This window comes from Lissotriton vulgaris, chromosome 5, assembly GCF_964263255.1.
Source record: "Lissotriton vulgaris chromosome 5, aLisVul1.2, whole genome shotgun sequence".
Lineage (NCBI taxonomy): Eukaryota > Metazoa > Chordata > Amphibia > Caudata > Salamandridae > Lissotriton > Lissotriton vulgaris.
In genome coordinates, this window is record NC_141693.1 from 584369893 (window position 1) to 584514071 (window position 144179).

The 144179-nt window shown below is 42.7% G+C and overlaps 1 protein-coding gene across 1 annotated transcript; it reads right to left on the reverse strand.

Annotated features, from left to right (window-relative positions):
• Positions 1-12411: 12411 nt before the first annotated feature.
• On the reverse strand, positions 12412-85891 carry LOC147711293 (uncharacterized). Its single transcript, XM_086919450.1, has 3 exons — positions 85765-85891; positions 16738-16872; positions 12412-12848 (listed from the first exon to the last, which is right to left on the reverse strand). The coding sequence occupies exons 1-3, from the start codon at positions 85889-85891 to the stop codon at positions 12412-12414; spliced, it is 699 nt and encodes a 232-aa protein (XP_086775576.1).
• Between the last annotated feature and the right edge of the window lie 58288 nt (positions 85892-144179).

A 144179-nucleotide genomic window follows, 5' to 3' on the forward strand; every position in this document is an offset into this window, starting at 1 on the left:
CTACCATAGACACAAATGTTGAAATACACGCCTTACCTAACACCGTTGACTTATCGGTAACCACACAATTGTTACAACTGTCAAACTCACAATCCTCACAGGATCTTGAACTGACCCCCGATATCTTTGCAAGCCTTCAACCGACAACCAATGATCCAATGCAACAAGAACTAAGAGGCATAAGGGAATGAGCAATCACAAAACAGAACCCCTTACAACCACGATCTAATAGTCCAGTTCACTCAAGTGCCACTAACCCAGATATTGCTAGTCAACAAATTCAGGAGAACATCGTCATCACAGACTCCTCTAAGAATATCCTATCCGACGTCCTCATAGTCGAAGACCACGCAAACAGACCCAGTTCCAATAAGATTCGTCAAGACAAACCATTTGCTCGAGCAGAAAAAGGCACAAATCATTCTAAAGTAGACACACTTCTGCTAAATAAAATCGCGGAAATAATAAAACACCAACTACAACCTTTACAAAAAAGCCTTGAGGTAATAGGAAAAGAAGTGGCCATATTAATAGCCTCTGCAAAAACAACCACTATCCCAAAGAAAAACGATCTTCCTGTTCCTCTAGGCGCTGCCACTGACTCAGGAAAAAGAAATGCAACCAACCCACCAAAACAAACCAACCCACCAAAACAAACAGCTAACAAACCGGTCCATACTACCACTACAAAAACTACAACGAAAACAGTGACAGAACCAGAAAACAAATCTACCAATCAAATCAACACCGTAAAAACAAAGACCGACCAAAATAAACCAATACTCAACTCAGGTACTCAAAACCAATCAAATACAGATTCCAACTCAGCAAACGCTGCACAGACAAATAAACCTTCCAAACCACCAACTGAAACTCCCCCAAGACTTGAACAAACACAGACCCACAATAGCAAAACAGGACAACCCAACAAGAGATGGAGAAAGGTAGTAAATCTCCCTCCTGAGGCAACTCCGTTCGTAGCCATCCTAACGGGCGTACCCGAATTAGGCAGAGACTCAGACGAACCTACATGGTCCCTACTAAATAAAGTACGTTACTGGTTAAATGTCAACAGGCCCAACCACCCTAACAACATTTCCAGAATAACCACGGTAAGAAGGGTCTCGTGGATTGGCCACCAGCCTAAAACAATCCCAGGAGACTGTATAATCGTAAATTTTGAAAACCCACGGGCAGTCGATTACACTTGCTCCTGGGATACTCCAGAATACAACGAAGGAATAAGTGTCAAACGCCTATCCTTTTTCTACCCCCGACAATCCCATTGCTCCGAGGACCCCACTTGGCCATCAAATTGGTCCTGGAGCCAACCCGAGCAAGGACCAAGAAATCGGCACCAGGGAAATAGGGGACAAGGATATAGCCAGAGGTTCCATCCGCAGAGTGACTGGGGATACGAACCCACCGACCGAGGTGACTGGAATTCCGGTAGAAGACCACATCAACAAATGTATAACGAACCATGGTCAGGAATTCCGACATTTAACCATTTCAGCTGTCTAGCTATGGTAGACTGACCACCATCTCAGCCCCATTCTCCAAGTCTCCCGCATAAAACCATCACGTTACCATTTTTGCCACCTACTGCTTCTAAAATAAATATCACAGGAAAAACTCAGTCTGTAACAAAGCTAAGAATAAATAATGATACATCAAAACAGGGAAAACCAAATGGAGCCCGTCAGACCGAAATCAGACAACAACATGGTAATTTGGTCCCGGCTGTGCAGAAACTGTCATCATCACCTTTAAATAAATGTTTGTCTAAAACAAATCAGATAACTGATCATCCAAACTCAAGTATACAAGAAAAATCCGTCCCCCTTAAGAATCATCTGACAAAGTTGAGCGGAACCTGTTGTTCTGGAACGTGGCGGGTCTTGCAACAAAGCACCAAGAAAAAGCCTTCCTGGAACTGGTCCATACACAAGATTTATTATGTCTACAGGAGACATGGCTGACTGACCCAGTCCATCTAGAGGGATACAGAACATTTTTTTCAAAAGCTACCAAATCGCAATCAGGGAGAAGCAAAGGAGGCTTAATAACATACATCTCGAATCTTTGGCCATGTCAAGATATAACACCTGCAGTTCTTCATCAGAACTATCAAATAATCAATATCAAAGTTACTATTAATATTTCTCATACAATTGTAAATTTCTACAACAACATGAGCTCGGAAGACCTACCCAAAATACTAAGTGAAATAACTGAAACAATAAATATCCAAAAAATCAAATTTGCAAAAATTACTCACTCAATAATCTGGGGAGGAGACTTTAACTTACACATCTGCAGTCAAAGTAATGCACCCACCTGTGGGATCATTGACGAACATGATAATCCCTTAACCCATTTTGTACATACGGAAGAAGGAAATAATACACAAGCCACCATCTTCGAGTTAGACCTAGGGTTTGCAAATATGATAATGTCACCAACAACCCCATTCAAGCCAACCTTTCACGGAAGAGGGGCACAAACATTAATTGACTACATCCTGGTTTCTACCAACAACGCAGGCTCTATAAAGCAGTTTGAAGTGGTTAACAACGTACTTAGTGACCACTATCCCCTCAAATTAACATACCTTGAACCTGATCGCCACAAGAATCGAGTAAAAGACAACCATACTCTATTACTACAAGACAATCTCATGTTAAACAGGTTGAATGGCTTCACCTTAAAATGGGGCACCCTAGATCAAGAACTTACCACCAAAAGAATAGTGGACAAATGCAGGCCATTCATCGAAAACTGCTTAAATCCTTCAGCAGGCGCAGACGAAATCCTGAACGACTATGACAGAATAATGAAAACCATAGGAAATGAATTAACCAAGCCTAGAAAACAAAACAACACACAAAGAAAAGGATGGTTTAACACCAAGTGTACAAAAGCCTACTCTACCCTAAAGAAAGCTCTAGCAAAGAATGAACGAAACAGGGAAGAGTTAGCCAAACTACGGAAAAGTTATGCGCAAGCACTCAAAGAACGGAAAAAAGAGATTCAACATTATCTCTGGACTCAGCTTTTAAATAGTAGTTTGCAAAAAGACAACATAGCATTCTGGAGAATAGTCAAGACTCCTTTCCTAGCAGGGAATAAGGAGGGTCCATCTTTAGACGTAGCAATCAATGCGAAAGACTGGGTGGTGTACTTTTCAGAAGTCTTCGGAGAGGCAAGAACCGGAGTTCCACCTACTGGACCAGCGCTCCCAGCGGTGAAGTACCCGTTAGATATACACTTTACCATCAACGAGACACAGAAAGCCATTAATTCGGCAAAAAATGGTAAAGCGCCAGGCCCAGACTCCGTTCCAATGGACCTCTATAAATTCCTTCCCGACCTCTGGTCCCCACTCTTAACAAAAGTATTGAACGCAGCTAAAGAAAGCACCCTCCCTAAATCTTGGTCAACATCAATCCTAATTCCCATCTTCAAGAAAGGTAACAGAGACAGTCCTTCCTGCTACCGACCCATTTCACTTCTGGACTCTGTGGGTAAGATGGCAGGAAGGATCCTCCTCGATCGTCTACAGGAATGGTCTCAGGAACACGGGGTCCTCTCAGATCTTCAGTACGGGTTCAGGGCCGGCCTGAGCACCGTGGACCAAGTCCTGAACCTAACTCTACTGGCCGCAAAATACACAAGTGTCAAAAAAACCAGTCTCCACCTAGTCTACGTTGACCTTACGGCAGCGTTTGACTGTGTGGTACACACAAAACTATGGCTAATAATGCTGGACATGGGGATTGATCCCCCAATTGTAGATTTTTTACGTGAGTTATACTCTGACGCCACAGGCAAGGTAAGATACGGGCTGGAAGGACAACTCACAGACAGCTTCCCAATACGGAAGGGGGTCAGGCAGGGGTGTGTACTGGCCCCCTTCTTATTCACGCTGTATACCAACAGACTAGAGGCAGCAATGCTGCAGGGCACAAAAGATTTTCCAACAGCAGGACGGCGACCAATTCCAGCATTGCTATACGCCGACGATGCGGTGATACTTGCCCGAACTCCAATACAGTTGCAAAAAGCCGTAAACAACTACTGTACCTTCATGACCAACCTCAACCTGAAAGTTAATATAAAGAAAACTTTCGTGATGCATGTCGGCAGTAAAGGGAAAAGGACGAAAACAATCTTAGTAGATAACACACCACTCGAAACAACAAAAACCTACCCATATCTCGGAATCACCATCGACGAGGAGTTCAAATGGAAAGACGCAATTAATTCCCGCAAGTTATCGCTCATACGAACAGTCGGCGCTCTAAAAGCCTTTTCTCTCCGCCTAGGGAAAAAACCCCTGGCGGAGATGTTAAAGATTTATAAAGCAAAGTGCATCACCACGGCTATCTTTGGAGCAGGAGTTTGGGGAACGGCAAACGCTGAACAAATCCAAAAGATCGAAAACACCTTCCTCAAATTTTTACTAGCAGTCCCTAAGAGTACGACTACCTTTGGATGCCACTTAGAACTTGGACTAGAATATATTTCAAATCTGATCAAGATCGAACCCATACTGCTATGGCGCAGAATATGGGCAACGGAAGAATGCACACTCACAAGAGCAATCATTGAGGACTGCATGAACCTAGAACATATGGAAAAGATCAGGTGGCTTCATTATGTAAAAACCTTCCTCACAGATATTGGCCTACCGAGGTTTTTCAACGACCCACAGTCAGTCGCAGACATAGCAAAAAAGGAACTAAAAAAGATATGTCTGTCCCATTTAAACCAACTAAGACTGATGTCAGAAATAGGTAAACCGTCGGTACAACATAGCCTCATGATACAATCTGTTCCATCCATACAACCATATCTACAGGAAGACCTGACACATTTTGAAAAACTACTGTTAACCCGTTTCAGGTTCAATCTTTTTCACATCATGGTTTCATTCCCCACCCAAAACAACTGGACATACACTAGAACACCATGCCCCTGTGACTCTAATTCTTCCCAATCCACAATCCATGTCCTCTTCTTCTGTACCTTTTACACTCCATTCCGGAAGAGATGGATTTTACCAATCCTAAAAGCAATGAAGGTCAGAAGATGTCGCCCAGCATTTTTGGCATTGCAGCTCTTGGACAATCTACTAGTCTCGAAATCCGTGGCACACTACCTCAGAGTATGCCTTAAACACCGTACGAACCTATGAGCACCCCGTGAATCTGTCTAAATACGGCCTCTAGTAAATGCATTGCACAGTACACAGTGAACTAATTTTTTTTAACTCATATCACGTACTTTTTAAATGTATCTATTTTTATCAGTGTTTTTTACAGTATAAATTTGTACTTTTGTGGTTTTCATATTGAAATCCGAATAAAGTTAATTTTGATTTGATTTGATTTGAAGTCCAAGCCCTTGAGTGCTGCAGAGGCACTTAGTCTAGTTGTTCAATCACCATCGACCAGTGATGTTGGCTCATCGCAAGAAAGTAGCAGCAATGTCCCTCAATCAACACAGGTTGTTGTAACTCATCTGACGAGTGTTGAACAACCACAGCCGCAACAACAACCACATGTGCAAGTACAAGCCCAAGTACAAGTGGAAGGAGAGTTAGCGCCAGGAGATGCGCAAGCAGAGGTGCATGGAGGGTCACACGTGCCCAAAATAGTTGTTCCTCCCGAAGAAGGGGCACATCAGGAAATCGACAATTAAGGCGAGGTATCATTTGAGGAAGCCACTCCTCCTGATGATCATTCCTTATCTTCCACACCCCTAGCAAGGAAGAGATCAAGGGTGGTGTCTACATCTTTTTCAAGCATACCTCCTTCTGATGATACGGATCAAAATTGGGAACCAGCACCACTGCCGTCTGAGAGTGAGGCACACCATGATCTGACAACGATAGTTAAGCGTAAAAGGATGCGCGTCCAAAGTCTCATAGTTATGGAGTGTGATGAGGCTCAACAAGAAGTGGCGGATACTGCTGCTGATGAAGACTCTCACGACGACGACCCAGTCATCATAAAGATCACTGCAGCCCCAGCGGGCATGCGCAAACAGACATTTTGACCCTAGCCCGAGAAGCTGCTGAGCGTGATGATGATGTTGTCGACGAGGAGGCAATGGAAACACCACAATCATTGGAGTTAACTAGTACACCAACACGTACCGCTTCCATATTTCTTCCTCGCCAGAAGGGACCTCCATCCACCTCGACCTCAATTATTGGTGGTGAAAGCGCATAACGTACTAAAGTTCGGCAATCTACATCCTCCACTTCATCTGGCATTAGCAGCATGACCACCACCACCAGTATCGCCGCCTCCTCCGGCCCCTACAGACATTTCAAGTCCCCAGTTTGGGACTTCTTTAGTGTTTGCTCAAAAAAGGAAAACTTCGCCATTTGTAGCATTTGTAAGCTTGCAGTTAGTCCTGGTAAGTTTGGTATCAACTATGGTACCAGAGGCCCGAGAGGTCATCTTAGGAGACAGCACGCTGTCCAATGGTTTGCGCACCTAAAGGAGATCAAGGAAGCCCGAATTGCAAGTCAAGAAAACGTTGATGTTTCATCTGATGATGACGAGGAGGAAGAAGACGTGTCAAACACTTCACTTACACCCAGTACCCCTGTCAGCAGCACACCCCATGTGAGCCACACTAAGAGTGTGGAAGAGAGTGAGACACCAATGCGAAAAAGTTCATCAGCGAGCGTAACTGGGTCGAAGATGTCATCATCATCCCGTAAATGCTTGGTCCAGGGCAACATTAGAACCATGTTGTTTTCAGAAGCGCCATATGAACGCAACCACCCACTGACGCGTCTGTATAACACTAAGCTGGCTAAAATGCTAGCTCTGGACCTTCTCCCTTTTTCTTTTGTAGAAGGGATTGGTTTTCTAGAATTAGTGGCAGCGCTCTGCCCTAAATGGAAGGTTCCTAGCCGGTTCTATTTTGCCAGAGTTGCGGTTCCAGCACTACATGAAGATGTGCTGGAGGTGATTGGGGCAGCTTTGCAGAAGAGTGCTGTTCACACTATACATCTGACAACAGACATGTGGACCAGTGGCGCAGGTGCTGATTACATGTGCATCACTGCACACTGGGTCTCTTTTTCAGGGGTTAAAGCAAATCTAAACGCAGGTGTTGACCAGGACCAAGTTTTTAAAGCTGCTCGGAAACATGCAACACTAGCCATGTTTGGCTTGGAGAAACGTCACACAGCAGAAAACATTTTGAATGATTTCAACAGAAAGGTCTTTCACTGGCTGTCCCCCAAAAAATGCCAGATTGGTTATGTTTCCACGGATAATGGCGCCAATGTAGTTAAGGCCATGGAGCTGGGTCACTATTACAGAGTGCCGTGTTTGGCGCACTGTATAAACCTGGTTGTTAAAAAATTCTTGAGTGATGAAGACAGTCCAGCGTGCGAGTTAGTGGCCACCTGCCGAAGAATGTGCAACCATTTCAGCTATTCTTTTAAGGCCCGGAAGCATCTGAGGAGCCTGCTACATGAACGTTGAATGCCAGTGAAAGCACTCATCCAGGAGGTGCCAACACGTTGGAACTCAACGTTCTACATGCTTGAGCGTCTGTATGAGCAGTATACGGTACTCGATCACTATTTCTTAACACTGGGTACAGCTCAGAAGGACCTGAGGCTAGATGCGGCGATATGGGACCTAGTTAAAAGCCTGACAGACATGCTTCGTCCTTTTGAGGTCTTCATGCGTGCAGTCAGCAAGGAGGACTGTAATTTGGGAAAAGCTATCCCATTGTTCCGCATGCTGGATCGCCAACTGAAGGCGGTGTCTTCTGTGTTTCAAAAAGATGAAAGAAACCAAGACCCTTTTGTTTTGGCGGAGAAATTATTAGAGCGCCTACGTGGTGATGAACGTCTTAAAATGATCCACTCAGAACAGCATTACATTTGTGCTGCTATTCTGGATCCACGCTACAAAAAGGCGCTGGCAGGCCGAGTATTCTTTCCTTTTGCTGATGAAGATGTTACAAAGTACAAACATTTGCTAGCCTTGTCAGCCAAGAGGTTTGAAAGAGAACAGCAGCAAATTGAAGGAAAAGGCAGTACATCAGCATCAGCAGGCCATCCCCAGTCAAAACAATCCACTTCTGCACCTGTGGCTGTGGCACAAGTGACCTCTCAGCCGTTAAAGACACCGGCAACCGGATCATCTGCACCAGACACAACAGTAACATTGGATGCAGAAGAGGATTGGCTAACTCGGCTTGGGTTTGGTTCTCAAAAGGTCACAGCAAAAATTAAGCAAAGTGGAGGAACCTTGGAGGACCTTGAGTCGATGGTGCAGGACTATCTGAATGACTCAACAGAGGTCTATGTTAATGCTGACCCATTGGCGTATTGGCATGGGAAAAGAGAATTGTGGCCACAGCTCTCCAACCTGGCTATAAACTACTTGTCTTGCCCACTCGCAAGCGTGTCTTCTGAACGTGTTTTCAGTGCTGCTGGTGGCATTGTAACTTCCAAACGGAGCCGCCTCTCGCCCAAAAATGTGGAGAGGTTAACAATGATCAAGATGAATCAGCACCTCATACCACCAGATTACAAAGTACCAGAAAGCACGCCGCATGAAGACGAGGAGTAGGACAGCAACGTAGATGAGGGAATTTGTTCTCTGTTAGGTGACACTGACCTCACCCTGCCTGAATTCGCAGAGTATGATGACGAACTCTTATTCTTATTCCCTGACACCGAGCCCTGAAAATAAGACAATGAATCAATAACTTTCTTTTTCGTCCTTATTCACTTTTATTCCTGTGTGTCTGTCTTTCTTTGTTTTGCACAGTTAATTTAATTCAAACTTTAATCACCTAATCACAAAAACAAGCCCGTCAGCAGAACTGTCTTCACTTGTTTGCTTATTGATTTGAAGGTGCCGCAGTCTGCATTCCTCAGGTTCACAAGAACATGCTCCTCTATCCACCTCCTCCAGACTCCTATTTCCCTCAAAGCAGAGGGCTGGATTACGCCCAATGAAGAAAGACTCAGCACTTGTGGGGGTGTTCTACTTCTTTGCGGGTGAGTTGACAGCTCTGGGGCCATTGCTGGGAAGCTCTAATACCGGATAAAAGTGGTTTGGACCAAATCGGAGGCAGAATTTTTTTTGCGTTTCTGCTGACTTGCTTGCCTTTGAGGTGCTCTTTGGGGGGGTTCCGGTGTTTGTGGGTGAGTTTTGGGGTCTGAGAGCACTGCTGGGAAATGTCTAATCTTGATTGCATTTGCTTTTCAGGAAATCCGTGGTGGAAAGCGGGAGTTATGACCTAGCTGCACAGCGCGTTTGGACCGAAGGCCGAGAAATATTGTAAGTATGAGATTTTCCTTTTTGTCTGTTTGGGGGTGTTGTGCTTTTTTGCGGGTGGGTTGGCGGGTCTTGGGGCATTCCTGGGAAGGTCTAATAACGGATAGAAGTGGTTTGGGCAAAATCCAGGCTGAATTTTTTTTTGCTATTTCTGACATTTTGCTCAATGTAGCGTTTTCGGGGGCCTGTTTGGGGGGCTTCCTGGTGTTTGTGGGTGAATTTTGCGGTCTGTCTGGGAGCACTGCTGGCTATGGATACTTTAGATTGCAAGAGGTTTGAAGCAAATCCATGGTGGCAGAGGGGAGTTAGGGCCTAGCTGCAGAGCGCGCGCAGTGTGATTTTGGAAATTGCCAAGAAAATGACTAAGTCCCCATTTTTGTACATTTGCTTTTTGGCTGTTTGGGGGTCTTCTACTAGTTTTCGCCTGGGTTGATGACTCCAGGGCCATTGCTGGGAAGCTCTAATACCGGACGGATACAAGTGGTTTGGACCAAATCGGAGGCGAATTTTTTTTGCGTTTTTGCTGACTTGCTTGCCTTTGAGGTGCTCTTTGGGGGGGTTCCGGGTGTTTGTGGGTGAGTTTTGGTGTCTGGGAGCACTGCTGGGACAGTTTAATCTTGATTGCATTTGCTTTTCAGGAAATCCGTGGTGGAAAACGGGAGTTATGACCTAGCTGAACAGCGCGTTTGGACCGAAGGCCCAGAAATATTGTAAGTATGAGATTTTCCTTTTTGGCTGTTTGGGGGTGTTGTTCTTTTTTGCGGGTGGGTTGGCGGGTCTTGGGGCATTCCTGGGAAGGTCTAATACCGGATAGAAGTGGTTTGGACAAAATCCATAAGGAAAAGCCTTTTGGCACTTTTTGTAACTTAGGGTTCGTTAGGGTTAGCCCTAGCAGCAGGATTGCATGTGTTTCGAGGTGTTCTAGATTTTTGCAACTGAGTTCTGGGGTCTTAGAGCACACGTGGGAATGTGTAATTTTGATTGCAAGTCATTTGAAGAAAATCCATGGTGGGAAAGGGGGGATTTGGTATAGTTAAAGAAAGCCTTTGCCATTATTCTTAACTTAAAGCTTGTTAGAGTTAGCATTATTTCTATTGCATGTGTTTGGGTGGGGGGGTTTTCGAGTTTTGGATCGATGCTGGCTATGGATACTTTTGCTTGCTTGCAAGTGGTTTGAATACAATCCACGGTGGGTAAGGGGGTATTTGGGCCTACTTTTACTTTCAAAGTACGTTTTGTCACCAGTTTTCTGCTAGGCCTCATTTTTTGAGATCTGATTGTTGGTCTTCTACATTTTTGCGACTGGCTTTAGTAAGGGTCTGGGTGGGAGCACTGCTGGGAAGGTCTAATTTTGCTCTAAAACACAGTTTACAGTACACCTAGCTTGAGGGGAAAGATCTGCTAAATTAATTTGCCCATACTTATTTATCCTTAAAAGGTGACTCAGACAGAGTACGCACTTTCAAAAATACTGTACTGTCTATTAGGAAACTCAAAGTGTGACTTTTTGCACTACACAGCGTACATACCTTATATTTATTTATCAGTGGTGTTCTAATTTCACTTCCTGTTTTTCGTTCAATAATTACAGCCCGGGTTTCAGTCTGTGCAATGGGGAAAGAAGAATGGAGTCAGGCTTCACATTAGCGAGCCGCAATTCAGCATCCGCCAGGCAGGCAGTGGACAGGGTGTCTTCTGGTCACCTACATTGATGGACGAAGCGTCAGCTGGAATGGAGGAGTGCCGCAAATAAGAGGAATTGTTTGCTGCATGCAACTTACTTACCAAATTCAACAGGACAACTACAACAACATACAGATACAGAATCCATTGTTTTCTTCTATGAGTGTGACTGCATTTCTTGGATCTCTCTCTGCTTCTAAATTGATCCCTACAGCCATTCTATAGGTTTTACTTCGGCTATTTTTTAAACCAAATTTAATGTAAGAAGTGTTTCTCTGAGTGCAGAGATAGGCAAGTGAAAACGCTGCAGCCCTGTACTGTCGCATTCTAGTACTACTTACTTTTCAGTAACAATGCATGCAGTAGTGCATGCACTTCCTTTATGTCACTTAAAAGATTTATGGTTAGCTTTGTACCCAAAGATTTCTTTATCTTCAATTATTGTTTGTCCATGCTGTGCTTTTTTTTTCTTCTCTCAACAAAACCTACCCAAAAAGAAACCCCCATTCCCATCCATTTTCCAAACCCTAACCCTCTTCCCCCGGGCTGTGTGGTTTTGATTGATGTGTCACTAAATGACATCAATATTTCCACACACTTGCTGGGGAGGATAAGGTTATAGCAACAGGCTGGTGAAGGAATCCGAGGATATATTCTAGACTTACTCAGCTTCAGTACTATTTCTTGTAGTAGTAGCCAATGTCAAAGAAATTCAATGCAAGTACTAGTTATACTTTCAATACTTTACCATTTGTTAGGCTACATTGTGGCACTGTTCTAGTGTACTGTCACCTGCTATATTTTCTATCGTACCGTTGTAATGCTACAGTAAGGACAAACCAAGTTTCATTTTCGTTTTTTCCACTGCCACTGTGTCACACCACTAGTACCACCGCAATGAGGAGGACATTTCAACCGCCCAATATTGCCAACCTTAATCGCCATTTCCCGTGGAGCAAGCCCTGGGCCTAGCCCTACTTTCAAACACAAATTACAGGTAAGATAAGCTTCTGGTGGGAGGTAGTATAATGGAGTATTAGGAGAGACCAGAGATTGACGGTAGTACTACTAAAGTCCTAGGACTCTTGAATTCACTTACTCTGTGAGAGGCACTTAGTGTTGAAAACATTTAGCCATTTACACTTAAAGGAAGAAAATGACACAGACTTAAGTTTCAGGAACACAAACTTTCTGTTAAACCCCCACCCACCAGAATCAAAAGCAGTAAAAAATAGGTATGCTCAGATAAAGTTTCAAAAAGTATATTTTTGTAGCCCTAACAAAATAATCTCCCACAAGACCCTCCCTTACCCCAACGATTGTCCTTCAAAAGTCCCAAAAACAACTCAAACTCCCAATTCCCACCCCCCAAAAGTCTCTAAAAAAGGGGCAAGGGACACTACGGCAGGCTGCTGTTCACTTTTGCGGCCAGGGCATCATACTCTTTGCGGAGGGTGGCATGGTCGGAACGGAGGCCCTCCACCAAGGTCTTGTACGTTAAGACCTCCTGCTCCACGTAGGACACTCTGAGGGGTAGGCGGTGCTGGCGTGCCTTGAAACGCCTGTGGGGGGCAGCTGCTGTCTTTGCTGCTCGGTGGTGGCGGTTGGCTTTGGTAGCCCAGCTCCGTACCGCTGGAGCACTGCGCTGGCTGGCAGCCCGTGGGGGCATAGAGGAGGATGCAGCTGTCCCAGTGGATGTTGTACCGGTAGACTGCGTGTCCTGCTCCTCCTGGGCCACCAGCCGCCGAAATTCAGCGACAGTGACATCCAGCCTCCGTTGCCGGACCATTCGAGCCAGCTCCTTCCTTGATGGTCTGTTTGATTTGGAACGAGCAACTATATGAAGAAAGAAAGACAGAGTCTGTAACCAATGCTCCTTAAGATTAACACAAAATGATTGAGCAGAAAGTTGTGTCACAGTACAAGTAGCAAATTGAAAGCACAGTACATAACTATTGAGGACAGTATCTATCTAACCTCCCACTTCTTCATCCTTGCTCTAACATTAGTGGGAGTTTAAGGAACAAATTCTACGAGCACTATGGACTTCCATTACAGTCAACTATGACAGTACACCAGTCTTATTCTTCTTCTTCTCTCTTGTTTAGGAAAATTGGTATGTTATCTTATGCAAGCCGGCATAATCCCAGCGCAGTGAACTTGCACCCGAGAAAAACAGACGAACACCATGATGAGTGAAACAGACTTGCGTTACTGTACCGGTCCAGTACATGCAGGTGGTGAACCTCTTACTTCTCTAGTACGGGTGGCATTGAGAATACTCTGTTAAAAGGGCTACTGCTTAATTAATTTAGCTTTCACCCTACAGTGCAAATGAGTACTGGAAAAGAAAAATGAAGAAGCTAAATAATCTGATTATCTATCACTTCACATGGGATGTATTTGATTACATATGGGATGACTTTAGGTGCTTTGCTTATTATTGAGTGAACAGTGATACACCCACACATGGATGACTTACTACTACTAAACTAAAGTTATTAATCAATCAATCAATCAATCAATCAATCAATCAATCAATCAATCACAGCATTTATATAGCGCGCTACTGACCCGGGAGGGTCTCAAGGCACGGGGGGAGAGGGTGTGTCACTGCTCGAACAGCCAGGTCTTGAGTTGCTTCCTGAAGGAGAGATGGTCTTGGGTACGTCGAAGGTGAATGGGGAGGGAGTTCCAAGTCTTGGCTGCCAGGTAGGAGAAGGATCTTCCTCCGGGGGTGGCTTTGCGGATGCGTTGTACGGTGGCGAGTGCGTGGCAGGTTGATCATAGCTGGCGCGTGGGCACGTAGAAGGTCATGCGGTCGTTGAGGTACTTGGGGCCCAGGTCGTGTAGAGCCTTGTGTGCGTGGGTGAGGAGTCTGACCGTGATTCTCTTGCTGACGGGGAGCCAGTGAAGTTCTCTCAGGTGTCCGGTGATGTGGCTGTGTCGGGGGATGTCCAGGATGAGTCGTGCGGAGGCGTTCTGGATGCGTTGGAGTCTTCTCTGGAGTTTGGCTGTGGTTCCAGCGTAGAGGGCGTTCCTGTAGTCCAGTCGGCTGGTGACGAGTGCCTGGGTGACGGTCTTCCTGGTCTCAGTGGGGATCCATCTGAAGATCTTGCGGAGCACGCACAGGGTGTTGAAGCACGAGGAAGAAACGGCGTTGACTTGTCTGGTCATTGACAGCGAGGAGTCCAGGATGAAGCCCAGGTTGCGTGCGTGGTCCGTTGGTTTCGGGGTGGTGCCCAGGGCCGGTGGCCACCAGGAGTCATCCCAGGCAGAGGGTGATGATCCCAGGATGAGGACTTCCATCTTGTCTGAGTTCAGTTTAAGGTGGCTGTTCCTCATCCAGTCGGCGATGTCTTTCATCCCTTCGTGTAGGTTGGCTCTGGCGGTGGTGGGATCGTTGGTGAGGGAGAGGATCAGCTGGGTGTCTTCAGCATAGGAGATGATGTTGAGGTGGTGTTGGCATGCGATGGCTGCGAGGGGGCTCATGTAGACGATGAAGAGGGTTGGGCTGAGAGAAGATCCTTGTGGTACACGGCAGATGACTTCGGTGGCCTCGGATCTGAACGGAGGGAGGCGGACTCTCTGGGTTCTACCGGTGAGGAACGAGATGATCCATTCCAGCACTTTCTCTCGGATTCCGATGTTGCTGAGGTGCTTCACTAGGGTTCGGTGGCAGACCGTGTCGAACGCTGCGTAGAGGTCCAGGAGGATGAGGGCCGCTGTTTCCCCGTTGTCTGATGTCGTCGGTGGCTGCAATCTGGGTGGTCTCGGTGCTGTGGTTGGCCCGAAATCCGGACTGTGAGTGGTCGAGGGATCCGTTCGTCTCGAGGAAGGCGGCAAGCTGTTTGTTGACGGTCTTCTCGATGACTTTGGCCGGAAAAGGAAGGAGCGAGATGGGACGGTAGTTCTTGAGGTCGGTGGGGTCCGCCGTTGGTTTCTTCAGGAGGGCGGTCAGCTCGGCATGCTTCCAGCTCTCCGGGAAGGTGGTGGTGTGGAAGGAGGAGTTGATGGTGTCTCGGAGATGGGGTGCGATGGTGGCGGCGGCTTTGTTGAAGACATGGTGTGGGCACGGGTCGGTTGGTGATCCTGAGTGAATGGAGTTCATCGTGCGGGTGGTGTCTTCGGTGCTGATCGGGGTCCAGTTGCAGAGGGTGGTGGTGGTGGGCGTTGGTTCGGTGGTAGGCTGCATGGTCTGTGAGTCGAAGTTGTTGTGTATGTCGGCGATCTTGCGGTGGAAGAACGAGGCGAGGAAGTCGCAGAGGTCTTGCGTGGGAGTGATGTCGTTGGTTCCGGCGTTGGGGTTGGAGAACTCTTTGACGATGCTGAAGAGTTCCTTGCTGTCGAGGGCATTGCCGTCTTCTTGGTGGCGCGGATCAGTTGATGATGTTTGCGGGTGGCGTGCTTGAGAGTGGTCCAGTTGTCTGTGGTGTGGTTAAGCCGCCAGACTTTCTCAAAGGTGTGGCAGTTCTTCTTGGATTCCTTGAGTTCGTCGGTGAACCAGGGGGTTTTCTTGCTGCCGGGTCTGCTGGGAGGGTTCTTTAGTGGTGCGAGGTCATCGGCGCAGGCGGTCAGCCACTTGGTGAGGTTGCTGGCTGCAACGTTTGGGCCCGTTGTGCTGGTGGGAGTGTTCTGGCTGAGGGAGGCGGTGAGCTGCTCAGCGGTGATCTTGCTCCAGCTGTGGCGGGGGACCCGTTGCGGTTGGTGGTGGGTCGTAGTTCTACTGAAGCTGAAGTGGACGCAGCTGTGATCTGTCCAGTGGAGTCCAGTGGCGTGGCTGAAGGAGACGTGCTTGCTGGATGAGAAGACGGGGTCAAGCGTGTGTCCGGCGTAGTGATTGGGGGTGTCCACCAGTTGTTTGAGTCTGAGGTTGGCGAGGTTGTCCAGCAGGGCGGTGGTGTTTCTGTCGTTGTTGTTCTCCAGGTGGAAGTTGAGGTCCCCTAGGAGGATGTAGTTGGCGGAGGGAAGGGCGTGTCCTTCCCTCCGCCGGAGGTAGGGAGTGTCCACCGTACGAACCGGTTATATGCTGTGCTTGCAGTTGCAATACAAACTACTGCTACTATTCATGGTGGTATTTGGACAAAATTACAACTTCTTTTCCTTGCCTTTCATACACTGGAACGGACGTGCTAGTGAGGTGTTACATGCTCTTCAAAGTAACACTTAGTTCATCAAGTGACCGTCTACTCTCTCTAGATACACATATGCTATCTAAGAGTATATGCTATCTAAAAGTCAGATAGTACCACGATCCAGGCATCCATCCATTCAAAGTATATCTACACATACAGTTTCTGTTTCACCCACCCAGGCTGTTCTCCTTCCACCCATCCTTGCTTCATCATTCACCCAGCCATGCACCATACCATATTCTTTCCTTCCCAGCCACCTCCAGGACCAAGCAAACACATATCATTCTTCTTTGCCAGTCATCATTAAATTTCTCGTCCTTCCACACTTACTTACACCCTTCTTTTGCTTTTCGTTCATCCCATCCATCAAGTTCATCTCAGATCTGATTGGGATTCTTCTCGCCAAAAACTACACAGCTAAGTCGAAGTACATTTAGAGGCGGCTACTACCTGGTTGATTTATAATACACCCGTGCAGATAGCGGGCGCAGGCTCCTTGCACTTGCTGGTGCGCCCCCTCCCCCTCCCAGAGCCCCAGATAGCACACTCTGCAGTCTTCAATCTCAATAAGTAAGGAATATATAGCTTACCTCTGCCCGCCACCACCGTGTGAACCCTCACAGGCACACTGGTGTCGTCCGGCACTTGCACCGCATCCTCTCCAGAACTGTTCCCCTCATCCACCACCACCACCTCCGCGCTGGCCCCGCCACCAGATGTTCCACCTACAAAGAACATTTAAGAATGTTAGAATACACCACTCACTACTATATAATATTTGGTCTAGGAATAAAGAAATGTTAAAAAAACAGCAAACAATGTAATAATTTGTGGCTGTCTACTCTAAAGTAAAAATGTCCCTTTTTCCAGGGAAGGCTGTTGTCTTGCTGCACTTTTTGGCACAACTGATGAATGCTTGCTTTTTATTTTTAACATGCACCACTTTTTCTCCTAACAGACAGAAGCTTGACTTCTAAGAACACGAGCAAGATCAAGTTCAAACCAGGTGAGAGCTCGGCTCGACCACAAGAAATGTGTCCAATTAATCGTCAGCACTAAGCACTTTTCCATTTTCAGTTTAACGTTTACTTTTATGACAAACTTGATTTTAATAAATGTGTTTAATTTTAATAAAGCTTTTAAACTTAAATAGACTCTGTGGTTTTTGGTCCTCCAGAATAGAGTGGCTGAGCTAAAGGTTTTGGAATTTTTGCAAGCATGAGTCCGTGCCTCTGACACTTCTTGACTCTGACTCCGTACTCTTGTCCTGCGTTGGATATTCTAATCATCATTGGGGATCAATCATCGGTGACTTTGGGAGCTAAATGACTCTGCCACACTATCTAGTCAGTAAGGAGATTGGGGGTTCAACTACAAAGTCTGTTATCACTGAGGTATGTGGAAAGTCTAACAGCGCCTATTATACTTGAGGTTTACTACATACCTGGAGCATTACAGGATTGAGGCAGAGACACAGCGGGCAGCCAGAAGAACCGCCACCGCCACACAGCAGTAACCGCCGCCACCAACCGCGCCGCCTCTCCGGGACTACACATCCCGGCAGCCTCTGCGGCGGCGCGTTGCCCTGATGCGGTAGACGTGCCAGGAGGGGCTGTAAAAGCAGTGAGCCCTCGGTGGAGCGGGGGGTGTTTACTACATACCTGGAGCATTACAGGATTGAGGCAGAGACACAGCAGGCAGCCAGAAAAACCGCCACCGCCACACAGCAGTAACCGCCGCCACCAACCGCGCCGCCGCTCTGGGACTACACATCCCGGCAGCCTCTGCGGCGGCGCATTGCCCTGACGCGGTAGACGCGCCAGGAGGGGTTGTAAAAGCAGTGAGCCCTCCGCGTCGAAAGACGCGAGCGGGACGCCCGGGGCAAAGGGCGGGCCCTCTAAGGCCCTCCAAGGCCAAACAAGGCTTGGCTTGGCCATTCCACTAACGTGTACATCCTTGCACCTGGGATCAGGTTCACCACACTTATCGTCAAATAGCCTCAGAAATGTCAACACCTGTTGCGGACGACCTTCCACCTAGGGTAGGTGCTTCCATCTTGGGTCCCTTGGACAAATTCTTTTCAAGAGCTATTGCTGAAGTCGACAGAGACTTGGCTTTGGCAGAGCGCCGAGCTGCTTGTCGGCTTTCCATTGAGCAACTTAAAAATACTGTACTAGACTCTTCTTCCAAAGTTGTCCTTGATCCACATTTGGATAACGCTTCCCTGTAAAACACAGACGCTGATCTGTTTAATACGGAGAATATCCCCTTAATATTCCAGGTCAGCTTGTCCCCTAAAAATGATAAATCTACTACCAATCAACTTGACCTACCCCTCTCTAGCAGTAACCCAATTATTGACCTTGTTACCCCCAAAACACTTAAGGCCTCCGAGCACGTAAGTTCAAGCATTATATAGGCACTAATTTCCTTGGACGTCGAACAGCAAATACAAACCCAAACAGCGACTTCTCAATATACGGGCCCAAAGACATCGACTGTTATTAATTTCCCAAAAAAGAAACAGGAAATTATTCGCTCACCCCCGAAAAAACGCAGGAAAAGAGGTACGGGTAACCTAGATACTTCCGCCCGCAAACAAATGCCTTCAAAGGACTCCCTTAGGAAAGAACTACTTCAAATAGTTGAAGGGGAACCCAATGCAACTAAAAAACACTTCCCTCTCATGTTCCACCTTCCATAAAAGACTTTGTTGATGCGATGGAACACTTATTGAAAGCTCTACTACTTCCAATAGTAGAGAGAGTCAAGAGATTAGGTGTCCAACTGGATTCCCTCATGGAATGTTCTACTCTAAAAATTGCAACTAGTAAGGACTTAGTTAAATCTTCTAACACAAAGGAGGCAGATAAAACTTCCAAAGAGGTTAAAAGCATAACTGAAGTAAAAACTTCCACTATACAAGCCTCTTCAGCTAAATTGAAGTCAGCTAACAAAATTCCTGTCGCCCCATCAAAACTGCTTCTAAACCCACAGGCACAGTCTGCTCAAATAAATTCTCTTATGGAATCAGCCAGAATGGGGAATACAAAATCCACACTGGACACGAATAAGGCTGATTTCAAACCCAAAAGACCTCCACGTGAAAGAAATGTGGACTTACCCCCAGCTGCTTCACACAATGTTATTGTTTTAACAGGGGTTTCGCCCTTACCACCATCAGGATCATGTGAAAACCACACTAGCCTTAAAAATAAAGTCATCTATTGGCTAAAAAACAACAGGCCATTGCCACCCAACATAAATGGTGAGATCATCATGGTGAGAAGAACTAACTGGGTTGGCCTACGTCCCAAAGACATAGAGGGTGACGTAGTAATTATTACTTTCAAAGACCCTAGAGTCATCGCACATATTAGGGACTGGTTTTCAGACTTTAACAGAGGTCCGATCATACCCAAAGTACTATCATACTTTTATCCCGAAGCACTAATGCCCAGAAAACCATATTGCCCTAAACCACATTATGACAACTTTTCTTTCCCACGGCACCAAAGATTACCTTACAACTCGTATCCTCCTAGGCATGGAATGATGAAAAATACACTTCCTCCTTACAACTTCTATCCCCCTAGGCACGAAATGATGGAACACCTACTTCCTCCACCTCCTAGATATGACTTTGCTGGATATGGCCAATATTTACCACCTATAAGTCCCTCATGGAATCTTCCCTGCTATAACCATTACGACCCGCTTTGTGGTCTGGACGATATTGAATGACTCTCCCCACCTGAAGCTGACAACCTGGTGAGGGAGAAGGTACTTGGTATATCCTCCAACGCATCATCTACAAATGGACATCTGGGGTGCAGAAAGCCGGGAGAAAAGGGGCTGGTAAACGGGGCTATCAAAATGGATTCTACAACCATACTGCCCCTTGCTCACCAGCGAAATACTATAAATATTTCCTCTATCCACTTGGAAAATCGAAAACCATCTTCCAAATTACAGATCCTCAGCTGGAATGTGGCTGGCATTTCTTCAAAAATTGTTCAACCGGCATGGCTGGATGTGGTAAATTCCTTCTCAGTTCTGTGTTTCCAGGAGACCTGGGTGCAAACCCAATACATCAATTGGGCTTCCAGACCTTTCATTCACCAGCGATAGAGAGCAAGCAAGGCAGACATAGGGGGGGTTTGTGTATATATGTTAGTGTTGGCATAGGATCAAGGATTCGGAAACATCTCCTCAGGGATTCCTACCAAATAATTGTCATTGAAATAGGCCTATCCTTGAGTCTATTAATTATCAATTTTTATAATAACATACCTTTAGAGAAAGTCTTACACGACTTGTTCCATGTCGTCGTTTCGATTAAAGAATGGTGCGGGGGTGAGTGTGCAACAGCGTTTATGGGCGATTTTAATTGCCATATTTGCCAAAACGCTCCAAGGGGTTTGTGTGATTTTTCTTCCATACGAGAAAATGAATTTGATGATGATATTCCAAATCATTTTTTACACTCAAAAACAGGGGAGGTATTAAATAATTTTATGGCTTCCTTTAATTTAGCCTTTGCAAACGACATATGCTCTCCACCGAGACCATTTAAACCTTCCTTTCATGGAAGAGCAGCAAACTCTACTATTGTCTTTGTTCTTTTTTCAAAGATGCATGCTTCCCTTATATCCTCCTGGGATACCCTTGATCACCCATATGGCGACCATTACCCGCTGACCCTATCCATTGTGTTATCGCTTCCCACAAATCGCCATGACAACCCCCCAACAAGTTACGAGCAACCTATTAAACTGGGGGCACTAAATGGCTACACCCTAAAATGGGAAAAAATCAATCCAGCCAGCCTTCTTAAAAATCTCTTGAAGCTGAGGTGGGAGGAGGTACACACATGTTTGTCTTTGACTGAACAGCCTCAAACTATCCTCGAAGCTTTTTTGAAAATACAGGACAGTTTAAAAAAGCTACTTACCCGCCAGTTCAAGCCAGGCCCTATTACCCCTAAAGGGTGGTTCGATAAAGTCTGCACCAGAGCCCTAAAATCATTGAAGAAAGCTTTACATTCGACCCCAAAGCTACCTATGGAGATACGTCAGGCTAGACTTCGATACCGCCTAGCCATAAAAAATAGGAAAAGATCTCTGAAGGTGGAAGCTTGGCAGACTCTGTTGACAACCTGTGAAAGCCGCGACTCCTCAGCTTTTTGGAAATTCGTAAATACCCCACTTCCATGGGTAAAAATGCCTGAGAGGAGTTTGGACCTTGCAATTGATGGAGATACATGGGCCGCTTACTTTCAACAACTATATAGTAAACCTATTTCACCTAATACTTCCCCATCGGATTCCATTCTTTCCTCAAATACTACCACAATGGTTTCGAGAAAAGGTCCTTCTAACATTGTTTTTTTGTGTGAGGAGGTCATGCTCACTATAAGGGAGAGCCCCTCCGGGAAGGCTCCTGGCCCAGATGTCATCCCAGCGGATGTCTTCAAGGTGGAAATAGATTTCTGGGCCCCAGTTTTAACCTCTGCCTTGAACTCTGCAAATGCGTATGGCCAAATTCCAACCTGGGCAGAGGCCATTGTGGTACCCATATATAAAAAAGGAGATAGGCATTCACCATCTTGTTACCAACCTATCTCTTTGCTTGACTCTTTAATGAAGGTCGCGGGACGTATTATTTTAAAACGTTTACAAAACTGGACTGTGGAGGCAGACTTTCTTTCAAAACTCCAATATGGTTTTCGAACTGGAAGGGGCACAGTTGAACAGAGCTTAAATCTACATCTTCTTATGTCTAAATACGTGGGGCAAAGAAAGGTAACCTCTTTGTAACATATATAGATTTGAGCTCAGCTTTCGATTGTGTGGTTCATTAACAGTTATGGAAAGTTCTTGCGCACCTAGGGATGAATCCATCTATCCTCAATTTTATCATAAATTTGTATAGAGATGCGGGGGCCAGGGTGTGGTTTGGTCCGAGGGGGGAGTGTTCTCCAAGGTTCACTATCACTAGAGGGGTTAGGCAGGGGTGCATTTTAGCCCCCCTGCTTTTTTCTCTCTATATAAATGCCATCGGTGACCATTTGAAAAATATTGAATGTGACTATCCGAAAGTGGAAGGTCATGCCGTCCCAATCTTGTTGTATGCCGACGATGCGGCTATTTTGTCTCAAACAAGATTGGGGCTGCAAAGAGCAGTCACCACATTTACATACTTTATGCACGCAAGGGGCCTGAAAGTGAATATTGGCAAGACATTTTCCATGGTATGCAACAAGGGAATAAAGAAAATCCCATGTCCCATATTCATCGAAGGTCAAAAAATAGATACAGTTGATCATTTCCCGTATTTGGGCATATGCGTCCATAGACAGGTGGCATGGCAGTTTGCCGTTAAAGCTAGGAAACTTGCTTTTGTTAGAGCTATTGGGGCGCTCCGAGATTTTGGGGAGAGGGGGGAGACCAGTAAAGCAGCTTATCATTATATATAAAGCCAAATGTGTCTCAACGGCAATTTATGGGGCTGGTCTTTGGGGGATTGATAATATATCATCCATCGAAATAGTGGAAAATCAGTTTCTAAGGTATTTATTAGCGATACCAAAATCAACATCTATCTACATGATCCACATAGAGTTAGGCCTACCTTTCATTTCAGATGTAATCAAAGTTGAGCCGCTTCTTTTGTGGCATAAAATCTGGACCACCTCTGAGACTGCTTTAAATCGAGGAGTAATTTTGGACATTCTTAAACTGGAGGGGGTAAAACACATGCAATGGCTGGCATATGTTAAAAGTGTGTTTTGCGAAATTGGTCGACCAGAGTTTTATACCGACCCTATGACTTTGGAGCACATCTCAAGGAAAACCTTGAGAAAGATCCTATTGGACCACCTGGAAGCCAAGAGGTGGGCTATCCAAAAACTAAATAAAACAATCCAGGACTTCCAAAGGATTACCTTGAATAAGGGGCTTCAACTGTATCTCTCCGCTGACTTTTCTTGTTTTACTAGAATGCTTCTCTCTAGATTTAGATTGGGCTCCTTCTTTCGCCTAATAACATTTCCTTCATGTAATGACTGGACTCAAAATTTGTGCCCCCGTCCATATGATGACATTTCTATTCAATCGAACATTCATTGCATATTATTCTGTACATATTACGTAGCCCCTAGGAAATCTTTATTGAGACCTTTATTGAAGAAATGGGGTTTGAGGTCTTGTAAATATGCCTTTGAACGATTACAACAGTTGGAGGATAGGGATGTCATATGCACTATGGAACAGTTTTTGAAATTGCTGCTTACATTTAGGAACTCGTTACGATAGCCTATGTGAATTTGCTGCTTAAATTTAGGAACTCGCTAAGATAGCCTATGTATATTTGTGTCTTTTTAACCTTGGTTCTCCGAACCATTTTAACATAGTTTATGTGAAAGTAGTTTTTATTCCGTGCTTTTTATGATGATTATGTTTTTGTTTGTAGAGTTATTTTTTAACAAATGTAATGAATGCTTTTATGATATCCTTTGTGAATATCGAATAAAGCTTATTTTGATTTGATTTGATTTGAATTGATAAGCTAAGCAATGCATTATTTAGTGTCCATAGTTCTGTTTCTGCAGATTTGTCCCTGCAACAGTAGTAGAATGGATTGTCCTCCTATCCAAACCAAAAGTAAAGTAGTATCTTATTCTTTCTTGGTGGTCATTCACCTTTTTATTGTTGGCAATTGTCAAAGCATAAACATTTAGAAGACTTGAAAAGACAGTATGGACAATCCCAGAGAACTGCACTCAGTACATAGAGCTATTGCTGACTAGAATGGGAGTCGAATGGAATTGCCAAATGTGCAATCTTAGTTAGTTACACAGACAGACTAATAAGAATAATCTAGTAATACCACAGGGAGTCATAGTCGAGGCAGGATAAGAATTTAGATCCAGTCTACAAGAAGATCAAAGACGATTTAGAAAAAATCGAATGAGGAATGCTAGGAAAAAATAGGTAGTCTATATTAAAATTAAAACTTACCGGGGCCAGCAAAGGAGCCCTCGCCTGCCCAATCCTGACCTGCATCCTGGCGAACAGCAGCCTCCTCCTCCTGTGTCCTCTTGTCCCTGGGGGGAGCTGATGTACAACATGAAAAAATGAAAGACCAGAAAATATGGATGAGATTTGTCAACCAAATCAAACATTTCAAAAGAACAATAACAAAATATTTTGGCGAAATAGCAAATAGACAACTATTCCACGGGATATATTGACCGATCTCATGTGGTCTACTACGTTATTAGTATTGCTTGATTTGCGGACCATCGACTTGGAAAGTTCTTATGTAACTCACTAAACAAAGTACTAAAAAGGTTTGCCTAGGACTGGCAGGCAGCAGTCCGCAGCACACGAAGTGACAGACAAAGTCCATTGTGATTGCAGATCAGCGACAACACTAAAGTTTCCTACTACATTAACCAGTCATTAAAATACTCAAACTATCAATCCACCACCACTATTTCTTCTTATCGCCATGTGTACAAAGGAAGGACTGGACTTGAGTCTGTAGGGGCTGATTTAGAAGCCCCTTGCAGCTCTTTTGCTCCATTGTTGCGTGACTTTTGCGACGCAGCGGCAGAACAAAAGAGGCGCCATGGTGCGGCGTATATTAACAACGTGACGCATATGGGATATGCATCACGTTGTAAAGCCCTGCGCCATCAGGGGGCGTTCCTGTGCAGGAACGCATCCTAAAAGTGGCTGGGGGAAATCTACAAGATTTCAATCAGTCACTTTGAGGACAATGATGCGTGACTTAAACCCTGCGCCTGCTTGAAGCAGACGTACGGCTTGACGCAGCATTGGGAAGATAGGGTACCCCAGAGCATTGATGGAGCTGCGCCATCGTTGCGACACAACTCCAGCAATGTGCCGCCTTTACGGCACAGATGCGTAACGCTTTGGTGATGTTTTGGGCCCATGGTGTGCCGCATTGTAAATACGACGCACCATGGGTGGTGGTGGCGTGGCGCACAATTACTGGCGCATCCCTGGTACTTTACAGGGATGCACCGGTAATTAAAAATCTGACCCTTAGTGTCTAGCATTAGGCAGTTCTTTAAACTACACTCATGCATAATTTCACAGGCCAATGAAATGAGCACAAAATCGAAAACAAATAAGCATAGTAGCAGCGCTACTGAGAAGGAGAGCAGTGCACCTGAAATGCACAGAAGATTTTGAAATATAATTTACCTACAATGTAATCAGCAGCATTATTGCTCTTGGTAAAAAACAAAAATGTGCAAGATAATAACACACAGAGCAGGAGAAAACATAGTAAAGAAATAGCTACTACTACTCACCAAGCCCGGGGATCTCAAGGCCGAGTAGGTCGAGCAGATCGCGTTCCCGGTCCAGGACATCCGTCCAGCGGTGGGTGACCTGGTTGTAGGTGCGCCGGACCCGAGAGTGGTGGTACATGGCCCGGCACACCTTCTCCCACCGCTTCCGGCGCTTCTGTATCCTGTACCCGCTAGCGATCTTGCCACCTGCCATGATGGTCCTGGGGAGGCAGCGCTGAACATAAAAAATTAGTGCAGCCACCTCCTCCAGGCTGAAGATCTCGCAGGGTGCGACCTGCTCCCCCCTCAAACGCCCTCACGGGAGCCGGGCACGGGGTGCGGGACCCTTCCCCTTCTCGGGCTGCTTCCCGGCTCCCTTCACCATGGTCTGGGCAGAAAGGAAGCTAAATAATAAAGAAAATAGAATAGGGAAGAGAAGAAAAGAAAAGAGTTTAAAAAAGTAGTTTAAAATTAACCAAAAGTAGCAGAAAACACAAAAATATAGAGCTAGAAAAATAGAGGGATAGATAATAAGTAAAATAGATAAACAAAACTTCAAACAAGCAAAGGATGGCAGATATATAGAGAGAGGATACAAAAAGCATGCCCAGAACCATAGCAATGAATGAGAAACAAGGTGGCCACGCCCGTTCACGACCGCGTGGGTAATTTCGCGCGAGATTTTCCTCGCGGACACACACGAAATTGTACTAGCGAGCCTCACACTTTGCGAGATTAAACATCGCGCCCGGAAACGGAAATACGTCATGCAAACAAGATGGCCACGCCAGTGAACGACCGCGAGGGTAACTTCGTGCCGTTGCGCTACAAGCGGCTCGTTAAAACGCACAAAACCTTGCGAACTAACACGCCGCAAAAAAAAAATCGCATATTCGCACGAATTCGCGGCTTCCGAATTCGATCTCGCGCAATTTCGCGCCCCGCGAATCCCGCGAAATAGCAGAAAAACGAGCTTTGCAAAAATGAAAGCAATCAGCAGGTGCAAAAGTTCAAACTCATCATCAGTAACCATTCCCTGTAGTGCTTCCTGACTGGGGCCCCTACAGAGTTCAGTTGCTAGTTGCAACAATTGTATGACCCTGCTCTGACCCTCACAGCAGGCTCATAGAATAGCTACAAGTAGGCCACAAAGGTCCTGGAAAAAAAAATTGCACTGCAACAGAAAGCAAATTACTGATAAGGAAGCAGGTGCCAGACTGGAATTTTAAAACAGTGACACATTAATAAACCAACCCCAAATTAATTCATGTCAGTTGAAGCAGGGCAGGTGTGCTTGCTTCTCCCCCCCATAATCTACAGTGATGATGAACCAGAGGGTGGCATTGATGTACCAGAGGGTGGCATGGGTGAAACAGAGGGTGGCAGTGGTGAAACAGAGGGTGCTGGGAACCTGTGATGATGAACCAGACGTAGAAACAACATAGTCGCGACCGTTGCGAGCCGACAAATAAGTTCGCAATTGCGAACTGGTACCAAACCCTCGCAAACTGGCAGAAACCTTTGCGAACACAAAAAAAATCTGTAAATTCGCCTTATTCTCAAAATTTGCCCATATCTCTGCTGAGAACTTTTTCATGCAGATACTAACCCGCCAGAAGACAGTTGAAAATGTTGCACTTGCTGCCTTTCTTGACTAGGGTTATCAATTATTTTTAAAGTTGCCATGTTTAGTCTTTTTTCTAATTCTTATATCTTATAGAATACTTCCATAATTAGCATCATATGCTTGTCGGATATTTGTAATAAATTCCATATATTAAAAATATGACCAAATCTTAACATTTCCAATACTACATTACATCTTTTACTCAATCTACCAATGGAGCATGACAACAAATTACAATACCACAAGCTATCTGGAGAAACTTGTTGTGAAGACTCTTAAAGAAAATGAAACTTGTCATTATTGATGACGTAAGAATGGTATCAAACTTAATGCTTGCCTTAGTCCATTTCAGAATGCACAAATTCTTAAAACAGAGTATGACATATTAGTCTTAATTTATTTAAAACACACACAATTGTACTATGCCCTCAGATTCTATTAACTGAACAAAATAGCATACATTGATGTTTGTGTCAAGTACTACCTTTGATATACATTGCAAACAGAAGAATTCACAACTTCAACTCAGCTTTACATGTACATTTCTCTTCAGTTTCTGTACTGAGAACTACCTTCAATCAATTATGTGCTCACTAGAGTTGACAACTAAATACCAACAGTGCCAGCACTACAGAAAACATTCAATACAATCTTGATTTATTTAAAACACACAATTTCACAATATCCTCATATTTTCTTAAAGTTTGAACAGTAGGAAATTCAGCCTTCATTTCTTTAATTTAGAGATATCTCTACTGTATGTCTTCAGATTTTCTTTAGATAAGTGACAAAAAACATTCCTCCATGTCTGTGTCAACTACTGCCTTCAATCTACACTACAGACAGCAGGAGGTCACAACTTCAATTCATGTTTCTATCTACACTATGCACACCATTAAAATTTGCCTTTATTTATGTAAGGCACAGACAATGTTATTAATGGATGGCACAAGAAGCATTCCTCAATGTCTGTTCTAAGTACTACCTTCAAATGTACACTACAAAATGTAAATATAAATGTAGTAGTATTTGTATAGCGCACCGAATTGACCCCCGAAGGGGTATCTCAGGCGCTTGTATGCATACAGCTGTGGAACCCTTCCTGGCTTTCCCTGTGAAATGCCCATTACTGGGCACCCTCAAGGTGAAGGCAGGCATCCTAGCGTTGTTGCAGCCATTGTGGAGATAAAGCAAGCTATTGCCCAGAGTTGCAAAGTGAGACCCATGATTAGAATAGGCACGAGGCGAGAATTATCAGGTCCGCGGAATTTGGGCCCAAGACCCGCCGAGGCGGGAATTGAACCCTGGTCCCGGGCTAGACCTCTGCATCAGGGTCTGGCGCTCTAACCATTGAGCCACACTTCTCCAAACAACCGAGTTTACCTCTTCATACCACGAGTCACATCAGTACTACAGAACACATTGAATCCAGCATTGCTTTATTTAAGGTAGAAACTAATGAATTCTATGTCTTCTGATTTAGTAAAAGAATGTGACAAATAGCATGCATCTATAACTGTGCTCACTAGAGTCTTCAATCTACACTGTGGACAGCCGGGTTCACAACTTCAATTCAGCTTTCCCTCTATATTAAGGACACCAATGGATCTACCCTTGCTTTATTTAAGGCAGAGACAAGTGTACTCTGTCCCCAGATTCTGTTAACTGTACAAAATAGCATTCATCAATATTTGTATTGATTAGTACCTTCGATCTACATTACAGACAGCGGGGTTCACAACTTCAATTCCGCTTTCAATGTAAATTTCTCTTCACTATGTGTCCTCAGAAGTGCTTTCAATCAATTCTCCGCTCAGTACAGTTCACAACTAGATACCAAGAGCGCTAGCACTACGAAAACATTCAATAGAATCTTGATTTACTTAAAACACAGACAATTGCACAATATCCTTACATTTTCTTAAACTTTTAACCCTAGGAAATTCAGCCATCATTAATTTAATGAAGACAAAATTCTACTATATGTGTTTCACATTTTGTTTAAATAAGTGACAAAAACCATTCGTCTATTTCTGTTAACAACTGCCTTCAATCTACACTGCACAGGGAACATACAAGCTCACCGCCAAAGATACTACTTACTCAGTGCTCCATAAACCATCACAAACAAGAGTGAACACTTTTATGTCACAGTGAGACATCCTGTCCCTTTTATATGGATTTGATGCAGAATTCAATCAACAAAATACATTAATTCAATTACTGTACCTCACCCCGACCACACATCATCACAGGGTACATTCAAGCTCAGTGCCAAAGGTATTACTAACTCAGTGCACCACAAATCATCACCATGTGACCATATTGAATGAGATGACTTATTTAGAAAAAAAGACATCATACTTTTTGAAAATATACTTCAACTTACTTCTGTGAATGGACAACCAATATTTATTAGAAAACTTGATTTTAAAGATTTTGCTACCAATCCATGCTGCTTGGACTACACATCATGACACGCTCCACAGAACTTTGTTGCTTTAGATGCACACTTGCTTCCTTTCTTGGCTGGGATTATCAATCATTCCTCAATTACATATTCTGATTGAACATCAAGGCCCTTTATCAAACCTTTTTGTCATTTCTACTACCCCAAAAGAAGGTTAATACTCCAAAACTAATCTGTAAAATTTAGCAAACAACTCTTTCAAGGGATGATCCATCCAAAAAATACTCCTTTGCCACACCAACTATAGTGCGACATGTAAAAACGTGCACCCCAACAACTTCACTTGAGCTGCAACACAGAGATTGCAGGACAACACACTTGCTGCTGCACCAAGCACATCAACTGCTGCAACAGCATCTTCGGCAAGCAGTCCATTCTCAATATTGATCTTGATTTTGGTAAACTTAAATTTCTATGTATTTATTGCAATGAACTTTTCTGTTACGTCAAATAGTCTATCAACCTCATCAAAAACAAGAAACTCAAGGCCTTTTATCGAACCGTTTTAATGGAGATACTACCCCGGCCGAAAGCAGTGAGAAATTTGCACACTTACTGCCTTTCTTGCCTAGGGTTATCAATTATTCTTCTTGTAATACAAATTCAAAGTGCAGGCCCTTTATTGAGCCTTCTTGATAACTACTTCCTGTGAATAGCAGTGGGTAATTTCCACACTTGCATCCTTTCTTCCAACGCACAGTCTTTGTAATGAGCTGGGAATCCAATGATCTACATCCTTGATAAGACAGTGGTTATTTGCACGTTTGCAACCTTTCTTACTTTTTACCTTATTCATCTTCCATTCAATGAACACATCATCCACACATACACACACTACTTGCTGCCTTTGCTGTCTGAAGTTATCAATTACTCTTCAATTTCATATTCTGATTCAAAGTCAAGGCCCTTTTTGTTGTAGCTACTACCTCGCCTAAAGGCAGTAGGTAATTTCCACACTTGCAGCCTTTCTTACTTTTTACATTATTCATCTTCCAACCAATCAACACACCATCTAAACATACACACACCTACTGCCTGCCTTTCTTGGCTGTGGTTATTACCTATTGTTCTATTTCATATCTACATTCAAAGTGCAAGCCCTTTATCGAGCTTTTTTTGTTGTAACAACTACCCCGGCCAACAGCACGGAGAAATTTACAGACTTGCTGCCTTTCTTAGCTGGGGTTATCAATTCTTCATTAATTTCATATTCTGACTCAAAGTCAAGGCCCTTTATCGAGCCTTTTTGTTGTAGCTACACCCCCAGCCGAAAGCAGTACAACCTTTGCATGATGGCTGCCTTTCTTGGCTGTGGTTATCAATTCTTCTTCTAATACAAATTCAAAGTGCCGACCCTTTATTGAGCCTTCTTGGTAACTACTACCGATGAAGGACACTGCATAATTTGCACACTTACGTCCTTTATTGAACCTTTCTACCGCACAGTGTATGTAATTTAAACAGTTGCTTCCCTCCTTAGAAGTAGTGACAGTTTCTCAGGGTCCCACTACGGAATCCGACTCACAGTCTATAATTGCCTGAAAAACAAAACACCCACTTCTTTTACAAGGCAGTGCATAGTTTCAATGTCTGCTGCCTTTCTTAATTTTCTCCTTTTTCATCTTCCACTCAATCAACACATCATCCACAAATATACACACCTACGTGCTGCCTTTTTTGACTGGAGTTATTCATTTTTCCTGAATTTCATATTTTGATTCAAAGTCAATGCCCTTTATAGAGCCTTTTTATTATAGCTACTACCTCAACCAAACACAACACAACTGTGATAGTTTCTCAAATCAAAACACTATCCACGTTATAATGTTCTCTGATTTTTATACTATAATTAGGAAGAAGACTTTAATACCGCTTTTGAGGGGCAAGGGCATTCTTCAGGTTAGACCAGCACTAATGAATCTTCAATTGTTAGACAATATCTGGAACATTGTGAACATTGCTCATTTTCTTATTGCTGCTGTTCGCCTTAGGAAACAAAGATTCCCACTGATGATTGAACTGAGTATTCCTCCTAAATTTTTAAATACCATGAATTTCATTTAATTGATATATCTTTCTAATTTTAAATCATTTATATATATCTGTGTACTAATGATCTACAGTTTTATATCACCTATATGTATTAAATTGTCTCGTGTTTTGTATTTGTACTATTATGATTTTTAATAATCGAATAAAGTGGTTTGAAGACTGAAGAATAGAACCTCTCATAACTGAATAGAGCTTCTAAATAATGTCATCATGTATTTCATATTTCTCATTATCAATTTCAAAACTCATATTATCATACTCGATGTCATCTAATGCTTCCACATAATCAGCATCTAAAGTTTAGTCTAGGAAATGACAGCTGATATCTACAGCATTAATACATTCCTCTTCATTCTCCCAACTTATAAAAATTATGTTTAGCTCTTTTATGACACTGTTACTAATTTCGAAACCTCCTTCCAAATTATTTTATTGATTTTACATACTGAATTTCTTATGTTGTAGGTCCTTGTACAAAAAAATAAACCCTTAATTTTATCTTCACTTTAATATCAGTATATGTGGTGATTCATATGAAATATCTTAAAAATGTATCTCCCAATTAAAGCAACAATATTTTCTACATGAGTGTATATTATTTTCAAAATATTCTAATATTAAATACAATAAATATAGAGTCACTCTGCAATGTGCTTTATGTATTTATTTATACTACCTACTGTATTGCAAACTTAAAAAATTGACAACAGCACTGCCTTAGTTTGACTCACCCCATTACGTTTTCAATTAGGGTTGAGGGAGGCAAAGGAAAGGAGTAAACTACATGTCTACAGATGTACTCCTATATTTAGAACACTGGATGAAGCACTGAATAAATAAAGTTAGATACAAAAGAACATACACAAAAAAAGGCTGCATAAAATATACACAAAGGAAAGCAACACAAATAGGTCACTGAATCTTGAACACAAACTGGTAAGTCACCAAAAGGATAAAAAGGCTAAGAACACTGCAATGGACGCTACGCTGTGGAACTCATCGTGAAGAAAGGTAGAAACATACTGTAAATAAAGTGGAATTAAAATAAAGAAAAAGTAAAAAAGATACATGGATGACAAAGTCACAGGAGTTACTCTGTTCCCCAAAACAAAAAAAGATTTTGCAGAACTTATATGTGCGAATGTTTAAGGAGCTGCAAATGGACCCAATACCCCGGTACTCAAAAAATAACATTAGGAACCGTGGGGAGAACGCCAATGCCCCCACGATCCCTGCCGACTCCCCGCATCCTTCGAGAGCCCGCATAGCTTTCTCAGAGAGAGCAGCTTACATGCTGCTCTCTCTAACGAAAAACAATCTGCTTTCCTACTTGAAAGAGACAGCAGATTAACTTGCTCTCTCTTTCAAATAGTAAACCGGTTTGCTGTGCTAAAGTGGAAGCCGTGCCATCACGGACCCCCTTATTTTAAATATTAATGCCCCAGGAAGGTGGCCGTCCCCGAAGAATTTAGGAGAGCCATGAGCCCCCCATATTCTTCAAAATAAACGATGGCTGCCAAAACTTCCTGGTTTAGAGTGCTGACAGACAGTTGACAACCAATCAGCATGCAGCTCGTGCTCGTAATCGTACAGATTTCTGTACGCCATGATCTTTCTTTTTTTAAAAGAAATAAATAAATATATATATAGCCTAAGCATCCATGTACGGCCCCCTGAGCAAGCCTATAGTGTCAGAATGTTTCTACCCTGCCCCCTTTCCTTATTTCTCAACTTTGTTTTACTGTTTTCTTGTGACTCGGTTCTAGCGACGAACAAGATGGCTGCCAACACTTCCTGGTTAGGAGTGCTGACAGACAGTTCACAGCCAATCATCATGCAGCTCGTGCTCCTAAATATAAAGATTTCCGTACTCGTACGCCGCGATTTTTCTTTTTTAAAAAAAGAGCCTAAACATCCATGTACGACCCCCTGAGCAAGCCTCGAAGGTCAGAATGCTTCTAGCCTGCCCCTTCCCTTATTTCTCAACTTTGATTTACTGTTTTCTTGTGACTCGGTTCTACCTTGTTTGTAAAGTCCATGTGGTTTAGAGCAGAATTGCGTGACAATTCACTGTGTGGATGTTTTTCAGAGCCCCGATTGGTGCAATGTCTTTAACCCCCTCAGGTCCCCTCGACGCTCCAACCTTTGAATTCGAGCTTTCATCAGGTAGGGGTAGGGATGGCCATGCACCCCATCTGATGTGCAATCACAGCCTGCTTCAACCACAGCCACCCTTGTTTCTGTACAAATTCTCCGGCGCATCTGGGCTTACCGATACCTCGGAAAGAAAAAGAGCTGCAGAAGCAGCGCACCAGTGATGCCCAGGTCTAACTTTGCAGAGTGGGACCTCTGTAAGCGTGTATCTGGTTCCCACGCACAATATCCACGAAACCCCTCCAAATTGAAGAAGCAGAGGCCCAGTGAAGGGATGAGATGGGAGCTTTATTCAGACAGCACAAGTAAGTTCTTTGGCATAATGCATTTCGGCCGGTTCTGGCCTTCCTCAGATGCCGCTCCTTTCAGTATTCTCTATTTTCCAACCGTTTTGATGCTTTCATGCACAGTTCTCATTAATGGACCACATTGCTCCGCCTCCAACCATGAAAAAATAATATATATATATATGTATAAATATATATATATATATATATATATATATTATATATATATATATATATATATATATATATATATATATATATATATATATATATATATATTACCTACTGGCGGTCGCCTGTAGGTATATATAGTTAGGACCTAGTTACCATAGGAAATTCCGAACATTCTATTGAGAATAACTTTGGCGCCGATTGAGGGATCTGCCTGTAATTTTCCTTAAATTTGCCTCGCTGCGCACCGCTCCTTCCCTGAAAGTTTCGGGGGGATTCGTCAAGCGGGGCGAGAAAAAAGGGGGGTCCCAAAATGTGTTTTCCCATGTTAATTTCCATAGGGACATTCTGACAAGGCTACAGCTCAAACGGCTAAACGGAATTACAACAGATTTGGCAAAATGGTAGGGACTGGTATGCAGCAGTGCCTTTTGTATGTTTGGTATAAATACCTGCAGTAGTTTTTGAAAAAAAGTGAATGTGAAATGTAGTCCAATGCAATTTTCCATAGGACCTTTAGACACGGCTACAGCCCGAACGGCTGAATGGAAATACACCAAACTTGGCAAAATGGTAGGGACTGGTATGCAGTAGTGCCTTTTTATATTTGGTGTAAATCGCTCCAGTAGTTGTTGAGAAAATTGAATTTTCCTAAATTATATATCTATGGGTGGGGCACCGTGAGTGCACTGTAAGCTTACTGTACTCTGTACCTTCCCGAGTATGAGCTGCATGCTGATTGGCTGCCACTGTCTGTCAACACTCCAAAACAGAAATTGTTGGCAGCCATCTTGTGTAGAACTCAAAAAGGGGGCAGGGTAGAAGCACCCTGACCCCCTAGGCCTGCTCAGGGGGTCCCACAAGGCCCCCCCAGGCCCAAATCTTAAAAAAAAATTCTGACAAAATCGCGGGGGTACACGCACCGTACGCGCACCGTACACGTACATACGGTGCGCGTATGGTGCGCCTACCCGCGTGATTTTCCGAGAAAAAAAAAATGGTGGGGGCCTTGGGGGAGCCTTGTGGGACCCCCTGAGCAGGCCTAGGTGGTCAGGGTGCTTCTACCCTGCACCCTTTGCGTGTTGTGCACCTTTGTTTCACTGCTTTCTTGTGCCTTGGTTCTACTGAGGCACAAGATGGCTGCCAACACTTCCTGGTTTGGAGTGTTGACGGACAGTGACAGCCAATCAGCATGCCTTTCACAGGAAAGCAGCATGCTCATTGGCTGTCAAAACCTCTAACCAGGAAGTGTTGGCATTCATCTTGTGCTAGGTAGACCGAGGCACAAAAAAAGCAGAAAAACAAACGTGTAGAATGCAAAGAGGGGGCAGGGTAGAAACACCCTGACCCCCTAGGGCTGCTCAGGTGGTCCCACAAGGATATTAACATATTTAAAGGTTATCCGCTAATAGAATTAGCATTTAAAAAACCTTGAAAATTCACTTAAAAAACCATAGGTTTCATGTCATATATAGTTAGGAATTAGCATTTAAAAAACCTTGCAAATTCACTGAAAAAACCATAGGTTTCAGGTCATATATAGTTAGGTATTAGCATTTAAAAAAACGTGCACATTCACTGAAAAAAACATAGGTTTCAGGTCATATATAGTTGTGAATTAGCATTTAAAAAACCATTGAAATTGCTCCTATATAGCTAGTTGTACTAACTATATTTCGCGCACCCGCAATCCACTGCTGATGATGTCACATATTACATCATTCATGACATGGTCAGTGACCTCACTGATGACATCTCAAATGACATCACTGATGACATCACTGATGACATCACTGATGACATCTCAATTGACATCACTGATCACATCACTGATGATATCATTCATGTGATACTACGATGCACCTCTTCACACTCTAATATAACCTTTGATACACCCAGTGTTAAACACAGACTACCATTCTTGAAACCATTGACACACCAATACCAGTTACTACATACGCACACACTGATTGATAGCTCTATACACACATCCAATCATTTACCCATAGAATCACTCATACATACAATCACTCATCAATACAACACTATCATCTGCACTTAAATGCCTATACAGACACTCACACTCTGCCACTCATCCATGGAGTTACTCACACATCTAGTCAGTCATGCAAAGAATCAATCACACTTTCATTTCCTCAACTGTACAGTTATACACACAACACCTTACTTATTCAAACATTTACTAACACATACTTACTTTGTTATACAATTACTGATACAAGTACACAATGATCCATACAGCCACTTGCACAATCAGTGGCTCTTATGTATAGTCATTTATATATGCCAGCTACCCACACACACACTCAGTCTCCCATACAAATACTCGGGCAACCAATCAATAACACATATAGCCACTCATATAGCTTTTGATCAACACATGCAGTAGCTTACACAACAACAGACATACTGATGCACACATTCAGACAGTTTAGTCACTAACCCATGCATTCAGTAAGACACATTTAACCCCTTTGATGCTGATGACGAGCTCAGCTCGTCATCAGCCACGGTGGTTGTGTGCGGACGACGAGCTGAGCTCGTCATCTAACGCGGCTTTTAGAAAAAAGCCGCGTAGCAGAAAAATAACCGCCGCAGCGATGCGGTTAATCACTCACTCATACATTCAGTCATGTACCTACTAAATCTTTCATCCAGACAATTATACAACCACTCATTCTTCAATATGTAAAACATATTTAAACTTTACAGAAACACACAGTCACTGGATGATGTCATCAGTGATGTCATTTGAGATGTCATCAGTGATGTCATCAGTGATGTCACTGACCATGTCATGAATGATGTAATATGTGACATCATCCGCAGTGGATTGCGGGTGCGCGAAATATAGTTAGTACAACTAACAATATATAGGAGCAATTTCAAAGTTTTTTAAAATGCTAATACCTAACTATATATGACCTGAAACCTATGTGTTTCTCAGTGAATATATATATATAAATATATATATATATGAATATATATTACCTACTGGCGGTCGCCAGTAGGTATATATAGTTAGGATTTTTTCCCTATGGGATTTCTCAAAATTCTATGTCTAATAACTTTGGCGTTTGTGGACGGAATCGGCTGAAATTTTCAGGAAAATGGCACATTTTGTTTCTGAGCAGCTCCTGGAAATTTGGGGGGGTTCGTCAAGGGGGGGCCGAGAAAAAAGGGGGGTCCCAAAACGCGTTTTTCCCATGTTAATTTCCATAGGGCGGTTGGACTCACTTTTAGCCCGAACGGCTGAATGGATTTCCACGAAACTTGGCAAAATTGTAGGGACTGTTAGCCCGATGTGCCTTTGCTAGGTCTCAATATATGTGCTTCAGTGGATTTTGAGAAATGAACGTTTAAATCAAGATATATATCTGTAACAGCGCTCCGGGCAGCGATCCGGTTAGCGAACTTTTCGCGTATCGGAACTTTGCGATGCGAAGCTGATTGGCCCTCCGGTGTCTGTCAACATTCTAAACAGTCCGGAGCGGCCGCCATCTTGTCTCTCGGTAGGATCGAGAGACAAGAGGAGGCCAAAACAAAGGGGGAAATTACCATAAGGGGGCATAGTAGATCCTCGTTGACCCCCTAGGTTTTATGTGGAGGTTTTAAAAGGGCCCAGGAGGCCAAGAAGCGCCAGGTTCGCGAACCGGAAAGCGTTCTGGGCAGCGTACTATAAGGATAAAAGAATGATAGACTTTTCTAATACTGTATGTTAATTATTTGTTGTTTTTGTTCGGTTTTTTTTAATTTATTTATTTATTTTGATTAAAAAAAAATTTATGGGTCAGAATTTTCATAGTTCATTAAAACTTCCAGCATTACATCATCTGGAATCTCCTCAAACATGCATGTTTCTATGTCTTGTAAGCTTTCAATAAATTGTTCATCAAAAGATTCATCCATAAAATCTTCATCCAAAATTTCTTCAGTTAAAATCTCTTCTGTTGTAATGTCGAAGGAAACATTGTTTTTTTCGTGCTCCCCTTCCATTTTTTTGCTGTAAATTGCATAAAAAAATAATTATATTAGAAGAGTTAGGGCACTGTTGGGTTTAAGTTCAGACAGGTAGTTTTGTTTTTTTAACAGTGAAGTTAAAGTAAGTAAATTCATAATTATAGCAGAGAAGTGTAAGTCAATCAATAAATATAACAGAGGAGCTTATCTGTATCTATAACTATAGCAGGGGGACTGTAAATAATTATCAAAAAACGTTTTTACAAATTAATTTAAAGTGCCACTTACAAATTATCAATTTACTTTACAGGGAGGTGAAAAGGCTCTTGAAATGTAGCTCAGGAAGTAGTAGTGAAAATGGCTGTGTTTCCTTCTCTTCTTTTATATATATTCAGGTACATAACCAATCAAATGTCAAGAAAAAAAAATTGAAAATGAAAGTACAATTTTCATTGGTTGTCAATTCCAATACTTTAGATGTGTGTTGTGAAGTAATTTACCTCAGGGTATTTAGATAGGTCTACAGGCTAAATGGCTAAATGAAATTTCAATCAAATTTGTGAGAATGAAAGGGATTGTTATGTAGTATGAGCTAATCTATATTTGGTGAGAGTGTCTCTAGTCGTTTTTCTGTAAATTACTTTCCCACCTTTTTTTAGGACCGCTTTCTGGAAAGCGGCCCGGTTAGCGAACCTTAAGCGTCACGGGAGTCCACCATTTTGTGTTTCGGTCGCATTAAGATACAAGATGGAGGGCAAATAATGTTTAGAATGCGTAGAAGGGGTCATGGTAGACTTATCTTGACCCCTTAGGTTTTCTGAGGGTGGCTGAGGAGGCTTATATGTGCGGAAAAAAAACATTTTTTTAAAAAATTCCGCGAGGTTAGCTTTCGGTTAGCGAACCGGGGAGCGTATTTTGTGGAAAATTAGTGAAAAAAGTTAGAAAAAAATAATAATTGTGAGTGATCAGATGAAGGGTAGCTCTGAGAAGAGCTTTTGGGTTTATGGTACATTTAGGTACTTATAAGTAGGTACCAATGCACAGTCTTAAATTCAGAATGAAAATTCTGTTGCCCTCATCTGAGAAGTGAACTCCATCTCCTCTGTAGATATCTTGCATGTAGTAACGCAAGTTATTGTTGTACAGGGAGCCCATTCCATTGTCTCTCATGAAAGCTGAAACAGATTTGTTTACATGCTTCCTCGCTTTCTCAATTTGTGGAGAGAATTGGTTGGACCACCTCCATTTCTGTCTTTGGCATATATTGGAATATACCAAGGCAGTTTGAGGAAAAAGTGCCATTAATTGCTCAAAGGTGTCCTTTAAAAGCATTTCCAGACCTACCCCTGTCAAAGTGCCCAAATCATTACCTCCACAGTGCACTATTAACAGGTCAGGTTTTGGCAAATGCATAAAGGTTTTCACCAATGGTATCAATTGGTGACATTTTAATCCTCTTTGGCCCAACCACTTAATTTCCACATCTTGTAAATTGAGGTTGTGTAAATTTCTGTTCTCAGCATACCTTTGAGCCCAGTGAATGTAACTATGTCCAACAATCCAGACCTTAAACATGGTGGGAGAAGGTTGGGCTGCAGTCAGATGAAGTGTGGTAATAAAAGGGCAGTTGAAACAGTAGGAGTTTGTAAAGAAAAAAAACTGTGCATTTCCAATGCTAATGATTCATTAGCAGTGATTGGTGCATTTCCATTTCTGAAAACAGAAAGTTAGGGTGCATGGATGTGTTCTTTGAAAGATGTAATTTGAATGGTCAAGGAAGAAACTTTTAATGAAAGATTGCACTGGATATGCAGGTGCACTGAGAGTTCAGAGTTCAATTGAAACATTGTTGTGTGAATTTGCAAACATGAGAGGTCTTCCAGGAGGTCGCTGCTATGGAAAAAAGGCAGAGAGGGCAGAGGGGGGAAGGGTTTTGATTTGAAAAAAGTGAGGGAAGAGTTATGATTGGCTAATATGAGAGATATGTGAAATGAATATCTGTATTTCTGTGCTTTCAATAGCTGCAGCCTCTGGAGTGCATCCTTTTTCTTCTGCTGAAGACAATTTGGTGTATTTCTGAGACTGTTTTCAAAACTCAAAAAGTATTTGCTAAGGTGAGAAAAGATTTATTTATTTTAGATAGAGAATAGTATGAATTAAGGAGAAAATGATGAAGAAAGCTGTGTTTTTAAACTGTGGCTTTGTCTGTAGTGATATAGAAATAGATTTTGTTACTTTGAGAAATTGTAATTGCATATTCGGTGTAGCATTCTGGAATGCAGTAACACAAGTTATTGTTGTATATGAAGCCCATTCCATGGTCTCTTATGTAAGCTGAAACAGATATGTTGTTTTTAAAAACCATTTTTGAAATCAATTACATTTCTGGATATGTACTGCTAGAGCTTCATAGGTTGTTTTGGGTCATATTTATAAGGCATTTGAGTGTCTTTGATGTTATTTTTTCCTTTTTAAATGGAAAGCATTCCTCATGGGGCAAGTGTCTTGTAAATACGCTCCCACCTGCGCTTGGCAAATTTAGATTTTGATTATGGGAGTTACATAGCCATGTTAATAATGTCGAAAAAATGGTGCTAGGGCATTCCAGAAAACGCTTTCATGTGTCTCAAGGACATTTTCAGTCATTTCCTCTTGAATGCAGGTATACAATTGATTTATATGCTGTGTTTAAAAACGATTCTTTTCTATGATGTTATTTTTTCCTTTTTAAATGGAAAGCGTTCCTCATGGGGCCCTGAGCAGTTCTTAGCCATGTTATCCAATGGGAGGTGGATAACATGGCTAAGAGCATTTGCTGGATAATGCATGAATATCGCGGAGTTTTCAGCGATATTCATGCATTGCGGCCGTTTTTTTTCGCATTTGCGAGCAGTTCTTAGCCATGTTATCCAATGGGAGGTGGATAACATGGCTAAGAGCATTTGCTGGATAATGCATGAATATCGTTGACTTTTCAGCGATATTCATGCATTGCGGCCGTTTTTTATCGCATTTGCGATAAACCTTGCTAAGGAGAAAATGATGAAGAAAGCTGTGTTTTTAAACTGTGGCTTTGTCTGTAGTGATATAGAAATAGATTTTGTTACTTTGAGAAATTGTAATTGCATATTCGGTGTAGCATTCTGGCATGCAGTAACACAAGTTATTGTTGTATATGAAGCCCATTCCATGGTCTCTTATGTAAGCTGAAACAGATATGTTGTTTTTAAAAACCATTTTTGAAATCAATTACATTTCTGGATATGTACTGCTAGAGCTTCATAGGTTGTTTTGGGTCATATTTATAAGGCATTTGAGTGTCTTTGATGTTATTTTTTCCTTTTTAAATGGAAAGCATTCCTCATGGGGCAAGTGTCTTGTAAATACGCTCCCACCTGCGCTTGGCAAATTTAGATTTTGATTATGGGAGTTACATAGCCATGTTAATAATGTCCAAAAAATGGTGTTTGGGCATTCCAGAAAACGCTTTCATGTGTCTCAAGGACATTTTCAGTCATTTCCTCTTGAATGCAGGTATACAATTGATTTATATGCTGTGTTTAAAAACGATTCTTTTCTATGATGTTATTTTTTCCTTTTTAAATGGAAAGCGTTCCTCATGGGGTCCTGAGCAGTTCTTAGCCATGTTATCCAATGGGAGGTGGATAACATGGCTAAGAGCATTTGCTGGATAATGCATGAATATCGCTGACTTTTCAGCGATATTCATGCATTGCGGCCGTTTTTTTTCGCATTTGCGAGCAGTTCTTAGCCATGTTATCCAATGGGAGGTGGATAACATGGCTAAGAGCATTTGCTGGATAATGCATGAATATCGCTGACTTTTCAGCGATATTCATGCATTGCGGCCGTTTTTTATCGCATTTGCGAGCAGTTCTTAGCCATGTTATCCAATGGGAGGTGGATAACATGGCTAAGAGCATTTGCTGGATAATGCATGAATATCGCTGACTTTTCAGCGATATTGATGCATTGCGGCCGTTTTTTATCGCATTTGCGAGCAGTTCTTAGCCATGTTATCCAATGGGAGGTGGATAACATGGCTAAGAGCATTTGCTGGATAATGCATGAATATCGCTGACTTTTCAGCGATATTCATGCATTGCGGCCGTTTTTTATCGCATTTGCGATAAACCTTGCTAATAGCAAGGTTTATCTGCGATAAAAATCGCCGATGTGCGGCGATAATTTTTGTCTCTAAACAAGTTATCGCTAGTTGTTGGTAATATGCCCCCGGGTTTTTGCTTGCAGGAATCGGGAGGCGGGAGAGTAGCACTGAAATCAGTAGTCTGACGCTTGAATCGGGAGGGTTGGCATGTCTGGATTCTCTACAGCTAGGGCCATAAACTACATCCGCAGGGCTAGGTGATAGCCTGGGACCGGCCTGGCATGTAAAATGGCTGCCGTGCACGACAAAATTGTGGCATTGTAAAAAAGGCAAGATGGCGCAGACAATGTTTATCAATAAGGATTCATTTATAACAAAATATTTTATCGCACTGACAAATTGGTGGTCAACACTTCCTGATTTCCTTCGAATCGAACGTTAACAGACGTCACGCAGCAAAAAAAAAAAAAAAAGCTCACGCACAGCCGCTGGAACACATGTATCAACATATATGAGCCTCCTCAGCCATCCTCAGAAAATATAAGGGATTAGGATACGTCTCCCGCACCCCCTTATACCTAGTAATTTAATTAAAACGAAGCACAAAATGGTCTCCCGCACCCCCTTATACCTGATAATTTAATTAAAACGAAGCACAAAATGGCGAATTCCCGTTTCGCCAGCAGTTTGCGGCCCAGTTCGGTGTTCGGGAAGCGCTTCTACCGTGAAAAATATATTTTTTTTATTTTCCCCACGGGACCCTTTAAAAACCCCAACAACATTCCTAGGGGGTCAAGAGGGGTATACCTTGCCCCCTTTCATTAAATTCCCCCTTCGTTTTTCACCTCTTCTTCTCTCTCGATCCTACCGAGAGATAAGATGGTGGCCGCTCCGGACTGTTTAGAATGTTGACAGACACCGGGGAGCCAATCAGCTTCGCATCGCAAAGTTCCGTTTCGCAGGTGGGAGCGTATTTACAAGAAACTTGCACCATGAAGAACGTTTTCCATTTAAAAAGGAAAAATAACATCATACACACTCATATGCCTTATAAATATGACCCAAAACAACCTATGAAGCTTTAGCAGTACATATCCAGAAATGTAATTGATTTCAAATAATGACTTACTTCATTGGTAGGCCTTCACATGTATTATCTCCTTTGTTTTCTTAAGTGAAAATCTTATCTGCAACCATGTGTTGGCCTCACCTCAAATAAACAGGCGATGGACTGAATGAGGATCAATGACACACATTCACCCCAGTCCAAAGATCTGGGCCTAAACAAACCTTTAGATAGGCCACACTTTATCGTCATCCTGAATTAATCATTTAAAATATTAGGGAGAGATTTATGATTGTTGTATGCCTGTTTTGTAGCACTGTGTGTCATTTTTGTGATGCAGTGCTGGTGCAAAAGATTTGCTATGTTAAATAATAAGTAGGGCATTAAGTTTTTGATGACTGTTATTCATTTGCTGTTTGGTAATAGTGGTTATTAACATTTTTTATTATATTTTTCCACAGATTCAACTGCAGATTTTTTCATATTTTGAAAAATGCCTACGAAAAATAGAATTAGAAAGGTCTACAAAACGTCAAAGACAGCAGGATGATCTTTTATTGCAGCAGTCCTCTTCCCCAAATACTTATCAAAACACCAAGAAAGCTCCGGGTAAGAGCACAAAATCATTCTTAAAAAATATTTTTAGTAAAAAAAGTATTTATCGCAAAAATGTTTCAGTTCAGAAAAAGAAGAGTAATTTAAATGGAAAGGAAAGACCCATCAAAAATGTTACTGGTAGAGGAAGAGATAACTCTGTGCATGATAGTAGAAGGAAAGAACAGTTTAGGGACATTCGAAAACGAATGTTCCGTAACAGGATAATAGTTAATTTATTAAAAAATATCAAGAAAGGCCAACAGAAAGTGGCATTTTATAAGAAGAAGAAAAATGTAGAGAAAATTATTGATCATGCTTTTGAAATTAAGCGAAAGTTGTTTATTTTGGTAATCAATAGAATTAGGAAACTAAGCAAGGTAATTTCTGATTTCAAAACAAACAGTAGATGGAAGAGAGTAGTAAATCGTAGTAACTTTTGTGAAGTTTTTGCCGGAGAATGGATGCATAGTTCAAGTTCTGAGGCATTTTTTAATGAGGAGAGTTATTTTTCAGGATAATGATTTGGTGTTTGCAGTTGACACCAGTGGTCGAGCTTATGAAGTGAAGGATGGTTGTCCAGTTGAAAAAGAAAAACTTGTGACAACAGAGACAGAAGAGGCGCTAAGTGATGAGGTTTTAGGAAGACGTCCTAAGGGTCCTGTGTACATTTGGAAGTGTAGTTCTATTTGCAGTGTGCGACAGGTTTCCATCAATTTGCTTTGTGATTTTATACGGACATTTAATAAGAAAAGTTTGAAGCAGAAAATGAAGTTGTTGCAAGATTTAGATCCTTGCAGAGTGAGACAAATGACAGGTTTGCGTGGTCATTCACTGGCTTGTCTTTCCAGGAGAGTATGCCAGAGTGTTTTTCATCATTTCAGGATGCTAGCAGTGCATCATAATAAAGTGAGAAAATTAGTGAGAATGTTGTATTATGCTAAGAGTCCAGCAATTATGCTTAAACAATTATGTGCTGCTCTTTTGCATGGTTCTGAAATAGATGTGAAGAATATTTGTGAAGAAATTGAGTTTTGTTACTTTAGTAGTAAAGATGAGAATGTTCAAATTGACCCTGAAGTAGAGGGTAATGTTGAAGATAATGTACAGGTTTCCAGTACAGATAATTTTCAGAAGGAAATTGCCACGTTTCAGATGAAATCAAGTGAGAGGCCTAATTTCACTTGTGTATGTTGTCGACGCACTTATTATAAGAATTAGAACAAAGGTAGTGGATTTATATGCAAAAAGTGAAAGGGAAAATAATAGTGAATGGAAGGATTTTGCCACATACTTGATGGTAGAAAATAATTTTGATTTGGGATCGGATCAACGTGTGTGTACTTATTGTTGTAATAAATTAAACCAAAACCAGATGCCTGCTAGGGCAGTTCATAATAATCTGGAATTGGTTGAGATTCCTTCTGAATTGAAGGATTTAAATACTTATGAATCTATTTTGATTCAAAGTATCCATCCCTTTCAGGCTATTGTAAGAATGGAGCCAAAGACAGGGAAGTTGCCTCCAGCAGATTTACAGAGAGGATTAAAGGGAAGAGTTGTTTATTTGCCTCTAGATTTGAACAAAAACATTAACACAATTGGAATAGAAAAAGTGGAAGAGGAACCTCTGGTTATCTTGGTTAATGGGGTTCCGACAAAGAATAAGAAAATATGGCAAGATTTAGTGGATGTTAGGAAAGTCAAAAAGGCAACAGTGTATTTGAAGAAAAATAATAAGTACTATAAGAATGTATATGTTGCAGAAGAGGAAGTAAGTGATGAAGAGGATAGCGATTTGTGTGCTGGCCAAATTGAGAAAGTAGAGGCCTCTAAAAGTGAAGAAATATATGAACATTATAGTGTTCATCCTTTGCATTCCAAGGAAGTCATGGGGAATGCTATTGAGTTGTTTCAAATGAAACAAGCCAAAGGGAGTCCCATTAGTGTTTGGGAGGAAAGTTTGGAAGCTCGGTGTTTCCCACAGCTATTTCCCACAGGTCAAGGAGGAAGATATGATGAGCGATCTCATCAAATTCCTGCGTCTGAATACCGGACTTTACGATTGTATGCAGAAGATCCTAGGTTTCGTCAATGCATTCCCTATTTGTTTCATCTCCTGTTTGAAAGCGATCTGTCTGGACTGTCATATGCAGTGAACCACATCTTAAAAAGTGGTATACAGATGCGAAATATCTCGGCAAGGGACTTTATGCATAAAGTCAATGTCCAAGACAGTATTTTGGATTCTCACTTAATTAATCTCATGGCGTGTCAGCGTGGTACTAATGAGTACTGGTACCGTCGTCATGGTGATTTAAAATGTATGCTGAGGAACTTAGGAACTCCGACATGGTTCCTTACTCTGAGCTGTGCCGAGTATGGCTGGGAAGACTTACTTGAATTTCTACGAGAGGCAAATGGAAATATTGAAAACATTGAATTCAAGACACCTGGAGAACTGTGTTCTTTGGATCCTGTGAATGTATGCAGGTACTTCAATCATAGATTTGAAGCTATGATGTCTTTCATCACAAATAAGAAGAATCCACCTCTTGGAGAGGTGTTGGATTTCTTCTGGAGGAAGGAGTACCAAGCAAGAGGTGCTCCTCATATACATATGTTGTTGTGGATCAAGGATGCACCTAAATTTGGAACAGATCCGGATGACTTAGTGATGAATTTTATAGAACAGTATTCTACGTGTGCTGTTCCAAACGCAACGGAGAAGAAAAGCCTAAGAGAACAAGTTCTACGTTTCCAAAGCCATCGTTGTGGAAAGTACTGTCGTCGTAAATTCAGAAACAAGGACAAGTTCTACACCAAATGTCGTTTCAACTTTCCACGACCGGTGATTTCTAAAGGAAGAGTGAACAGTTTGATGTCTTCACTGCGACATAATGTGACGAGGAAATCACCCAAAAATACATACAATTTGAAAAGGAACGAAGAGTCCAAGTACATCAACGACTACAACCCAGTGATTTTGTCCATGTGGAATGCTAACATGGATATACAGTTTGTGGGTGACAACTGTATGGCTGTGGCTCGGTATGTGACATCTTACATCACCAAAAAAGAAAAGACAGAACTGAAGGATATGTGGGAGGACATTTCCCATGAAAAGAGCCTCAGCAAGAAGTTGTACAGTTTCAGTCTGAAGATGTTGTCGCATCGAGAAATCGGAGCTTACGAATGTTCAGATCGATTGTCTTCAGCAAGTCTCTATGCCAAATCCAGGAGTATTGTTTGGGCGAGTCTTGGTCTTGCTGCAACGCGAAATCGAGTTCTAAAACCTGTCCGGGAAATTGAATATTTGGCAGAAAAGGAACCAAACAGTACCGACATTTTGAAGACCAACATGTTGGATACATATTATCCAAATCGAAGCAGTCACCTTGAGAATGTTTGTCTATATGAGGTTCTACAAAATTATATATTCAAGAGGAACATCAAAGAAGATATTGAGAAAGGAGTGTATGCTGTAATTGGAAGTGAGGGATGCCTGGTCAAGCAAAGAAAATGCCAATTAGTAAACCATCGAAAATTGAGTGGCGAATCTCCAGAAAAAAAGGAGTTTTTCTATTTAGCACTTTTGCAACTTTTCAAGCCTTGGCGTGCAGAAGAGGAACTGCTTGGAGATTTCCTCTGTTACGAAGACTCTTTCACTGCTGCTAAGGAGACCATAGAATGTCCTGCTTTTCCCAAATATCAAGAAATGCTAACTATGGAAATTGAGCAGGAAGCAACGATTGCAGCCGAGATTGCCAGAGACAGTTCTCAGGACAGTCAGAGTTCTGTTTCATTGAGTCAAGATCCACTTGGAGGACCTATTATCGAAAATGAAGCTGCCACTGCTATGAATGAAGTGGAAAGAGCCATGGCACATGCTCAGGAGGATTCAGTTAACTTAGAAGACTTGGAAAAACAACTCAACGTTGAGCAGAGGAAAATATATGATGAAGTTACCAAGCAAATTGAGCATGGATTAAGTCATGAGAAGAAAGAGTGCTCATGTACATCGTTGAAGCCTGTCCGACTGTATGTGAGTGGAGAAGCGGGAACTGGAAAAAGTTTCCTCATTAAAGCAATTTCATGCTATCTGCAGGAAAGGACTGAGTCATCGCTGTCTTGTGTTGTCACCGCTCCTACTGGACTTGCAGCACATAACATTAAAGGTATTAATTTGCATCGTCTACTGATGCTGCCGGTGGAGCATGACAACAAATTACAATACCACAAGTTATCTGGGGATGCTTGCTGTGAAGTTTCAAGAGTCTTGAGGAAAATGAAACTACTTATCATTGACGAAGTAAGCATGGTTTCCAATGTCATGCTTGCCTTTGTGCATTTGAGAATGCAAGAAGTACTTAAAACTGAATATGATGTGTTATTTGGTGGCAAACACATCATTGTTTTCGGAGATCTTCTGCAGCTGACACCAGTAAAAGGACAACCTGTGTTCAAAATACTCACGCATGAAGATACCAGGAAGTGCCTAGGGAGCATTGGCAACGTCAATATATGGTTAAACTTCAATTATGCTGAACTGCATGAAAATATGCGTCAGGCAAAAGATGAAGATTACAAGAATATTCTACAAGATATTAGAATTGGAAAAGTGACCGAGCATGGAAAAGAAGCTTTAAATGCACGATTACTTTCAAATTTATATCCCGAACAAGAGATTGTGGCTGAGAATATTTTTCAGAAAATTACTGAGAAGAAATCCGGAATATGTTTGATGCCAACTCTTGCAGAATGTGCCATCTTCAACAATAAAATGTTGAATTTAGAAAAGCAAGAGATTGTGAAACTTGAAGCTATTGACAAAATAGAGCATATGGGATCAACAATTATTTTGTCAGAGAATTTGAAATCAAAATTGGATTCATTAGAGAAGACTATATCTAAAACAGCGGGTTTTGAAAAGACTTTGAATGTGTGTTTAAATTGCCGAATTATTTTGAGAAGGAATTTACATGTTGAAAGAGGTCTGGTAAATGGATCAATGGGTAATGTTGTTGATTTTGAGAAATACAGAAATAGAGATGGAATAGAATTTTTAAAAATTAAATTTGATGGCATTGAGGAAGTACAGCTAATTGGTCGTTGTTCTGCTAGGTTTTTGCTTGTTAAAGACTTATATGTTCGCCGTAAACAGTTTCCTGTTTGCTTGGCATATGCGGTGACAATCCATAAATCGCAAGGTTTAAGTGTAGACAGTGCATTGGTGAATATTGGCAGTTCTGTGTTCAAGGAGGGTATGGCATATGTGGCATTGTCACGAGTTAGAACTTTATCGGGATTGTACTTGATTGACTGTGATGTCACAAACATTTGTGCGGATCTAGATTGTGTTAAGGAATACAATAGGTTAAGAAGAGAGTATGCGCCACATTTGCCTCAATATCCTTTGTTTGAGAAACGTGTGGTAGGCCGGAAACGTAGAAATATCAGTAATAGTAGGGAGGTTGTAGCAAAAAGACCAAAAGTCGATGAACCGAAAATTGTTAGCAGAAAGAAAGTGGATTCTGTTGAAGATGTTGTCGGTTTTCAATTTGAAAACAGTTCTGGTGTCAACTACTATGCAAATGTAGTGGTTAATGTTCTCTTTTCACTAGAGAGTTTAAAAGAACAGATTCTGTTGAATTCAGAACAAATTTTATGCTGTTTATTGAATTCTGTTTTCGAGAAATGTAGCACTGATCGAACAAAAGTAGAAAGTGTGTCTGAAGTTCGTTATCTGTTAGATGAATGTTCAGGTCAAACAGACTTCTCTGAAAATAATCAGCAAGATTGTCAGGAGTTTTTAATGTATATGCTTGATGTATTGCAAGATGAGGGTGTAGATGTAGATCACCTGTTTGGGCTTTCTTATCAATGGCAGCATGACTGCGAGAAATGTAGGGTATCAAGTACTACTAGTGTAGACTCAGAAAGATTTATATATTTAACTTTGCCAGATAGTAAATCAGTGTCCTTTAATAAGCTAGTAAATGCAGCGGATCACAACATGGAGTGTAGCCAATGTAAATCTGATATGATGTCAACATTATTTATACGTAGATATGGCCAGTATGTCATTTTAATGATCCAACGATGTAGGCCTGATGGATCAAAATTGTCAACTTTAATAAAAAATGTTGTGGCTTCTCAGCTGTCAATATCAGGAAGGACTTTTGTAACTGTAGCAATTATCTATCACGATGGTCCTTCAACAACATCAGGACATTATACAGCTTATTTAAAGTCTCGAAACGGCTGGTCATTCTGCAATGATTCCGTTGTAACTTTCAAAAAAAAATTGCTGTTTGACCTTAAAAATTCTTACCTGGTGTTTTTAAAACCAAAATTTTAAAGAAAGAATCTCGGGATTTCCTGTGAAGAATTGCAAAAGGTTCATCAAGTAGAGGGAATGTAAGTCTGCAATGCTGTCTAGATTATTGGTCCAAAACTTTTAATTATAATGTCAATTTAAAAATCCAACTATATAAACCTGATGCAAGTAAGTCTGCTTCATAGTAAGCAGTATCAGTGTCATAGGAAAAGGAGAACATGAGTGACAAAGAAGGGTAAGATATTAGTAGTCCAGGATTATGAAAATAATCTTAAATGTATTCTTTTTGAAAGTTGCGAAAATAGAAAATGTCGGGATTTGATTGGAAGAATTACAAGACTTGCGAATCGCGGCAACATGATTTGGCCTAGTGGAAACATGTGATAGAATGAGAGAAGTCTTTTCTTGTATGTAACATATTTTTCAAATCGATGGAGGTTTTCTTTCAGAAAGTGGCGGGCTGAAATATTTATAGCACAACAGAGTGGACGCTGTTCATAGGAGATCCTTCGACGTCATTGAAAGTAAGTTAATTTTAAGGAGTTTTGAATTCAGATTTCTTAGGTTGTATGGGTTTTTTAAACACAATCATTTTGATTGTGTTTTTTTTTCCCCGCTGTTACATGATGAATACCTTCAAGTCACTGATTTAAGTGAAATTTGATACATTCTGAGAACAGCAAAAATAAACCATTTAACATGTATAATAATGTTCTGCTTTTTGTACTTATGATATACATTTAGAAATGTGAGGTAGATATGGAGAAACTGAGTCTTCTGTAAGTGTTAATTTTAATGCTTACAGTGCTGTACTTCTGGGTACTGTTTTTTTTTAAAAAAAGGAATAGGCCTCACCTCAAAGAAAGCTCTTGAAAGCACACATCTTATTTGCATCCTGAAACAATCATTTAAAATATTAGACACAATTTTATGATGGCTTTACATCTTTTTTGCGCTGCTATTGCATCACTATTGTGAGACATCAGCAGTGCAAAAGAAGCACCATGTTCCAAAATAGGTCTCAGTTCATCAGCATGAAGATACTGTTTGTTTAAAATATATATCTTTAGGATTGTGTAGGGGACGTAGAGAAGCAGAGGCTTCTGTAAATGTCAAAGTTGTTGAAAAACTGTTTCTTCTTGAACCTTTTCCCTTTTCTTTTCTAATTTTTAAATACATGTTGTAATATTTTTGGAAATGTTTGTTCTCTCTTTTACAGATTGAAAGTATGAAAAAATATTTAAAAAAGGTAACAAGAATTATAAGGTAAATGTTTTCTACTCTTTTTACCCGCAATGCACTGCTGATGATGTCACTGACCATGTCATGAATGATGTAATAAGAGGACATGACTTACTTCATTGGTAGGCCTCCACATGCTGTATCTGCTCTGTATTCTTCAACAAGTGTAAAATTGATCTATAACCCTGAGTAGGTCTCACCTTAAACAAACCTCAGGAGACATCACACCTTATCGTCATCCTGAATTAATAAATAGATCTATTAAACAGTATCTCTGGTTTACTCCCTATAGCTGTCTTTCTTTTTACATTACTCTCTGTTTACTTCCCTTATACTAACTCTTCTTTTTTTTTAAAAAATATTTTTTTGGTTCGCTTCAAGTTCGCGAACCGGGCAGCGAACTGGAAAGCGAACCAAAAGAAATAGAGCTTGCCAGAGTGCTAGACATTCTAGCAATTTTATTTGAAAGGGGAGGTAGTTCTGAAAAGAACTTTTTTTTAATGTTTTTGTTGTTTTATTTATGTTTTCTGAACATTTTTTGTTTTTTTTGTATTTTTAGAACAGTTTTATGTTTTTTTTGTGTTTTTCATGGAGGGGAAACAACAAAAAAACAGGCATTGAAAAGGGCTCAACAGGAGCAAAAAAATAATTACTGCTTGGGTGGGTTAGGGCAGTTATGGTTTTCAAACACCAAGTTGATTAAGTTCACGCTCATGTTGCCACATGAGAGCATAGCACCACAATGTATGCACGTAAACTTCATGTGCTTGAAGTTTGGCTGTATGTTTGGCACAGTTTCCTGTGCCTCTCTTGCAGTCAAAGATATACTTGATGTTGATCTGGCCACAGGAGTTGTCGGGGGATTATCTTGAAGGTCCCTTAACTCTGCCCGGCTGTAATTTAATGGATGCCACCTGACCATATGGCGATGCATAGTATAGTTGCCCATACTATACTTTTTGTCTGTGCCTCGAGATAATCTGTATTTGCAGATTAGGCAGGTGGCATATTTGGCATTAACCTTCTTCTCCCCTCGAGGAATTGAGAAAAACTGCCATATAAAACTTGTTTTCCTTCGGGAAACACGGGGCAACTCCTGAATAAATTCAGGTTCATCAGTGTCCTCTTCTTCTAAGTCCTCCTCTTCCTCCTCTCTGTTGGAAATGAATTGTGATGGTGGTCCTCTCTTGTCATGAGGAGGTTGAGGTGGTGGTGGGGGTCCACCAGCTGAAGCAAGGATAGAAGCCATTGCAATCAAATTGGAAAATGGTCTTTCTCTCACCAAGATGAAAGTCAGAGTGAGGAAAGAAGGAGGGGTTTACATGATTTGGGAAAAGTAAAAGTTCTGAACCAATGAAAAGTGTTATTTTTAGGTCACATGACCTAGTCATACATCATTTGGAAACCAAAAGTGAAATGAACCAATGAAAAGTTTGATAAACAAGTCACATGACCTGTTCCGCTTACGTTACGCGGTGCGCGCCGCGTCCCGGATCGTTTCCGGTTCGCGGTCCGGAGCACTTCCTGGAGCGCTAACGCGGCGCGTCATAAGACGCATTACGCGACAACGTGATATGTCGCGCTTCCGCGACGCGTCACAGTTCCGCTAAGGAAACGTTTACCGGTTCGCGTACTAGATCGCGGCATCAAGATGAGCTAACGGAAAGCTTCCCGGTTCGCTTACTGGAAGCGAAGAAAAAAATTTTTTAAAAAAAATTATCAATAAACATCTAAAATATATTTTGGGTTTTAAAGAAGAATACATTTTACAGCTACAGATGTTAGCTTTTAAAAAACCAATGAAATTCACAGAAAAAACCATAGGTTATAGTCCATATATAGTTAGGAATTTGCATTTACAAAACCTTGAAAATTCAATGAAAAAACCATTGGTTATAGAACATATATAGTTAGGAATTTGCATTTACAAAACATTATTTTACTCGCATAAAACCATTGAAATTCCATATATAGTTAGATGCGCTAACTATATATCGCGCACCCGCAATCCACTGCTGATGATGTCACATATTACATCATTCATGACATGGTTAGTGACATCACTGATGACATCACTGATGACATCTCAAATGACATCACTGATAAAATCACTGATAACATCTCATTTGACATGACTGATCACATCGCTGATGATATCATTCATGTGATAATACCATGAACCTCTTCAGACTCTAATATAACCTTAGATACAATCAGTGTAAACAGACAGTCACAGACTGTCACTCATCCATGGAGTTACTCACACACCTAGTCAGTTATGCCAAAAATCAATCACACCTCCATTTTCTCAACTATACAGTTATACACACCTTACTTATTCAAACATATACTAACACATATTTACTTTACTCTCTTATACAATCCCTGATACATGTTCACAATGATCCATACAGCCACTCACACATTCACTGGCTCTTATGCACAGTTATTTATAGATGTCAAGTCTCACATGTACTGTGTTTTACATATGTACTTACTTTGACATGTAGCACTGAGATATCCATTCACTCACTAATACACTCATGCACAGTCAACCGCCCATACAGCTGTTTCCACATGCACTTTTGAACCCATACATATAGTGAATCAACTACTCACACATCTATGTACAGAGTCACACACCTCCCAGCCACCCATACACACACACTCAGTTTCCCATACAAATACTTGGACAACCAATGAATAACCCATACAGTTACTCATATAGCTACTGATCAACATATGCAGCAGTTTGTAGAACAACAGATATAATGATGCACAAATTAAAACAGTTTAGTCACTAACCCATGCACTCAGTGTAACACATTTAATCACTCACTCATACAATCAGTCATGCACCTACTAAATCCTTCATCCAGACACTTATACATCCACTCATTCTTCAATATGTAAGACATATTTTAACTTTACAGAAACATACAGTCACTGGATGTTGTCATCAGTGATGTCATCAGTGATGTCATTTGAGATGTCATCAGTGATGTCATCAGTGATGTCACTAACCATGTCATGAATGATGTAATATGTGACATCATCAGCAGTGGATTGCGGGTGCGCGATATATAGTTAGCGCATCTAACTATATATGGAATTTCAATGGTTTTATGCGAGTAAAATAAGGTTTTGTAAATGCAAATTCCTAACTATATATGTTCTATAACCAATGGTTTTTTCATTGAATTTTCAAGGTTTTGTAAATGCAAATTCCTAACTATATATGGACTATAACCTATGGTTTTTTCTGTGAATATATATATATATATATATATATTTCCAAAATATATCCTCTTGTTAAATGAAGAACTGTCGTCAAATAAGGAGTACTAAGAAAAAAGTTAAACATTTAGACACAGAATGCAAAGAGTTAAGTAAGGCCATACAAAATACATTTTCTTTCAGGTTTTTGGAGTGAAATCTCAAACACATATGGCTACGACTGTGGGCTATGGAGGAGAGCCCCACCTCCACCTAGCCACAGGTGACCGCTGCGCCTCCCCTCAGTAATGGAGCACACTGGCCAAGCTAGTCTGCGGAACTATGAGCTGAGCACGGTGCAGAACAGAGACCGGCGAATTTGCATGCCGAGGAAAGTGCGTGGTGTAATTCCTCGTCATTGCGTGCAGAGTTATTTATTGAGTTTTAACTTGAACGGAAAGGGCCAGGCAATTGGTAACAGCCGAGCTGAGTGGAGCTGAAAGGCGAGATTTCAGACTTCAAACATCGGGCAATTTTTTTCTCTTCCTGACGAACTGAGAACTAACAGAGCACAGTACAATCAGCGCAGAGAGAAAGCAGCTTCTAGCCAAGGAGAGTAGAAGGCGGCAAGGCTGCTCTGACTGCTGGCGAATGGTTGTTGGATGCAGGTGAGCAGTATTTTGCATCTAACAGAAACCAGGGAAAATGGTGGATCAGTGCTGTATCGAGTAGTACTACAGCGGTACAACACTAAAAGAAACAATGTATCTGCAATAGAAAATGTATATTTAAAAACTACAGCACAGGGGAAAAAAGAATTAACCAAAATGAGGAAACAGCTAAAGCTGGCAGCTGCAGCCTCTAAAATGGATGCAGTGGCTGTAAGGACAAAAAAGCACCTTGCCCAAGCAAAACTAAATCAGTCATTAGCCAAAGCTGGCAATAAAATGCTATTGGGGAGTTGAGCTCTAGCTCTGAAGGTTCAGAGACAGATACCTTCGAAATGCAGCATGTGGTGGGAGACCAAAATGAGATTAGCTTGATAGAGACCGCAGAGCTGGTGGGGAAAGACAAGGAACAAATTACTGTGCTAGGGGTTCTTGCAGGGAGAAAAAACAAGAGTTCAAAAATTCAAGAGACTTTCCTCTTTTCGGTAAAAAGAATGTTCTACCTATATCTGCTCACAAAGCCAAGCCAAGGTTCACCAGGCGAATTAACATCTGAACCATCATGGTGTACAGCACCGTTATTTGTAACCATCACCAGCATCTTCCTCCCTCACTGGGACCTTACCTCAGGCTTAAATAATGGGAGAGTTATTGTCTGGTGAAGGTGGTGCCGCTCCCACTCAAACCAGTCCACGGGTTGTGGTAGCTCAGCCTTCGCATTCTTCTATGAGCAAAACTCTAATACAATATCAGTTTGAGGGGTCAGAAAACTTCATCCGCCCACTACTTCCAAGACAGGGGCAGTCCAGAGCCAACAGAGCTGCCAGCACTAAAAGATATACGAACGGCCCAGCCAGAGCTGGAGGGACTTGATTCTGAAATCCAAAATGATATGCCAACACACACCAGGTTGACATTAAGACCATGCTCAATCTAATTCTTGAAGAGATTTGCGACAAGAAGAAAATCTCAAGAAGTTGTGATAGCGACACTTTATCTTCGATTGGGCAAAATGTAAGCGGCGGTTGCCAGTTTTCCTATTAGAATTCTAGAAGCTGAATCAAGGATATCCCAACTAGAGGATCAAATGAATGCCATGCTTCAGCAAGTAAACTCAGCGGCTCATGATAAAATACATTTGGAGAATAAAATTTAGGAACTCAAAAATCATTCACGCTGCTCAAACTTGGAGATTGTGAGGGTCCTGGAGGGGTCTGATGGAGCCCATATGCTCCAATGGGTGGTGACATTTATTAAGCAAAAGGTGATTCAAGAGTTTTCTGGAGATTTAATATTGACCCGGGCGCATCTTGTTCCATCTCATCTTCCACCCAATTTGAAGTTCCCTCGTACAATATTAGTCAATTTTGCGGACTATCGTGTCAAGGAGAAGTTACTGACCAAAGCAATCCAGTTGAGACAATTTGGCATTAATGACAGGACTTAGGGGCTAATTATGATTGCGGATTTCCCGCATCCTCCGGGCTGGCGGAAGCCACCGCCGGCCCGGAGGATGCGGGAAAACCGCTGCGGAGCCTCCACAGACCCACCGCCAAATTAGGATGGCTGGTGGGTCTGATATTATGCCCGCAGCTTTTCCGCCGCCATCACCTTCCGACCGCGGCGGAAAAGCACTTACATGTCTGGCGGTGTCTATCAGACACCGCCAGGCATATTAGGATGTCTGCAATTCTATGCTTTTCCACGGCGGCTTTTCCGCCGTGGAAAAGCATACGGACCTTCACTTTGGGGGCCCGTTGCGGGCCCCCTGGGTGAAGGGGTGGTGGGGGGTGCACATGGGGGGTACCTATGGTACCCCCCTTCATTTGCGTGCACAATGCAGCAGGCACCGCGCGGTGCCTGCCACTTTGTGCACGCAAATGCTGTGCATGCATTTTTAACATTGCGGCGGGTGCAGCTTGAAGCTGCACCCGCCACAATGTTAAAGATTGAGGATGTGACCGCCACCCTGGCGTTCACATCCTAATACGCACAGAGGGAACGCCACAGCCCATGCGGACGTTCCCTTATACTCTGGGGTCGCGGATGGACTCAAGTCCGTCCGCGATCCTAATGACCCCCTAAATGTAGAATCTTCGAAGACATGTCTGTTGCAGCTGAACGTAGATGCAAGGAGTTTGTAAAACTACTATACCTTTTTAAAGCTCAAGGAGCACAAGCTTTGCTTGTGCAGCACTCTAAACTCAAAGTTCTTGTGTAGGGGAAGTTTCATATGTGTACACAAATTGAGGAGGCAAAGGAACTTCTGGAAGTAATTTCAGTAGGGATGTAATCTGATATTGTCCTTTTTTATTTTCTCTTGTCTCATTTTGGAATGTGTTTTCTTTTTTTTTTGCTATTGGGGCGATAGCTCCTTTTGTGGGGGTTAGGTCACTCTTGGTGCAGTACCAGGGCACCATTAAGCTTATAATCGTGGGGGAAATGCAGAAAGCGGGGGAGGCCACAGTTCTAAGGGGGGCCACCATGGGGTGGGAGCCCACGGCCATAGGGTGTTGGGTTGGGGGATGGGGGAATAATTGAAACAAATGAGCAGTAGCAAACAGGAAAATGAAGCACTGAATAGAACATTGAATGTTAAGATCTTCTCTTCAATACCGGGATAATGAATATAACTAGTAAATGCCCTTTGTGTGTTAGAAGATTTACACTGAAATGATAAAGATGACAAACAGGTCAATGCTCTTAAAGACCTTCTAGAGGAGCTAAACCTTAACCAAGCATGCACACAACCAACACACATGAAGGGAGCCACGTTAGACTGTATAATTTCAAAGACGAACAATTCCTCAATTACAGCAATTGAGCCGTGCGACTGGTCAGATCACCATGCCATAACCTTCCTGATAAACACTATGAAAGATACCAAAACCAGACAACCTACAAGACACAAGAAATGGATGCGAGATACCAAAGATCCGAATATGAAATTACTAATAGAAAGTTGTGAGAAGAACCTAAACCCACCAAACAATATGCTGAAAGTGGAGGATCTTACGAATCATTACACTACAACAGTGTCGAACATAGTCAATACCACAATGCCACTAAAACTGAAAAGAACAACAGAGAAGATCAAAAATCCATAGTTCAGTGGAACACTGAATGAAGCAAGGCGGAAACTGAGACAGGCGGAAAGAAAATGGAGACAACACCCAACAACGCCCGAACTGAATACCCTCAGAAGAATCCGGAGCGAATACAATAAAAAGATCCTAAATTCTAAAAAGGAATTTATTAGATCCATACTAGATAATGCCAAAAATAGGCCGCGGAAACTATTGGAGATTTTAAAACAGCAATCTAATAAAGTGGCCAAAACTGCTCAAGAAACAACAAAAACTCAACTAAGTTGTGAAGAGTTCTCATCCTTCTTCACAAACAAGGCTAATACTCTGGAAAGAGAGCTCAGAAAAGAAGCTGACAACATTGATAATACAGACAACCTTACACCGCAAACAGCTAATATCACCTCGGATAACACCCATATCACAAAAAACATGGCGCAATGGGATAACTTCAAGATACATGATCAAAATGCTGTCGCCAAAACACTATCAGACATCAAACCCAACAACCACTATAACGATCCACTCCCATCAAAGTGCATCAAAGAAATAAATCATATTTTGATTCCCATATGGATGAAAATATTAAACGCCTCCCTATCCCAAGGGACCCTTCCAGATTGCCTAAAAACTGGTCAAGTCATTCCTATCATCAAAAAACCCTGAGCGGACCCAGCAGATCCAAATAACTTTTGCCCAGTGACCAACATCCCGATTCTTGCCAAACTAATTGAGAAATGTGTTCAAAACCAATTAAGCCAACACATCACTAACTACTCGCTACTAGACGATTGTCAGTCAGGATTCAAAACAGGACATAGCACAGAGACAGAGATCCTTCATATTGTCGATGATGCACTACAGGCATTAGACCTTAATCAGACATGTCTTCTTATCCTCCTAGACCCATCATCAGCATTTGATACGGTAAATCATGAGAAATTATTGAACAGGCTCCATGACAGGATGGGTTTGTCAGGAAATGTGCTAAAATGGTTTGAATCATTCCTTCAGAATAGAACGCAACGATTTTTGGTCAATCAATCACTCTCAACATCAAGCCCTAACTCAATTGGAGTCCCTCAAGGCTCTACGTTATCTCCATCACTATTTAACCTTTACATTGAACCTCTCACAGAAATCCTTCGAAATTCAAAAATATCCTATCATATGTATGCGAATGATACGCAGATTTATATCAAGATAACATCCATGGAGGACGTCAAGAGAATAAATGAAGCCTTAAAAATATCATTACAATGGCCTGCTGACAATCATTTGAAACTAAATGCACAAAAAACGGAATTCCTACTAATCACACCACCAAAGAAACACACAGAAGGGAAAGAATGGTGCAATATGATAACAGCATTTAAACTGCACCCCTACACTAGTTGGCTCAGCGAAATCATTAGGAATCACACTTGATGAGAACGTAAACATGAAAGCCCACATCAAAGCTATGGCAAAAAGCGCCTGAACTACATTAGAAAAATGAAACCATTCATATCCAAGCCGGATCTCAAACTAGCAGTACAATCACTAGTCATCTCAAGGATTGAATATGGATGTACAACGCTAGCAGGGCTCCCAAAAATATCAACAGCACCTCTAAAGGCATGTCTCAACGCAGCTGCAAGACTGATAACCGGATCGAGAAAATTTGACCACACATCACCGCACCTGAAAGCATTAAACTGGTTACCTTACGAAGCCAGAATCCAGCTAAAAATGGCATGCATAACCCACAAAGCGATACACCACAACACACCTAAGTACCTGGCTCAGAAAATTAAAATATCCGGAGGAAACAGACCGGCCAGGAGTGCAAAGGAGCTGGTGCTGAGACCAGCCATCTTCAAGAAAAAGAAAACGTACGATAGAGCCTTCTCAGGAGCAGCACCAAGGATCTGGAATTCACTTTGCCGAGCATAAGAAAAATTCCAGACACTTCATCCTTTAAGAGGGAAACGAAGAACTTCCTAATAAATAAGTTCCTTCCATAGGCTGGGCTCTGGTCAATAGGACACTGGTCAATAGGACACTTGAAAAAGGATTGAAAACAAAAAGCTACACAAATAATAGACACTTGGGATATTTTAGCCAAACTCAAATATATCACATCTTGTATATATTTTCCGTATAACTATTAATGTAAAATCTCAGACTGTGTCATACCCAGTATATATTTTTACTGTATAACGTTTAATTTATAATGTCTATCTATTGCTACTTTAGGTACCTACCGCTTAATATTGAAAAAACCTACAAATTCTTGTCTATAACTACCTCATATAATGTAAAGCGCTCTGATACCTAAGGGTCTTGTTCGCGCTATAGAAAACTCTTAAAAAATAAATAAAGAAAGAAAGAAATCCAGAGATTGGCTTGAACTCCATCATGCACCTTTTGGATGCTGTTTATAAGTACATTCCACTTCCAGCTCGAGACCTTGATAAACCCTTCCTCCTACCGATAGAGGGAGTTTAATCCATTCCAGGTTTTGGAACAGTGGTGACTGTAACAATGGAGAGAGGAATAGTGAAGAAAGAGATGAATGGGAATTTATTGGACATAATAAAAACATTCACTCTGTTGTAACAGATATTGAAATGTTCCATCAGAGCTTGGACCGTTCTGAGGCAGGCGATAACCTCGGTGCCCTTGTGCGAGGGCTGAAGAGAGAAGATGTTCGGAGGGGGATGGTGATGTGCCAGCTGGGTTCCATAAAACCCCATCAGAAAGTTGAGGCACAGGTTTATATTCTCAGTAAGGAGGAGGGCAGACGACACAAACCCTTTGTCACCAACTTTATGCCTGTGATGTTCTCGCTGACGTGGGACATGCACTGTAGTGTCACTTAGGCCTAAAACAAGGAGCTGGTAATGCCAGGGGAAGACACATCTCTGATCCTTACCCTGCGGCAGCCTATGGTGCTGGAGAAGGGCAAGCGAGTCACCCTGCGGGACGGCAACCGAACCATCGGGACAGGCCTGGTCACTAATGTCCTGGAGACCAAGCCAGAGGATCTTTCAATCTGGAGCTGAATGCCTGCTTTTTAAACACTTACATTGAAGGAGGGGTGATAGAGGAGAGATGGCAGGGATAAGAGAGCAAATATACCTTGAAAGTTCTGAAGGAAGCCCTATGCACAGCTGTTTCTGTTGCTAAAAACATGGACTAAGTATTGGTCCTTCTGGTCTCTTTTCTCACGCATCCTCCTTTTCAGAAAGATGTTTCCGCTCATTTCCCCGCAATTGCAGAATGCCAGTTTTTCTCTGTATGAATCCCTTGTTCTATCCTCTGCTTTTCACTGCTCCCAAGAAGCGTTGACTTTGTTAAACTTCTCAGAGATTAGATTTGACATGTTCGACAGTGATTGTTTGTATTGGAATAACCAGTGTTTGCTAGAGTCTTCATACTTAATTTGCCTCACCCTTGAGATTAGAACATCCACCTTCAAGAGACATTTCTAATGAAGACATGTCTGTCAGAAAGCTCAATACGATTGTGCCCTAATCTATTTTGTACATAATATAATAAATAAGAAAAATCATTTTATACCGGGAATGTTTTCCAGTTTTTTTGTTTACTTCAGCGGGGGTTGCAATCAGAGGGGTCGCAAACTATTTCTCCAGAGAGTTAAATTGGGAAGTTTTACAAGAACAACGAGATCCCCGGGTAAGTGGATTTTGATTAAGGTCAAAATAAATGGGCATATTCTCAATTGTATTAACTATTATCGCCCTATAATGGATGATGCATCCACATTACTGTCAATACATAAGCTCCTTATTGGGGTCTCTGGTCAAATTGTGTTAGGGGTGACTTTAACTTTATACAAGACTTGAAAACTGATACCTCAAACAGGAACGAGAAACAATTGAAGCCCAAGACAAACATTTTTTTAGATGCTTTGATTTAGGATCTGTAGTTAATTCATGCATGGCGAAGGCTTAATCAGTCCGCCTGAGAATATACTTGCTGTTCTAAACTATTTCATACAGCTTCACAAATTGATTTTCTATTGATATCAGGATCTTTGGTGCTAAGGGCTGCAGTAATTGGTGTAAATGGTTTTTTCTGATCACTCTTATGTTGAAGCTGAATTTTGGGCGAGAGGAGGAGGAGGCCCAGGCAGCAGATGGACCTCCTCCTTCTTCAAGACCCTGTGTGGCTTGAGCGGTTTAGGGTGAGGATTTTATAATTTTTTAATATGAACAAAGGCACGTCTAATATTTTCTCTGTTTGGGGCGGATTTAAAGCTGCGGCCCGAGGCCAGATGATTGCAGCATCAGCAGGAAAGGCGAGGAAACGGTTAAAAAAAATTGTAGAACTTTAGCAACCTCTTGAAAGCGCCTCTAAATTTTTTAATTCTTCATCAAGGGGTCAGTGGGAAGAAGCAAAGGAGACGTTGAGAGATCATTTTGTTCTTGAAAAAATTAATAGTTCTCAGACTTACTTACAAAGGGTATATGAAGAAAGTCAAATGGTGGGGAAAATGTTAGCCTGGTCAACAAATACACGACAGGAATCTGCTTGTATCTTAGAGATCAAGACCCCAAGTCTAATGTAGCAGTAACTGATAGAACTGATTTTGCCCTGGTTTTTGTTGAACATTATCAACAATTGTATATCACTAAATATACGACCAGCATGGAAGCAATCCATAAGTATTTTGCTGAAGTGCAACTACCCAGGATATCATCGAATTCAGTTGTTCAGCTTCAAAATGAAATAACGGGATCAGAAATTTCAGCAGTTATAAAATCTCTGGCTGGGGCAAAAGCTTGCAGGGAAGATGGAATTTTCATCGAATATATACATTTTTTGCTAAAGAGTTGAAGAAATTATTTAACCATATAAAAACTGGAGGTGTTGTTCTATTTTAGTTTAAGAGGGCGATAGTGGTTAGTTTTAACAAAAAAGGGTAAAGCACCTAATGATGTACATTCATTTAGATTGATTAGCCTCTTAAACACCGACTATAAGATCTTGATGAAGATATGGGCACAGCGTTTCACTCCTTTGGCTCAGGAGGTAATTCATGTCGACCAAACGGGCTTCGTTGCCCGGTGAACTATGTCATCTAACATGGGATATTTGATCCAAACACTTGATTACTTCAACGTTAACACAACACCAGCCTGCATCATGATGGTGGATGCAGAAAAAGCCTTTGATTTAGTTATTTGGGATGCTTTTTTCTTTGGGCTTCAAAGGTTTGGAATCCCAGCCCAAGTAATTTCAATGCTACATAACATCTGCCAAGGGGAGCAGACTTAGTTAATAATTAATGGGTAACAAATAGGGTCAGTGGATATTAATTGGGGGACCAGACAAGGCTGCCCCCTATCACCTTTACTGTTTTATAGAACCACTAGCGATTAAAATACGAGCTAACATGGGTATTAAAGCCCTGTTCTAGCCATGGCTAAATTAAAACTCTTTGCCGATGACGCTATTTTGTATTTGTCTCCCGATAAACTGAATGTAGACCAGATTTTGGCTGAATTTAGACTATATAAACTAGTAGGGGGATATAAAATGAATCCAAGCAAAACCGAGATTATAATTCTAAATACGGGGGCTGAGTTCTTGCCAGAGAACTGGAGACAACAGGCTCTAAAAACTGATCCTATACGCTACCTGGGGATTTTTGTAACAGAACAATATGGCCAGCTAGTTAAATTAAACTATGAGGCACCTAGCATGAAAATTCAGAAATTACTTGAAAAATGGGCCAGTCTTCCATTAATGTTGATAGAGCGAGTGGCGCTTATTAACATGTCTATACTACCCTTATTAATATTTCTTTTCTCTAACATCACAATTCAGATTAATGCTTGTTATTTTACTGGGATTGACTCTATGATTAGATCTTTCATTTGGAACAAAAAGGTCACTAGAGTCAAAGTCTTGGTTTTACAACTTCATACTCACTTGGGTGGCCTAGCACTACCACATATTCGTTCTTATTACGAATCAGCATTTTTTGATTTGACAGCTTGTTTACTTTCTAATACAAAATAAATAGATAACTTTTTTATAAACAAGATGATTCAAGAAGCTGAAACTCAAATCTCCACATTTCTTAAAAGTTCTATACTCCCCCAAAAAAACTAAGTAAAAAACGCTTTTGGACTTGTCAAATAGACTCCGTTCCATTTTCGAACAGAGAGGTTTTTCTATTTTCTACTCTTTAAAATTGAATGAGTTTGGAGATTTAGGCCTTCATATTCATTCTACCCATTTAAGAACCTGGCAGGATTCTGGTTCGGGGGTAGTTCATCAGTTTATTATTCAGGGGAGGATGATCACCTGGGAAGAAGTTCAGACCAGGTGTTATCGTCGCAGCAAGCCATTATTTTTTGAATATTTACAAATAGTTTTTTAAAATATATAATTTTATACTAAATAGTTCCCTCTCAAAGGCAGTTGCCTTGTATTCCTTAAATATGAGTGGGGTGGGAAACTGGTATCTCTTAATGCAAACTTAAAACTAATCTCCTTTGGTTAAAAAGTTTTTGGAGAAAGATGCCTCAGAAACTCAATGTGTTTTTTCTTATCAGGAATGGGAAATAATATTCAGCACAGGGAATAAGATCCTTAAACCTGCCAACTTTAAAAGAATGGCCTTTCTTTCTACTGGATGGCCTACTATACCCCAAAGGCCCTAAATAGGATCGTTTTGTTTCTGAAGTTTATTCGATTATTTCACAACAATCATAAAAGCATACAAGATATATACAATATACATTCCTCCCAATATGTTCTGATACAAATTTTACTAACAAATACTGGTTAAAAACAATAATTAAAACAGATGCTAAAAACAGGTTCTGCTCGTGTTGATTAATAAACAGCTTAATTAATTAAAAGACCATACTTTTCCTAGCGGCCATTGATTTCAGGATAAACATGGCTGTAAAAAAAACAAATATCAGGGTCCTCAAGGGAGAATAACAAACTCATTGCTGATTTTATCGTTGTAACAGCCTTTTTTTAATAAAGGTTTCAGATAGACAATGCGAAAGGGCAGAAAAAGGTCGCAGATCAATAAAAAATGTGTAGTGCTCTGTTTGGTAACCCTGTCACAAGGGCAGGGTGCGGCGGAGGGATGATATCTCATACGCGGAGGAAAATCCAACAGGTGGTGGACAATTCCCAATCGTAATCTGGTGAGGACAAACCGATGGGATGGCCTGTTAACTATTCTCATATAATTTTGGAAGCCAAAGATAGATTTGTTGGAGTACTAAATTGTGGGGTAGCTAGCAACATATTACCATTTCTCCGCACTAGTGCTTTGTCACCCATATAACAACACTTTAACTCTTTCTTGGGGAAATCAAGTAAACATTCGGGGTCTGCCTGGACGTCTAAATTGAATACATCCTTAGCTGTTGTCATTACATTATCAATCCATGGTATCATTGAACATTTATCTAAGCGGAGATAATCACTAATAATACTCCTAGTGAAGCCAGTTTCTTCTTTTGACCAAATTGCTCTCCACACCAACAAAGGTCTTTAATGTATCAGGTCAGATAAATACTCCAGCCCCAATTCCAGGTGCGTTATCTCAGTTGAGGCCGATTTAGGTAGGCATAGCAATTCTTTGACAAAACAATTCTCTTCTACCTGTAGATCCACATGGCGACCGTGCCCCCAAACACCGGATCCATATAATGCAATTGATACGCATCTGCACCTGTAGATGTGCAGCATATCAAGGATACAACGGTCCCCAAGTTTTGTAGAAAATTTAAAAACTCCATGGACACTCCTAGACATTTTAGCTTTAACATTAGTTACCTCTTGAGACCACATACCGTTGCTGCTAAACGTTATTCCCAAATAGCAGAAATTTTTCACAATTTCAATTTTCTTATCATCTATATAAAAGGGTTTCATCTTCCTCATGTTCTTCCCACACTGCATATTAAAAGTTTTTGTAGTATTAATTTTCAACTTCCTGCCCTTAATAAATCCCGCAAACTTGTCCATTAACCTCTGCAACCCGCGGGGGTTCTGGATATGAGCACCGAATCATCGGCGTAAAGCAAAACAGTGGTAGCCAGGCCATCTACTTGTGGGGCATCAGAGTTAACCTCCTTAAGTTCAGTATCAATAGCGTTAATAAGGAGGGAGAAAAGAAGTGGCGCGAGAACGCACCCTTGTCTAATACCCAGGTTTACCTTAATGCTATCCGTACATTCTCCCCCTTGTCCATATCTTATGCGGGCAGATAACTTTATATATAATCTTGCCAAAAAATAAATAATCCAAGCAGGAGCGCTTTGTTCCAATAGGGTTGACCATAGCAGCGCGTGGTCGACAAGATCAAACGCGCTGCTAAGATCCGCAAAGCAGAGAAAAAGCGATCCCTGCTTTGCGCGTGTATACTTTCCTATTAGCAGGTCTAGATTTATACATTGTTCTATGGTTCCTAAACCTTTACGGAACCCAAATTGGGATTGCGCAAGGATGCCACTACCTTCAAACCATTCCTCCAGGCTGACGAACATTACTCGACTCATAGAAGTGATGAGTCTAAAAGGAAGATAGGTCGGTAGTTCTTCGCCTCCGACCTATCTCCCTTTTTATATATTAGGATAATTATGGAGCCCCCCCAAGTGGGTGGGAAGCTTTCCACAATTGCCGCATTAAAAACCTTAGTCAGGACGGGGCCCCATAATTTTATGTCGGCCTTATACAGGTCGATGGGTACTCTGTCGGGGCCCGGAGCTTTCCCACCCTTACTAAGTCTAATGGCATGATCTACTTCAAGAACAGTGATGTTCAGTGGAACGATTGGCCAGTAATTGACCGCCAGGGTCACCAAGAACCTTCCCCTTCCGGGTCAAAAATGCTCGTAAAGTACCATACCCAGCATTCCTCACTGTCCTGGTCAGTGAGGGCAGGGGTATTATCACTCTTAAGGAAGGGGCTATTGACAGTTTCCCAAAAAAGTTTACTGTCTGAAAGTTCAGCAGCCTTGGTCAGCTTATCCCATGCTTCCTTCTGTAGTTCATGCTTCCTGCGCTTTAACTGCCCTTTATAAGTAGCCCTAAGGTTCTTAATAAACAACCTATCCCTAGGCCTGCTCGCTAGAGCCTTCTTCAGCTTTCGAAATGCCACAGAACATGCAGTATCAAACCAACCAGACCTCGGTTTCTTACTGCTGGGCCTGGGGACAGTCATAACATTTCCAATTATAATGTTAATCACAATAAAACCATTCAAAATGCTCCTCGAGTCTGCGTTTTCATCTAAGCATCAATACAGATTAGGCAGACAAGCCACCACGATTTTCGCCAGCAGATTTTCGGCATTGTCTCCCCTCCATTTGATCCTATGACCCCGTGGTTCCCAAAGTGTGCGCCGCAGCGCCCTGGTGCGCCGTGATTAGAAGCCAGGGGCGGCGCGGCACAATTCCTCCCCCTCCTTTGTGCTGCCAGGTCACGCGATTCTCGCACTCTGCATCTCAATGAGTGCTTGATGGAGAAAGCCTTTAATTTTCACACATGCCAGACTTTGCCCCAGGGCACGCATCCCGGTCTTTTTTTCTCGCTCTTATCTTGTGATTGTTACAAAGTCAGAACTGGATGGTGTGCGAATAATGACTTGGAGTCAGGTGGTCATCCTAACTGGCAAGGGCACACAACCTGTGGGAGAAGGTAACATGGTGGTGTGCAAAAATCTTTCTGGTGCAAACACGTGGGGTAAAGTACACACATGGTGGGAACAGAAGGCAAAGGCCCTTAGTAGAAAACAAGAGCGTGTAAACAGGGGGGGGAGGGGGGACACTACAAGATGAAAAACTATAAATAAACACACTAAAACAGTGGCGGGTGGGCAATCTGCTTCCTTCGTGGTGAAGTGACACTGCTCTACCCCATACACATGCACAATAGAGTATGTATGAGGAAACTTTACATGAAAGGCAGCAATGCAGCACAACAGACAGGGGTGGTAAAAAGAAAAGGCCAGATGCAGTTCCTATCCCGTGCTGCTGCAATCTGCATGTCGCCTCCGTGTACGGCCTGGATTACACACAATCAACAAGTCCAGTTCAAAGGTCTTCCAATGTAACCTTGATAAAAAATCTTTATCAGCTACCTATTTTTGGTCTTAGTGAATCTCTAGCTGTGACTGAAGCAAAAAAGGCATGTGTACGACGCGGTATGGCTTGTGCAGCAAGATACCAGTTACTCAGCAAATTGATCACTTTCAGTGATAGTTCAATGTCCTCTGAAGTGGTGGTGCAGCAATTCCTACGGTTCCCGTCCACACCAGATTCAGGTGCCATCATTGCGATAGATGAGAACAAACTGACCACGGATGGCTGGTCAGATGTAGAGGACACACAAGCTTGTGGTGGGTCTGATATGCCCATCGCTGTCCAGCTCAGGGGGATGAAGCAATGAGGCAATGAAGAATCATGTGCCGATTCTACAAAGCCCATCAGTATGTATGTGCAGTATACCTGGATTGTAAGTGAATGTATTTCCAAGAAGCAAACTTACGCTGTTAACCACCTCAAGACGCTGTGTATTCCCACCCATAGAAGCTCAGAATTGGAGGCAAACAAACAGATGGCATTTGAATAAGCATTGAAAATGACTGGTGGCTATCTTCCAAGATGCCGGAGTAGTCTCCGCAAACTCCACCAGAAGGCATCAGAGCGCTTTACATTAGCACCAGTTGCGTTACAACGGGGAGGGGGAGAAGGGTGCAAGGCAGAGGGGAGAAGGGTGCACAGTAGAGGGGAGAAGGGTGCAACGGGGAGGGGGAGAAGGGAGCAAGGCAGAGGGGAGAAGGGTGCAAGGCAGAGGGGAGAAGGGTGCAAGGCAGAGGGGAGAAGGGTGCAAGGTAGAGAAGGGTGCAAGGCGGAGGGGAGAAGGGTGCACAGTAGAGGGGAGAAGGGTGCAACGGGGAGGGGGAGAAGGGAGCAAGACAGAGGGGGGAAGGGTGCAAGGCAGAGGGCAGAAGGGTGGAAGGCAGAGTGGAGAAACGTGCAAGGCAGAGGGGAGAAGGGTGCAATCCAGAGGGGAGAAGGGTGCAAGGCAGAGGGGAGAAGGGTGCAAGGCAGAGGGGAGAAGGGTGCAAGGCAAAGTGGAGAAGGGTGCAAGGCAGAGAGGAGAAGGGTGCAAGTCATAGAGGAGAAGGGTGTAAGGCCGAGGGGAGAAGGGTACAAGCCAGAGAGGAGAAGGGTGCAAGGCAGAGAAAAGAAGGGTGCAAGGCAGAGAGGAGAAGGGTGCAAGGCAGAGGGGAGAAGGGTGCAAGGCAGAGGGGAGAAGGGTGCAAGGCAGAGAGGAGAAGGGTGTAAGGCCGAGGGGAGAAGGGTGTAAGGCCGAAGGGAGAAGGGTAAAAGCCAGAGAGGAGAAGGGTGCAAGGCAGAGAAAAGAAGGGTGCAAGGCAGAGGGGAGAAGGGTGCAAGGCAGAGGGGAGAAGGGTGCAAGGCAGAGGGGAGAATTGTGCAAGGCAGAGGGGAGAAGGGTGCAAGGGGGTTGGTGATGAAGTTAAAAATGTTCCCCCCACCCCGGAAACATTTCTGCGGACGCCCATGATCAGAGACTACCCCACGTAAACTTCTTGTAACGCCACAGAGCTCTGTGAGCCTTTCTCTAGCCTGGATACTTTCAGTGGGAGTGCTTTATACTACTCTATGTATGCATTGAGATGTACTTTATAAGATCATTGTGATTGCAAATAAAGTTTAATGACAGTGATGGCTACTCTCTGAATCCTTCATCAGGTCTAGGCTTGATTCTTCATGTAGACCAGTGGTTCCCAAAGGGTGCGCCGCGGCAGCCCGGTGCGCGGGTATAAAAATGGTGGGGAGCCACGGCGAAGTGCCAATTAGGTCAAGGGAGCCACGGGTCAAAAAAGTTTGGAAACCACTGCTATAACCATTAGGTCGGCAAGGGGCAAAATTAGTGACAATGGTTTTAGCTACCGATGCTTTGTTGCCCCAGATAGATAAATCCAATGTAATAAAATTGTGGTCGCCGATCGTGAGATCCAATAGGACCGGGACATTACAAAACCTACTGATATTAGCTGAGATCAACAAATGGTCGATAACCATGCCAGCATTCCTTCCAATGAATGTGGGAACAGTGTTGCCCTCGCCATCCTTTGCAGTTTGCAGGGCAACTAAATCGTATTTTGCTAGGACTGAGTTCAATGACTCTCCATCCATATTATGGATAAAATGTACACACCCTTCACCTCTATCGTCATTAAACCCACGTGGCTTGGTTAATGATAGCGGGCACATTTGAAGATTGAAATCCCCCCCCGATACATAGAAGGTTAGCATGATTAACATGACACATTTTGTCCAAAGCCTTCTCCAATTCATTTACTGCAGTTGAACGTAGGGGGTCAGGCAAGCTATTATAATAGTTAATCAGCAGAACATCACGGCCATTGGTGTGTTGCAGCCATAACAATTCGGAGTGATATCCAACCTTTTCGTACAAGATAACCTTCACCGGGAAGTCGATGGAGAGCAAAATCAGGAGGCCTCCTTTAGCTCTGCCCATAGTTGATCCCTGTGTAGGCAGATTGAATGAGACAAATCCATCGTAACTTATATCTTGGACACTCCATGTCTCTTGGAGGCAGAGGATATCAAATCTATCCATGAGATCTCTCCAACCCAGGGACTCTATTTTGCTATTCCAGCCTGTGATGTTCCAACATCTTAATTTATACCCGCCCTGGCAATCTACTTGCTCTAATTCGGGAATTATATTTGGCTCCCTAAATATAGCATCTATGGCCCCCTGGTCACCACTTTTTAACATAAAGAGATTATGTTGACGATGTATCCCCCCATAATCTTCCTCCTCTTGCACGCCTGGATCCGTGCTATCTTTCGGGCTACATCGTCCACGGGATTAGGGCCTGCTTGACTTAAAGACTCTGCCAGTTCCAAGGGGGCCCTACCCTCTCCTTCCAAATCCCGATGAGGCCTTATCTCCTCTATTGGGTACAGTCAATCTACCGCCTCTAGACAATTGAAGCGGTTATAGCTAAGGAACATATCTGGAATGAACAGGGGGTCCGGTCTATTCCAGTTCCCCCTATTCACTCCCCTCCTTTCTACGCTTATCCATTCATTAAACCCTCCCATTGCTACCCCTGCATGGGAGGGGGGATAAAAAAAGGTTAGTGGGAGGGTCTGAATGGTTTCATCTAACCTTTGATTAGGCCATGCACATATATGGGAGACAGTTCTTGGCTCTCTAAAGGTAACCACGATACAGTAACCTTTTATACTTCTAGCCGTTCTACCAATCCAGGGTGTTCTCCTTATCATTACAATCTCACCAATGAAATGGGGCGGCAACGGTCTATTCAAACTAAGCCAGTTAATAACCTTATTTTTAAGTGAAGCAAAATATTCCTGCACGTGCTCCCTCAGGGTTGGCACGCCAGCTAAGATGACCACTAAGGGGCTGGCTTCCGGTGGGAGCTCCGGTGTTAGAAGTCTCCCTCTCTTACTGAAACCTGCTTCCCCCTTCTCTTTAGACAGAGAATCAGGTTCCTTAGATGTTTCCTGAGCTGCCACTGACGGGCCACTGGGCGGTTTACTTACGGACTTATTTGTAGGGTCAGATTTGTTACCACCCTGACATGGCTGAAGGGCAACATTTGAGGTGACTATATTTTTACTTACAGGTTTATCAGTAGTTACCTGGGCAGTACCACGATGTCCCCGTAGCTGATTAGCAATCGCAGGTGTCTTAAGTGTCTTGGCAGGCTCCCTAACGGAAACTAGCTTGTCCAAAAGACTACCGTTTCCTTTTACTAGTTTTTCTAGCTGATCTAATTTACTAATAATCATTCTTGTCCGTTCGACAAGGGGCAATATAAGAGACTGCATCATAACTTCTATTTTCCCCAAAAGCTCATTATTTGTGGTAAGTTCGAGATCTGGAAGGGTGTCGCCAATCGGTACACTAGGTGGCCGGGGGCTCCCTATTGGATAGGTTAATTTAGATATTTTAGCCAAGCTCCCCTTCTGGGCACCATCCTCTCTTTTCCTCTTACCATTATTATAGTTATTTTTCTTCAAACTAGGCTTGGACTTTCCTCTCGGAACTGGTCTTGGTGTTTCTTCCGGAGAGCTAGGTAATATAGAGGGAGTAGGGGATAGGGGGGAATTTATAGAAGTACCCTGCAGGGATAGAGACTCATGAGATCCACCGGAAACTATACTGATTCTGGTGGAATTTAAGGTTGCCTCTACAACGTCTTGCTCTTGCAACACAGAGGCTGACGTGGGGCGTTGGGCGGCAGTTAAGTCAGATAGTTCTGGATCAGGTGAAGCAGCTACCCTAATGTGACCCAGGGATGAGCGCTTCCCTGTCACCAAGTCTAAGGACAGTCTTTTTTCCGTCAGGGCTATTTCCTTTTCCAGTATATCCGTAGCCCGTTTGAGAAATTGGTCCATAGTCCCCGTTACTATCCCACCTGCAGTACTGAGGGTTACCTTCCACCCCTTCCCTGAGCGGAGAACCATCGTGCTCAGTATTAAATGAAATACAAGAAAAAAATGAAATAAACGAAAGAGACAGGGCCTGGCCCGGCCTCCTCCGGCCCCGGACGGCCACAGACGGCCCGCCCTTCGCCCGGGCTTAGCCCAGCGCGCATCCCGCGTGCGCGGGTATGGGCGGGGCTATATGCAGGCAGGAGGGGGCGGGAAGAGGACCAGCTACGGCAGGTTAGAGCAGCGAGCCAGGCTGGTCCTCGCAGTCCCGCCAATAGATGGTATTGCCTCCAGTCAATCCAAAGTCACAAGCAATGTCCATGGATATTCCAGCTGCAGGTCACCTTCCAAGTGCGGGCAGAAATGCAGCCAGGGACCAGCACGAAAAAAGGATTCAGCGCACCAACTTCGCCTCACGAGCGGAACCCGCGGCAATTCTGAGGCTGAAAATAGGTGTATTCGCTGTCTCACCCCATCGGAAGGGGGATGGAGGCACATATTTTTATCTTCCCTTAACTGGGAGTGTTTTGGGGGAAAAAATATGGGTATTTCAGCCAGGCGATCCAAATAACCTTACGCTCCAACAGCAGAAGCTGTCCTGTTTGGTGTAACTAGTCTAGAGGCCATATTGTCTAAATCTGAGGGTTTTTTTCTAGCTATTTCAATGTTGGTGGCTCGCTCTTTAATCTTACAAAACTGGAGATCACTGGAAGTACCTTTGTTTCAGAAATGGTTTAATAAAATGAAGCGCACTAAAAAATTTGAAGAAGCTTATGCTAAACGTGTGGGGCCAATCCAAAAGTTTTCTTTGACTTGGAAATATCTTGTTGAATGTTGAATTTGTGGGATGATCAAAGTAATCTTGTTTGGTTAATGATTTTAAATCGAGTTTTTTTAAAACCTTTTGAATTTTGTTTAACAAGCTGTATAATTAGATATATTAATCAATGATTTTTGTCTGTATTTAAGGAAGAACCACTTTTCCATCTTTTTTTGATTTAATGTGTAAATATGTATTGTCTTTCCTGAAAGCTCTGCTCAATTAAAATCTCAAAAAAGAGATCTCAAACACATATGGAAAGGTGAACATTCAATTTACACAATGTATAAAACAATCACTTTAACTGGACTGGTTATCACTTTTTACAAGATACATAATTTGAATATACTGACTTGATGTGTCAACACTTATTTTTAATAAGGGTGGAGAGAAACAGAAAGGGACGAATTTGCCCCTCAATGAGTCAACTCTTGGAGAATGTTGTTTTATAATTTGAAACATTGTATACATATGAAAAGGGTCATGAGTGTAGTGTTTTAAGTCCCTCAGATGGGGTATTTTCCTGCAGGTTCGTGCCTCGTATCCAAGAAAATGCTACCCTAGCAAGCTAAACGTCCTTCTTCCTAGCACGTTATTAACCAGGATACTATCAGTTTTACCTCAGTATCTTGAAAAGCAGCTTGACACTTTTAAATATCTTTTTCGACTTCTTTGAGCTCGAGCTCCAGAGGCTTATATTGCATCTTGACGTCTTTAGGTTTCGCAAATGAACTCAGGTCAGATTTTTTAAGTGATCCAACTGGTAGGACCGAATACGAACTCAAGATTAGATTTAACTATTTTTAGCCTTTTGATTCCCTGTTTGTTTTGTGTACCTTTAAATCATTCCATGCACATAGTTTTTACAATGTTTGTTATGCAAAAGGTTCTTCTTTTATTAAACGTATGTCTGCTCAAATAAATACCTTGCACTCGAACATTGTGTTCTTCAAAAATACCTGTATTTTTGTTTTGCCAATTGTTTCACACATAGCCAACACATGTTCTCTAAGGACCTCTGTGTTGTACGTAAAAAGCTAGCAAAAGAGGGTTCTCGATTCCCCAAAGAAAACTTGTGAATTCTGTCCATCAAGCAGTTCGGGTTTTATGGGAATTCGTTCAAACCTCACATTACATCTATGTCCTTTCATTTCCATATTTCTGACTTCTGGTTTCCTAAAATTAAATACAATTACTATGAACTATTTTCTAGCAAACAAGTACTACAAACATGGGCCACAGTCACCTGCAGCCCCAACTGTGTTGGCGGAGGCTGCCCACTTAAGAATGACTGTGTAGGCAGTTTAAGCACCATCGGTATTTGTGGCCTAGTGGGAGCTCTGACTACTTGTTTCGTTGCAAAATCTTTATTTGGTTCATATTTCATAAACCATAAAAGCATCATATCAATACATTAGTTCGATAAAAATATTCATCTCACAAAATGATCCCATTTCATAAAAACGCTACTACATATGAAAATTAGATTTGGCATTAAGATGTTAACGTAATACATAGCAGGACGGGTCTAGATTGCATAACAAGATCATAAAGCACATTACATGATTTCGGGGCATATTACCAAGCAATAGCGATAATTATCGCTATTGCTTGGTTAGCGATAAAAAATTTTCGCTGAGCTGCGGCGATTTTTATCGCAGATACCAAGGTTTATCGCAAATTCGATAAAAATCAGCAATAATGCATGAATATCGCTGAAAAATCTGCGATATTCAGGCATTACCGAGCTAATGCTTTTAGCCATGTTATCCACCTCCCATTGGATAACATGGCTAATAACTCCTCCTGGGCAGGTGTTAGCTTTTGGAGATATTCGTGCTTAGCGCGAATATCTCCAAAAGATGGTAATAGGAGATAGCGATGTTAGCGACTGTTTCCAGTCGCTGACATCTTGGCACGCCCACTTTGCATGTCATTAGTGATACATTTTTCTGACATGCAAAGCGGGGCCCAAGATGGTCGCTATCTCCTACTAGCTGTTGCTAACTGGTGTTAGCGACAGCTAGGTAATAGGGAGATAATTTTATCTACGCTTTCTTTGCCTTTAAAGCCAAAAAAGCGGAGATAAATTCCTTGATAATATGCCACTTCATTCCTTGTTTCATCGAAGAGTCTTTAATGCAGAGAACCTTAGAAAGAAACAAAACAACCCTACAGCGCAGTGTCTCATCCCCTATATTATACATATACTTATAAACCGCCTGATGATAAATAATGCTTGCTTTAGAAAGAGGAGTTTGAAATAGGTTTTCATGGCAGTTAGGTAGAAGTTAGGTAGAACTTACAAAAAAGTTCTAAGTGCTCCAACTGATTGTCACAGGGGCATTTCTGCGTAATAGATCCCCAGCCTTCATTTCTTAGAAATGCAGTCATACAGAGAAAAGTAAGAACACTGAAAGCAAGTTAAAAGGTATCCATGCTAAACATTATTGGTTGTCCACAGGAACAATTCACAACCTGGCTGGTCATTCACTGTGGTATAGCGTTCCACTGAATAAGTACTCTTTTAGATTAACTTTAGAGTTGCTAATAATGTCCTCTGAGGGTACCAAAAGGTGCCTCAATGTTTGACCCATGCCCAGCAGAACCCACTATATGTTCCACCACCAGGGGATTTGACTAATCTTATCTAGACCCATGCATACTTTAATGATAAATCTTGTGAACATGGTTTCTTGTTTGTGCCACACAGATCTCCTTGATAGAAGTGGACTTTCACTGTTAAATTATATTACAAATAAGCCAAATTCAAAATATTCTCCTTTTGAGCCTTCTTCTTATCCAAACACTTTCAAAGTCTCATGTGATTGACCGGGCCGAAAGCACTGCCTAAATCAATGAAACATATGTGAAGACACCCTTTGTTGGACACGGTATAGTTCCCCACCAATAGGCTCAGCAGTCTCCAAACCTTTTCTAAACCCATAATAGATAACTGAGAAGATTTAATTTTCTTCTCTGCATGCCTTTAATCTGTCTAACAAGACTCTCCCCAGTTATTATGTGGAAGAGTAAAAGAGATAGTTGGGGGCGATAACATTTTGGATCATTCCTAATTCCCTTTTTGAAAATGGGTATGATAAGAGAAACGGGCCAAGGTAGAGGTATGTGGTCAGCCCTTGGTGCTTTCAAGACCTTGGTCAAAACTGAGCCCACAAATTAGGTTGGTCCTTGTAGGCGTCTATTTGGACCCCATCTGGACCCAGAGCCTTTTGACTTTTATTTATGGCCCTCAACACATCATCAAGGGTAAAAACAATCGCAGTTGAAAAGGTCCCCATCAGCGGTGGGGGGGGGTTCCCTCATCTGGATTGGGGAGAGAGCAGATCGAGCCAAAATGATCCACCCACTGATTGGGTGTGATTGAGGATTCCATATCAAAGCGAATGCCCTTAGTGAACCACGGGCATTAACCATTCTCCAGAATAAGGTACTATTTTTAGTTTCCACAGCTTGTAGTAGGTTCACCCAAGCCTCACCTTGTAGATCTTTCTTACTCTGCTTTATGGTACTATTAAAAGTAGATATGGCTTCCTGGACTGCCTTGGAATCTCTTGGGTATTGGGCTACTTTTTTAATCAATTTAATTTGTGCCTTTGTGCATAGCCCAAATAACCAGCCCTTTCTATCATATCTAGACCACTTTGGCTTTTTAGTCAATGCCTCAATAATGGAGTTTGATGCCTCGATGTGAGCATCCCTCTTCCCTGATTGAGTTGTTTACGGGGCTACACCTATCATAAATTGATCCAGATTCCTAGCTGTTAGACCTGGCATCATTGGCGTGAGTCTCCCTTCCATTTTGACAGATTGCCTCCTCTGGTTTGATATGTTTTTGCTGGTTTTATGCTTTGAACACTGTGCTACTGCTAATCAGTGCCACAGTGCAAGTGCTCCCTATGTTAAATTGATGTACTAATTGGTGATTCCATGATTGGGTTATTTGATTTACCTGTTAGCCCCTAGTACAGTGCACCATGTGTGCCGAGGGCTTGTAAATCAAATGCTGCTGGTGGGCTTGCAGCACTGGTTGTGCCACCCACAGAAGCAGCTTGTAAAGTGTGGCTCAGGTCTGCCGTTGCAAGGCTTATGTGCAGTCTAGCACTGCCATGTTGACTTGGCCAAGTGCACCCACTTGCCAATCCCTAAACCTTCCTTTTGCTTCATGTTAGACACCCCTATGATAGGCCCAAGGGCAGGGTTCATTGTAAGTATAAGGTAGGACATACTCTGATGTGTGTAGCATGTCCTAATAGTGAATTACAACCATTTTCGTTTTTGACTATTAAAGGCTACCTGTTCTCCATAGGCTAGAATGGACAGTTAGATTATTACATTCTTATAATCCTAACTGACTCAGGGAACATGGTAGAAATTCGAATGTAGTATGCCTGAACTCAATAATACATTTTTTTTTAGTAAAGTTAGTTTTAATATTCTATGTTTGAAAATACTACTTTTAGAAAGTAGGTATTTTCTTGACTAACTGTCCAGACCTGCTTCTACTAGGTTGTGTATTCCTTGTCTGGATTTGTGATTGACAGGGCTGGGGGATTCCAGGAGACAGGCTGGGGCAGCCCAGTGGTTAATAGAGAGATCTGCATCTAGATCAGAGGGAGGAGTTGCACCTGGGACCTGAATAGGGCCGGCCCTTCCCTCTACAATGCTGGCTCCACCTCCTGAGGCTTGTCTGATGTCTCTGCCCTGCAATGTGAAAGGAGAGGAGGAATCTTGTCAACAAAGTGCTCCAGATCAGTATCTTCCCTCCCCTCTGCTAGCTCCACCTCCTGTGGGGGGGCAAAGTGCTCAGGAACTGGTTCGGATAGAGGCCCCTCTGCCTTCAGAGAACAAAGGATTTGGGGGTATAAATATTGGGACCTTGATCCCAAGAAATGAGATCACTTCTAGACAAAGAATCCTTTCTGCCAGGGAGAAGAACCAAGGAAGCTGCAGGAGTTGTACTTCCCCTCTGCCAGTGTGCTGTTTGCTGGGTTGGCCTGCAGTGGTTGCTTCATTGCCAGGGGAAAGGAGAAGGAACTTTGGAAGGACTTTCATCTACAGAATATTTTCCAAGGGCTTGAACTGTGCTTGCCTCCTGCTGAAGTCACAGGGACAAAATACTTCATCTCCAGCTCCCCACTGAATTTCCTTGCTGGGAATTTTGACTCCAGACACTTGCATGCCGCTGGGAGCTGGAAACGCGACGCATCGAGAAGAAGGGCGTCGCCGCCGCAGCTGAAATCGTCGCATCGCCTGAGAACCGAGCCTTCGCCACATCTCCCTGGTAGCATGTGTTTATCGAAGCTGCCTGCTGTCGCTTCACCGGAGAAGCGGGATGCCATTGTGAGAGTTGCCATTGCATCACTGGAGAAGAGTCTCGCAGGGCATGTCGCAGCTCCAAAGTACAGAGTCGTCGCAAGGCTGCCAGGGCATCATCATCATCATCACATCGCCGCATCAAGGGCGCCAACTTCTCGCACCGCAACCAGATCATCGCATCGCATCAAGGCGCCATCTTGCGCACCGCAACGGGTCCGCAGGCTGAGAATCTACGCATCACCTCCGCACAGGTAAGGATCACGACGCATCCCCTACTCTGCGCAAGCATTGAGGCACGACGCATCATCTCCCCTGGGTCAAGAAACCGACATATCTCCCCTTTTGCGAGGCTTTTGTTTACTTTGCGTTATACATCCAGGTACTTTATTGAGAACTTTGTCGCATTTATCATCAACTTGAACTAAGCAACTTTGATCATCTTTTAAGCAATCTTAAGTGTGGTGTTGTAGATTTTTGTCATTTGTGGTCTTGTGTTTAAGTCTATATAAAAATACTTTTTTTTATAAAACCTGAGTTGTGTCCACCTGTGGTGTTTTCACTGTATTACTGTGTATATTCACAAATGCTTAACACACTGCCTCTGAGATAAGCCTGTCTGCTCGAGCCAAGATACCAAGGGGGTGAGCAGGGGTTATTAAGGAGTGCAATCCCTGTATCCTGATTTAGAAGTAAGAGTCCCTATTTGGACAAAGGTGTATACCCTTGCCAACTAGAGACCCCCAGATCTAACACTGGCTAAAAGATTATTTTAAAAGCTAGCAGGATCAACATCTGCCCATTTTATTTGACACCATTCAGGCCAACGGGGATAATGTTATTGATTTTCCATGAATCTGGGAGTTTTGGAATATTGAGCTTCAATGTAAGAAGCACTTGATTGTGGTCACTTATACATTTAGCTCCCACCTGAAGGTCTAACATATTTACTCTATTGCGATCTTAGGGGCAAATATGATTGATATTACTGCTGTATCCTGTCCCTTTAAAAGAGACTAAATGAGGATAATTACCATTGTAGCAGTGTTCAACTAAAATTAGATTAAGTTTCATCATCAGATCATTGAGAGCTAAACCGTAAGCACTATGTTTAAAATTAGCCAAAGTATGTCCACCAACAGAACAGTACCCACAGGTTATTTTGGGCACATTAGTGCATTCCGTAATGTTAAAATCGCCAACCCAGATTATTAAGGGATTTCGGTCAAGAAATAATTCCAGGTCAATTTCTAATGTTTTGACCAGGTACCCCTTTGTTGAATCAAAGATATTATTATAAAATTGTACAACCGTTATGACCAGATTCTTTCCTAGGGTAAGTGTAAGGAGTTGGGGCCACCCAGAGAAGTGGATCCCTGCCAAAATGTCCTTTGTGATGGCCCTGTCCATGAAGTTCATGACTATGCAGTCATTATAGTCTGCTTTCGGGGAGTGGCCCACCCACCCATCCAACCCTCTGAACAAGATCGATCTGCTTGTGCAAAAGTGCTTGTCCCTCTATTCTACTAGTGATCCAATCTACTGCCTTGTTCAGCAGCTGATCATAGAGTTCCTTCACATCCTGCCTCAGGGGAGGGATGGCTTTTAATACCATTGCATATAGGATGGCTTGTGTAGTGAGTTACAATGTTGGTAGCGTAAAAGACATTAGGGAGTAATTATCCATGAATTTAGGAGGGGAGCGAAGTTCAAGTATATGGTCCTCTGGGCCAGTAGGGTAATTTAATGGACATCGCGCATTGCTGCTATGGTCACTCTGCCCTCCCATTACTGGGTGAATTGGTCTTTTAGAGGCATTTTTAGCAGCAGCCCAGGAGGGTTGGGGAGGGATCTCCTTATCACCAGCTGACTTGAGACCTGTTCCCCTGCAGTGGACTACCTTTGGCAGTATATCCCATTAGGAGGAGTCAAAGCCACAGTGCTCTTTTTTTGTCCATGTTCTACTGGCCCGCATATCTCCCCTCCCCAGGCAATGCTTTTAATTTGGAATGGGCTTCTTCGATATCGATTGGATATGCTAATATGGGGCTCAAGTCAGCAGAGAATGACGAGAGCACAACCCTAGATAGCTCATCGACCAAGAGGGCAAATGATTCCCCACCGGGCTACATGCTACTATTGACTATATTTTCCCCTATGATTTGCTCACCTAGGGGTAAGCCAGAGCAAGGTCTTTTAAGTTTTGCACCTCCCTCTGCTCTTTTCTTTTTCACTCCGTGAGACTTCCTCTTAATCCCTTTACCAGAAGTGCTGCCCAGAGATTGCATTCCTTTCCCCTGATCCCCTAAAGCTGGAGCCGGGGTGGTGTCTGAAACTATGGATATGGGTGCTGAGTCTTGAAACTCTTCATCTGTACTGATATCATGCACCACCTCATTATTTAGTTCAGCTTGGGCACAGGCATAGAGGAGGGATGACAGTGAGAACCTCCTCCCAGCCAGATCAATTTCTTTATTATTTATGATTACCAATCGCTGTAAAAAACTGCCCATGGTCAAACTAGTAGAGTGAGTTAGGAGGTTTGCCTTCTGCTTTCCCATGTTAGAGCCACTGGAGATGCCCTGCTATTTAAAAGGGAAAAATGATTAACATGTGATCAAGATGTTAGAGAGGTGGCCAAGACACTGCCAGATGCTGATGGGTGCAGTATTAGTCTTCCCTTGGCCCTGGCTTTGCTCTGCGGGACATGAAGTGAGTTTATATAGCCTCTTCGGGTGCTCAGGTGTGGGACATTACAGGGCTCCTCCTCTGCCTTGTTGGACAGTGGGACAGGTAGTCCCTTGCTGGCAAAAAGCGGCTTCAGTGCCTTGGGGCATGAAGTGCGTTTATGTAACGCGTTCAGGTGCACATGTGCAGGATGTTGCTGGGGCTTCTCCTCTCTTACCAGTTGGGCACTGGGACATGAAGGCCCTTGCAAAAAGTGACTCCTGTCCTTCAAGACATGAAGTGTGCTTATGATGTGCTTTCAGGTGCACAGGTGCAGGATGTTGCAGGGGTACCCGTCCGGGCTGTTGCAAACTGGGACTGGTAGTCCCCTGCTGGCTAGAAGCAGCTTCCCCACCGCAGGACAAGAAGTGCGTTTATGTGGTGCTTTAAGATGCACAGATGTGGGATTTTGCGGGGCTCCTCATCTGCCACGTTAGACACTGTACAGGTAGTCCCTTGCTGGTGAAAAGCAGTTCTTTCAAATCACATCAAGGAACCTTTTCTTTTATGGATGATATTTAGAGGTTGAATAGGGCTGTGTACAACATTATTTACATTTTATTCAACTTGAAAGTGTATCATTGTTTTAAGTTGCATTTAGAGTGGAATGAATGTGTCCTCTAAAGTTATTTTGTGGCATTATGAGCAATAGAAATAAAACAGAATTAAAAACAAAAATAAAAATTATATGTGTAAAAACTTTCTAGAAAACATGAATAGCAGCATCTCTAGGTATTACACAGATAAAGATTCAGTAGTGTCTGAAAAAAATCAGTTGTTCTTTCACAAAGCCTTGAATGTCACAGACATTTTGCGGGTGTCTAGGTTATCCAATTTTCAGTGTTAATTTTTATAATATTACTGGTGCCCACACAGTTCTTGCAGTGCCAACACTACACTGCTAATTTGACTTTGCACTAATTGACATACGTTGATCTCTAGTTTCCTGAATAGTTCTATGCTACAACAGCATTAAAGGAAGTGAATTTCCCCACATAGGCCCTCATTACAAATGGGCTTTTTTGTACACCACCACAAATCACGTTTTGCTCAGTGATTGAACTGACAAGTTAGGTGAATGCTATCGAACCATGTAATCAAATCAAAATGTGCCTACCATGTTAAATTCTGGCACGGCAAACCTGAGAGAAATACTAAGTACTATAAACATGTACCATAGTCACCAGCAGCCACAATCTATGTTTGCATAGGATGTTCTCTTAAGAATGGCTGGTTAGGCATTGTAATCACCATTAGTATTTTGGGCCTGTGGGAGCTCTGCCATAGAACATCAAGGGAGCTTTTCCTCTATGGATTGCCCTTAGCAGTTGGGTAGGGCTGAATGCAGTGTGAATTATATTTATATTCAACATGATAATGTATTATTGTATTAAGTCAATGCAGTGTATTATTAATGAGCACTTTAAAGCTACTTTGTGGCATTATGAGCAATAGATATGAACAAGAATTACAAACAAAATAAACCAATATGCAAAAGACCATACTAGAAAACATGGATAGCAGCACCTGTTGGTATTACAGATACCTAGTAGTGTCTGAAAAAATCAGCTGCTTTTTCACAAAGCCTTGTATGTCACAGATATGTTGTGGGTGTCTATGTTGGTTGTCCATGGTACAGTGTTAATCAGTGTCATTAAACTAATGCCCACACAGGTCTTACAGTGTCAACACTCCAGGGTTAATTTGACATTGCAGTACAGGACTTAATTTGGTGTCTAGTTCCCTAAATAGTTCTACAATACAATAACCTTTAAGGCAGTAAAGTTCCCCTCATACGCCCCCGTCACAAGTTGCTTTTTTTCTTGACACCTGCTTTGCTAAGGCATTGGAACCACAACTATTTGAATGCCATCACACCCTGTAATCTAATTAAAAGTGTATTAACCATATTAGGGGCTGATTATGATTGCGGGTTTTCCGCATCCTCGGGGCCGGCGGAAGCCACCGCCGGCCCCGAGGATGCGGAAAACCCGCAGCGGACTGACCAAGGACCCACCGCCACATTAGGATGGCTGGTGGGTCCTGGTTTCCGTCCGCAGCTTTTCCGCCGCGGTCGGCTTACAACCGCGGCGGAAAAGCTCTGATATGGTGACGGTGTCTCTCAGACACCGTCCGCCATATCAGCATGGGCTTTGAAAAGTGCTTTTCCGCGGCGGGTTTTCCGCCGTGGAAAAGCATACGGATCTTCACCTAGGGGGCCCGTTGCGGGCCCCCTAGGTGAAGGGGGGTGGGGGGTGCACATGGGGGGTACCTATGGTACTCCCCTGCATTTGCATGCAGAAAGCGGCAGGCACCGCGCGGTGCCTGCCTCTTTCTGCATGCAAATGCAATGCGTGCATTTTTAACATTGCCGCGGGTGCAGCTTGAAGCTGCACCCGCGGCAATGTAAAAAATAGAGGATGTGACCGCCACCCTGGCGGTCACATCCTAATCGCACAGGAGGGGACTCCGCAGCCCATGCGGACGTCCCCTCCTCCTCAATGATCGCGGACGGACGCATTTGCATGCAGAAAGCGGCAGGCACCGCGCGGTGCCTGCCTCTTTCTGCATGCAAATGCAATGCGTGCATTTTTAACATTGCCGCGGGTGCAGCTTGAAGCTGCACCCGCGGCAATGTAAAAAATAGAGGATGTGACCGCCACCCTGGCGGTCACATCCTAATCGCACAGGAGGGGACTCCGCAGCCCATGCGGACGTCCCCTCCTCCTCAATGATCGCGGACGAACGCATTTGCATGCAGAAAGCGGCAGGCACCGCGCGGTGCCTGCCTCTTTCTGCATGCAAATGCAATGCGTGCATTTTTAACATTGCCGCGGGTGCAGCTTGAAGCTGCACCCGCGGCAATGTTAAAAATAGAGGATGTGACCGCCACACTGGCGGTCACATCCTAATCGCACAGGAGGGGACTCCGCAGCCCATGCGGACGTCCCCTCCTCCTCAATGATCGCGGACGGACGCAAGTCCGTCCGCGATCATAATCGGCCCCCTAGTACTAGCAGGTCAAATCTGCTGGATCTTTACAGGGAAAGGCATCCTAGTAATCACCAAAACATGCAGATTGTGGCGCAGAAAACACTAACTTCCACATATTTTCACCCCAAAACGTGTAATAGTTGTTATTTAGAACACCAGGTGAACTCCAGCCCTTGATTTCATTGATGAGATAAATACTTCACATTGCTCATTGTAACTCATAAGGAGGGTCATCGTTTTGGCTTTCTTATCAGTCACAGAGCTTTTGACGAAGAACAATCTCATATGTTCACAACCGGAGGGAAAATATTCAATAATCAGCACAGAAAAATAAACTTCTCCATGGTATTCCCCAAAAGCAATTTACAATCCCAATTATTTATTCATCTCTGCATTTACCGAGATTCCCGGTAATTGCAAGTCTAGGGGCTAGGCAATAGTCTCATGCATCCGTTTCAGGATGTTACTATATTTCCAAGTAACACCTTTATTTTCAACTTTATTTGGTATGCATTTTTACCTTGATGTCAGAGTCTCATTTGATCAATAAAAACAATTGTGTAACTCTTGGTGCCTATGACACAAGCAGCAGGCGTGCAGAATTGCAGAAGAGTTCACCAGTGCCAAACATGAAATTTAGCCTAGGTGTGATTTATGGGCATTCTGGTCACAATTTCACGATTGGACTTTGTTGCTTTTGTAGTCATAAAAATCCTCCAGAATGGCAAGCGGGATGGTGAAAGAGGCATTTTTCCCTCACTTGAGGCTAGTCAGAGCAGTTGCCCTCACCCATGGGCTCTTTGAATCAAGGTTCCTTTTTACCTGCTCTCACTGGAGACAAAACAGAGAGTTTGGGACCAACGCAAGGTTTGAAGTTGAAGGTGAAGGGTGCCAGCGAGGAGCCTTTCACAGTGGGCATGGGGTCTGGACCACCATGGCACTCCTCCATTGTTGAGGTAAGTACTCTTGGGTCCTTCTGGCAGATTCCGGTCCAAACGGTTGGTAGGATACGCACTCACAGTCTTTTGTTACGAAATTTGGTCAAAGGTCAATATGGGTGGGTGGTGCCCGTAGAGTTGAACCCCCCGTACTTGGGGTTTTGGAACAAGACTATTAAACGCAATGTTCCCTCGAGAATAGTGTCTCTCCAGAGCACTCTTTGTTAAGTTCAATGATTTGTTCGAAACGTGTAAATAAAGTTCGATGTATGCTTTTATTTGTTCATTTTTAGTTCATCACATGATTATTCTCATGTTCTTTTAACATGTGGCCCGGTGGCCCAATGCATTTCGGGCTTTAGCCCTTCCTCAGGGGCCGTGTAAATTTCTGTAAAGAAACCAAGTACAGTTTCAAAAGAAAATTCATTTCCATGTATTATTTATACAACTTTATACATATTCCAACATATGTGATCATGCAAAAGGCAGAAGAGATGGAGTCATCAGTGTGAATCATTGTTAATCTGCTTACGAGGAAAGAAAAGGGATGTGGTGGCTTTATATCATGCACAGAATTTTGTAAAAACGAAATTTTATCGACATTCTCTTGGTGTCTATCCTGTTGTGGGTAAGGGTGAAACTCGTGTGGGTTTCAAAGTGATTAACACCCGCGTAAGTCCATGCATGTGCTAATAATAAGATATTCAAACCTGTTTGTAACACTGTGTCAGCGTACTTTCAAAATTATAGATGAGCCTAAAAAACAGAGTAAAGTGTGTCAGTGGACTTGTATACTCGGTAGCGGGGTTGCTACGTTGTATCCATCGAGTTGCCTAGTTCTTCGTAAAGTTTACAGGGCTTACTGAAAAGCAGGTGATCTCGGCGTGTTCCGCGTTCATCAGTTCAAAAACGTGAACGCTCACTGTGTGCCGCCTTCTAAATGGATGTACCGGGTCACCAAGTTTGTAATATGTGTTCCGATAGGTGGGCGTTTGATCACGTGTTGTGACACGAGTGATCTGTGTAATGATTAGTGGGCTTGTGGTCACATGTCAAAACAAGAGAAAGTCCGTGTAAACCTAAAGATGGACGTGCGAAGTGTCGATTTCGAATATTTCTATTAGTTAATGATGTGTCGTGTAAAATAGAAACAAGAAGATGTGATCACAGGTTACACATAATGATGAAATAGAATGTACTAGGACGGGAACAGTATATCACAGTATGATTATGTGTTGACGAAATAAACAACAGTAAAATAAGAATTGTATGCAGTTAACTTTCATATTCCATAGGGTAACGGATCAATTCAATAGTCTATAAATAACAACTAAATTCCAAACGTTCATTTAACCCTCTTGGGGCTGTCTAAGATAGTCTGTTTATCCAATAAAGTTCTCTCCTTAAGAGATGTTGTTCATTATCTCTTCCTGGTAGTACGGGTACTGTTTCCAAAATGCAAAACTTGAGTTGACTGGGATTATGTTGATGGTCATTGAAATGTACTGCGACTGTGGATTTTGTTGATTTAACTCTGATATTACTACGATGTTCTGTTAATCGAGTTTTGATTTTCCTTGATGTTTTACCCACGTAGGGGAGTCCACAGGGACATTTCAACATGTAGACCAAATTGGTACTGTCGCAGGTACCATTCACTCTTAGTTTGATTTTGATTCCACTCGATTGATGATTGATTTCATTCCCTTTGATAATTGAATTACAATTCCCGCAGTTGTGGCAGACGAGAGTGCCTTTATATATTTTTGGAGAATCAGTGGGTTTGTGTTTCAACAGTTCCTTTAGGTTTCTAGTTCTTTCATATGCAAACCTGGGATTTGAGGTAAAAATGCCATTGAAATCCTCTTCGAGGGCCAATAACCGCCAATGTTTTAAAATGACTCTTTTGATGTTATGACTTCTTGTGGAATATTTGGAGATAAACACTGATCTCCGCTCTTCCCTTGAGCTAGATGGTGTTAATAGTTGTTGTCTGTTCATTGATTTTATTCTATCTACAGCAAGTTCCAATGTGGCTTCTGGGTATCCGCGATCTTCGAATTTTTTGATGGTGTTTTCTTTTTGTTGTTCATACATATCCTGAGAGGAGGCGATGAGTTTTACGCGTATTAGTTGAGAGAATGGAAGATGATTTTTTAATGACGGTTGGTGGAAGCTCTGATAATGTAATAGGTTGTTTTTATCAGTTGGTTTCTGGAATACTGTAGTATGTATTTTGTCTTGTTCTTTGATGATCAATACATCTAAAAAGGACAGCTGTATATCAGGAACCAACTGGAACAGTGCGTTTAATAGTCCTTCTGGTAGACTCAGGCGCTTCTGATATTCAGATGATAATGCAACAGCTCTGACTTCACAGTTGGCACTTGGTTTATGGGCCACGGCCCACTCCTCCTTTTGCAGCCCCCTCCTGGAATACAATGGTCACTCTGAAGGCAACATCCCTCGGTGGGTCAGAACACTGTTCAGGACAATGGCTGCTACATTAGCACAGCGCTGCACCAGGACTATGGCACTCAAGATTCACAGCGGACCCCACCTTGAATATGAGGGTCATGAACACATAAGTTAAGTTAGTGTCATGCTTTAGGCCACAACACTGTGCAAAGCAAAGGCCCCTCATCATGACAGCTCTGAAACCAGGGTAAATTCCTGAAAAATCACCTCGGCCCCTATGTGGCCGACGGGGGTCATGAACAATGCACATAGACGGATGGCTCAATTTGTGCAGCAGACCCAAACAACATTGTTCACTGTTGGGCATTACATACAACCCAATGCAGGCCAAGGGTGAGTTAAGTACATAGCAGTGGAACTTTATCAGAGGAGACCAGGAGGCACTACTCCCATAACACAGGTAAAAAGGGCTGTTCACTGCACTGATCACTAAAACTTAAAGAATATTATGATACCACCAATGCTCTAGTGCTACTTAACTCGTGGTGAAGGCAGAAGCCTTCTATCACTCGAGAGCAGCACTTTGGGCACCCCTCCTTGTCTTAGCAAGACCGCAATCCATTAGACATGCCTAGGCCATGGGTACAAGCATGATCAGTGTTCGCCCATGACCAAAACGTTTTTTATCAAGCATCCAGATATCACTGAAGCGGAGGCACTTAGGACAGAGGTACATGTCCATTTCCATGAGAGGGACTTTTCTGTCCCAGCAGATGACTGGTCTTGGTCATCCAGATGTCCGAAAAAAGGTAAGTCCCAATATTTCTCGATGCTGGAAAGTCATCCCTTCTCATTCCTACAGCTCCAAGATGCTAAAGGAAAGCTCTTGGGTGTAGGTCTCCTCATCCTTTTCTTTTGCTTTTATAGTAAACAAGAGGACAGCTGGCTCACCCATTGGAAAGCTATTCCAGTCCCAAGGTGGGGATCATGCTTCTTATTCCAGATGAGTCAGAGCTCCATTTTCGTTAGATTTTTGTTGAAGAGGCGTCATTTTATCCAGTGTACTAACCTGTGATGGTAGATTTCCTAATGCCCATTACTGGCAGATGTCAAACCAAAAGTCAACCCACTTTTGCAGTACTTCCAGTTTCACCTACCTGTAAAGAGCTCCGCATTCAAAGGTCGACGATAAGGGCTGTTCTCTCAGACATTCAGAATTCCCACACAGGTCCATACTTATGAAAAAGAGTAACCAACCTCTGATCCTAAATTGTGAATAGCTGCCCTTCCAGATGTAGGCAGAGATGAATTTCTGATAGGCCACTCTCTAGAATAAACTTACTGATACAAAAAAGTAATGGCTGTAGTGCTTGAATTAAACTCAGCAACTGGTAAGTTCTCAGACTGTAACCCTGTCCATCATTAGTGTGCATACCATGCTACGTCAGTTTGGACCTAGCCATATGCAAATTAAACTTGACCCTGCTCCAATGGGAACAGTTGATCCCAAACTGTCAAGTCAAGTCCTCCTTGAAACAGAACAAAAGCAACTCAGAACCGGTTTTGCCCTAGTTATGGTTCATCAGTCAGTTATAGCTTGGGTCCAGTGACACAACTTACACGAGACCCACGTCTGGGCATACCTGTCCTACTTAGGAGCATATACTAAAGTATACAAAAAAAGTTATAGATGAAACTCCTGAATTAATCTCAGTCACAGTCCATCGCTATTTTGCACAATATGCTATAGGATAGCTACCAGATCCCTCACTTGCACAGCGAATACAATTAACACATATGCAGTAACATGACTTGTTAGATCTGTGGAGACCTTATAATCTGATTAAAATGGAGTACATTTGCTACTTAATGATACATGATGCACACTTGCATATTTACTAATGGATAGTGACTTGCGATACATGCACACAACCATCGGAAATAAGCATATAACCTCTGATCACTCTTCTGTTTCTATGACCCTAACATTGTTGCATCCCTTCCAGAGAAAAACACTGACATTCCCTTCCTCTGCTTTGATGGATGCTGGTTTTAAAACTTATATAATGCAGTTGATAGCTGAATGCTTTGATACAAATGTGGCTTCAGTAACCAACTTTTATACAGTATGGGACCAGTGGTAGAAGCAGGCGGGATCGGAAGGGCACGGCGTGCCCCGCCTTGTAAAAATTATTTCATCCGTTCCCCTACTTCTTTCTTTCAAAAAAACATCCCGGGACGGCAAGAATAGTCCCACTTAAAAACAATAACTTTTTCTTGCAGTTTGAAGTCAGGGGTGGCTCGCACTTCTGTGTTGAAATCTGGAGGCTGCAGTAGCCCCTCCCTGAGCTCGCACTGACTGAGGGCAGGCCCATTGTCATTCCGATTGAGGCCTATTATCCACTTTCAAATGACACCCTTCTGCCTTTAGCATATCATGGAGAGTTAGTGATTACAGAGGAGTTTTCCCCAGACAGAGTACTGTGTGGAACTTGCCACCATGCAAAATGTGTCAATGTTGTACACAGACTCAACTGGGCAGGAGCAATGAAGGGACAGAAGGAGACAGGAAAGGAGAGGTGATGGGGCGGGAGAGGTGACTGGGCAGGAGAAGTAATGGGCAGGTTAAATGACGGGGCAGGAGAAGTGAACGGGGCAGGAGCAGTGAACGGGGCAGGAGCAGTGAACGAGGCAGGAGCAGTGAACGGGGCAGGAGCAGTGATCAGGCAGGAGTGCTGACCAGACAGGAGCAGTGAACGGCAGGAGCAGTGAACGGGCAGGAGCGGTGACGGGGCAGGAACAGTTGTGAGGTAAAAAAAGTGATGGGGCAGGAGCAGTGACGGAACAGGAGCAGTGACTGAAAGGAGAAGTGACGGGGCAGAAGAAGAGATGGGGCAGAAGAAGTGACGGGGCAGGAGCGGTGATTGGGTGGGAGCGGTGAATGGGTAGGAGCGGTGAACGGGGCAGGAGAGGTGAATGGAGCAGGAGCAGTGAACGGGGCAGGAGCACTGAATGGGGCAGGAGCAATGGGCGGAAGTGACAGGGTAGGAGAAGTGACGGGGCAGGAGCAGTGGCGGGACAGGAGAAGTGACAGGGCAGGAGTGTGAATGGGTAGGAGCGGTGAATGGGTAGGAGCGTTGAATGGGTAAAAGCGGTGAATGGGGCAGGAGCGGTAGACAGGGCAGGAGCAGTGACAGCGCAGGAATAGTGACGGGGCAGGAGAGGTGACGGGGTAGGAGAGGTGACAGGGCAGGATTGGTGATGGGGCAAGAGCAGTGACGGGCAGGAGAAGTGACGGGCAGGAGAAGTGACAAGGCAGGAGAAGTGACGAGGCAGGAGAAGTGACAGGGCGTGAGCAGTGATTGGGCAGGATCAGTGATTAGGCATGAGCAGGAGTGGTTAATGGGTGGGAGCAGTGAAAGGGCAGGAGCAGTGAACAGGAAGGAGAGGTGAAAGGGCAGGAGCGTTGAACAGGCAGAGTGGTGACGGGGCAGGGGAAATGACAGGGAAGGAGAGTTGACGGGGTAGGAGAAGTGACTTGTACTTATGTTCCTTGCCTATTTAGTTATATACTATTGCATGACATCCACTGATGTGTCTGCAAAGCATACCTGTTACCCCGAATTTATGTCCTGAATTTTGACCTCCTGTCCTGAATTTTTGTCCTGAATTTTGACCCCTTGTCCTGAATTTTTACACTCACCATCCTGAATTTTTGCCCATGCCATTGTTCCTGCTTATATTTTGCATGCTTTACATAAACCTGTATTCCCTAAGAGTATTTGCTTTTCCTGAATTAAACCTCAAATAAACATGTTTATCCATTGTTTGAATTAACCCCTTCCCTGCGGGGTTTTTTATCTCCTGTGCGGGGGGGGGAGGCCGCATGCGGCGCCGCCGTGCTGGTGACGAGCTCGGCTCATCATGAGGCACAGCGGAGCTGCACTGGTGAAGAGCAGAGCTCGTCACAACCACACCCGTTTTAGAACGTTCAGCACAGCGGGGAAATTATCCTCGCGTGCGAACGTTCCAACGGCCGTGACGAGCACAGCTCGTCATGAGTGCAGCTCAACCGTGCCTCATGACGAGCTCAGCTCGTCATAAGCACGCAACGGGTTAAATAAGGTTATAAGCTGAAACTGGTCAGTGAAATGCTAAACGTACCAAAAAATTGGTATGTTTTGCGATTTCTAGCCACACCCCTGACTCCGCTCACTGATCCAATCTTCGGTTATTTCCACCCCCTGATTCTCCACCCACAGTTCCCCTACTTTTTATTTCCCACTTTGACCACTGTATGGGTCACATTTAAGGTAGATATATGGGGGCAAGCATGTCTAAGCAGTGGAGTATACTAAAGTCCATAAGGGTAGTGAATAGTAAGCTAGAATCTGATCTAAAACACATTGACCCTCAATATGCCGCTGCAACCTCTCCGGCTGAGAAAAAGGAACTGCATGATGCACTTATTTCAACTTCAAGAATAATGCAGACTGGAAATTTTGTATATGAGCAAACATGCAAGAGTTAGGAGCTATGAAGAGGGGGGTTGGCCCAACAGGACAGTGGCTTGGTTAAAGACTCCTAAATAGGCTTCTAGCGAAATTGTGGGTATAGATTCCTGGGGTGGCAAAACCAGCATACTACACCTGAGATGGCCCCATGCTTTCCAAAGTATTATTCATACCTATATATGGAGAAGAAACTCCCCCCCCCCCCCTCGATGATCCACTAGAAGAAAATCCATCAGAAAACAGAGAAATGAGAGAGAGCCATTGAACACTCCCCAGTCTTTGGCAGAAATACAGACTGCGAGGTGTCGAATTGTAAAGTTCCATGGTGGACTGATGCCAGAATTTTACAAGGAATTTACAGACATCCTAGCTCCCCATGGGGGTGCACTGTAGGAGGAGGCCAGAGAGTGCAGAGTCCTGACTGACTCATTTAGGGAGGTAATGATAGTGGTATTGCTTAAACAAGAGAAATCGCCTCAAAAATGTGACTTTATAGGCCATTATCTCTTTTAATGTTAGATACTAAACTATTACCTAAAATCATGATGAAACGGCTCTACCCATACCTGAGAGGTCTTGTTTCCATGCAACAGTCTGGATAATTCCAGGGTGGAGGTGTGGTCAGTGTCCAGCGCAGCTGATACCGGATCGGGAAGCTCACGGTCCGCTCACTGTCGCCGGCAGCAGCTCAGCTCAGCAGCAGCTCAGCAGTAGCTCAGTTAATCTCCCGACGGCTCCCATCGCCTTGAGACCATTAGAGGTGAGTAGTTCACGCTTTACAAATACCAGATTTAAGTCAGGTCCAGAATGGATAATTACGAAGTGGACCTGCTCTTCCAGCAGTGGATGTTATGCTGGATGCACAAAAGCATGAGACTTTCTGATCGCAAAACATGTTCACCACCCTCCTCAGAATGGGTTTAGGTGCAAAGATAATGAGATGCATAGATATTTTTTATAGTGCCCCCAAAGCACAAATAAGGGTGAATGGGCTCTGCAAATATAACGGTTAAGAGGGGCGCAAAGCAGGGCTGCCCCCGGAGGGTCATCTTATTAGCATTGGCCACAGAGCCCCTGTTAGTATACTTAAGGAAAAGCAAAAAATGTATGCCAATGATAATATATTGTATATGAAAAGCCCCACAGGCAAGATACCTCCACTTATGCAGGAATGTTCACGTCCATTGAAGTATTGCCAATAGCCTAAAATTAAATGTCCCTTTATATTGATGTGGGGAGTCTATCAGGTATTTGGGAATTATGGTTCATGGAGATCACAATTCAATGCCAAAAGAGAATTGGGGCCCCATCGAGGCCAGAAATCAAGACAAAATAGAGAGATCAAAATCGCTACCCTCCTCTGGGCACCAGGGTGGCAGTGGTCAATATGGTGTTTCTTCTTATTTATTATACTTATTCACAAATATTCCTATACCACTAGCCAAAGGGTTCTTTTTGCAGATCCACAAGACATTAGCAATATGTTTGTAAGTCAACGAGCTGCCTAGAAATTCCTGTTATACTTTAACACTTCTATACGACACGGGAGGCTTTGATGTCCCACACATTGAATAATATTATTATTGAGTATCACAGGCTAAGCATACATATAGTTGTTTGAAAATTAGATACAGGATGTCCTCCCTACAATAGAAATAGACATCTCAATGCCTACACCTCTTTTCACAACTGTAATAAAATCTACCCAGAACACAGTATAACACAGTTCAGAACTCGAAATTCACATAGCACATTATATATCTTCCTTTACAGTAATAATAATGCGTGAAATAAGGTAAAAACAAAAGGCATATAATAATAAAAATCAGAATAACCGAGAAGATGAAGGAAAAGGGAAAGAAGCGAAAGAAAGAGAAAAAGAGAAAGAAAAGAAAGGAGAAAAGGGTTGGGGGAAGAGGGAGAAAGGGAAGGAGAGAGGGAGAATCCAGAAGAGAGGGGAATATATGCTGAGAAAGAAAAGCAAATTATGAAGTCAAAGGGGAAGGTGAATAAGAGAGGAAATTAACGAAGGGGAGCCATAGGAGATCAGACTTAATTTTCAACAGTATAGAGGAAGAAGAGGCAACAGCAATCCTATGCTCATCACAGATGAAATTCCACCAAGTAGTAACAGAGAGTTTGGAATTATCTTTCCAGCAAGATAGAATTACTTTGAAAGCAATAGCAAGAAAAAGATCAAGTAGTTATTATTATTATTATTATTATTATTATTAGCATTATTATTACTGTATGACATTGTTTTCTGTATTGTTAAAACTGAAGAAAAATTTCTTAAACAAAAAAAAAGTATATATCTTCCTTTAATATTGTAATAAACATGCAATAAAAGCCCTGATACATATATTCCTTTTGAAATGTCCAGAGTTTGGTGCACACATTGTGCCTTATACTGCTGCTTCCGCGAAAGGACTAATCCCGATACTCTATAAAGCTACGGTTGAGGTGATGAACCAATCCTCTAGAAAAGCACCAGGCCAGTGGAAGGAAGATATAGAACTCACCCTTTCTGATATGCAGTAGAGGTATTGTAAATTAATACACTATGGGGCAGATTTACTAAAACTGCATGCAACGCAGCACAGCAGGCAAAAAAGCTGAATGCGAGGAAGAGAGCAGGAGAACCCCATAATAACAGAAATATGGCACTCTCCTCCCATAAGCTTCCGAAGTTAGCTTCCATGCACCATGCACCCACCTTTGCACCTAGTGCATGAGTCTAGCAAAGGTTTTGTACTGGAAGGATAGCCTTCCAGTCCAAAATACTGCACTCAGACTAACTTTAAAGTTTTCCCACTTTGTGTGTGTTGTGCAGTGCAGCACACATAGAAAATAGGGAAACGAAGTAGAATGAAAGCATTTCTCCTACTTAGGGCATATTTAAAATGGGCGCTATTTTCTAATGCTAAACCCTATCTAGTTTTTTTTTAAATAAGGTTTAGCGTCAGAAACCTTGCGTGGTTGCATGGGAACACCCATGCACCCCCTTGGAGCTAAGTAATACAATCATGGGTTAAATGAGGATCATTAGGGGGAACTACAACCAGGACACCCCCCACTCAGTGGTGGTTATAGACAAATACATAAACTTTTTGGACATTTTTTGGGGGAAAGTATCATACTGCGTTGGCGAGGCAATGCTGGCGATTCAGCCATGCCCACCCATATGTGTTATTCAAATTAATCAAATTCATCAACTGCCTAGGTCAAATCGGGAGCCTATCGGCCAATAGTCTCAGAACAGGCTAACAAGATAGAGAAACATTTTTATGAAAAATGTTAGGTGGGTCAGAAAGTGCCTCACTTAACCAACATCCATTGAGCTACTGGTTGGTATTCACAAGTTGGCTCGCTTTATCATCATCAGCACTTTCCTGACAGAAAAGAATGTGACCTTACTTTAAATAATATTTGTTTTAAAAAGAGTGATGTGTATCAATGAATTGATATGTATCTACCATCTAGTAGGATGTGAAGGAGATAAACTGGACTCCCCATAAGTCAAAATTAAGTTGTGGACATCTATCACACATATTCTTTAATTGTAATTGTGTTCACACTCAGTTGAAAAATAGTGGCATGTTCAGACCATTTTAACCTGAACGGCCGACATGTTTAATTGCCCGAAACATTAAGTGCAATTTCATCAGGGCACGGGGACACAACTCCACCTCAATAATGCACCGGACCTGTAGGGGTTTGTAAAAAATTAGAGAAGAGAAGATAGTGCCAGAGACATAGAGGAAGAAGTTTTAAAAGATGTAAAAAGTGGAAAACATCATATTATGATAGCATAGTTACCCTCCTGGTTACCAGGAGGGCTCCTAAGAGGAGCTCACTGGAAGTGGATCTGGCAGGTAACGGATCCCCAATTTTCAGTGCAACCAAAAACGCATACTTGGAAGTAAATATGTGCATGTTATCATTAAAAAGATAAACTTTACCCTCCCAGGTCATTCTTTTCTACAGTTGCTGCTTAGAGCTACTTTTGAGTGTTTTACAGAGCTGACAAGTTTAGCTCTGCTAGGCAAATTTATAAAAAAAAAATAAAGATTTAGTATCATTTTGCGTCTCCATTGTGATGCAAACACAGTGATAAATCTTAATAAATAGGCTAAAGAATCTCCTTTAAATGCAAGCACAGGTTTGTGCATCTCACGTTTACGTAGATTCGAGGGCCTCGATATTGACATAGGGTGTATGCAGTGCAGGTACCCTAGAGGGAACTTTGCACACCTAGGGGGCATATTAGCAAGAAATAGTGATATTTATCGCTAAATGAGCTTAGCGCTTTTTTTTTATTGCTGCCTATCGCTGGATATGTTAGCGGAGAAAACCTGCTATTAGCAACGTTTTTCTCCATTGTGCTAAAATATCCAGCGATAGTGGCGAAATGTTGAATATCGCTGAAAATCCACCTCCCATTGGATAAAAAGGTTTAGTCATGTTTTTAGCAGGCATTAGAATGTAGCAATAATCGCGCTTAGCGCAATTTTTTTATCGCTAGACTACCTTTGCTAATAGGCGATAGCTGTGTTAGCGACTGCTTTTAGTAGCTAACAGTTTCGGTACGCCCACTTTGCATGTCATTAGCGATAAAAATATCGCTGACATGCGGACTCCAAACCGGTCGCTATCGCCTAAAAGCTGTCGCTAACTTATGTTTTAGTAGTTTTCTACTAGCATGACATGTAAAACAAAAAAGCACCTGTTCTACTTTTTCAATAATACAATGCACCATGACCTATTGGCTGTTTAGGACCTACTTTAGGTGTGGCTTATATGTATTAAAAAGAAAGGTTTAGGGGTGGCCATATAGTTATTTTCCAAGTCCAATTGGCAGTTTAAAACTGCCAATTGGGCTACTTAAGTGGATGGTTAAATCAGTAGCATTTTTTTACAGGCCCTGGGTAAATGTAATACCACTTTACTAGGACTTATACGCAACTCAGAAGTGCCAACTGGGTGTAATCTAATTTGATCATGTTTAAAGTAATGAGAACAAGAACTTTAGCACTGGTTAGCTGTGATAAATGGCACAGAGTACTAAAGTTAACAAAACCTTATTTCAGCAAATTGGAGGGGTGAAGGTAAAATGTTTGAGGGTGTCCCAATACCCACCTAGAAATAACATGCACAGATATTTGAATTAAAGGCAGGACTATATGACTTTCCAGGGTAGGACACAGAATGAAATGCTTCAATATGTTATGACGGAGTAGTGGTGTGAGTTTCTCCAAATATACAGAAATTACCTGTGGGTAAAATAAAGTTCATTATGCAAATGCACTTCTTCAGCATACTTCATTTGTGCAGATTTTCTACCCAAGAGAACAGCTTCTTGAATATTTTTTGCTGATTGAAGGGCTCATGGAAACCTGCTACTGACGTTGATTTCTAAACGTACTGCAAGGATTAATTGTGAATGTTAAGAGGTAAAAATGTTCTTCATACTTAATAGTAGTTCCACTAGGATAGATTTCACTGTTTGTTAGAAAGCGCAAACCAATCAAATAATATTTAAGCGATGGCTGTTTTTTCTGCAACCCATAATAAGGTAGATCAATATTGTATTGTAAGCACTATCCACTATAAAAAAAGCCTGTAGACCATCAATTTCTGTGGCAGGAGCTTTTAACATTTCTGGTATTATACTCTTAAACTAGAACAATGTAAAACACACATAATAGAAGAACTTTTTAAATAAGGACATGTGAGATTGAGTGCAGAGGTGCAGACTTCATTTTCATTTATTGTTGCCACTTTGAGAAATGTACCCTACAAATGTAATGATATGTCGGAGCTAAACAAGTGTAATTGACCAAATCAATGGTTATTAAAATTTGATGGAGAGCATGAATAATAATGCCTCTTCAAACGTCTTTCCTTTAGTTGTGCCGAGGCGAGGGCAGGAAAGGTTTTTCTCAAAGTCGAATTAGAAAGCAAATGAAAGAAAATGTAGCTTTATTATAAAGACAAGGACAGATGCACTTAATTTGCATACTGGTTTAATGACCCTGTTCGAACCTCTTCCTTGAGTTCCTTTTAATTTCATAATAATTTGATTAAAATATGCCTACAAATGTGTAATTAGCTAAGTTTGCTGCAGATGAAATTTTAGTTAAATGTAATTACTTCTAGGCCTTTTCACAGTTCTGTATGGCAAGAAAGGAGGATAGTGTCAGTGTGTATGATACCACCATATCAGCAGTATCTGAGAACATTGATCTGGCCATGGGGGTGTGTCATAGCATACAAAGACACACACACACACACACAAAAACATAAAGGAAATCTCTTTATATGTTCTAGTATCAGATAAGCATTCAATGAAGGTTTAAGCAAAATGTATGTATATTGTTGTGGTGCTCTCTTCTACATATCAGTTCATCCACAAAAGTTACAACTTTGTAAATCTTCCAGAAAAAAGTATTTTAATTTTGAATATGTGCTTCACCCTTAAACAATCATTGATGGTATAAAGGGAGAGGAATTCTGGTGTATGATCAATCAAGGGCATAGGCAAGAAACAAGCATTTTCCTTAATTGTTTCTGTGAAAATGTTCAAGAATCTTAAGGAATCCACAAATATCCTGCAAACTTGTGCTACCACATTTCTGCCAGTAAACATGATGTGTGGGTGGGCCCACGGCCTGCTGCAGGAAAGACCATAAAACACCGCATTGACAGATCACGTTTCTAAACTCTAAACCAACCTATATTTTGGGTACTTGCTTATGCTTATAGACCATCAACCAGGACTCCCTAGTCATCTCTGTCCTGGGCTTTTCGTTCAATTTAACTCCAGGTGTGAAGAATCTCCTTGCAGTCTGCCTCATAGCCTCAGCACCAGGTATTTCTTGACCTTCCACCTTTCCTTCTTCCTTGAGGATTCGAGGCTAGGCTTGCTTGGTGGTGTTTGATGCTGGCTTGCGGAGGGTATGACCTATCCAACGCCAGCATCTTTTCAAGATTTCTTTGTGAGCAGGGAGTTGGAAAGTATACTGTCATAGGTTGTTGTTGCTGATGGTGTTTGGCTAGCATATTTGGAGGATTTTCCTCAGACATGTGTTGATGATGGTCTGGACTTTTTTCGTGGTGGTCATTACTGTGCTTCACACTTCTGCTCATTACAGAAGGACCAGTTTTACATTGGTGTTAAAAAGCTTGATCTTGGTTTACAGTGTTAGGTTCTTGGTGCTCCAGATCTTTAGGAGAATAAAAGCAGCCCTTATTTTTCCAATTCTTGCCGTGACAACAGTGTCTGTGCCATGTTGGTTGTCTATGACACAGCCCAGGTAGGCGAAGGCCTCAACCTCTTCCAGTGCATCACCTGCAAGAGCGACTGCAGTTGTTTTGGCCATATGAGTCTTCAAGATCTTGTTATTTCCCCCGTAGATGTTTTGGCAAGTTGTGATGACGTTTTTGGTCTTCTCTTGCATCTGCAGATGGGTATGGGAGAGTAGGACCAGGACAACTTCTGAGTCCAGGTCTTCCAGCTGCATCCAAGGTGTCTGCTGGATCCCATTTCTTCTTCTTGATGTGGATGTCTTTATGATCCAGTCTATTTTTTAGGGTAACTGTGGATAATGGGTGTGGGTTCAGTTGCCACTCTGGAACATCTTCCAAACTGAGACATTTTTAAAAACTAGACAACTGGAGGACTCTAAGATGATGTGCCTTGAGTGAATCCCTTTGCATTTTCATACTTGCAAGACCTTTTGAATTTCAAATGTAGAGACAGAATGCATTTTCTTACTATTTTGCATGCATCCAGAAGATTCCTGCCAACCAGTGTTCCCATCCTGTCCCAATAGAAAAATTACCCCACTTATGTGGATAGGCCCAGCGCCTGCAAAAGGAAAGGCCCCAAAACGCAACATGAACAGAGCACATTTTTCCACTCAAAACTGAACCTTTTATTGCAATTAGTGTATCTGTTCATTTTGGGCCAGGATGCAATCCAAGTAAAGTGACTAAACACAGACAATTTTGAAAACTAGACACCCGTAGAAGTCCAGAGTTATGTGCCTGGCATGGATCACAGTAGCTTTTCTTACACACAATGCCCCCCAAACCTCACATTAAGGCAAAAAACACATATTTTCCTCACATTTCTGTGAGAGAAAGTTCCAGAATCTGCAGGGTGCTGAAATATTCGTACCAAACAGTGTTCCCACTCTTGTCCTCATAAAAGATCTACCCCACTTATGTTGGCGAGGACAGCACCCACTGAAGAAAAGGTCCCAAAGTGTAACATGAACAGATACATTTTGTTCACTCAAAGCATTCAATTTGTGCAATGTGGAAAGCTCTGCATGTTGGGCCTTGGCTTGACTGCCAACCAAGGAAACCTACAAAAGACCACACATTTTTTTAAACTAGACATTCTTGGGAGTTCAAGGTTGTAGACCCAGCATAAATCCCCCTAACTTTTCCTACCCACAGTGACCCTCAAAACTCAAATTTAGACAAAAAACACTTTTTCTACACATTTCAGTGAAAGTTCTGGAATCAGTGGGAATTCATAAATTTCCTACCACTCAGCTTTCACACTCTTGTCTCAAAAAAATGCTTCCCCACTTAAGTGAGTGCCCCCTGTTCTAGAAAAGGCCCAAGAACACAACATGGAATTATCAAACTTTTCCATTCAAAACCAACCCTTTTTCTATGCAATGTGGGTAGCTGTGGGTTTAGGGCCTGGGCTCAGCCCCCACCTGGGGAAAGCTGCCAAACTGAGACATTTTTGAAAAACAGACTCCTGGCGAAGTCCAGGGTGTTGTGTCCTACGTAGATCCCCATAACTTTTCTTAACTACAATGTCCTACAAACCAAAAGCGGAGTCAGAATCAAAAATCCAACATTTTTGTAAAATTCAGTGAGAGAAAGTTCCAGAATATTTGGTATTTACAGATTTTCTGGCACCCAGCATTCACACATTTGTTCTAATAAAATCACTACCTCACTCGTGTGGCCAGCAATAGTGCCCACTGCCAGAACGGATCTAACTGTAAAAACCTCCTGAAGACTCCCATTATCACTAGTTTGATCAGTTTTATTTGTGAGCACTAAGCCCTGCCACACAAGTGGGGTGGAGAGTTTATTGGGACAATTGTGGGAATGCCGGGTGGTAGGAATTTTGTGAATCCCTGCACATTTGCAATGTTTCCATCAGAGAAATGTAAGGAAAACTTGTGAATTTAGGCGAAATGTAAGGTTTGTAAGACAATGTGGTAATAGATTGGTAATTCTTGTCAGCAACACAACCTGGACTCCCCTGAGAGTCTAATTAAAAAAAGAATGTTGGGGTTTGGAAGTTTCCCAGGTTGGCATTTGAGTCCATTTAGTGAAGCTATTTAGCATGGCAAGTAAGAGGAAATTTGCATTTACCACAACAAAGCTATGCCCAAAATCAACCAATTTTCCTCTTCATTGCCTTTACAATAGGGATGCTTTGTACCGGAGATGGGCAGAAATACTGTTTGGGCTATATGGGTGGGGGATGTGCCCAGCACCAGTAAAGTCTGCCTACTCCTGTATTTATTTTTATAAAACAAATGTGTGCCTAATGGGATTTCCACCCCTGTGGGGACAGGTTAGTGCTAAACATTTCCTAATCCCTCCGGGGGGGAGGTGGGGGCAGAAACACTAATGTGGCTAGGTTTGGGAGGCCACAGACCCATGCACATAGAAGGATGACCCCCTCCCAAGAAGAACGAGTGACATTTTGATTTTCTGGTGATTAGCATTTTTTCAACCCTTCATTGGGACAAACATTGTGATAAATTCCTTCTATCCATCCATTCGGGGCAGAAAGACTCATGTTGCCAGGGGTGAGAACAATGCAGGGCCTTGCCCAGGGGAGCTACTCTCCAAAGCAAAATCAAATTGTATTCCTTTGTTTCTAATGGGCTTTCCGCCCCCGGGCAGTTTAGGTCTAAACACCCAGGGGGGGGGGGGGCAGAAAGACTATGTGAGCAGATTTAGGGGGTGTGCAACGATTCATGCCCTGGTGGTCTACTGGAGCAGATCCCTGCTTGGGGGTCTTATGCCCAATATGATCCCCTACCTGGAATCCACTAGGAAAGGACATGTTCCCCTTTCCTTCACTACCTCTTCTGTGTTAATTTGTGCTCATGGACAGATATATGCCCCCTAGCACCAATCAAATGTGAAAGCAGACCTCATTATTATCATGATTTACAAAAGGGGGTGGTGATGAACAGAGTGTCTGAGTTAAACAGACCACTCTTACCCAGTCCAAAGATCAGGGCTTGATCCATCACCGTTATTTATCTCACTGCCCCATCCCAGCTCAGAACCTGGCTATATGCAAATCAGTCTGTCCCTGGCCCAGTGCATCATGGGAACAGGGCAGACTAAACTACCAAGCCAATTCTTCACCAGAAAGGAGACAAGCTACCGGGGACCGGTTTCTGGCATTTCAGCCTTCTTCGGCCCGGCTTGCTTGAATCCTGATGGAGCAGTGAGAAAGGGACTCATGTCTGAGTATACCCTGCCACACCTATGGTGGCCAAAAATGATTTACAAAAGGGGGTGGTGATGAACAGAGTGTCTGAGTTAAACAGACCACTCTTACCCAGTCCAAAGATCAGGGCTTGATCCATCACCGTTATTTATCTCACTGCCCCATCCCAGCTCAGAACCTGGCTATATGCAAATCAGTCTGTCCCTGGCCCAGTGCATCATGGGAACAGGGCAGACTAAACTACCAAGCCAATTCTTCACCAGAAAGGAGACAAGCTACCGGGGACCGGTTTCTGGCATTTCAGCCTTCTTCGGCCCGGCTTGCTTGAATCCTGATGGAGCAGTGAGAAAGGGACTCATGTCTGAGTATACCCTGCCACACCTATGGTGGCCAAAAATGATTTACAAAAGGGGGTGGTGATGAACAGAGTGTCTGAGTTAAACAGACCACTCTTACCCAGTCCAAAGATCAGGGCTTGATCCATCACCGTTATTTATCTCACTGCCCCATCCCAGCTCAGAACCTGGCTATATGCAAATCAGTCTGTCCCTGGCCCAGTGCATCATGGGAACAGGGCAGACTAAACTACCAAGCCAATTCTTCACCAGAAAGGAGACAAGCTACCGGGGACCGGTTTCTGGCATTTCAGCCTTCTTCGGCCCGGCTTGCTTGAATCCTGATGGAGCAGTGAGAAAGGGACTCATGTCTGAGTATACCCTGCCACACCTATGGTGGCCAAAAATGATTTACAAAAGGGGGTGGTGATGAACAGAGTGTCTGAGTTAAACAGACCACTCTTACCCAGTCCAAAGATCAGGGCTTGATCCATCACCGTTATTTATCTCACTGCCCCATCCCAGCTCAGAACCTGGCTATATGCAAATCAGTCTGTCCCTGGCCCAGTGCATCATGGGAACAGGGCAGACTAAACTACCAAGCCAATTCTTCACCAGAAAGGAGACAAGCTACCGGGGACCGGTTTCTGGCATTTCAGCCTTCTTCGGCCCGGCTTGCTTGAATCCTGATGGAGCAGTGAGAAAGGGACTCATGTCTGAGTATACCCTGCCACACCTATGGTGGCCAAAAATGATTTACAAAAGGGGGTGGTGATGAACAGAGTGTCTGAGTTAAACAGACCACTCTTACCCAGTCCAAAGATCAGGGCTTGATCCATCACCGTTATTTATCTCACTGCCCCATCCCAGCTCAGAACCTGGCTATATGCAAATCAGTCTGTCCCTGGCCCAGTGCATCATGGGAACAGGGCAGACTAAACTACCAAGCCAATTCTTCACCAGAAAGGAGACAAGCTACCGGGGACCGGTTTCTGGCATTTCAGCTTTCTTCGGCCCGGCTTGCTTGAATCCTGATGGAGCAGTGAGAAAGGGACTCATGTCTGAGTATACCCTGCCACACCTATGGTGGCCAAAAATGATTTACAAAAGGGGGTGGTGATGAACAGAGTGTCTGAGTTAAACAGACCACTCTTACCCAGTCCAAAGATCAGGGCTTGATCCATCACCGTTATTTATCTCACTGCCCCATCCCAGCTCAGAACCTGGCTATATGCAAATCAGTCTGTCCCTGGCCCAGTGCATCATGGGAACAGGGCAGACTAAACTACCAAGCCAATTCTTCACCAGAAAGGAGACAAGCTACCGGGGACCGGTTTCTGGCATTTCAGCCTTCTTCGGCCCGGTTTGCTTGAATCCTGATGGAGCAGTGAGAAAGGGACTCATGTCTGAGTATACCCTGCCACACCTATGGTGGCCAAAAATGATTTACAAAAGGGGGTGGTGATGAACAGAGTGTCTGAGTTAAACAGACCACTCTTACCCAGTCCAAAGATCAGGGCTTGATCCATCACCGTTATTTATCTCACTGCCCCATCCCAGCTCAGAACCTGGCTATATGCAAATCAGTCTGTCCCTGGCCCAGTGCATCATGGGAACAGGGCAGACTAAACTACCAAGCCAATTCTTCACCAGAAAGGAGACAAGCTACCGGGGACCGGTTTCTGGCATTTCAGCCTTCTTCGGCCCGGCTTGCTTGAATCCTGATGGAGCAGTGAGAAAGGGACTCATGTCTGAGTATACCCTGCCACACCTATGGTGGCCAAAAATGATTTACAAAAGGGGGTGGTGATGAACAGAGTGTCTGAGTTAAACAGACCACTCTTACCCAGTCCAAAGATCAGGGCTTGATCCATCACCGTTATTTATCTCACTGCCCCATCCCAGCTCAGAACCTGGCTATATGCAAATCAGTCTGTCCCTGGCCCAGTGCATCATGGGAACAGGGCAGACTAAACTACCAAGCCAATTCTTCACCAGAAAGGAGACAAGCTACCGGGGACCGGTTTCTGGCATTTCAGCCTTCTTCGGCCCGGCTTGCTTGAATCCTGATGGAGCAGTGAGAAAGGGACTCATGTCTGAGTATACCCTGCCACACCTATGGTGGCCAAAAATGATTTACAAAAGGGGGTGGTGATGAACAGAGTGTCTGAGTTAAACAGACCACTCTTACCCAGTCCAAAGATCAGGGCTTGATCCATCACCGTTATTTATCTCACTGCCCCATCCCAGCTCAGAACCTGGCTATATGCAAATCAGTCTGTCCCTGGCCCAGTGCATCATGGGAACAGGGCAGACTAAACTACCAAGCCAATTCTTCACCAGAAAGGAGACAAGCTACCGGGGACCGGTTTCTGGCATTTCAGCCTTCTTCGGCCCGGCTTGCTTGAATCCTGATGGAGCAGTGAGAAAGGGACTCATGTCTGAGTATACCCTGCCACACCTATGGTGGCCAAAAATGATTTACAAAAGGGGGTGGTGATGAACAGAGTGTCTGAGTTAAACAGACCACTCTTACCCAGTCCAAAGATCAGGGCTTGATCCATCACCGTTATTTATCTCACTGCCCCATCCCAGCTCAGAACCTGGCTATATGCAAATCAGTCTGTCCCTGGCCCAGTGCATCATGGGAACAGGGCAGACTAAACTACCAAGCCAATTCTTCACCAGAAAGGAGACAAGCTACCGGGGACCGGTTTCTGGCATTTCAGCCTTCTTCGGCCCGGCTTGCTTGAATCCTGATGGAGCAGTGAGAAAGGGACTCATGTCTGAGTATACCCTGCCACACCTATGGTGGCCAAAAATGATTTACAAAAGGGGGTGGTGATGAACAGAGTGTCTGAGTTAAACAGACCACGCCGGGCCGAAGAGGCTGAAATGCCAGAAACCGGTCCCCGGTAGCTTGTTTCCTTCCCAGTGTAAGAATTGGCTTTTGTAGTTTGGTTTGCCCTGTTCCCATCATGCACTGGGACAGGAACAGACTAATTTGCATACAGCCAGGTTCTGAAACTGGGATGGTGCAGTGAGCTAAAAAACGGTGTTGGATCTAGCCCTGATCTCTTGACTGGGTGAGAGTATTCTGTTTAATTCAGAGACTCTGTCCCTCACCACCTCTTGTTCTCATTATTATCATGGCATGCTTTCACTTTTGTTTTGCTGTGACCTGAGCACGCTGTCCAAGCTGGTGTTAGAATAGCAAGTCAGGGGAGAAACCTGCCTATGAGCATTCAATTTCAATTTCAATTATAAATCTTTATTCGGCACTTAAAAAAACACCATAAAAGCACATACACAATATACACACATATATTTAAATACAATTTTTTTTAAAAAGGTTAAAATTTAGCTAAAAACGCATTTCATAAATATAGGGAAAAGAGGAATTTACTTTACGTAATTAGGGAGCATTAAAATCATTTATTTCTCTAGTGTTCCTTAGCCGCAATGCAACCCGGATAACACTTGTAGTGCAAAGCAACGTATGGGCATCTGCGGCTTCCTGAAGAAATCTCAAGGCCTTTTTTGCTTGTCTGATTTTCGTTTCTTTCAGGATCCCGACTAAAAACTTACGTCTTGGGGCAGAGTAAAAGGGGCATAACAAAACAAAGTGAAGGGTATCCTGCGGAGACCTAGTGTTGCAGCCGCAGGTACCCTTCGCCTCCACTGTAAGAGTGAACCCAGAAGGGACCGCAAGTAAATGATGGAGCATATTTAGTCTGAATCGGGTCATATGGTACCGGTCCTGAGCATTATGCATGACCCTCAAATATGGTTCCATTCCTTGTTTCACTGTTAGTTGGCAATAGGATAAAACAGTGGGCTTATGTCTTTCCATCTCAGCCCTAGTCGTAGGAGACCAGTCTGAAAAAAGTTTTTTAACCATAGTTTTGTTCTGGCCAGTTAAGGATTCTGGGTCTGTGAAGAAATTTTTACAGCCAATTGCCTCCAGAGAGTCCTTTATATACTTTAGCCAGGGTATGTGACCCCCTTTGTCACGTTTCAGACAGTCTTTTATGATTTGTCTTATAAGGGCCGCTTCTGGGTTAATCCAGATTTTAACCCAGGCAAGGAGAGGTTTAATTTTGATCCGGTCTTCAATGTAAGGTTCTCCAACTTCCTCATGAATAATATAGGCCGGAATACTCTGTGGCAGTTTCAGGATTCTTCTGAGGAATATATTTTCTTCCACCTGAATCTGTTGTAATTTTTTGTCTATAAAACCCCATACTTCTGCTCCGTATGTAACCTTGGCACAACAAATTGATCTATACAGGTTCAAAATTTGCTCTGGGGACCATCTGCCCAGTCTTCTCCCGTACCCCATTAAGGCCCCTGTTGACGCTGCCAGCTTTGTTGCGTGTTTCTCCACCAGGGGGTTAAAGTTCAGTTGATCATCAAAAGGCACACCAAGATATGAAAAGATCTTAACCTGGCCAATCTTGTGTGACCCAATTTTATAGGTGAATTTCCCTTTATCTTTTGCTCCTGTTGACATGATGTAAGATCTTTCCAAATTTGTCGATAAATCAAGTAAGGCCATAAATTCGACAAAACCATCAATCAGCTTCTGTAATCCCAATGGGGTTCTGGCTAACAGTACCGCATCATCGGCATAAAGTAATACCGGCACCGCTCGATGGCCAATTTGGGGTGAATCCACATGTAATTTAAGCAGTTCTTTTTCCAGGAGATTAATATATATAGAGAACAGGAAGGGCTCTAAAATGCAGCCCTGCCTCACTCCCCTGGTGCATAAGAAGGGGTCAGTCCTACTTCCCTCTTGGTTATATCTCACACTTGCAGACGTATTCCAGTGTAGAGTTTTTAGAATGTCTACAAGGGGTTGATCCACTCCTAGACTTAACAGCAACGACCAAAGTTTTTCTCTATTTACACGGTCAAAAGCCGCGGAGAGATCCATGAACCCCATATATATGGTCCCACTGCTAGCGATGGTGTATTTTGCTGTCAGGAGGTACAGGTTCAGGCATTGATCAGTAGTGGATCTACCCTTCCTGAAGCCATATTGAACATCTGTCAGGACCTGATACTCCTCCTCCCATTCCTGCAGACGATGTAAAATGACATGGCCCAGTACTTTAGCTGTCACGTCTATAAGGGATATGGGGCGGTAACATTGAGGGTCATCGCGATTCCCTTTTTTATAGATCGGGACTATGGTTGCTGTTGACCAAGAGCGAGGCAGTCCTGCCACCACTGCCTCGTTCAAGACCCTCGTGAGCAGTGGGGCCCATAGGTCTGTGTTGCTCAGGTAGAGGTCGGGGGGTATCCCATCAGGGCCGGGTGCTTTATTCTTGCAGAGTCCCACTATTGCCAATTCCACTTCTTCCAGGCGAAAGTCCAGTCTTGTATTTGGAATTAACCTTGGTCCTTCACCCTGAAGTGAGTGTCCTGCATAATTATAGAGGCTCCGGAAGTGGGTCTGCCATTGTTCGGGTAAGATCGTGTTAATTATTTTAGGTGCTCCTGGGTCCTGGATGCATGGGGTATTAATAACCTTCCAGAATCCCGAGGTATCTCGCCTTTCTGCTGCCTCCCTCAGATCCTCCCAAGCTTGAAACTGTAAACTCTTTTTCCGGCTATTCAGTGCTTTTTTATATTCAATTCTGTGTTGTGCAAATTTAAGCTTATCCCTAGGTTTGGAGTGGAGACTAAGTTTAAGTTGTTTGTGCGCCTTAGTGCAAATAGAGTCAAACCAACGTGGTGTGGAAGGAACTTTACTATCTTTAGAAGTCTTTAATAGACTATCCACGTGGCGCGCAATTTCTTCAAATGCGCTAACCACTGGTGCTCCTTCCACTTGAGGGTTGAGACATATGTTTATGGCGTTTAGTCCCTCAGTAATTAAGTTTCTATAAAATCTATCTCCATCGATTTTTGCCCACTTAATCCTCCTTCCCTCATCCACTGCCTTTTCCATAACATCTGTTCTCCTTGTGGATTTTTTAAAATCAAACCCTTTTAGTACAAGGGTCAAGGGATTGTGGTCACTAAAGATGCTTGCCTCTATGGCCATGTTATTAATGTTTCTCCTTATGAGGGGTGAGACTAGAATGAAGTCAATATATGACTGGCAACCTCTACCTCTGAATGTTGGGTTGAGGTCTCCATTTTCACCTAACTCTGCAAGGTCTATAGTGTGATCTAGATTGTGCATTTTTGTTAATTTCTCTAAGTCCCAGCCCTCAGTTACATGAGCAAAATGTGGCCCTTTTGCTACAGTGCATCTTGACCAATCTCTGTTGAATGGTTTTAAATTGCCACAGAGATGGCAATTAAAATCCCCCAGAAGTATTATACTGGGGGGGTTTGGTGTCTTATTTGAGGAAACCAACTTTTCTAAGCAGGAGTCCAGTTCCTTAACAACGGACCCCTTTCCCATCGTGCCTACGGCATTATACCAGTTTATTAAAAGAATGTTACATTTTTTGAAAAGAAACCCCACAGCTTGTATATTCTGTGATTTCCAATTATAATTAGTCCAAGTTCCCTACATACATTATCAGTCCCCCGATTACTCTACCCGATAGTGACTTAGTAGCTGGCACCGAAAAACATTTATACCCCTCTAGACTATACAGGTTTGGGTCGACCGCCCATGTTTCTTGGAGGCATATAATTTGAACATTTTTAATATAATTCTGCCATTCCTGGGATTCAAATTTAGCTGATAGTCCAGCAATGTTCCAGGATATAATCCGAAGATTACCGTGATTGCCCCCCTCAGCTGTTCTGTAGGATCCCTTGCTAGATGCTCTTCCTGTACTATTTCTAAAGTTGTTATATTGTTACAGGATTCTGGGATGTTATCACTGTCCTTATTTTGCTCTGGGGTTACCTTTTGATCTAGTTGTTCTGTTGTTTTATTTCCCCCTTTTTTGGTTTTTACATTCTTTTTACTAGCTTCTCTACAATCGCTGTGCCTTATGGAGCTTGGAATTCCGATTCCTGTTACAATCGGACCTTCCTCCTCTAATCTTGTAAGGGTGTCTAACGTAATAGGTTTCTCTAGTTCAAGTCAGTCGACCTCTTCAAGAGCACTGAACCTATTCCAGTGCACGTGTTGGGCTAAGAAGGGGTCATAGGCTGAATTGGTTTGATATGGGTTTTGCCGTTGGACTGGTCTATACTGAGGTTCCATCTGTGGGACCCTATTCATGGGAATTCTATTTCTCTGCACTGGTCTTTGTGGTGTATATGGATAAAAGTATGACAGATGTAAGGGGTGGATTTGTGTGTGAGATCTGCTAGGGGGTGCATTACATATATATTTTACTGCTGCAATGTCTCTAAAGTTAACTGTTATTATATCCCCTGCTATTGTTTTTATTCCTCTCCCAATCCACTCCCCCCTCCTTACTGTAAGAATTTCCCCACAGATGTTAGGGGGTAAGGGTCTATTTATCTGCAACCTATGAGCATTCAATTATATGCCTAACTGCAAGGTCATTTAATAAACAAAACAATGCTCCCCAGGACAGACCAAGAATATTTCATTACAAATATATAAAGATTTTATTAGGTCGCATAGATCATCTTCAATACATGAATATCAACCACAGAGTGGATTGTTAAAATCAAATACCAAGATATTCAATACAGTCCCACACATAAAACCTCAACTATCAAACCATTATACATACTGAAATTGCATACAAACCATATCACATACACACAATGTAATAAATGAAGACAAATCTTTGGGGAGATAGAGAGGAGATCAGTCGCAATATCCCCAGTGCACCAACGCGTGTTTCGGTGTGGGGCCCATGCCGGGGCTACACCTTCATCAGGGCAGAAATGTACAAATCAAGTGGGACACAAAATCAGTTCAAGAAAAATATATGTCACATTTTAGCAGGGGATAAACCCACAGCGATCACCTGGCTGTAGGCGCCTCAAAAACTGCTTCAGTGCTATTTGAAGTATATCACTTAGGATAGATGTATCCTGCAATATGATGCCCGACGATTAGGTCTTGATAGCAGGGGGCGAGAGGCTGGGAAAGCTTCCCCGGAGTCTGCTAGCTAGGCCCAAAAGGCAAAGTCGAGTATCTTGAGGTAAAGACGATGTGGCAAGGATAAATACTCCAGCCAGCGCTTGTATTTCAATCAAGGATTCCCGTGGCTCCAGGTTCTGCGCTGGAGCAGCGGGATTCCTCGATTGAAATACGAACGGCGGCTGGAGGATTTATCCTCACCACATCGTCTTTACCTCAAGATACTCGACTTTGCCATTTGGGCCTAGTAGACTCTGGGGAAGCTTTCCCAGTCCCTTGCCCCCTGATTTTCAAAAACAAGGAATAAAAGAGAAAATAGGGACAATCAAATGAGAAGTCATACTATACATAGAGTATCATAAAGCATAAGTAATTATTATGAACATTTAATAAAAGAATAACATTGGGGAAATAAGAAACAGAAAAGAAGAAGAAAGAGCGGGGAGAGAGAGAAGAAAGGAGAAGGAGAGACAGAAGGTGTAGACAGAGAGAAAAGAAAGGGTTAGTGTAAAGGAGTATGAGTAGAGAGATATGATGAAAAGGGAAGCCAAAGAAGACCAGATTTAGACTTGTGAGAGATAGAGATGGAGGAAACATTAGCGATTCTATGCTCATCACAAATAAAATTCCACCAAGTTAATGAAGATAATTTAGAACTATCTTTCCAAGAGGATAAGATAACTTTAAAAGCTAATGCAATAAAAAGATCAAATAACAAGGAAACAGAAGATGATTCATCAATATCAGGTGAAGAAGAACCCAGGAAAACATTTTGGAATGTTAATGTAAGATCATACTTAAAATTTTTCATGCATATAAACCAAACACATTTCCAAAACTTAAATTCATTAGAGCAGTCATAAAGTTGATGCTTCAACGTACCAGTATCATTAGAAAAAGACCAGCATGGAGGAGAAGAAGAGGGAGAAAACTTAGAAATACAAACAGGAGTAATAACAGCTCTATTATAAATACAATTTAAAGATTGAGTAATACGAGCAGTAGCAGAAACCTTAAACAACTTAGACCACAATTTGTCCCATATAGGAATGGGAAAGGAGACTGACAAATCTGTTTCCCATGCAATTTCAATAGGTGATTTATGTCTCTCAGAAACATTTGATAACAATAACTTATATACAAGAGCAGCTTTGGGTCTGTGCGTAGGAAATAACAGATATAAAGGAAAGGACGGTGTAAGAGAAGCTTCAACAGCTGGGAGGTCAAAAGTGCTTAATTGTTATTGTAAAGTGTTGGAGATTATAACATATTCTTGAATACATGAGTCAGGTAAAAGATATTGTACTTGTAGGGTAGAAAAAGGAATAACAGAGTTTAGATAAATCAATTGGTAGACACAAATAATTCCCTTCTCTTTCGAAAACTTGTAGTGAAATGATTTACCTTTATACTTAATATATTTGTTATACCAAATGGTGGAGGATAAAAAGCACTGAAAAGGAGTGAAACCAGAAGAAACTGTATTATATAATAAGCTCTGGGAATATTTTAAAATAGGGTATTTTGACAGGAAAGTGATGTTGGACATAAAAAGTTCTGGGGATAGGGATGTCAGTAAAATCCTGGGATAAAGCAAAAACTTGTTTGATTAAAAAGGCTGAATGTTATACTCTAAAATTAGGGAAACGAACACCGCCTTCAGATTTAGTGCAAATGAGTCTAGTAAGAGCAATACGCGGGTGTTTTTTGTTCCACAAAAATGTTATGCAAGTGGAGTTAATTTGAGAAAAAAAGGAAATGGGAATTCTAAAGGGTAGCATGGATAATGTATATAGAACATGGGGTACAATCATCATTTTAATAGTATCCAATCTACCCCACCAGGAAAGATGGAGGGGGGACCAAGTGAGGAGAGGTGATTGAATTTTAGTGAGTAGAGAGTTAAACGTGCATTTAAATGTAGTTGGTAATGAAGAGGAAAACCAAATACTGAGGTATTTGATTTTTGTAGGGCACCAAGTAAAGTTAGTATCATTAAACATAAACTGGTAGCATATGGAATTTAAAGGCAGAACTTCTGTCTTTGAGAGGTTTAATTTATAACCGGAAATGCTAGAATATAATTGGACCTCTTTCAGAAAATGCGGGAGGGAGTCAGTAGGATTTGACATGTAAAGTAAAATATCATCCCGCATAGGCAGATATTTTGGTTTCAATGGAGTTATGAATAAAGCCAGAAATATGTGAATTAATGCGTATATGCTCTAAGAAGGGTTCAAGACACAGAACAAATAATAAAGGTGAAAGTGGGCAACCCTGTCTAGTCCCTCTGGATAAAGAAAAACATTTAGAGAAATGATTATTAACAAAAATACTGTCTCAAGGAAAATATTATAATATTTTAATATAGGAAATAAATGTAGGACCAAAAATGAACCATTGGAGGGTTTTAAACATAAATTGCCAATTAATGCGATCGGCATCCAATGACAATGCTGCAAGGGGAAATTTGTAATTTTTAGCAGAGGAAATAATATTTGCAAACATTCGTGCGTTATCCGACGCTAGTCTATCCTTCAAAAATCCAACTTGGTTGGTTTTAATCAATAAAGGGATAATTGTTTCAAGTCTTAATGCAAGAATCTTGGCAAATATTTTACAATCATAATTTATTAAAGATATGGGATGGACATTTTTACAATAAGAATGATCTTTATCTGGTTTTGGGATGATAATTATTAAAGCATCCATAAAAGAGCCAGAGGCTTTGGCATCTGCAATAAAGGAATTAAAAAGGGCTAAAAGATGAGGAACAAAAATGGATGTAAATGTATCATAAAATTCAACAGATAAACCATCTGGACCAGGGGCTTTGGATTTTTTAACAATTTAATAGCATTAATAATCTCCTGAGATGTGACCTCCTTTTCCAATGCAATAAAGTTATTGGAAGTGATGGGGGAGAGGGGAGCCCGGAGAAGAAAGTATCTAAATTTTGATTAGAAGGGAATGTGTCATCAGAATAAAGAGAACTATAATATTTATGAAAAACCTCAGCAATATCTTCATCTGACGACACCATTGTTTTAGTAGACTCATTAAAGATGGGTCCAATATTTTTACGCTCAGATTTAATTTTCAAATAATTGGCCAGCATTTTACCTGCTTTATATTGACCGCCATGATATTTGGATTTAATTTTGAGAAGAATATTACAGGCATCAAACGTTGCTAATTTGTTAAGTTCAGATTTAGCCTTAATGAAATCATGTAGAGCAGAAGATGATTTCGAAGAGAAATAAGCATGTTCTAATAATTTAAGATTAAGTAATTGGTCAGAGTATTTTTCCCGCATGACCTTCTTTTTATTCGCAACAAATGAAATAGTGAAGGAACGAAAAAAAGCTTTGAAGGCATCCCAAATATTGGAGATAGATGTGTCCAGTGGATTATTAAAATTAAAAAAGTCTTTAATAAAAGTAGTGCCTTCTTTAATATAAACAGTATCAGATAATAAAAAACCAATACGTTTCCAGCGACAAAAGTGAGGGAAAGAAAGTGAAAAATCAAGTACAGCATGGACGGGGGCATGGTCAGAGATAAAAATGGATCCAATTTCTGAGGATTGAATAGATGGGAGCAGAGATTTACTAACCATAAAATAGTCAATCCTGGAGTGAGTATGATGCACATTGGAAAAAAAAGTATATTCGAGTGAGTCGGGGTTACATGTCTTCCAAACATCATAGAATGGACGAGAGATAGTCTATCAGAGAAAGGGTTTATCCATTGGTTAAAATCACCTGGTTAAAATCACCTGCAATAATATTATTAGGACAATCAATGGAAGAGATTAAAATTTTAATATTATTCCAAAATGTAGGATCTGGTTTAACGGGGCAATATATATTCAACAAGACTAGAGTCTTATTGTGTATAACAACATTTGCTATTATCCATCGTCCAGCATCATCATTCTGTGTAGATACAATTTGTACAGACAGTGACTTATGAAATAAGATGGCAAAACCCCCTTTCCTACCAGATGCTGGAGAATACACAACCTGTCCCACCCATTGCCTCTTTAACTTAAGCAATTTCACATTAGTACAATGAGTTTCTTGAAGAAAAGAAACCTGAGAATCAAGCTTAGATAAATGGGAAAGTACCTTTTGTCTTTTGATGAGGTGTCCAAGACCACGAACGTTCCACGTGACAAACTTACACATAATGAAGGGTTAGGAGGGTAATATACAGGTGGAGTTGATAAACATCAGGAGTACAGCTACAGGAAAAAGTAACAATATAAATAAAACACCACACGTGAGAGTCATACAATGGAAACATTGCAATAAAAAACACACAGAGTCGAAATACACAGACAACTAGTTAAATAGAGAGAATAACTCAAGATAGAGTGACAAGAAGACAGGAAAAGAGAAAGAGGGGAAGAAAAGAAATAAGAAACAGAAATGATAACAAAGAGAAAAGAGAAAAGGGAAGTAAAAAACAGATCAAGGAAAAACAACCAGATCTGTGAGAAGAAGAGAAAACATTGAGAAGGGAGCATGATGACCCAAGGCAAAGCGGATCACAAAAATGAGAATAATAGAGATAATAAAAAGAGCACATCAAATTGAAGAGAAACACAGAGAGAGAAATGAGAAAGGAAAAACAATTAATGTCAAAGAGATGAAAGTAAAACAAAACAAATGAGGTTAAAGAGGCATTCCTGAAGAGCTAAAGAAGAAAAACACAAAAGAAAAATCAAGTGTTCGTATCTATTCCATTGGAAGAGAAGTTACAAAGAAAAAGTTTGAGTTTTTCAGGATCATCAAAGGAGCGTGAATGTCCATTGTGTGACTTTGCAAAGACATGGATGGAGAATTCAGTATTGAATATTAATATGTCTCATCTGAGGACGCAGGGCGAGGAATTCCTTACGACGAGCGTTAGTTGCATTGGAGATGTCTTGCGAGATGTAGATATTATGACCAGAACAAATGAGACAGCGTTTGAGTTTAGCAGCCTTCAAGGTAGTCATTAGTTCAGTAAACTCCAAAAAGAGCATGCTGATGCCATGAGGTCCCGTAGGATTGGTGGTAAGGCGTCCCAAACAATGTGCTCTTTGTATATTGAGGAGAGTAGAGGAAGACAGAAGACCTAGAAGCTCAGGCAGGAATTTCTGAAGAAACAGTACCATATTAGACCCCTCAACATTTTCCCGAAGGCCATAAAGGTGTAGGTTGTTTCTAGGATTTCTATTTTCAAGGTCCTCTGTGTGTAATTTCAGTTTATGAATTTCCTGCTCTAGTAGTGGAATCTTTGTGGAAATAACTTTGCCTTCCATGACGATCCATTCTTCCTCTATTTGTTTTAGTTTTTTGTTTGCTGCAGACATAAACGGTTGGAGAACCCGAACTTCATTCAAAATAGAGTCCAGAACTGGGTTCTGAGAGGAATGAATTGGAGATGGGGGGTCATTTTTGTGTCTCTTTGGTTTCGTGCCCGTTACAGTGGACCTGGCAGAGTGAGAGTCATTGGCCATGGTAACAAAGAAGAACGGAGACACCAAAGAAAGGAAAAACTTTGTAAGGAACTCAAACGTCCAATAAGAATAGAGAGGGAAGTAAGTACTCAAGTGAAGAGACGTTAAAAAATGCATCAATACAGCTCTTCAGAGAAAGCACCAAAGTTATCTTCAGTTGATAGTAGAGCAGTACAGACAATGTGGCATAAAATATATATTTGAAGTAGAGGTATTACAGCACTAGTATACTGGTAGTCGCATATCAAATAAAGGAATAAGGAAACATGAGCTCAGTGAGCAAAAGAGGCGGCCGCCCACACTTCCAATAAGATAATTAATGCCATAAATACCAGGGGTAGGCTAGAAGCAGAGAAGGTAAAGTCAGGGCATACCCAAATCGTTGCACAAGACCAGCATGGCAATTGCAGCCATATAAGCCTTCCCCACATTGGAAACAAAAAATAGGTCCAAAGACTAATGCCAGTAAAGAACAGCTTGTTCATAAAACTCCATAAGGATATTGCCGATAATTGACAGTCCTTAAAAGGCAGTAGTGAGTAAAAATTATCTGAAGATTAGGAGACGCAGGCACGGTGACCTAAAATGGCGGCCGCCCGCGCCTCAGCTGATTACTGCCACTCAGGAACAACCTGCCCATAAATGCCCATGAATATGTTGTCGATATTTAAAAGTCTTGAAATGGGCAGCATTGAATAAAAAGTTCCCGGGGCTTTATGAGGAGACGCGGGCGCAGCGACCTAAAGTGGCGGCCGCCCGTGTCTCAACTGAGGGAGAAATCGCCAAAGTCCGTGTCGTAGGACTCGAGACATAGGTGTGGTCCAAATGCGGTCCGGGGACTCACCGCATACTCAGAAGAGGATGCCCAGCACTCCGGTAATGAAAAACGGCACAGAAGCAGCTCCAGAACAAGTAAGAATCCCGCCGAACGCGGAGCTCAAGCTGGATCCGCCATTACGCCCCGGCGTCCAAGCCACGCCCCCCCTGCTATGAAGACCTATTCGTCAGGCATCATATTGCAGGATACATCTATATTAAATGTGATTTTACACCTCCTGTGGCCTATATACTTCGAATAGCACTGAAGCAGTTTTTGAAGTGTCTCTAGCCAGGTGATCCCTGGGGGTTTATCCCCTGCTGAAATGTGACATATCTTTTTCTTGAACCGATTTTGTGTCCCACCTGACTTGTACATTTCCGTCCTGATGAAGGTGTAGACCCGGCCCCACACCGAAACGTGCGTTGGCGGTTTTTCACTGGGGATATTGCGACTGATCTCCTCTCCATCTCCCCAATAATTTGTCTTCATTTATTACATCGTGATCAGCCTGAGGCTGTTATGTACTTTTGAAATGAAGTATCTATGTGATATGGTTTGTATGCAATTTTGGTATGTATGATGGTTTGATAGTTGATGTTTTATGTGTCGGACTGTATTGAATATCTTGGTATTTGATTTTAACAATCCAATATGTGGTTGATATTCATGTATTGAAGATGATCTATGCGACCTAATAAAATCTTTATATATTTGTAATGAAATGTTCTTGGTCTGTCCTGGGGGGTGTTGTTTTGTTTATTAAATGACCTTGCAGTTAGGCATATAATTGAATGTTCATAGTCAGGTTTCTTCCCTGACTTGTTATTCTATATCTTCCCCATCCACCTATGTGTTAATCAATTGGGGGTCCCCCGTCTACTTAGGTCAAGCTGGTGTTAGAGCAAAAACAAAAGAAGTCACACTAAAGGCATGAGAGAAGCTCTTCCCTCTCATCCTGAGTTTGATTTCCGACAACCAAATGCTTCTGATGTTTTCAGCAGAAGCATTTTCTTTTCATGTCTCGAAGTCGACCCACTGGTGTCCTCTACACTATGAAAGTAGTTTAGAGGATTTCAATAGGTCGTCCTATGCTCCTAATTGGCTATTGGATTATAATTCTGGAGTTGCCCATAAGGAAGTCAATCTAACAATGGCAACACCAATTTAATGACAAACATCCTAGTTCATGGTAAGGAGGCATATTTGTATAATATTGGTTACACTTAAAATGGCTTTGAGAAACCTATTTACAGAAGAGGTCAATACACTGATGTTGGCATAACCCTAATTCTCAGAACATCAAGGTCCAATGTGTTGTGAATCCAGCGTGAACCAATCTTTCCTTCAGTGTCATAGGTGTTGCTGATTCATGGCTAAAATACATTGGGGAGCAAAGGGAGAATAAGTAAGAGAGAGTGAGAGAAAGGGAGAGAGTGAACAAAGTTGCTCCAACATCTCTGCAGGTCTCAGTGAAGGTATAAGAAAACCTTTCTTACTAAACCAGAAGGGTCAAGGGACTGACAAAGGGAAAAAAACATGTGTAGGATGCAAATGTCTTTTGACAAGCTAAATTACTAGTGGAAAACCAAGCAAAGCTCACAGTTACCAGTAAAAGAGCAAATTTATTAGGTGTCTTCTGATTCAAGTGTATGAGCACTGAACCGGAAGCAAGAGCCAAAGTGACAGGACATCATATTACTAAGGTGTTGCAATGATATTACCTCAGCCACCATTTTTTATTCTCCAAAATCTCCAGTCTCTTTGGTTGTAATCCCTCACCCCTCGTATTCCTCATATTGCTGACGAGCCATATTCTGCTGCAATTTAAATGTTGGCTCTGTAAACTTCTAAATATGAGCCCAGAGTTTTTGCAAAGCAGAGTTGCCCCTGAGCATTATTTTAAAAAGGTGTTACATTTAGAAATGTGCTTACAATATTTATGATCATCTCACATCCAATACCTAGTCAACAACAGACATCTACTCCAACTAGCATCATTTATGCAATCTTCTAGACCATGATTTGGTTCATATATAAAGCGAAAAAGTCAAGAGCAAGAACACATCCTTGCTGAACTCTTGACTAACAGGAGAAACATTGGTACTCCTCTGTGAGTTCCCCATCTTACTTTGGCAAAGTTGCACCCACGGAACAAGATATCAATAAAACCTACTGACATACTCGTCTCACTAAAGGCTGTTTAGTAGTATGTTGTCAAACTTTACATCCACAAAGGCTAATTATAAAGATTAATTTTAAACCTTATATACTTGTTTAGTCTGTCTTTCACTCAGACTCACTATCGTGATTACCAAATTTTAAATCTAGCTTTAAAGTGCGTTCAGGTAGTAACTGAGAAAAAGGAAAGTTGTTTCCCACTGGTAGATCAAAAGGGAATTGAAGACTGCTCTGACAATCCTCTCGGAGCGCCTCTTAGTACAGAGCTGGCTCTTTGCTCTGATGGAAAGCAGACACCACTGCTCTGGGAGGGTTCTTGAAGGGAGGAAGAGATACAGTGGTTGCTGAATATGTTGAAGGAGGCCAGATATTTGTTTACATTTGGATATCAGTTGAAAGGAGGGTCGGGTGATTTAGGGGACCATACATCATATTCAATTGTAGCTAGGTAAAAAGAGAATAACGCAAGTGTTTTTCACATTGAGGCTCAAAGCAACAACTCAGAAAACGTGAGCTTCCCTCCCATTGTCTGTTTGAAGCTATTCAGAACCCCTGCAGGAAAAGTGGCCCTGCTATTCATACCCATCTAAAAAATCTATATATAATTGAAAGGTGTAGCCTAAAAGCTTAATCCGTCATACTAGTTTTTGTTCCAAAAGTTAACCTAGCAGTCTCAGAAGACAATGTTATTGATTATCCAATTCTACTTGACACAAAAGCATCCTGCAGAACATCTTCTGACAACTGGCAATAAGATAAATAGGCCTATAATATGTAGGATCACTGTAACTACCTTTTTTTTATTAGGGAATTAGAAGGTTCCAGTGGGTGGCGGGTTCAAGCATAATTGCATTACACAACGTAGCAAAAGAGCAAGTCCATGTTGATGGTTCAGATTTGAAGGTCCAAAACATGTTATCTGATCCGCGGATACCCCCACACTTTTGGCCCTAAATCGCTGAATGGGCTTCATCAAGGGTAAATTGAACCAATGAGCTGGATATGGGCAATGATTTCTACTTTGCGGCATAAGTATATGTTGCAAGCCTATAACACCTAAAAATGTGTGAACCAGCTGTCTTCATTGTCGGTGATTCTGAAACGGCAATGACTGACTTTTCTTACCATGTGCTACTAGATACCAAAAATAATGTGAGTCTTTCTGTTTAGCTACTTCCATTACATTTGACTACGGTTGCTGAAGCCAGTCTGATTTCTTTTCTTTTAAGATGTGTTCATATACACTTCAGTGTAACATAACAACTTAAGTCACACCATCATTATGTTGTGTTCAATGTCTCTTTTTCTTGGCCGTTCAGACTGTGCCATGCCATGACTGAATGTCCCATGACTCCTTCCGAAGGGTGAAAGATTTTGTAACAAAAAATAGTTTCAGTTATCTGATTAGGCAAAATCACGTAAGATTCTGTGGTCAGGCTCAAATCAAAAAATGATGCATAAAAATAATAAATAATGTTCTAAATTTGTGGTTGTGCATTTCCCTGGAGATTGTGAGCCTGTTGGAGATGACTCCAACAGGCTCACTATTTCTATGTTGCTATGTCACGACACCCTTTCTCAATTACCCATTCCAGCTTAATGAAGAGTAATATCAAAAGGCAGGTTCGTGGACTCCTGATCATTGCCAGCATATTTTATCACTTTTATATCTTCTTTATAATGCCAAATGGTGCTCTCTAAAAAAATATATTTGATTCAACTGTTATACATTTTTTGAGTTGAAAATAGACTCTCCAAGAATCTATGACTTCAAGTTGCTGTTAGAAACCGCTGCCCATGTGGCAAATGTTTTACAGCCAACAGTCAGTCAGCTCTAGGAGGGTGTCTGATCACTGGTGATGAAAATAGAAGTCTAATATTCTTCTTCCATGAAGTCTGTGAATTTCCCAAAGAGGTCTAATGTGATTTTAAAGTTGCCTGCAACCACTACTAGTTTTCGTAAGTTTTCTTCTTTACTATGAGATTTTCATCTAGCGGGAGCACCAAAATGGGGATTCTGTTATGCTTGAGACTCTACTATTATGATTATCAAGTTTAAATAGCGCCTGAATCACCACCGAAGGAGTAAACTCTGCGCTCTTGGACAGACGTTGGAGTACTGGCTCTATGAGAAGCGTCTAGAACAAAAATGTTTTTTGGGACTTTCTAAACTGAAGATGGTCCGGACACTGCCTCAGTGTAATAGGGAGCAAATTCTAGTGCCGTCACTATACATAGCATTATATACTTTCAATATTAATAACTTATCAGCAGGGGTAAAGATAAGTTCAAGACTGAGCTATGACATCCACCTTATAGTTAGTTATTGAAAACCTGCATTAAAAAAATCAGTGACCACCCTAGTATCCTGAAAGATGCAAACTTCGTCCTTTTAAATGAAGTCTCTCCATGCTGAATCACGTTGCTTCATGACAAGGACACTATAGTCCATGAAGCGAACCTCAATTTGAAGTTTGATCCCCTCTCCCATATCGAGTAGCCTTCCAGGAGTTATCTGCTTTTGCTAATTAATTAATTGAAAGCATTTCTTCCATTAATCTCCCCCATTGACTCAGCATTCCTAAGTGGCTGCAGTCTGCCGGATGAGGTTACTTGGTCCTACCCACTAGTCTTCTTTTCTTGACAAGGGGCTCGATTTAACTCTTGTTGCTAAGAATTATCTATTGTAACCAGTGAACATATCCTTACAGCCATGAATGTGAACTGCCCTCCAAATTTATATGTGGGCGGACTTTAGGATTATTCACTTTGGAAATGACTCTGTCTGCACCATGTTTAATACCCTCTGATGGCCCTGGGGAGAAAGGGATGCTGAGGGCTGACCTGTCATTCCACTCACCTAATTTTGATCAGCAGAATTACAGGTGAGTTTTCACTACTGGTCTCCACTAGGAAAATCTTGGGCGTAAGGGGCAGTGAAAACTGCTTAATGCTTCCCTTACAATTGGAGTGAACTCTCATTGAGAGTAGAGCATTTTATTTTTTATTTTCAAAAAGTAAATCCCCTTTTGGGTTTCATTTTTTTTTTAAATGTAAACTGTTTGAAGCAGGACTCTGTCATGCTGACAGAACCCAACACCAAACAGGAAATTGTATTGACAGCAACTGCGGTGATGGTAGTTCCTGCCAATGCTTTATACATGACCATAAGCTTGTTGGAAACCGATATTTTCATTGTGGGGCACGAACTTTCCAGGACCTGCTCTCTCAGCATTCGAACTCCCTCAAGACCGCTGGTGTTCGCTGATCCCCCCCGCTGCCGCACCAGAAGATCTTGCAGCCGCCATGCGGGGAGACTACAGCCCCCAGAGGACTTTGCTTCTTGAGCCCGCCTACCTCCACCCATTTCCGTGCCCAGGATGCGCATAAATCAACGGCACTCCCTCGGGGGAGCGGGAAACCTATATTTTCATTGCGGGGCATAAACTTTCCAGGACCTGCACTTTCAGCATTCGTGCTCCCTCAAGACCACTGGTGTTTGCTGGTCCCTCCCGCTGCCGCACCGGAAGATCTTCCGGCCTCTCTGTGGGGGGACTACAGCCCCCAGAGGACTTTGCCCACCTCCACCCATTTCCGCGCCCGGGAGGCGCATAAATCAACGGCGCTCCCTCCGCGTCGTGGGACGCACGCGGGACGGCGCCGGGCGAAGCCCGGGCCAAGGGCGGAGAAGGCTGGGCTGGGCCACCCCTCTTGGATTTACCAGCCAGGACTTTCAGGACTACTAACAAAGTAAGGGGGTTATTGATTAAGAAATAGCTTCTATTGGGTTCAATACCCAAATTAGGGCCTCCTATTTTGTGAAATACACACCAGAACTATTACAAAATGTCTACCAAATTGGGCAAGGTGAAGAAACTGCATGAGGGGAAGGGGGTGAGAGGGACCTTGGACGCTTATCTTACTAAGGCTGTTTGAAATCTGGAACACAAAATCTCCATTGCAGAGAGGCGTCTGTCTTTGAAGTACCACCAATATAACAAGCGTTCTTCATTAGGCCCAATAATATCGCCCACTCCCCCCATTGTAAACAGTACTCAGACCATAGGGGATAATTCTATGGCAGACAATAGTATCCCTTTCTTACTTCAGGATAGATCGCAATCTCCACCCCAAATGTCAAGCATGAGGTCGGAACATACCATTGTTGATCTTGACCCTTCAATAGATTTTTCACTGGAAAAATCTTCTCTGTAAAAATTGCCCAACCCTACCCCTGTGAGTAAAAAGAGCAAAGCCCCACAAACAGGGAAAGGAGTCTCACAGAAGAGGAAGAGGAGGGGTCTTTCTCATCGGGGTAGGAGAACCAAGGCACCCAGAATAGCCATAAGATCGCCCCTTGATAAAAACATCCCAGATAATATTACTCCTGAATGTCAGAAAGACCTACCTCCCCTGAACCAATATTCCAGGGCAATAAAAACTGCTCCCAAAAACTAACTGGGAACTCGGGGCAACAACAACAACTATGGACGATCCAGAATATAGAACATCTTGTGAGATTACTACTTCTCCCACTTTTTGAAAGGGTAAAAAACCTGAATGATCAGGTTAACACTCTAGTGAAAGAAACAAAGTCAAACACTAGACTGTTAAAAGGATTGACAGCCAATAGGCAGAATACCGTAAACGGAGGGGAGAAATCTGTCACAATTTCCATCAATGGGGATACTCCATCTTGCCCTAAAACCCCTAAAAAGACGAAGCTGGCTGAGTCTACTGTCTCTGGGATTAAGGACAATGGTGACATATTATCTCGACCAAAAAAGATGGCTGATAAAGCAGCTGTAACATCAAAGGAGATGAGGGATAGAGGTCAAAATTGTAAACCATCCCAACCTCAACAAATACCACTTAGAGATTCCGAATCGGACAAGTCTTTCCCTCCAGACAGGGATTTAAAAAGGATAGGAAGCCATATTGACTTGCCCCCTGAGGCTGCCCCAAATGTCATAGTTCTTACCGGAGTGCCAGAACTTAAAGAGGGGAACATGGAAGGTTATACTGAGCTAAAAAATAAAGTAATTCATTGGCTCAGACATAACAGACCACTCCCCGGTAATATAGATGGGGTAATAGTTCATGTGCAAAGACTTGCATGGGTGGGCCCAAGACCTAAAGACATCAACGGGGATATAATTGTAATTAATTTCAGAGACTGCAGGGTGGTAACACACATTGTAGACTGGTACCAAGAGCATGAAGGTAGTGGTATGGCAGCCCGGGCCTTGACCTATTTCTACCCTGAGCCGTTGTTACATCAACATGGTTTTGCTATCTTTCCCTCCAAACCCAAATATTCTACCTACACTCCCCATTCCCCATCCTATGCATATAAATCATCAAAGACCAAATTATCTTGTGAATGGGCACGTAGACAGGCCCTTCAGCCATAGGGGACCCAGAATACGACAAGGCCCGTACACTCCTCAGTGGTCAATCCCTCTGTCCAATCGGTATGTTTTCCCTGGTTTGGACGAACTAGACTGACTCCCGAAATCAACCGAGGCGGTGAATCCAACAGTACCCATTGATCGGCATTTTATGCCCCCAAATCAGACATCGAGGAATGTGTCTTGGGAGAGGGAAGATGTCCTAAAGAGGATAAATGTTGTCCCTGTGAGGGAAGCCTTTACAAGTAGTCAAGAAACTAGGCTGACGACAACATCTGATATACCGATGATTACTGACACTGTTAGGGTACCCCGGCCTGAAATGACCCCTGTGGTGAACACTGGAGCCAGAGTAGACTCGCCCCTAGAGAGCAAAGGCATAAAACAGATGGATAATATAACCACCCTCCTTTTCTGGAATATTGCTGGTCTATCAAGTAACGTGACACAAAAACAGTGGCTAGACCTTGTTACTGAACACAGTATTTTTTGTCTTCAGGAAACATGGTCTATTGAGGAAAGACAAATATTAGGCTTCCAGACTTTCCATACCCCAGCAGTGGCCAGTGTTCAGGGACGTAACAGGGGGGGCTCATGTTCATACATGTCCACAACTGAGGGCGTGAAAGTATTTAAGTTTTTGTCCACGGATTTTTACCAGATACTTCTGCTTAGGTGGGGACATTTAAAAAACGTGATCATAGTGAACTTTTATAACAATATACCCCCTACGATGACAGAGGCAGTGGTTAGTAAACTCTTTTCGAGCTTAATCACTCAAAGCGAACAGATAGTAGGAGATAAGGTCATGATATGGGTGGGAGATTTTAACTGCACAATTGTCCCCACAGCTCGACAGGCATGTGCGGCTTAGCAGAATATGGTGAAGACTGCCCCACCCATTTTAACCATACGAAACTTGGCAACGCTCTTTATACCATTCTTCTTCATTTTAATGTGTCTTTTATAAATGAGTCATGTACCCCGAGCATACCATTCCTGCCGACCTACAATGGAAGGGGGAGCAGCTCCACAATTGACTGCACATTAATTACCGCTGCCCATGCGGGGCTGGTCGTATCGTGGGAAACTGGTCCCTCCCCGATCAGTGACCACTATCCTCTATCCTTTGCTTTAAAAAATAAAAAGCATACCTCCAGTATAGGGACTGCCACCCTATATCCAACAGAGATCAGACTGGCGTCAAAAAACGGTTATACCATTAAATGGAATAAGGTGGAGCTGCTGTGTTTCCTGAAAAAATTAGTTACGGTCTGTTCGGAGGATATTTTTACCTGTCTGGCACTAGATGAGGAACCAGAAAAGGTAATGGCCTCTTTCTCACACATACAAGAAACTATAAAGACTCCATTGACTAGAGAATTTTGGGCTAAGCCTAGTAACGACCAAGGGTGGTTTGATAGTAAGTGTACTAAGTCACTTTCAATCCTTAAAAAAGCATTACAGGCTAAACCAAGAAACCCTGGATTAATTAGGCAAGCCAGAAAGTCCTTTAAGGATACAACTAAGGAGAGAAAAGCCACTCTGAAGAAAGAGGCATGGGGGGCCTTAAAAGAAGCATCCCAAAAAAGAGATAACATAGCCTTCGGGGAAGTGATTAATGCCCCTTACTTTCAAAACAAAGAGGGTGATAGGATAGACATTGCCATACCCGGGGACACCTGGGTGACTTATTTCTCACAATTGTATGATAAAGTTACCCCACATGAAGAAGAGCAGTCCGATAAAACAAGGACTGCCAGCCCTCCGTCTAGAAACCACCCTTGTCCCTTTCCATTACCTATAACCTTTAGTTGTCAGGAGGTCACTAAAGTGATAAAGATTAGTTCATCAGGAAAGGCCCCGGGGAAAGATGGGGTCCCGATTGACACCTATAAGGCAGAGATGGACCTCTGGGTACCCTTGATAACCAATGTTTTAAATAAAGCCAATCAAAGTGGTTTTATACCCTCCTGGACGGATGCCATCGTGGTGCCAATCTTCAAAAAAGGTGATCGGCACGATCCCGCATGCTGCCGCCCAATTTCTCTGTTAGACGGCTTGATGAAAGTGGCAGGACGCATCATCCTGAATAGGATTCAAACATGGGGGGAGGAAAACCATATTATATCAAACGTGCAGTATGGTTTCAGGCCAGGTAAAGGGACTGTTGAGCAATGTCTAAACCTAGCCTTGCTGAACGCAAAATACACTCAGGCAAAGAATGGGAATCTTTTTATCACTTTTATTGATTTAAGTTCAGCTTTTGATTGTGTTGATCATGAGTTTATGTGGAGAACGTTGAGTGACATGGGCGTCGATAGCCACCTTATTCTCTTTAATAAGGAACTCTACAGAGGAGCTGGGGCAAGGGTACGGTACGGTCGTAGGGGGGAATGCTCGGACAAATTCCGTATGAAGAGGGGGGTAAGACAGGGGTGCATTTTGGCACCCCTGTTATTCACCCTATATATAAACTCAGTAGGACACCATCTTAGGGATTTGCAACATGATTATGCAACTATTGGCGGGACCCCCCCATCGATATTGCTTCCCGGACAACGCGGCATTAATGTTGCGTACAAGATTAGGACTCCAGAAGACCGTGGAGAAATTCACTAGCTTTATGAGGGTTAGAGGCCTAAAAATTAATCTTGCAAAAACTTACACAATGTCCTGTGGGAAGGGGACAAAGAGGGTGCCATGCCTGATTTACCTTGAAGGCCGAAAAATTGAATCCATGGATAGGTTCTCCTATCTAGGTGTGAACTTCGACAGGAGGGGGACTTGGCATACAGCAGTGAACGCCAGGCAATTAGCCCTCACGCGTTCCACGGGAGCCTTAAGAAATTTTGCATCCAAATTAGGGGGGAAACCAGTAAAAGAGCTGATCAATATTTATAAAGCTAAATATGTGCCTGTAGCATCATACGGAGCAGGCGTTTGGGGGATTGAAAAAGCACAGGTCCTACAAACCTGTGAAAACCAGTTTATCTGTTATCTACTGGAACTCCCACAAACGTCTTCCAAGTAAACGACACACATAGAAGCAGGTCTTTCCTACCTTTTAGATACCATTAGGATCTCCCCCATATTACTCTGGAACAAGGTCTGGGTTACCAACGAGACCGCCCTAAATAGAGACTTAATTAACGACTGCCTATCTCTGGATGGGGCCACTAACATTACATGGATCACCTATGTCAGAGGTATGTTTAATGAGATAGGACATCCAGAATTTTTTGAGAGGCCTGCCAGCTTGGAGATGGTATCGAGAGGCTCTTTGAAAAAGATGGCCTCTGACTACTTAGTTGGTGTCAGGTGGGAACTTGAAAAAAGGAAAATGACTAGTATTAGATACCAGCAAATCACTGCTCACGAGGGGCTCCAAAAGTATCTTGTTGTTGTAGAAAGCCCGTATGCCTGCATGCTGCTTACCCGCTTCAGGCTAGGTACCTTTTTTCGTCTAATTACATTTCCTTTAACCAATAACTGGTCAATGAACAACCTCGTTTGCCCCTGCGATGATTGTTCGTATCAATCAAATATACATTATCTTTTGTTTTGTAAATTTTATCAAGGGCCTTTTTATTACCTATTCTTGATACGGACCTGTCTTGCAGCTTATACAAAGCTGCAAAAACTAGAAGAAGACCATGTTATCCTTGCAGTAACCGGATTTTTAAAATCAGTGATCAAATCTCGGAACACAATGTGAGGCTTTTTAACTAATATAAATTGTTTTTATCTAATATTGCCTTTTTAGAATTATCGTTGTTTTGAAATTTTTTAACTCAAAGTGACCTAAACATTGAATAGAAAATTAACTATCTGTACACTGGCTTTTTTTCGATTGTATAGGCTGATAATTGTTTTTCTATAAAATGTGCTTTTATGATTTTACATGAAATCGAATAAAGCTTGCTTTGACTTTGACTTTGACTTTGTAGGTAATTTACAAACTTTTCGCGTGCAGAAGTCTCTGGCTAGTGGACGTACAATCCTATGCCAGGCCAGCAGAGATTTCTCCATCCACCAACAATAAAATCGGGCCCAAGGTTATTTTCTTGGGGATTGCAGCTAATGTATTATTCCCCATCATGTTGTACATAGGACAAGGTGGGGGCTTTCTTCAGTTAACAGAGGTTGCAGTAGTTGCCTGTAGTTTGTGCTCCACACTCAGCTAAACCTCACCTAATGTAGTTTTCCTCATTTGCAAGAGAATATTCTAATTCTAATTCTTTTGGCCCCGCATACATATGATCTTATAACTGAGTAGCTGTAGCTGATATGGCAAATCCAAAGAATTATTTTGCTTATATGGCACTCTTGGCTCTCCCTATAACCACTGCTGGGTAATTTTAGAATGGCCACCATAATAATGTAGGAACTATTGCTTGTCTCTCTCGCTTGAAGATGTCTACTGAATGGCATTGCACCATGATTAGAGTTGTTTTGCAAGGCCACCTGTGCTTTAGTTGGACGTTTCGAATGACCAGATGACACTTTATGTGGAAACATGTGTCTGGACCCCTGTCTCCAACTAAATGGGACACTGCTTGGCAAGGGATGCCGGGCAGAATATAAAACAACTACAACACTCTACAAACTATTCTGAGGAGATGGCTACTTGGCCACAGTGGCTGGGCGGTCTATTAATTTCATGTAGCTGGTGCCCTGTATGGAGCTTTTCCTGCAGATTGCTTTTAGTTTATTACTGACTGACCACTTCAATGCCCATTCTTCTAGTATATACACCCTAATGGTTAATTGTTTAACACATTTAACATTAGTATTATGAATCAGAAGTTATGAAAAACGAATATACTAATAACTCAATAAAATGTGGTATAATGCTAAATAAGTTCATGTCAGGACAAAACGCTAAAAGTTGTCAGCATTTTAACCTTACAATCAAAGTGATACCCAACCTTACTTGGAGTGATCTCATAGAGAGAAAGAGTTGTACATCACTGACTTGACTGGCTATGGATTATTTAAAGAAATTCAGGTAGCCTATCTGGAGCAGGCAAATTTGAATGGGGTGGACACAAATTCTTTACAGCCATTGATAATGGCAGTAGTATTTGCATGCTTTTTCTAGGTGCAAAAAGGTATACTCAGGTTTGCACTTAGTGAAAAGGTACATATTAAACAAATTATATTTCAAGATTCCAGATTCTTTAACCACGTGATATCCTGTCTGTAGGCCTTGTGCAACCCTTAATAAGGAGACATTGAGACTGTAACCTGCGAGTGAATAGGGAGCAAAAAGAAGAACGTGACAAACATTACCTGTTTTACCTGTTATCCATTTCCTGATGTAAAGTAATGCAGTATCTAATCCACCCACAACCTTTAGCTGGAGCGTCCTTAATACTTTGGGGAGAAGCGTGGTACCTGATAAACAGGTGAAGTGTCAGTAACATGTTGGAGCTGCCCAAATAACCTACTCCTTAAAATGGAGGACTGGGTCAGCCACTTTCAGACATTAGTTTTATTGGGAGTACTATTCACATGTAGATCAGATACTTAGGCATACAATCAACGTTTAGGGATTTAGGCAAAGTGAATGATGGCATCTGGTCTGTTTTTTAGATGATTACATAAGAAAGGGTATAACGAAGAGAGCTCATCTTCTTCCATCAAAACTGCACACCTACTGTCTGAGGACCTGGGAGCTGTTGTGTGTGGTGCTCAAAACAGCAGTGTGGGTGCCACATAGCGAAGATGCCTGAAAGGCAGTGGTTTTGGCAATTGGCCATTTAGCAGCTTCTAAGATTCACTTCTGAACTGAGCACAATCCAAACTGTTTTTAATCTCCGCATGTTATTCTGCAAATTATAAGAACAGAACCAATATAATTCCCTTTTAATAATTCCACAATTTTCAAGAGCACCGGGTCACTTTAATTAATGAAGATAAATAGTTTTACTTGTCTAAGACAAGAGTGTCTTCTTTTCTCAAATCCTGCCCTGGATATTGTGGTACTGCAGATTTGGACCCCGCTGTTTTACAGATATCGAGGTCCAACACTCGCGTCATAAAATATCGTCGTACCATGACGAATTTGGTATCTACGAACCGGTAATGATCAGGACATTATCCCTGTGTATTTGCGTCACGATTGAGTGATGCTAACACCCCTAAATCTTGGTTTCCGTCCCGAACCCTCGAACTCCATTTTGTAAACGGCGTCCATCTTAGGGCTTGCCCTCATATAAGTCAATTGATTAAAGCCAATCTAAAGGACACGTCCTCTGTAGCTGACTTCCCCATGACCTGGCCGAAGCTGCCTCCACTGCCTCCAGCCAAGCCTGCTCGGGCAGCTCCTCGCCCAGTGGCCGAGCAAGATATCATCAAGGCACAACATGTCATAAACCATTCACCACATACAGACTATGTTTTCCATACACACACACACCTGTCCATGATTCTTGTTTATGACCCGTTTATGATGGGAGGGTGCTCGACCTTATTGGCATTTCATCGATATCTGATGGGAGTTCTGGATCTGGCGGAGTAATCCATCACTAACTGGACATCTGAAATATGTGCTGACCAGCATGACTTCGCTCTTTGTATTATTGTGAAAATATTTGTATTGCCATATCGTAAACTTAAGAATTCTTGCCTACAGCTATTATTTATGTATATAAGGAGAAGGCTGGTTCTGTAAAAACGAACAGTCTCCTGAGAACTTACGGCCCGTGTTGTCGTACTTCTAGGACGCATGTTACTTGGTTGCAGCCAATAAAACTCGATCATTGACTTCACCTAGAAGACTCTGTGTTTCTGTAAGTCCAGAACAGGGAGAACCTAGAGGTCTTCGGGTGTGATCCCCTGGCACCACCGGGTCTCTAAAAACCCGGCACCTCAGTTGGCGCCCAACTCGAGGCGATATCAAGCGGTGACGGTCCAAGCCAGATGTTCGTGAGGAGCTTCGTGTGAAAATTCCGGAGGACGGCCAGCCACTTCAGCGACCCCTGCACGTCGACGTGGTTCCGAAGGTCTTTGCTGCGAGGTTCCCTGCGTCCCGACGGCTACGAAGCACTGCTGCCCTGACTATCGCCCTGTTTTGGACCCAGTGATCCTTGGTAGAGCGAAACGATAGACGAGTCTTCTAGTGACGTCACCAATCTTCAATATTCAGTTAAGTATAAGTGGAGCGTCTCCCTGTTCTTAGTCTAGTCCTTAGTTTGGTTCTTAGCCTTGGTATCCTAGAGATACGATTTGTATTGGTTCTTGGTTCTTAGTTTGGTATCCCAGCGATAGGGTTTTTGTATTGGTACTTGCAAGCACCAAAACCGAGGGGTTCGTGTATTCACGACAATATCGTAATTAAATAATCCCTTGAAGTTTGAAGCTAGACTAGTGAGCAAAGATGCCTGGTCTCAGCAGACTTGGAAACTTGTTTTGTCTTGGTTGTAGTAAAGACTCCCGACTAGAGGATTCGTGTCCGGTTCCTCCGATTGGGACCCCAACATATGAGTTATATATAAAGCATGGAGTAGCTCCTATCACGTATAATGAAATTTGGATAAAATACACCCGCAAGGATGGTGTTTTAAAATGGCCCCAATATGGTAGTTTTGACTCAGAAATATTAGGCAACCTCGAGGTCAAATTGTTCAAGAAGAAAGGCCGGCCGGCGATGTTTGACTCTTTTCGCTTATGGCGCAAAGAAGCCAAACAGAAAGAAATAAAATTAGCAAAGAAAAATAAAAGAGGTATGTCGATGGTACAAGCTGCCATCGCATACAGGGATAATGAGGAAGAACAAGAAAGTGAACAAATGCTCAGAAGCAAGAAACTAGCAATAGATAAATGCTACCCGGTGTTACCACATGGGGGACAAGACTCAAAGGGAACAACTGATAAAGATCCATTAATGTCTCATTTATTGAACTCACCACCCCCGTAAACATCGAGTGTTGTTGGACCCCCGAGACGTATTGTTATACCACGCCCTAGCGCACGAAAAGCAGCTCTTGCACAAGCACCAGCTCCTCTTCAGCTGGTTCCTACTTCTCCGGCGCAGCCTTCTCAAGGGCCGCCGCCTTTGCTACATACTCCTTCTACTTACATGACTTTGCCTACTGCTCCAACTATTCACTATGATACCACGTCTGCTACTGCCTCGACTTCCTCTGCTGTTGCCTCGACTTCCTCTTTACATCAGCCTGTCTTTTCTGGCGCATCTGCTTCGCCGCAAGCTTCTCCTTCTGTCAGACAGAGAGTGACAAGTACTGTCACTGGTCTGTTCTCGCCCTTCTTTGGGTCGCCTAAAACGACCCCTAAACCAGAACGTTGACAGTTGCGTAGTCAACTACCCGATTACGAGGAAAGAGGAGTACTAAATGAGTTAGCACGCAAATGGGTTACTGACACTGCTAAATATGATGTTCAGTCTGTTATGGAAGTTTTCAGTCAATGGGATGCGCCCACTCAAAGATACGTCTTTGAGGAGATGTGTGTATATCTTCGTGACGATTTGGAGACAAACGATCCCACACGCAAGATGAATGAGTTATTTCGAATGCGTGCTAGGTTTTATAAGGGAATGATTGTAGGTTACGATGTCGAAAAAGCCATAGAGGTATTGTTATCTTACAGGAGTAAGGGAAACGTTTCGAGATCGTTGTACGAAGATGATGTGTCAGATAGGAAAAAGGCACGACAGTACCCCATGAGAGAGGTTCCCCCAGTATGGAGGGAAGGCGATGCGAATGCGCAACCGCCTGTTCCACCGCATTTCCAGCGTGTATGGGTACATGTCCCCTGGAAAAGATCCGAAGTGTTAGCACTCAAACAGACACTACCTGATCCCCGTAAAAACCCAGCAGGATATTACAAGGAGTTGTCACAGACTGCCAGCTCATGCATAATGAATTTAGCAGATATAGACATGTTGTTTGGGAATGTTGTCCCGCATCCTTTATGGAGTAAAATCCGTCATGCGGATCATGATCAAGAACTAGGTGACTCATGGGCTAATATTGCTGCTACTGATGCCAGACAAATTGGTGGCTCTAAACCCGAGCCTTTAATAGCAGACCTTCCCGGTAGAATTATCGCGTACAAGAAAACGTTGATGCCTGAATTACGCGTAAATTGGGACAAGCTATCCGCATGCAAACAGAAGAAAGATGAGAATGTGTCTGACTTTTTCACAAGGTTCGAGGAGACCTTAACCGATCATAGTGGTCAGGACATGGCTACAGAGGGTGGCCAAAGATTGTTCGTAGACAAATTTGTACATAATCTGCTTCCTGAACTATGCAATAAATTGAAAGATTCAGAGAGTGCTTGGGCTGTCTCCACGTCAGCACAGATTTTAGCCACAGCCCAGTACTATGAAAATAGACGCAAAGACGAGCTAGATAAGTCTGAGAAAAAGACTAAAGAACTAAAGACTAAAGTTCTTCTCCAGCAAGCGTATCCGCCTCGCACTCCTAGTCAGCCCAATTATCAGCAACCGCAGCAGTATTCGAGAAACGCGCAAGGGAACAAGTTTTCCCACCAGCGTTCTCCATATGGCCTGAATCAATGTGCATATTGCAAAGAAGAGGGTCATTTCAAAAGTAATTGCCAAGCTCTTGCACGACGTTTAAACGGCGCCTCCGGCGCAAGAGGTAGAGGTGTTCAACAGGCTCCTAGAGGTAGGGGCCGTGGAAACTTCCCCCAGAACACCAATTCCTTCCCGCCTCAGAATTCTATGAATTGCTTTGACCAACAGAATAATTCGTCCTCCAGGTCAGCTCAGTACTATGCAGATGACTATTACGCAGAGAACGAGAATGAGGGTAATAGTTGCTAGGACAGCCATGGACAAAGAGAGGGAGTTGTTTCAGTTCCAGTAGATCAGAATGGACCTTACGTCGAGGTGATCACATCCGGAGTATCGGAGCCATTTCTGCTGGATACTGGTGCTACAAAAAGTTCGATTATGCACTCAAAACCTCCTGTCGCACCTTTGTCCGGCGAAATGAATGTCTCAGTAGGTTTTTCTTGTGCCCCCGTTAGGAACCCAATCTCCAGTCCCCTGCCCCTTTCTTTTGGCCCATGCGAATTAGAAGCACCCCTCATTCTTACCACAGGTTGTGGCGAAAATTTGTTAGGTTTGAATTTACTGAAGAGATTGTATGCAACTTTATACTGTTCTCCTTCGGGAGTACAACTCACCCTTGGTAAGAAAGTGATTTCCCCGATGTATTTGTCAAAAGAAAGCATTCCTACTAAATTGTCATCTCTTCCAGATGTACTTTGGGCGAATGGTTCTAATGATGTAGGTCGTTTGGAGATAGCACCGTATGTCATAACATTGAAAAGTAATGTCAGGTTGCCACGCATTCCCCAATATAGAATGTCAAAAGAATGTGGAAAGGCTTTGCTAGAAATAGTCCACGATCTAATTGCGAAAGATGTCATTGAAGAAACTACAGGCAACATTTGTAACAGTCCTGTTTTGCCTGTCTTAAAGCGTACCGATCCTTCACAGCCCCCTGTGTACCGATTTGTGATCGATCTAAGGGAAGTGAATAAGATCGTTGTACCGCAGTTTCCAGTCGTCCCCGATATCACTGCGTTATTGACAATGGTTCCAGCCTCAGCCAATTGGTTTTCAGTGATCGACCTGAAGAATGCCTTCTTCAGCATCCCGATCGCCGAAGAGAGCCGAGACATTTTCGGCTTCAATTTAGGAGGTCGAAGTTTCCGCTTCAGAGGCGCTCCCCAGGGCTACTGCGAGAGTCCATCAATATTTAGTCAAGCTCTGAAAACGCAACTTGATACGATTACTCTACCTAATGGCGCGACTCTGATTCAGTAGGTAGACGATTTACTGATCGCTACAGATACTGAAGAGATTTGCAAGCTAGCCACGTTGTCCTTGTTGCGTCATTTATGTGACATAAAGCACAAAGTCTCGCTTTCCAAATTACAATTTTGCCGACAAGAAGTAACCTACTTAGATCACATCTTATCGAAGGAGGGAAGGAGACTGACCCCAGAAAGAATACAGGCAATTGCAGAATTGAGTATCCCAAGGACACAAAGAGAAGTGCGTGCTTTCTTGGGCATTACATCGTATTGTAGACAATGGATACCGAACTTCTCACTATTGGCCAAACCCTTGCTGGCATTAATGCGTAAGGACACACCCAATCCTTTGCCTTGGTCTGAAGATTGTCAGGCGAGTTTCCATGAATTGCGTGAGGCATTATGTTCGGCTCCTGTATTGGGCAACCCCGACTACAGCAAGCCGTTTACACTATACGTCCATGAGAAGGAAGGGTGCGCATTATCGGTCTTGACACAGCACTTTGGGGGCAAACAACGCCCATGTGCATACTTCTCCGCGACTCTAGATCCCGTAGCTAAGGCATTACCGAGTTGCTTGAGGGCCACTGCAGCAGCGGCTGTCTGTATTCGACAGTCGGCTGGGTTAGTCATGAAAAATACTCTGACTGTAATGGTCCCGCATGCAGTAGATATCCTACTGAAGAGGACAAAAACACAGCACCTAACTAGTGCTCGACTATCCAGCTACGAATTGACCCTGTTAGCAAGCCACATTCACATAAAAAGGTGTGATACACTCAACCCTGCTACATTATTACCCATTCCAGCAGAAACAGATGAGGTCGACAAACATGATTGCTGCTTTAGGACAGAGGAAGAGACCAAAGGGAGAGTAGATTTGAAAGACACTCCCCTTCCCGAATGTAATGATAACTTATGGGTTGATGGTTCATGTTTCAAGTTGCCGAATGGTGATACGACTGCAGCATATGCCGTGACAACATTACACACGATTGTAGAGACAGCTCGCATCCCCCAGAATTCTGCACAAGCAGCGGAGTTAGTCGCACTCACAAGAGCATGTGTGTTGGCGAAAGGAAAACGAGTAAATGTGTACACTGATAGTCAGTACGCCTTTGGCGTCGCCCACAGTTTTGGAAGATTGTGGCGTGAACGCGGGTTCCTGACGTCGCATGGTACAAAGATACAGCATGGCCAGCTAGTACACGACCTTCTCGAGTCACTGACCTTGCCCCTACAGGTTGCAATTGTGAAATGTAGCGCGCATAGAAAGATCCGAGATGATGTTGGTCGAGGGAATGCATTTTCCGATGAGGTCGCGAAAGAGACTGCAAGGAACACAATGAGTCGGATGTATGTAGTAGGCCCTGCTAGATGGACCCCTGATGTGGGTATGTGCGAAGACACCATTGAAAGTGTATAGACTATACAAGCTGATGCTACCGAGAGAGAAGTGAATGAATGGAGAGAAAGCAAGGGTAGGTTAGACGCGAATGGTTGTTGGGTCGAACTGTCAGAACATCAGCGATGGTTGTTACCCGACGCTTATGTGCTCGCAGTGGTAACGATGGCCCATGGAATGGCACACATTAGCGTAAAAGGAATATGTAAGCTGTTGGCCCCAGTATGGCAGAATAGTGGTATCCCAAAATGTGCAGAGAATCTGGTCAGAAACTGTATGGTGTGTTTGAAACACAATCCCGGTAAGGGAACACCAACCCCAGCTGGTCATTTCGCCCCTCCAACATATCCGTTCGAGGTCTTGCAACTCAATTTCATTCACATGGAGATGTGCAACAACCTGAAATATGTCCTTGTCATTGTTTGCGCTTTCTCCAGGTGGGTAGAAGCATACCCCCTTAAGAACAACACTGCCTTGTCAACTGCTAAAGTCCTTGTCAAGGAATTCTTCCCTAGATTTGGCATGCCTAGGATTGTCTGGAGTGATAACGGAAGTGAATTTGTGGGACGAGTGATGAGGAGAGTGTGTGAGTGTCTAGGCATCCACCAGAAGTTCCACGCTGCAAATCACCCCCAATCAGCAGGATTAGTAGAGTGCTACAACGGCACATTAAAACTGAAATTAGCCAAGATCCAAGCCAGCACAGGTCTTAAATGGCCTGACGCCCTGCCTTTAGCACTCCTGTCTACCAGAATGATTGTCCATTCTAGATTAGGACTTAGCCCCCATGAAATAGTATTTGGCCGCCCAGCTAACATTTGGGGCGTGCCAAGGCCCAAAAAGCTCAATGAGATAGAGCATCCTGTACTGCTTGACTATTTACACGAATTGACAACTAAATTGGGTGTTTTACACCAACAGGTTCACGGTTCCTCTCCGCCAGCCTCTGATGATCCAGGTCATTCCATTGAACCCGGCACCTGGATTTTGGTGCGGAATTTTCAGCGCACAAACAACGAACAGCCCAGGTGGACCGGACCGTACCTCGTCCTTCTTTCCACAAGATCAGCCGTTCGGGTGGAAGGAAAGAAGAACTGGATCCACGGGACCCACTGTAAACAGGTCCCTCTGCCTCTTCCATATGACCGGTGGGTCCAAGACGGAATCGCTGACTCTGAGACCGAAGCTGTACCACGTTTTGTCCCCTTCAGCGATGCACGATTAAAAGGAACTGGTACTGACAAGGAGAGTGATTGTATTCTACAAGGATCTGTGCCCCCGTCGATGCAGTTGGACATTACGGAACCAGAAACACTGTTTGAAGATCACACCGTGCCTGGAAAAGAACGATATAATCTAAGGTCAAGACCTAAGAACTGACATACTCGAACTAGTGCGATCTTCCCTTTTCCCATGAACTATTTTTGATTCCACAGCTCTCTCTCCCAGGGAACTAGCTCATTTTTGATTTTCGAACCGCCATCCGGTTCTGCTGCTAAGGCCGCGGTTGAAGTCTGAGGAGTGCAGCCGGGGACGCCTAGGTCAACGGTTCTGGTCAGTCTGAGGGAGTCACCCCGGACTGGACAGAGCGCACATCTTGGCAGAAGCAACCACCCACCGCGGGCAGCAACCAGAGGATGGAGTTTCCAGGGGTTGAGAGACCTGCTAGACACATGACCTTTGAAAAGAAAATATGTACTATAATGGCAAGAAGACGAACTCTAGTGTTGAGCACCTTAATGTTGTGTAGTATAATAATGTTTTTGACTGGTTTTGCTCTGTTCATCTTTCGAGTTCCATTCATACACAACACACAACCCGCACCTTCTCCCACTGACCTTACACACTCCTTTCACCCCCTACCTGAACACGAGTCTGCCAGAAGACTGGAATTCACAAATAACTCCTTTGTCCAGCTCCTACACCAGCACCAGTCTATTATGAACACATCGAACTGTTGGATATGCGGACTCATGCCACACACTGCAGATAAGGGCATCCCTTATTTTGTTCTGCCATTTAGTTATTTTGGTTCCCTGTGGGCTTTCCAGACTATGTTCCTGTATTCCCTTGAACCCTACATTCGAGGGGAGAACTCAAACAATAAGGCACTAGTGGCAGGGATCCGAAATATGAGTGGAGATATTGACATGGTTAGAGCAACTCCCAAGGATGAGTTTACCCCATACAGCAGGTGGAACATCACCAAGTATGGGATTTTCTTAAGTGAAATCCGGAAATCAACGAAATCCTCCCCAGTCTGGATAGTACCCCACCGAGGTCACTTATGTCTGCAAGGTATTGGCAGGGATCCCAAAGCACAGTTGGGGAAGAGCATATGTACGGAGACGTATGTGTTTTCCTCCCGAACTTCCCCTCCATTCTTGGCGGCTAAAGGCACCTATTTCGTCTGCCATGACAAAGCCTACACATGGTTGCCCCCTGACTTCTCAGGCACATGTTTTATTTCGTTTCTGCTGCCACCCACCTACACGGCCGGGGCAGATTACCATCGGACAAGGATAGTTAGGGGTGTCGTGAGTCAAGACGACACCGCGGGTCAGGAGTTTGGAGACTTCGCAAAGGGCTTTCTGCCATTTTGGGGGCCCATGGTGAACAGCAGGAACATTAGACAACTGACAAGAATAGTTGAATCTGCCGTGACTGAAACGGCCGGTGCCCTTAGCAACTTAACAGCTGAGCTTCAGTTGGATCGACTTATGACCCTTCAGAACAGGGTTGCCCTAGATGTCATACTTGCAGACCGTGGTGGTGTATGTAGAGTGATCCAATCTAGTTGCTGCATTTTCATCCCCGATAATGCTCCGACAGTGTACCAGGCCATCTCCAAATTACACAAAATATCTGATTCCCTTCACACAGAAAAAGGGGATTGGTCTCTGCTAGGGTGGTTCTGGGAATTGATCTCTACCTGGGGATGGAAAACCCTGATCTTCATTGGGATGATCTTAGCCGGTCTGTTTACGTTCTGCCTGTTTGTGCAGTGCGCTCCTGCAATATGTGGCCTCTGAGCCACTTCATGTGTAAGGAAGCCTGTGTCAAGGGACGAATTGAGCAACAGAATGATGCTACAGCAGCATCTCCGTGAATTCATCAATACAGACTTGGACTCAGATTAGTGTGAGTTATTGCCTAATAAGAGGGCAAAAGGAGGGTCTGTGGTACTGCAGATTTGGACCCCGCTGTTTTACAGATATCGAGGTCCAACACTCGCGTCATAAAATATCGTCGTACCATGACGAATTTGGTATCTACGAACCGGTAATGATCAGGACATTATCCCTGTGTATTTGCGTCACGATTGAGTGATGCTAACACCCCTAAATCTTGGTTTCCGTCCCGAACCCTCGAACTCCATTTTGTAAACGGCGTCCATCTTAGGGCTTGCCCTCATATAAGTCAATTGATTAAAGCCGATCTAAAGGACACGTCCTCTGTAGCTGACTTCCCCATGACCTGGCCGAAGCTGCCTCCACTGCCTCCAGCCAAGCCTGCTCGGGCAGCTCCTCGCCCAGTGGCCGAGCAAGATATCATCAAGGCACAACATGTCATAAACCATTCACCACATACAGACTATGTTTTCCATACACACACACCTGTCCATGATTCTTGTTTATGACCCGTTTATGATGGGAGGGTGCTCGACCTTATTGGCATTTCATCGATATCTGATGGGAGTTCTGGATCTGGCGGAGTAACCCATCACTAACTGGACATCTGAAATATGTGCTGACCAGCATGACTTCGCTCTTTGCATTATTGTGAAAATATTTGTATTGCCATATCGTAAACTTATGAAATCTTGCCTACAGCTAATATTTATGTATATAAGGAGAAGGCTGGTTCTGTAAAAACGAACAGTCTCCTGAGAACTTACGGCCCGTGTTGTCGTACTTCTAGGACGCATGTTACTTGGTTGCAGCCAATAAAACTCGATCATTGACTTCACCTAGAAGACTCTGTGTTTCTGTAAGTCCAGAACAGGGAGAACGTAGAGGTCTTCGGGTGTGATCCCCTGGCACCACCGGGTCTCTAAAAACCCGGCACCTCAGTATGAGCCGTTTAAACTCTTTAGTAGACCTTATAAAGCACAAATGCAGCCCATTGTGCCACAGAGAACATGCTATAGTGTGAGCATAATGAACAATGATTCATCAGGGCCCACCATTAAATATACCTATATTTGGTTAATAATAAACCAATGATTATAGTCTTCAAACAGAAATTCAATAAAATAGCCTCTGTTTATGGGAGGAGTCCTAGGTATTTGCTTAAAATCATAGCACATTGCTTTACTAAAAGATAGGTAAACAACACAAAGGAAATACCCAGTGTCCCCAGTGATCACATCAAAGAGAAATACTTGTGGCCATAATTGCATTGGCGTATATACAAAACACAGAGAGACAGAGACAGAGAACTTCTGGAGAGGCAGAGGCACTGCCTGTACCATCTATCCCAATTCTAGACTTAGACATGGTATTATGTTTTACTTTCTGTAGAATTTGGACCTCTGTGACCATTTGGGAGATCTCATCAGGACAAAAACGATGTGGGACACATATTACCAAATAGAGAATAACTAAAGAATCAAGGAATACATCTTTTGGATAATATGAGAACTCACAATGGAGCATATTGGAGGAAAGTCAATTTTATATCAATTCATAGTCAATTACACCTGCAATACACAGGCAGATAAAGCGAAACTCGTAGTGGTTTAGAGTGCGGACTTGGTACGTGGTTAAATACACCCCTGATGCTTTTGACTTTCACTGTAGTCAGCGGTAGTAGTAAATGGCTTCTGAAAGAGGTAGTGTTGTCACAATTTTAAATTTGTAAATACCATTGGATCTATATATAATATTATCATTCAGTAATCCCCTGGTGTGAATTTTGGAAAGATACAACAACAACATTTACTAGTAATTGAGGTAAGAGAGAAGTCCTCTGCATCTCAAATGCTGTCTTTTGGACATTACTCACTGATATGTGTATTTATCGGTAGACAACGGTATCTGTAACTTGTTAAGAGATTCCAGTACAGGGCTCTTATTCCGAGAGCCAGTTAAAAAACCCTGCTCTTAATGATTATTATGTATCCATAGAATCCCTGGGATTCTTCAGTGTGATTTATAATTTGCCTTTTCAACTCAAACAAAACTTGAGTCAATTTACCCTCCATGCCCATGAAAAAGAGGACATTTTGCACCACTCACTCATGCTAACTTTCGAGATGTCCCATAACAGGTGGGAAGGGTTGATTATTGAGGAAGGGTAGGTGGGGCCAATTCCCCATTTGTAAATGTCACAGCTCACCTTTGTCCTCCACCACCATTGACAGTCATCAAAAAACAGAAATTACTCAGTTAGACTGGACACAGCGATGTCCTTCCTGTTTACATTTCGCGTGGTACTTACTCTTGAATTCCCTAAGATTATTTTCTTTTTCCATTATTTTGTATTTCTGTGGTTTTTTCATGCAACATATTACTCATGTATAGGGTGTTGTCTGAAAAGAGTCACCTCTAGTTGTCAGTGTGAGCTCAGATTGTGCATAGGTGCCCATAATGGACCATGATTGAGAGCTGTAGAGTTCAGTCCCAATACAATGAAAATTTATCACAGTACCTATCAGTTGCTGTATCCTTGATTGGCACATATATCCTAACTATACATTTCTATATTATGGTACTCTCAGTACCTGGGGTCTGAAATATAAATGTCACTAGTGGACTGCAGCACCTATTGTGCCACCACTCAAGTGACCATGCAAAGCAGGTCTTCAGGCCCGACCCTGCTGCCTGGGTGTGCAGTTTGTTAGAATTGAAAATGTTATCATCCTATTGCTTGTGTTTTATTCTGTGTAAAGTTAGCATTTATGGCACCATTTTATTAGTAATCGCCATTTGGTTACATGATCAAAGCTAAGCTCCTGCCTCGTATTGCTTGCCTCAGCAGAAAACTGTCTCCATGCAGCGTTGTTCGTGTTTCTCCGAGGCCGTGTTCAGGTGTGAAAATGAATGTACTCCCTATTGCTGCATACCATTTCTGTTAGATAGGCTTGTTCCCACCTTCTCCCTAATGGCGGGCATGGGTGAAGTGGCCTTGGATTGAAGATAACATATATATCCGGTTTCAGGGATGTAGCTCATCCTTCTGTGCCTTCTTTGTTTGCTAGTGCCTGGACTGATATTTTCCAGCCTGGGTGTGTTCTTAGAGATTAGGAAATGTACAATATCTTATGTCATGTTGGGGGGAGTCAGCCCCTTGGCAGCTATCTCATGAGGCTGGTGAGACTGGGCTCTGCTGCAGCGCAATA

Excerpts from the sequence above, each read along its gene's own strand:
- LOC147711293 (XM_086919450.1), bottom strand. The coding sequence starts at position 85,891 with ATGGAGGAGTGCCATGGTGGTCCAGACCCCATGCCCACTGTGAAAGGC. Across the intron at positions 16,873-85,764 it reads TTTGTCTCCAGTGAGAGCAG|GTGGAACATCTGGTGGCGGG; the intron begins GTAAAAAGGAAC and ends TGTTCTTTGTAG. Across the intron at positions 12,849-16,737 it reads CACGGTGGTGGCGGGCAGAG|TTGCTCGTTCCAAATCAAAC; the intron begins GTAAGCTATATA and ends TTCTTCATATAG.